This window comes from Rhinoderma darwinii, chromosome 1 (genome assembly GCF_050947455.1).
Source record: "Rhinoderma darwinii isolate aRhiDar2 chromosome 1, aRhiDar2.hap1, whole genome shotgun sequence".
Lineage (NCBI taxonomy): Eukaryota > Metazoa > Chordata > Amphibia > Anura > Rhinodermatidae > Rhinoderma > Rhinoderma darwinii.
In genome coordinates this window covers 404,359,106-404,503,284 of record NC_134687.1, presented here as the reverse complement: position 1 = coordinate 404,503,284, position 144,179 = coordinate 404,359,106, and the positions used below count along the sequence as shown (strand labels likewise).

The 144,179-nt window shown below is 42.7% G+C and overlaps 1 protein-coding gene across 3 annotated transcripts; it reads left to right on the top strand.

Moving 5' to 3' along the window:
- Nucleotides 1-24,162: 24,162 nt before the first annotated feature.
- Nucleotides 24,163-93,387, top strand: RNF31 (ring finger protein 31). 3 transcript variants are annotated; one of them, XM_075828874.1, is made up of 22 exons: nt 24,163-24,440; nt 27,684-27,917; nt 36,352-36,495; nt 37,993-38,148; nt 38,244-38,303; nt 38,394-38,442; nt 38,641-38,803; nt 39,646-40,258; nt 40,343-40,540; nt 41,929-42,180; nt 42,498-42,680; nt 42,759-42,965; nt 53,445-53,618; nt 65,461-65,559; nt 69,853-69,942; nt 75,691-75,805; nt 75,895-76,013; nt 77,224-77,337; nt 84,961-85,018; nt 88,923-89,019; nt 92,895-93,063; nt 93,163-93,387. In XM_075828874.1, exons 2-22 carry the CDS (start codon nt 27,762-27,764, stop codon nt 93,217-93,219), a joined length of 3,273 nt encoding a protein of 1,090 aa, XP_075684989.1. In that variant the 5' UTR covers nt 24,163-24,440; nt 27,684-27,761; the 3' UTR covers nt 93,220-93,387. The 3 variants fall into 3 exon arrangements, with proteins under 3 accessions (XP_075684989.1, XP_075684987.1, XP_075684988.1); XM_075828872.1 differs by having other exon boundaries at nt 38,635-38,803; XM_075828873.1 differs by having other exon boundaries at nt 24,163-24,443; nt 38,635-38,803.
- The last annotated feature ends 50,792 nt before the right edge of the window (nt 93,388-144,179 follow it).

Sequence of the window (144,179 nt, the reverse complement as noted above, 5' to 3'; positions counted from 1 at the left end):
AAAGTGAAAATTGCAATTTTCCACAGGTATATGCCATTTTAGTGCACAATGTGTTGTGCCCAGTTCATTCCACTGAAGACAAATACCTCAAACTGTTAAGCGGGTCCTCCCGGGTATGGCGATGCTATATCTGTGTACGTAAACTGCTGTTTGGGGACGCCGTAGGGTTCAGAAGGGAGGGAGCGCCACTTGGCTTTTGGAGCACAAATTTAGCTTGGCAGTTGTTCTGTTTGTAGTATTGCTGGTATTTCAGTTTATAATGTGGGGGCATATGTGAGCTGTGCAGAGTACATCAGGGCATAATAAGAGGGTATAATAAATCGGGAAATAAATAATAAATCAACAGATGTGGGGCCAATGTTGCACTGATAAATAAAAAAATAAAAATTCCAATATTCCTCCCGGTGTTCATGTGACTGGTCACATGATCGCCGGGTGCCGTTATTGACAGACTGCTGCTGGGTCTAACTAGACCCACCACAGCCTTATTAGTGACGATCGTCACTATGAGAGGGCTGATTTCCCCTGTAAGTGGGGCTGCTGTGCAGCTCCAGTTACAGTGGAAAAGATGGTGTAAAAGAACGAAAAAAAATATAAAAAGTTCCCCAAAAGGTCTTTTCTGACCTTTGAGGGACAGACCATAGTAATAAAAAAATAGTAAAGTGTAAAAAAAAATGTCATAATAAATACACATAAAATACCCAAGCCAAAAAAAAAACGCCCCCCCCCCCCACCAATCATTGTTGTAACGCTAGCGCTGACCCAATTACCCTAATATAGACATGTAATATATTACAATTTACGGTAGACAATAACGATCACAAATGAAAGGTCTATTTTAGGGTAAAACTATGTTATTACCAAAAAAAAATAGCTGAAACCTAAAAAAGCTTATTTTTTTACTATTATTTTCAAAGTTTATGAATAAAAATTCTAAACTAGCAAAAAGGATGTGTATAAAAACAATAAAAAAAAGAAACCTGCATTGTCTACAGAAAAAACATCGCAAAAATCACGTCAGCCCAACAAATAAAAAAGTTATAGCCATTTAACTAACGCATGCTAAAAATGGCTAAACGGTGTCTGGTCCTGAAGGCTCAAAATAGCCCGGTCCTGAACTGGTTAAGAAACGGACAGACTCCATGAATGGAAGGCTTATGACTGTTATTGAAAAGAGGGGTGGCTATATTGGTCACTGATTATTATTAGAATTATTTTTTTTAAATGTCAAATCTTTATTTGTAAATTTTGAGTTGTTTGTTTATTATTCTCACTTTAACCCCTTTCGCACCGGTACGTCCTGTATTTCAGTGCTTTAAGGCACCAGGATGTACCGGTGCGTCCTGGCTAACCACTGTCACCTTGTCAAAGTACAGGGTGACAGAACTGTGCCATCAACTGTTTATGACAGTTGATCGGCACAGTAAGTCAGCAGGGGACCAATCACAGCTCTTTGAGAAGGTGTATGTGATGGAGCTGGCTCAGAAATAAAAAAATCTTATCCGCTTTTGGAACGAACTGCGCATTTTGCATCGCCATATTCCGAGAGCCAGAACTGTTATTTTTTCACCACCGGAGCTGTGTGAGGGCTTATTTGTTGTGGGACAATCTGCAGATTTCATTGATACCATTTTGGGGTACATGCGATATTTTTTTGGAGGTACTGAACCCCACCAGTTTCATATGCGCATTCACCGAACCCTTCTTAATTGGAAAAATAAAATATGATTTTTTCAAATTCAAAACATAGGTATATATTTTACTGGTGCACAAAATGAACCGTGCATCAACATCACTGTGTTCAAAGAACAAAAGCATCAAAACATGATTTTCACACGAAAACAAAATAATGAATATTTACTGCAAATCAGTGTGACTTCTGCTGTTGCCTTTCAGAGACCAGTTCAGAAATGCACGGCTTCACCTTGGCAAGTGACACTCTCATGTCATTTTCGCAACAAAGTGTGTTCTTTTTCTTCGTTTTTATGTCCAGCATCCTCTAAAAGGATTGCTCGCAAAGATATTTTGTAACAAACGGTATGAAAATCTCCAGAGCTTTCTTAGAAATAACAGGGTACGTTACCATTTGTTGACACCAAAATGTTGAGAGCGTTGTTGTTCTGAAGATTTGCTGTTGAACCTGGCTCTGCTGAATTTCAATGATTTCATCGAGGTATTCATCATGGACATCTGTTGTCTCAACACTAAACCTGAACGGCTGTCTCACCCATGCTGGATATGACTCTCTTGTAAGGGAAGTATCCGTCGAGAGACTTTGCAAGCTCATCTAAGTGCGTGGCAATTGCTTGCTTCAGTTCCGCGGGTACAGAAAGGTCTCCGATTCCAGATACATCTTCGATCTACTTACACAGTCGTCCAGCAGGGGAAAGTTTGCAAAGTTATCGTTCTCTGTTCGTCGTTTCCATAACGGTAGCTTTTTTTGAAAAGCCTTCAGGTTTTCTTCCGCTTCGATGATGTTGACTCCACCACCCTGCATCTGTTGATTGAGATGATTGAGAGCTGCGAAGATATCAGCCATGTACGCTAAAATGAGAATGAACTCAGAATTTTTGAAGCAATCTGCATGACAATGTTGGTGCTCTTGCAAAAACAGTGCTAATTCCACACTCACGGCAAAAACACGATTCAGCACCTGTCCCTGGGATAACTACCGAACGTTAGAATGGTACAGAAGTACCTCGAATTCAGAGCCCATTTCTTTACACAGCTGTAAAGGATCTGCCAGACACAGCTTCTGTGCCGACGCCCGTGGGTAATCAGTCTGCACCTGCTCCTAAGTCTGAGAGAGTGACACAATCTTCTACCAGTCAGGCTGGTAAGCTAAGGAGTGGGAGAGCCTATCACAGCCTGGCCAGACGGAGATAGCTCCCGCCCTCTGTCTAATTTTCCCTTAATAACCGGGTCAGTAACTCGTCAGGGGTCTCCCCCTTTTTCTGTAATTTTGGGTTTAATCCACGGTCCTCCTCCGTTTCCCAAGGTAGATCATCAGGAACTGTGCAGTCTGGGCCCAGGTTCAGAAGAACCTAGAGGCGTCCCAGAGCATACAAAAGACTCAGGCAGATAGAAGACGTTCTGCTAACCCCTTGTTTGTGGTCGGGGATCTGGTGTGGTTATCTTCTAAAAATTTGCGCCTTAAAGTCCCGTCCAAAAAATTTGCTCCCCGATATATAGTACAAGGTCATTGAAGTCCTTAACCCTGTCTCCTTCCGACTGGAGTTAGCCCCGTCTTTTCGAGTACACGACGTCTTTCATGCCTCCCTCCTTAAACACTGCTCCCCGTCCTTGGCTCCCTCGAGGAGACCTCCGAACCCTGTTCTCACCCCTGAAGGGGTAGAATTAGAGGTGGCCAAGATTGTGGATAGCAGGATGGTCCAAGGCTCTCTCCAGTACCTGGTCCATTGGAGAGGATACGGGCCTGAGGAGAGGACTTGGGTACCTGCCCGGGATGTTCACGCTGGGGTATTGCTCAGGAGGTTCCATCTTCGCTTCCCCAATAAGCCAGGTCCACCTAGAAAGGGTCCAGTGGCCCCTCTTAAAAGGGGGGGGGTACTGTAAAGGATCTGCCAGACACAGCTTCTGTGTCGACGCCCGTGGGTAATCAGTCTGCACCTGCTCCTAAGTATGAGAGAGTGACACGATCTTCTACCAGTCAGGCTGGGAGGCTGAGGAGTGGGAGAGCCTATCACAGCCTGGCCAGACGGAGCTAGCTCCCGCCCTCTGTCTATTTATACCTGCATTTCCTGCTCCTCCAGTGCCTGTGATTCTTTCCTGTTTCCTGGCTCTGCTGCTCCTGCTATGATTATTGACCTTGCTTCATTTTGACCCTGGCTTTACTGACTACACTCCTGCTCTGCGATTTGTTTCTCGTACACTCCTGGTTTGACTCGACTCGTTCACTACTCTTGTTGCTCACTGTGTTGCCGTGGGCAACTGCCCCATTTCCCTTAGCTTCTGTGTACCCTTGTCTGTTTGTCTGTCATGCACTTATTGAGCGTAGGGACCGTCGCCCAGTTGTACGCCGTCGCCTAGGACGGGCCGTTGCAAGTAGGCAGGGACTGAGTGGCGGTAGATTAGGGCTCACCTGTCTGTCTCCCTACCCCGTCATTACAACAGCTCAATGAAGATGCGGTGCCTCAGAGAACTATTTCGCACAAAGTTCACGCATTTTTTAATACTTCAGCCAGTTTTGGAGTCAAGGTTTTTGTTGCCAACGCATGCCTGTGCATGTGAGGGTTACAACGGGACTTACCCCTCTCGGAGGACGGCGCAGGAGCGCGGGCTTGTAGGGCGGCTGAAGAGGAAAGAGCGTCTGTGGCGTCATGGCAACGGCCGCACCGCCGAGAGCCATGACGCATGCGCCCGACGGCAAGGAGAGCGAGGTCTGCACGGCGGGACAAGGAGGAGGGACTCGGCAGGAAGAGAGAGAGGGCGCCAAAAGAGAGAGGGGGCGGAGTAAAGAGTGGCGCGAACAAGGGGAGGGAGAGAGGAGAAAAAAGGAGCAGGACGGGAAGAAGACAAGAGAGACGAGCAGGGAAGAACAGGGGTCCGGACCGTGCCAGTGACCGTGACAGTGAGAGCTGTCACTGGAGACCGCAGGAGGAAAGAGAAGGCAGGAGCCTGGCAGAACGTGGGCTCTCCTAAGGGCTATAAAAAGGACAGAGGACCGGCCGGAGCACAAGGAGTGTGCCAACAGCCACAGGTACCGTGCTCAGACCCCAAATCAAGGACTAGAGTCCCGCCATAGAAGATAGGGCCCTTGTCCTAATCAGGACTGTTCACTCTGTGACGTCCATCGCTAGCTACCGTCAAACAATTCACCCTGAGCTAAGCCCAAAGACAGGCGGACTTGCTATCATATTCACCGCACCAGTGTCGCGGCGTGTCCTCCAGAGTAAAAGCACCGTATGTAACCTTGCATAGAACTGTTATTTATTAATCTTGTTGGAGCAGGAGCAGACAGAAGGAACGGTCGGGTTGACGGGACTTTGTTGGACTATTAGCTGGACTTCGTGTAACTCGTAGCGTCAGCCCGCCAGTTCAGTTGCGTCCTAGGGGGTCCACCGTTCGGACCACCGACTGAGGAGAGAGAGGGTTTGTCATGAAAGGTAGCGGATAGCTCCGCAAGGACCCGTGACGGTGCTAGTAGGTACGTTAGTCGCTGATTCCCACGACGCGATCCGTGGGCCGAGAGTGTGACTCTTACCCTAGGGTAGGCTGTCAGTAGCGGGTAGCTCCCGCCGTGACTGACAGCGGCGTTTCCTTAGCCAAGCCGGCAACATGGGGTCAGGCACAACCTCTCTCCAGGGGACTTCCAGCGGGATCGAAGTCCTCAACCTCAGGCTTCCTGTCTGCTCCATAAAGAAGAAGTTATTGTTATTTGCCGCTGCAGTAAAGAAGTTGCTAAACAGAAGGTGTGTCTTGTTCATTGCGTACCAACCGCGGTAGTTCCTCCTACATGCAGAATACAATGCGTAACAATGATGTGTGGTGCATCGGCTTTCACTAGCGCACCAAAACCAGACTTTCTTCCCAGCATGACTGGAGCTCCGTCCGAACAAACTGCAGAAACCATATCCCACGAAAGATTGTTGTCTTTGAAAAAGTCTTCCACAAGTTTCTTCACATCGGCTGCCTTAGTTGTTATTGTAAGAGGCTTACAAAATAAAAAATCTTCCTTGATCACGTCGTCTTTCACATAGCACACGAATACAGCAAGTTTGCTTAGATTGGAAACGTCTGTGGTCTTGTCAAGTTGAATGCTGAATTTTGCCAGGCTTGAAATCAGATATGCATCTACTTGAGTCAAGATGTCTTTGCTCATGTCCTCTATTCTGTCGCTGATGGTGTCATTTGAAAGAGGAATTTGGGATAACTTAACTTCAGCCTCTTTTCCCAGCATGATATTCGCCATCTTCAACACAGCTGGTTTTATGAGTGTTTCACCAATGGTGTGTGGTTTGCCGTGCTTTTCGATCAGGTAAGCAACTTCGTACGATGCTGTGAGGATCGGTTTGTTGATGGGTACACAGCCAAGAACAGGCAGAGTAGCCTTTTCATCGACTCTGGCTCTCTTCACCTTGAATTCAGCGAGCGTTCTATTCTTGTATTTTCCATCTCCATGCAGCTTAAGGAAGTGTTCTCTTAGTTTTGCCGGTGCTAGACTAGAATTGCTCAACTTAGCATTGCAAATCATGCAGTTAGGATGCTGACTCCCATCACGTTCCGTTATACATGTGAATCCATATTGTACATATTCGTCCGACCACTTGCTTTTTTTGCTTGACATAGTTAGTATGACAGGATTAAAATATTAAGAAAGAAGTCGACTACTGAGCGCACCAAATTCCCTGCAGCACAGATAGGCCAAGCGATGTAGCGTGATCACCTACAGCCAATGATGGCCAAGCAGGGCGTGTCATCACGAATCATATGAGTCGGATATGTATCTTGACCTCCGCCGAACCCCTGAGACTCACTCACCAAATCCTTGGGGTTCGATCGAACCCAGGTTGAGAACCACTGCTCTATTCATATATACAGCGTTCATTGAGCGCTGTGTACAAGTGATCAGAGAAGACAGAAGCAGCGAAAGGCTCATTTACTAGGCCTCATTTACACGAGTGTGTGCATTTTGCGCACGCAAAAAAACGCAGCGTTTTGCGTGCGCAAAAGGCACTTGACAGCTCCGTGTGTCATCAGTGTATGATGCACAGCTGCGTGATTTTGGCGCAGCCGCCATCATAGAGATGAGGCTAGTCGACGTCAGTCACTGTCCAGGGTGCTGAAAGAGTTAACTGATCGGCAGTAACTCTTTCAGCATCCTCGACAGTCAATTCCGATCACCATATCGAGTAACCTGTTTAAAAAAAAAAAGAGGTTCGTACTTACCGAGAACTTCCCAGCCGTTGCCTTGGTGACGCGTCCTTGGTGACGCGCCTCTCTTGACATCTGGCCCCACCTCCCTGGATGACGCGGCAGTCCATGTGACCGCTGCAGCCTGTGCTTGGCTTGTGATTGGCTGCAGCTGTCACTTGGACTGAATTGTCATCCCGGGAGGTCAGACTGGAGGAAGAAGCCGGGAGTTATCGTTAAGTCAGAACTTTTTTTTACACGTTTATCGTTTTTTTTATAAAAAGCACTGCTGTCACCTACATTATAGCGCCCATCTCCTTATGTAGGAGATAGGGCACTTATAATGTGGTGACAGAGCCTCTTTAAGGCCTTTACTGGCTAGCCATGTGGTAGAGTACTTCAATGCATGCGATGGAGCATTGTCATGTATAAAAATCTTGCTTTTCTTGAAAGATGCAGTCTTTTTCCGGTACCACTGCTTAATGAAAGTGTCTTCTAAAAATTGGCAGTAGGTTTGGGAGTTAATTTTTAGTCCATCTTCAACATGAAAAGGTTTAACTAGCTCATCTTTAATAATACCAGCCCGTAGCAGTACCCCAACTCCAACTTGCTGGTGTCTGAGTTGAAGTGGAGCTCTGTGCCCGTTACTGTTCCAGCCATGGGCCCATCCATCTGGTCCATCTTGAGTCACTCTCATCTCTTCAGTCCATAAAGCCTTTGAAAAATCAGTCTTCAGATATTTCTTGGCCCAGTCTTGTCGTCTTGTTCAGTGGTGGTCGGGCTTCAGGCTTCCTTACCTTGGCAATGTCTTTGAACACTGAACACCTCGTACTTCTGGGCACTCCAGGGAGGTTGCAGTTCTGGAATATGACAGCACTGGAGGATAATGGGTTCCTGGTAGCTTCAGGTTTGATTCTTCTCAAATCTTTGGCAGTTAATATGCGTCTTTCATTCTCAACACGTTTCTTGCGACTGTTGACTATTTGCAAAAAAAGTTTGATGCTTCTGTGATCACGCCCCAATATCTTAGCAACTTCATAAGTGCTGCATCCCTCTGAAAGACTTTGAAATTAAAAAATTGTGAAGAGTCAGTTAATTCTCTTTTTTTGCCCATTTTGCCAGAGGTAAACAAGCTGCCCAATAATTCTGCACACCTTGATATAGGGTCTTGATCTCCTTAGACCACACCCTCCGTCATACAGGTATATAATCCATTTCATTCCTGCATGAACCTCATCCCTGCTGTAGCTGCATTTCAAAAAGCTGAAACTTTTATTTTATGGTATATAATCCATTTCATTCCTGCATGAACCTCATCCCTGCTGTAGCTGCATTTCAAAAAGCTGAAACTTTTATTTTATGGTATATAATCCATTTCATTCCTGCATGAACCTCATCCCTGCTGTAGCTGCATTTCAAAAAGCTGAAACTTTTATTTTATGGTACTCTGCTTTCCTGTCTTGCTATATAGTCTAATGTTATCTCAAAGTTTTGTCAAAGTGTTTGATCGTCATTAAGTTTTATGATCATCCAGACCTGCTAGTTTGTTTGTTTATCTCTGCATAGCTTTTCACCTCATGTGTCTAGTTGATTTGATTAATAGCTGAACGAGCTTAATTAGGCCTAGATCTGAGCATCTACTCCCTATAAATTTAGATGTAGCATATGGGGAAGGCACTCGTGCAGGGGGGCACGAAGGCAGAAGTCATCTCTGTCTAAGTGTCCTGGCAGTTATACATGGCAGTTAGACAGGGTCAGTGACAGGTAAGCTGCATTACCAAACCAGACAAACTAGCCCACGCTCTCAATATTAGATTTCTAACTATCTGTAAACAAACATGTTTGCCACCGCTCTCATCATTATAGCTGCTCTTGGTTTTCAATCCTATCGCCCATTTAAGACTTGCCCAAAAACAGTCCGCATCAGTCCTTCTCTCCTGGCCTCACCCATGTACAGCTCCCATTCACTATTCACTTTCCTCAGTCAACTTAACCCATCTCATCCCACTGCCCAACATAAAAAACGCTCTCATAAATCACAGAACCATCTGCTGTCTCTCTCCATTCTCCTGCTATTAGCTGCAGGGGACATCTCTCCCAACCCTGGGCCTCCCTTTTCTTCTGCCAAGCTCAACCACTTACCTGCCACACATAGAAACCCTGCAAATCTTCTTGCCATTCCTTGTATGTCTTCCCCTGTCTCTTTTAACTGGTTGCCGACACAGGACGAGTATGCTCGTCCTGAGCAGCGAGCACTTCGCGCATTAGGACGAGCATACTCGTCCTGTGTGACAGCCGTCTGTGCCGTCTCTGTGTGTGCGATCGAGAGCGGGGCAACGGCTGTAATACACAGCCACGACCCCGCTCTGACAGCGGAGAGGAGAGAAACATCTTCTCTCCGCTGTTAACCCTTTGAACGCCGCGATGACAGCTGATCGCGGCGTTCAAAGAGGGGGGACTGCACATTGATCGCGTCACAGAAGATAACTGTGACGCGATCAAAGCCCACAACTCGTATGGCCAGACAGCCCAGGGTCCAGTGAAGGACCCCAGGGCTGTCTGAACATATTTCCTGTTGTTAGGGCATACTGAGGTATGCCCTAACAACTGCCTGTGTACAATCAGTACACAGGCTAATGTACTGGCATATAGATCTATGCCAGTACATTACAGTTACAAAATAAAAATCAAAATGATAAATCCCTTTATGGGATTAAAAAAAAAAGTTAAATGAATGTAAAAAAAAAATAATGGTAAATAAATAAATAAAAAGTAAATAAAATACACACAAACACACATTTTTTATAATAAATAAACTTTTTAAAATATAAGTCCCAAAACATGAAATAATATAGACGTATTTGGTATCGCCACGACCGTAACAACCTGTACAACAAATGTATAACATTATTTATGATGATCGGTGTATGGTGTAAAAAAAAAAATATTAAAACTGCTGCGCAACTGCTTTTTTTCTGCATTTTAATCTAATTAAAAATTTATAGAAATTAAACGATAATGTATTTGTACCAAAAAATGGTACGTACATAAAGTACAACTTGTCCCGCAAAAAACAAAGTCTCATACAACTACGTCGTACAAAAAATAAAAGAGTTATGAGCGTCGGGATGCAAAGAGGGAAATTTTAAAAAAATTGCTCTGTCCTCAAGGCCAAAATTGGCCGTGTCCTTAAGGGGTTAACTGTGCTCTCTGGAACTCTCGGTCCGTGTGCAACAAACTCACCTTTATTCATGACTTATTCCTTTCTAACTCTCTCAACCTTCTGGCTCTTACAGAAACATGGCTACACCTGTCTGACACTGCTTCCCCTGCTGCTCTATCTTATGGTGGTCTCCAGTTCTCTCATGCCCCCAGAACTGAGAACAGGCAGGGTGGAGGAGTAGGTATACTTCTTTCCCCACACTGCACTTTCCAGGTCATTCCCCCGGTCCCCTCACTCACATTTCCCTCTTTTGAAGTCCACACCCTCAGACTCTTTCACCCTTTTCCCCTCCGAGTGGCAGTTGTCTACCGCCCACCGGGCTCACCCCGCCAATTCCTGGATCATTTTGCTGCCTGGCTTCCACAATTTCTATCCTCTGAAGCACCCACTCTCATCATGGGTGACTTCAACATCCCCATTGATAACCCAATCTCCTCATCTGCCTCCCAGTTTCTATCTTTAACCTCGTCCCTCGGTCTGTCACAACTTACTAACTCTCCTACACATGAAGACGGGCATTCACTTGACCTGGTCTTCTTCCGGCTCTGCTCAGTTTCTGACTTTATTAACTCTCCTCTCCCGCTTTCTGACCACAATCTTCTCTGCTTTACTATCAAATATTCTCTGCCTCCTCAGGTCATCCCTACGTATCAGACATACAGAAATCTACATGCCATTAACACTGTGAAACTCATAGACAGTCTACAGTCCTCATTGTCCCCTATCTCTTCCCTCTCCTGTCCCAATCTGGCTGCCAAACTTTATAATAACACTCTCAAAAATGCATTGGATGAAGCAGCCCCCACTACACTCCGAACCACCCGACAAAGACGACGACAACTCTGGCACACGCCTCAATCCCGCTTTCTTCAGCGGTGCTTGAGATGTGCCGAACGACTGTGGAGAAAATCGCATTTGGATGCAGATTTCCTCCATTACAAATTTATGCTCAAAACTTACAACTCTGCCCTTCACCGCACCAAACAAGTCTACTTCACTTCTCTCATCTCCACACTATCTAATAATCCAAAACGCCTCTTTGATACTTTTCACTCCCTCCTTAGTCCTAAAGTGCAGACGCCAATCACAGATCTCAGTTCTGAAGACCTGGCCAAATATTTTAAAGTTAAAATTGACAACATCCGGCATGATATTATGTCCCAGTCCCCTAGTAACATCGATCCCCTTCCCCCCCGCACTCCCTCTTCTTCACTCTCAGCATTTGACCCAATAACTGAAGAAGAAGTCTCGGGGCTCCTCTCTTCTTCTCGTCCTACTACCTGCCCTAGTGATCCTGTCCCCTCACACCTCCTCCAGTCCCTCTCCCCAGCTGTCACTAGTCACCTCACTAAAATATTTAACCTCTCTCTTTCCTCTGGTATCTTTCCCTCCGCTTTTAAACATGCCATTATAAACCCATTATTGAAAAAACCAACACTTGACCCATCCAGCGCTGCCAACTACCGACCAGTCTCTAATCTGCCCTTCATCTCCAAACTCCTGGAACGTTTGGTCTACTCTCGCCTTATCCGCTATCTCTCTGCTAACTCCATTCTTGACCCCTTACAATCTGGTTTCCGCACTCTACACTCCACAGAAACTGCCCTTACTAAAGTCTCAAATGATCTCTTGGCGGCTAAATCGGACGGTAAATCCTCTCTCCTGATTCTTTTGGATCTCTCTGCAGCCTTTGACACTGTAGACCACAAACTCCTACTTAACATGCTCCACTCTATTGGCCTCAAGGACGCGGCTCTCTCTTGGTTTTCCTCCTATCTCTCTGACCGCTCATTCAGTGTGTCATTTGCTGGTTCCACTTCTTCTCCTCTTCCCCTTGATATCGGGGTTCCTCAGGGATCAGTCCTAGGTCCGCTCCTCTTTTCTCTCTACACAGCTCCTATTGGACAAACCATCAGCAGATTTGGCTTCCAGTACCATCTCTACGCTGATGACACCCAATTATATACCTCTTCCCGTGACATCACCCCTGCTCTAATACAGAACACCAGTGATTGTCTGTCCGCTGTCTCTAACATCATGTCCTCTCTCTATCTGAAACTGAATCTTTCTAAAACTGAGCTCCTTGTGTTCCCACCATCTACTAACCTCCCTAAACCTGATGTCTCCATCTCTGTGTGTGGCACTATCATAACTCCTAAGCAGCACGCCCGCTGTCTCGGGGTTATTTTTGACTCAGATCTTTCCTTTACTCCTCACATACAATCACTTTCACGCTCCTGTCATTTTCACCTCAAAAACATCTCCAGAATCCGCTCTTTTCTTACGGAGGAAACTGCCAAAACTCTCATTGTTGCTCTGATTCACTCTCGTCTTGACTACTGTAACTCATTACTAGTCGGTCTTCCCCTCACTAAACTCTCCCCTCTCCAATCTATCCTCAATGCAGCAGCCAGGCTCATCTTTATGACCAACCGCTACACCAACGCCTCTAATCTGTGCCAGTCACTGCACTGGTTGCCCATCCCCTTCCGAATAAAATTCAAACTTATTACTCTCACCCACAAAGCTCTCCACAGTGCTGCACCTCCTTACATCTCCTCCCTCATCTCTGTCTACCACCCTACTCGGGCTCTACGTTCTGCCAACGACCTTAGATTAAAATCCTCGATAATCCGAACCTCCCACTACCGTCTCCAGGATTTCTCTCGTGCTGCACCCGTCCTCTGGAATGTGCTACCCCAGACAATCAGATTAATTCCCAATATCCACAGTTTTAAACGTGCCCTGAAAACACATCTATTTAGACAGGCCTATAACATTCCCTAATCTGACTCCTTTCCATGGCCCTCCATTTAGATTAGTCATCAGAATAAGATTCCCTCACACTCCTTCTCTTCATGTCCGTCATACACGGATACTGGCTGGTGACCGGCTCATGCAGCTTTATGTTACCACCGCATGTGTATAAAAATGGCCGGACCATTGTACAGAACAAACACTATTACACTTTGTGTCTCCCTTATGTCCTCATAGATTGTAAGCTCTTGCGAGCAGGGTCCTCACTCCCCAGGTTTGAATTGTAAATGAACTTTGTCACTATGTAATGTCTGATATTGTTTGTTTCATGTTCCCTCTAAATTGTAAAGTGCTGCGTAATATGTTGGCGCTATATAAATAAAGATTATTATTATTATTATTATTACACAAATACACAGCACCTGATATGCTTCATCCAATAATCAGTCAAGTTTATACACCTTGGAGGAGAAAAATATGCATAAAAATGATGATATGGTCAAAATACGCACTTGCCTAATAACTAATAAATAGTGTATTGGAAACCCCCATAAATCACCCCATTTTTAAAACGGCATGCCTCGATGTATTCAAAACAGCATTTAGAAAGTTTCTTAACCCTTTAGGCATTTCACATGAATTAAAGCAAAATGAAAAATATTTTTTTTCCAATAAAACGTAGAATTTTTTCATTTCCACAAGAACTAAAGGAGAAAAAGCACCCCAACATTTGTAAAACAATTTCTCTCGAGTACAGAAATACCACATATGTGGTCATAAATGGCTGTTTGGACACACGGCTGGGCTCAGAAGGGAAGGAGCGCCTTTGGACTTTTGTTGCTCAAATTTAGCTGGAATGGTTCCTCGAGGACATGTCGCATTTGCAAAGCCCCTTAGGAGTCAAAACAGTGGAAACGCTCCACAAATGACCCCATTTGGGAAATGACACCCCTCCAGGAAATTATCTAGGGGTATAGTGAGCATTTTATTTATTTATTTTAATTTCCAACAGAACTAAAGGAGAAAAAGCACCTTAACATTTCTTAAGCAATATCTCCCGAGTACGGCAATACCTCATATGTGGTCATAAACTGCTGTTTCGACACACGGTAGGGCTCAGAAGGTAAAGAGCGCCATTTGGCTTTTGGAATGATTTCTGGGCGCCATGTCGCAATTACTGAGCCCCTGTAGTACTAGTAGCAGTGGAAACACCCCAAAAGTGACTCCATTTGGGAAACTATACCACTTGAGGAATCATCTAGGGGTATAGTGAGAATTTTGACCCCAAAGGTTTTTTGCTGAATTAATTAGAATTAAGCCGTGAAAATGAAAAATAATTTTTTCCAATAAGATGTCGTTTTAGATCAACATTTTTCATTTGCACAAGGAATAAAGAAAAAGCACCCAACGTTTGTAAAGCAATGTCTCCCGAGTATGGTAATACCCCATATGTGGTTATAAACTGCTGTTTGGACGGGGTTTAGAAGAAAAGGAGTGGTATTTGACTTTTGGAGCGTACATTTTGCTGGAATAAATTGTAGACGCCATGTCGCATTTTCAAAATCCCTGATGTACCAACAAAAAAAACTACGTTCGCCCTCGCTTCCAGCAGATGGGCTGTGTTCCTAAATACTAGGGCCCTAAAACTAAAGGAATGTTCCCCTCCGGCCTGCATATCGGGATGTTTTTTCATCACCACATTACTAGTGCCATATCTTTTTTATTTTTCAGTTGATGGAGCAGTGTGAGGGCTTTTTGCGAGACAAGCTATAGATTCTATTGATAGCATTTTGGGACACATACGACTCTTTGATCACTTTTTATTAAATTTTTTGGAAGAGGAAATTATTAAAAAAACAAGCAATTCTGGAATTGTTTTTTATTGGGGGGGGGGGGGGGGTTTCGGCACTCACCGTGCGCCATAAATGACATGTTAACTTAATTCTGTGGCTCAATACGATTACGGCGATATCAAATTTATATAGGTTTTTTTCTCATGTATTGCAGCTTTTGCACAATAAAATCACTATTTTAAAAAATAATTTTTATTCTGCATCGCCATATTCTAAGACTAACTTTTTTATTTTTGCGTGGACAAACCTGTGTCAGGGATTTTTTTTGCGTGTCGGGCTGTTGTTTTTATTGGTACTATTTTGGGGTAAATGTGACTTTCTGATCACTTTTTATTCCATTGTTTTGGGATGGGACCTAAAAACAGCGATTCTGGCATTGTTTTTTGATTATTTTTTTTACAGCATTCACCGTGCGGGATAAATTACATAATAGTTTTCTAGTAGGGGTTGTTACGGACGTGGCGATACCAATTATGTATATATTTTTTGTTTTGCATTTTTTTCCAATAATAGACTTATGGGAAAAAAGGTAATTTGGGGTTTTTCAACTTGAAACGTTTATTTTTATTTACACTTTTATTATATTTTTGAACTTTTTTTTTTTCAATCTAGGGAACTTGAAGGCCTACATACGTAGTGCAGTGTATTAGAGCGATCAGTCATACGCTGACAGAAAGCCTCTGGCGGGTCCTCTTAGGCTTCCGTACAAGGCAGACACGGAGGCCAATGTTGGGCCTCCGGTTTCTCTAATGAGTGCAGCATCTGAGTGTTTAATCGGCCGGATCAGAGACTAACTCTGGTCCTGGCAGTTACAGCAGGTTGTCAGCTGTAACATACAGCTGACACCCGGCAGTGATGGTGCAGGCTCAGCCTCTGAGCCCACACTATCACCGTGACGTAACTGTACTGCGCTTCGCGGGAATCCCATCCCGACAGCGCAATATATATATATATATATATATATATATATATATATATATATACACACACACACACACTAGTCCTTCTCCATGAATTAGAATATCATCAAAAAGTAAATTTATTTCAGTAACTCAATTCAAAAAGTGAAACTCATATATTCTATAGATTCATTACACACAGAGTGATCTATTTCCAGCATTTTTTTCTTTTAATGTTGATGATTATGGCGAACTGTTAACGAAAACCCAAAATGTAGTGTCTCAGAAAATTTGAATAGTATATAAGCCCAATTTCAAAAATGATTTTTAATAACGAAATGTTGGCCTACTAAAGTGTATGTACAGTATAGGCACTCAATACTTGGTTGGGGCTCCTTTTGCATGAATTACTGCATCAATGCTGCGGTGGCATGGAGGCGATCAGCCTGTGGCACTGCTGAGGTGGTATGGAAGCCCAGGTTGCTTTGATAGCAGCCTTCAGCTCGTCTGCATTGTTGGGACTGGAGTCTCATCTTCCTCTTAAAGAGGCTCTGTCACCAGATTTTGCAACCCCTATCTGCTATTGCAGCAGATAGGCGCTGCAATGTAGATTACAGTAACGTTTTTATTTTTAAAAAACGAGCATTTTTGGCCAAGTTATGACCATTTTCGTATTTATGCAAATGAGGCTTGCAAAAGTACAACTGGGCGTGTTGAAAAGTAAAAGTACAACTGGGCGTGTATTATGTGCGTACATCGGGGCGTGTTTACTACTTTTACTAGCTGGGCGTTCTGATGAGAAGTATCATCCACTTCTCTTCACAACGCCCAGCTTCTGGCAGTGCAGACACAGCCGTGTTCTCCAGAGATCACGCTGTGTCGTCACTCACAGGTCCTGCATCGTGTCGGCACCAGAGGCTACAGATGATTCTGCAGCAGCATCGGCGTTTGCAGGTAAGTCGATGTAGCTACTTACCTGCAAATGCTGATGCTGCTGCAGAATCAACTGTAGCCTCTGGTGCCGACACGATGCAGGACCTGTGAGTGACGTCACAGATCTGCACTGCCAGAAGCTGGGCGTTCTGAAGAGAAGTGGATGATACTTCTCATCAGAAAGCCCAGCTAGTAAAAGTAGTAAACACGCCCCGATGTACGCACATAATACACGCCCAGTTGTACTTTTACTTTTCAACACGCCCAGTTGTACTTTTGCAAGCCTCATTTGCATAAATACGAAAATGGTCATAACTCGGCCAAAAATGCTCGTTTTTTAAAAATAAAAACGTTACTGTAATCTACATTGCAGCGCCTATCTGCTGCAATAGCAGATAGGGGTTGCAAAATCTGGTGACAGAGCCTCTTTAACAATACCCCATAGATTCTCTGTGGGGTTTAGGTCAGACGAGTTTGCTGGGCAATCAAGCTCAGTGATACTGTTGTTATTAAACCAGGTATTGGTACTTTTGGCAGTGTGGGAAGGTGCCAAGTCCTGTTGGAAAATGAAATCTGCATCTCCATAAAGCTTGTCAGCAGAGGGAAGCATGAAGTGCCCTAAAATGTCCTCGTAGACGGCTGTGCTGACTCTGGACTTGATATAACACAGTGGACCAACACCAGCTGATGACATGGCTCCCCAAACCATCATTGACTGTGGAAACTTCACACTGGACCGCAAGCTACTTGGATTGATGCCTCTCCACTCTCAAGACAAAGACCCCTCACTCACTATGGGTTGAAACGTTGCCTGTCGTTTGTGGATGTCTTGACAATAATACCACTTTGATGATTTGAAGACGTGTGCTGTTGTCCTACTACTTCTTTGATATATCCACAGGATATGTCATTAATGTCAGATAGATGCGGGTCCCACCTCTGGGACCCACACCTATCTCTAGAACGGGGCCCCCTAAATCCAGTTCTATCATACTCGGCTCAGCTGTCTCCCGGCCACTTCCTGGTTAGGTGGTCGGGAGTTACGGAAACAGCCGAGTGCTCGCTGAGCTACTCTGTTTCCGTAACTCACATAGAAGTGAATGGGAGTTACAGAAATAGCGTAGCACCGCGAGCTATGCTGTTTCCGGAACTAGTTAGTTACTAAAACAGCGTACATGGTCGAGTTAAGGAAAAAGCGTAACTCTCTGAACTACGCTGTTTCCGTAACTCCCATAGAACTGAATAGTAGTTACGGAAACAGCATAGCATGCGATGCTGCTTCGGTAACTGCCATTCACTACTATGGGAGTCACAGAAACAGCGTAGCTCAGCGTGTTACGCTGTTTCCTTAACCATGTACTCTGTTTTCGTAGCTAACGAGTATGTCACTTCTTGAGCAGTTTTTGGAGCAATTTTTCATTGACTCTATAGAAAAACAGCACCAAAAATGGGCGTAAAAAACGCCGCAAAATACGTGAGTTGCTAAAAAAAACAGCTCCATATTTTCAGACGTTTTTGATTTTGTGTGTGCACATACACTTAAGGTGGAAATACTGTACAAGTTCCGTTGTGATTTCTTTGAATATTTGGGGGTTTGTCAGAAGGGACTCATTTAAACGCCATGAGTTAGACCTAGGTTTAACCTGTTAGTGACCGGCCCATAGTGTTTCTACGTTGGTCACTAACGGGCCTTATTCCGATGCAATAGACTTTTTACGTCGCTGCATCGGAATAAGTAAACAGAGCAGGGAGCTGTCAAATCTCCCTGCTCTCAGCTGCCAGAGGTAGCTGAGGGCTGGGGGAGTCCCTGCTCGACCGGGTGGGATCGATATTCGTATCGATCTCACCCGTTTAACCCATCAGATGCGGTGCTGAATAGCGTGCACCGCATCTGAGTGGTTATGGGGAGAGGCAGGGAGCTCCCTCTCATCCCACTGACACCCGGCGATAAGATCACCGAGTGTCTGTATCTCCGATGGCAGCCGGGGGCCTAATAAAGGCCCCCAGGTCTGCCTATCGTGAATGCCTGCTAGTTCATGCCTCTGGCATGACCTAGCAGGTGCCTGTACGTTTTACACGGACAGGCATAATACACTGCAATACAGAAGTATTGCAGTGTATTATAAATGTGATCGGATAATCGCATAGTGAAGTCCCCTAGTGGGACTAGTAAAAAAAGTTAAGAAAAGTTTAATAAAAAGTGAAAAAAAAAAAAAATGAAAAACCCACTTTTCCCCATTACAAACTGCTTTATTATTAACAAACAAAATAAAGTTAAAAAGTCACACATATTTGGTATCGCCGTGTCTGTAACGACCCCGACTATAAAGTTATTACATCATTTAACCCGCACAGTGAACGTCGTAAAAAATTTTTTTCTATTCTCCCCCAAAAAAATTTTAATAAAAGTTAATCAAGAAATTCTATGTACCCCAAAATGGTGCTATTAAAAATTACAACTTGTCCCGCAGAAAACAAGACCTTATACAGCTATGTTGATGCAAAAATGAAAAGGATATAGCTCTTTGAATGAGACGATGGAAAAACTTAAAAAATGGCTTGCTCATTAAGGTCTAAAATAGGCTGGTCATTAAGGGGTTAAGCCAGAAGCAATCCAAGGTAAACAAAGTCATGATCTGACCACGAAATAGGACGTACTTTGGCACGAAGTAAACTATTTAAAAGCTGAGATGGAAGGAATAGATGATCTATATGAGAGAAAGATGAATGGGCATGAGAATAAAAGGTATAATCCCTGGTGAAGAGATTGGCAGACCTCCAGGAATCTACAAAATCATGGGAGTGTAAAAGTTTGGCTAATTGCAACCCCTCTTACATACGATTTTTTTGATCACTTATTAAAAAATCATTTAGTGCTAAGGTGACCGAAAAACATAAATTCTGGCGTCTTTATTTTTTACGGCGTTCACCTTGTGAGTTAAATAATGTTATATTGTAATAATTCTGACTGTTACAGACAGGGCAATACCAATTTTGTTTATTTTTTACATTACTTTAGAGGGGAAAAATGAGAAAGGGGGGGGGTTTGAAAAAAGTTTGAACTTTTAATATTTTTTTATTTTTTGTTCACTACCGGAAACTTTATTTAAAAGCTATATAAAGCTTTGAAGAATTTTTTTTTACTTTTCGCTTTTTACAAAAGTTATGTATTATAGTGTTTAATGCAACTTTGCTTTTTATAAATAAAAAAAATTATTTTTTGAGATACAGCTTCTATCTATCCTGGATACATAGAAGCTGTATCTTGCTCTGAAACCTGAATCTGTCAGGTCAGCGGGACTGATGGCTTCGGTGACAACAGGTCCTGTGTGTCTCTGACATGCAGGATCCACCTGTTATCAATCAAATATAAATTATGACTTGGTCGATAACAGGTGGATCCTTCGTGTCAGGTATCCACAAAACATAGAAGCTGTATCTCAAAAAGTTACATTTGTTTTTTCTAATAAAAAACAATTACAAAGTTGCAGTAAACACTATAAGGGTATGTGCACATGGCTTATTTTCGGCCTTTTTTCAGGCCGTAAACGGCCGAAAGACGGCCAGGAAATCTGAAGCAGAATGCCTACAAACATCTGCCCATTGATTTCAATGGGAAAAAGTAGTTATCTTCCGACAGACCGTTTTTTTACGCGGCTATTTTTAAAATCGGCCATGTAAAAAAACGCCCGCTATAAAGAAGTGCATGTCACTTCTTGAGCCGTTTTTTGGAGCCGTTTTTCATTGACTCTAAAGTAAAAGCTCCAAAAACGGCCGTAAAAAAACGCAGCAATAAACACGAGTTGCTAAAAAAACGGCTGAAAATCAGGAGCTGTTTTTCCTTTGAAAACAGCTCCGTATTTTCAGAAGTATTTTTGCTAAGCGTATGAACATAGCCTAATGCGTAGCTTTAGTAAAAATAAAAAAAGTTGTCACAGGTTTACATAGCCTTTAACCCTTCCCGCTCCTGGACGTACTATTAGATCATGATGAGTGCATCGTTTGCACTCCATGACCTAATAGTACGTCACGGGTCTAACAGTGATTCTGGCCCCCCTCCCAGCACATACAGGAGCTGTGACAACGGCTGTCTCGTACAGCAGTTGCCGCAACTCCTTTAGCAGGGACTGATCGCGGTGGTCCCCACTGATTAACCCCTTAGAAGCCGCGTTCAATAGCAATCGCGGCTTCTAGGGGTTAAAACATCATTGACATCCCGCAGTATGATTGCGGGCGCTAATGGTTGCTATGGCAACCGGAGGCCTAACAATGCCTTCTACAGAAGCCTAGTGGGTCTTGACAAAGTCAGGACCCACTATTCTTGCTGTCAGTGAGTATCTGACAGCTCTAAGGGTATGTGCACACACACTAATTACGGACGTAATTCGGGCGTTTTTGCCCCGAATTACGTCCGAAAAAAGCGCCTCGATAGCGCTGACAAATATCTGCCCATTGAAAGCAATGGGCTGACGTTTGTCTGTTCACATGAGGCGTATATTTACGCGCCGCTGTCAAATGACGGCGCGTAAATAGACGCCCGCGTCAAAGAAGTGACCTGTCACTTCTTGGGGCGTAATTGGAGCCGTTATTCATTGACTCCAATTAAAAGCAGCGCCAATTATGTCCGTAATGGACGCGGCGTTCAAGCGCCTGCACATGCTGTTACGGCTGAAATTACGGGGATGTTTCCTCCTGAAAACATCCCCGTAATTTCGGCCGTTACGGACGCTGCCGTGTGAACATACCCTAATACACTGCACTACGCATGTAGTGTAGTGTATTAGAATTGCGATCACGGCCTCCTGCCTTCAAGTCCCCTAGTGGGAGAAAATAAAAAATTTAAAAAAAAGTTGTATAAAAAAAAAGTTTATAAGTAATAATAGTAAAAATCACCCTTTTTTCCTTATCAGTTCTTTATTATTATTAAAAATAAATAAACTACACAATTAGTATCGCCGCGTCCGTAAAGGCCTGAACTACAAAAGTATTTTGTTATTTATCCCGCGCGGTGAACGTCGTAAAAGAAAATAATAATAAGCCATACCAAAATCAACATTTTTTTGGTCACTTCACCTCTCAAAAAATGGAATAAAAAGAGATCAAAAAGTCGCATGTACCCAAAAATGGTACTGATCTAAACTACAGTTTGTTACGCAAAAAACAAGTTCTCGCAGGGCTTTCTTGATGGAAATATAAAAATGTTAGGTTTTTTAGAATATGGCAACACAAAAAGTAAATGATTTTTTATAAAAAGTATTTTATTGTGCTAACACCATAAGACATAAAGTAAAAACTATAAACATATGGTTTCGCCGTAATCGTATCGACCCGCAGAATAAAGGGTATATGTCATTTATAGCACATGGTGAATACTGTAAAAAAAAAAAAAGGAATAAAAAAAAATGGTAGAATTGATGTTTTTTAGTCACCACACCTCTTAAAAATAGAATAAAAACTGATCAAAAAGTCGCATGCACCCCATGAAAACTACAATGAATTCCTCAAGGGGTTTAGTTTCCAAAATGGGGTCACTTTTAAGGAGTTTCCCCTGTACTGGTACCTCAGAAGCTCTGCAAATGCGACATGGCGCCCAGAAACCAATCCAGCAAAATCTACATGCCAAATAGCGCTCCTGCCTTTCTGAGCTCTACCGTTTGTGCAACCAGCGGTTTATTACCACATATGGTGTATTGCCATAATCGAGAGAAATTGCTTTACAAATGTTGGGGTGTTTTTCTCTTTTATTCCTTGTAAAAAATTAAAATTTTACCTTTTAATCTGAAAAATATGTGATTTTCAATTGCACAGCCAAATTCCACAAAATGCAGCAAAAAACCTGTGGGGTCTAAATACCCCTCGATCAATTCCTTGAGGGGTGTAGTTTGCCAAATGGGGTACATTTTGGGGGGGGGTTTCCACTGTTTTGGCACCACAAGACCTCTTCAAACCTGACATGGTGCCTAAAATATATTCTAATAAAAAGGAGGCCACGAAATCCACTAGATACTCCTTTGCTTCTGAGGCCGGTGCTTCAGTCCATTACCACTCTAGGGCCACATGTGGGATATTTAAAAAAAACTGCAGAATCTGGGTAATAAATATTGAGTTGCGTTTCTCTGGCAAAAAGGAATAGAAAGGATTTTCTGCATAAAAATGAAATTAGTAAATTTCCCCTCTACTTTGCTTTAAAGAGGCTCTGTCACCACATTATAAGTGGCCTATCTCCTACATAAGGAGATGGGCGCTATAATGTAGGTGACAGTAGTGTTTTTTATTTAGAAAAACAATCTATTTTTACCATGTTATTAGCGATTTTAGCTTTATGCTAATTAGTTTCTTAATGCCCAACTGGGCAGAAGAAGCGCGATCTCCAGCGCGAAACAGGCTGTAACCTACAACTAGCTGTCCTCCCTGTAATGCTTTTACCCTCGCCAAGGTGACACAATAAAGTTAAGAAGATTTGCAAACGGGTGAGTGCCGCATTTTCATTTCTTTCATCTATATTATACTACAAGACCGTCTGTTTTTATGCTGAGCACCGCCCGAAGTTTGCTTAAATGAGAAAAACCCTGATTCCACTTGCATCTATCTGCCTGTTCCATGCTGTGAGGATTGAGAGTGGTGCCGACTTCCTTCTACTGTGCGTGTTTTACTTTAGACCAAGTGGGCGTTGTACAGAGGAGTGTGTGACGCTGACCAATCAGCGTCATGCACTTCTCTCCATTAATTTACTCCGCGCATAGTGACACTGCATTATTCACAATGTGCTGTCTTATACTGACACATTAACGTTGCTGAAGTGTTTAGACAGTGAATAGACATTCCTTCCAGCCAGGACGGGATGTCTATTCACAATCCCGACACTTCGCTAACGTTTCTGTGGTACTTACAGCAGAGCAAGCGTAATCTCGCGAGATCACGCTGTAAATGACAGGTTACAGCGAGATTAAGATTGCTCTGCTGTAAGTACCACAGAAACGTTAACGAAGTGCAGGGATTGTGAATAGACATCCCGTCCTGGCTGGAAGGAATGTCTCTTCACTGTCAAAACACATCAGTAACGTTAATGTGTCAGTATAAGACAGCACATAGCGATCTAGCAGGATCAGAATGCGCTGAGTAAATGAATGGAGAGAAGTGTATGACGCTGATTGGTCAGCGTCATACACTCCTCTGTACAACGGCCAGTTGGGCATTAAGAAAGTAATTAGCATAAAGATAAAATCGCTAATAACGTGGTAAAACTAGATCGTTTTTCAAAATAAAAAGCACTGCTGTCATATACATTATAGCGCCCATCTCCTTATGTAGGAGACAGGGCACTTATAATGTGGTGACAGAGCCTCTTTAAAGAGAACCTTTCACCTCCCCATACATGTGCAGCATGTAATGGGGAGGGCTGCACAAACCCTGGGGCACTTTACATTTTTTAAAGTGCCCCAGGGTTTGAACAGGCCCTGCCTATTAGATGCTGCACATGTATGGGCAGGTGAAAGGTTTACGTGTAAATGTGGTGGTGAAGTAAAGCTTAGCTACATCTCTGAAAAAACACACAGCAAAACGCCACGTCTAAGCCTAGCCCTCAAATCATAGCAACAGGCTCTGGACACCACAGTGTTCACTAAAGTTGTGTGTAAACCGTACATCAATATCGCCCTGTGGAACCATGCCCTGATCAGACAACAGAAAATAGTGCATGTGACAGAGCAGACAGGCGGCGATCACGAGGAGAAGCCCACAGCTTTAGGGATGTAAACAGGAAGAAAATGCAAGAGATGAACATGTTGCAATTTTACCTCCGGCCTCTAGGCGTCGCTAGGTGTCAGCTGAACGGGCAGTCTGTCATTTCTTTGGAAAGAGGAAGTAAGAAAAGCAGTAAGAAGGGAACATAGCTGCGCTAAGGTAGTGTATCATGGGTGGTGCAATGTGTATTGGCTGGTGTGTGAGGGGTCACGGCTAACCTGGTAGAGCTAGTAACAGGGAGACTACTTCAATACAGATACTCAGTGGAACTACAGGTCTCAGCACGATCACACAGCCTCTAGATGTTAGGGGTGGGCCCACAATCCAGACAGGCTGCAGTGTTGTAGATGGATGTTGTGACTGTACTTTGCTCTCTAGTTTCGTTTTGGAATGTTTGCATTGTGGTCAGTGTTACTGCTTTATTACGGTGTATACAACAAACATTTACTAATATTATTACAGATCTGCCCTCGCATTACATATAAACAATATTTAGCTGTGGAAGGGATACAGGCTTACCAGTAAATTCTATGCTATGCCAGTAGATCTAGTATATTTTATCAACATTGATCCATAAAACGTATATCACAGACAATGTTAGTGTGCAGGTTGTATTGGAGCTTCTATCATTTGCCAATATCTCATCCCTTCCCATCCCAATCCAAATCCTGTTTATTTAGATGGGTTTAAAGAGTCTCTGTCACCACATTATAAGTGGCCTATCTTGTACATAATGTGATCGGCGCTGTAATGTAGATTACACCAGTGTTTTTTATTTATAACCTATATTAGATTTATGCTAATGAGTTTCTCAATGGACAACTGGGCGTGTTTTACTATATGACCAAGTAGGCGTTGTGGAGTGAAGTGTATGACGCTGACCAATCAGTGACCAATCAGCGTCACACACGTCTCTCCATTCATTTACACTGCAGATAGCGATATAGCTATATATCGCTATATGCAGTCAGATAAACGCACTATAACATTACTGCAGTGTCCTGACAATGAATATACATTACCTCCAGCCAGGACGTGATGTGTATTCAGAATCCTGACACTTCTGTAGCGTCTCTGTGATTTACAGCATAGCAGGAGTAGTCTCGCGAGATTACGCTGTAACCTGTCATTTACAGCGAGATCTCGCTGTGCTGTGCTGTAGTCTCACACAGACGCTACAGAAGTGACAGGATTCTGAATACACATCACGTCCTGGCTGGTAGTGATGTATATTCATTGCCAGGACACTGCAGTAACGTAAGGGTATGTTCACACGCTGAGAGGCAGTTACGTGTGAAAAGACAGACTGTTTAACAGCTGCCTCGTTTCACACGTAAAAGCTGCTCGTATTTTACGAGGCGTCTGAGACGCTCGTAAACCTTGAGCCGTGCTTCATTGATTTCAATGAAGAACGGCTCAAATTACGTGGCAAAGAAGTGCCCTGCACTTCTTTGCCGAGGCAGTAAATTTACGGGTCGTCGTTTGACAGCTGTCAAACGACGACTCGTAAATAACAGGTCGTCTGCACAGTACGTCGGCAAACCCATTCAAATGAATGGGCAGATGTTTGCCGACGTATTGTAGCCATATTTTCAGACGTAAAACGAGGCATAATACGCCTCGTATACGTCTGAAATTTGGCCGTGTGAACATACCCTTATAGTGTGTTTATGTGGCTGCACATAGCGATATAGCTATATCGCTATCTGCACTGTAAATGAATGGAGAGAAGTGTATGACGCTGATTGGTCACTGATTGGTCAGCGTCATACACTTCTCTCCACAATGCCCACTTGGTCATAGTAAAACACGCCCAGTTGTCCATTAAAAAAACTCATTAGTATAAAGCTAATATAGGTCATAACTCAGTCAAAAATGATTGTTTTTCTAAATAAAAAACACTGCTGTAATCTACATTACAGCGCCGATCACATCATGTACAGTATAGGCCACTTATAATGTGGTGACAGAGCCTCTTTAAAGGGAACCTGTCAGCAGATTCATGCTGCCCTAACCGTGGGCAGCATGATATATCGACCGGCACCCTTATTACATGAAACTATGTTTACGCTTTAGTGCCGCTATTAACAGGTTCCCGTTTTTTGTTTTTTTTTACACAGTATATTTTTGATCTACCAATGGGAGAGGTCATAAAACATTGATTGGTGGGTAACACCTACTCTGATCTGTCATTGGGAGAGGTCATAAGACATTGATTGGTGTGTAACCCCTACTGATCCTGAGATCAAGTCTGTCTTATCCTTGTGTGCTATGAGTGGGCTGACTGTGCAGGTGTTGTCTCTCCATATTGAAATGAATGAGAGTTACAAACACTGCCGGGTGCTATAAATATGGTCAGCTTGACTGTCCTCTGATATCTCCCATTGAGGGAAACAGGAATCCAAGTCCTGGATTTTTACCTGTCCAATACTTTTTTCTCTCCAGATATACAGCACCAGAGATGTTTGGCCACCACTAATCTTTCCCTCTTGTGCCTATAGACAACTTTAGGCAGAAATCAGACCTGAAGTTTCTGATGCAGTTTTTTTAAAAGTAAAAAAACAGGAAAGATAGACCTAAATTTCAAATTATTACAGGCTATGGCTAGTTAGGGATATTTTTCTAGACAGATGCCATTATAAAATTTTAGACTTGGCATTCTGGATATCTTTTGTATCATATTTGTCACACAACAGGAGCACTTTTCTGCAAACGGAATAATTTGGCTGGGAAACAGCAAAGGAATTGAGGTGGAGGTGTCTAAAAGCAAATCTTTTCTCTCTGTCTCCATGTTCTCTGTCTATTACTGAGCAGTGACAGGGAAGGTGCTAAATGTGATCACACTATGCTGTTATTTTAGTGATATAGGGGCAATAAAAAGGTGGATACATAAAAGACAGACAAAAAATAAATCACTGGCCACTCTGGGAAGCCATTGTTTTTGCATGAATTACTTGAGACTGTGTATTGTTTATGCCATGGGCCACTTGGGTTTGGACAGATACCATAGGATACCAGGAACAAAGCACAGTGATGGACACTGTATAACCAGCAAGGAGTTGTTAGCAAAGAGTGGACACACAGGGCACTCGCAGTCTTTATGCTCTCTATAAAGTATTACTTGGTATAATAAGTCATTCAATCTATTTAGACAGGCAGATTGGTTTTCCTATAGCTATGGAATTTCACCTACAGGAGGTAGGAAATATATGGGATACAAGAAGGGGGCAGGACCCTTAATGGCAAGGATGCTCTTTTATCTATTGATTGTTTTTTGTCACAATAATTTATCCCTAGAATGTTTTTACTCACTGTGTATGCAGTTGGCAACATGTACACATTTAACTTTTTATTTGGTTTATTAGACATCAATGTAATTTTTGTGTTTGTCTTCTTTTAAAGGTTTTTTTTACCAACGGAATCTCTGGTGCTACTGTAAATCATTTCAAACATACCAGTGTTCGTGTCTTCCACTGAGGAATGGCTACTTGTAAGCTAAGAAATGATTTGGAACTTGCTTTAATTAACCAGCCAGACACTGTGACAACTGATCTACTTGATCAAATTCTAGAGGTTCCCTTGAAAGATCGGTATCGTAGATTGGACCTGCAGACTCTGCTTTCAGGTGGTGAACAGGTAAATAAAAGGAATCAACTATTTTTTTCTCTTCAGTTTTCATCCCATCTAATACTTAACCACTTCCGGACCCCCCATTGAGTATAAACATCCGGGCGGTCCTTATTTAACTCTGCAGGGCCTTTCTAGAACGTCCTGCAGAGATAGCCTGTTTGTCGCTCTGTAGCTAGACAGCTGACATCACGGAGCTCTGCCCAGAGACCAATCAGCATGGTCTCTGGGCATGTGTTCATTGTGACAACTGTCACAATGATCACTATACTTTCCCCATCCCCACGGATCCCCCCCCCCTGTAACTTCTCCCTCTCCTGGCAGGCTGTCAGGCGAGGGAGAACAATGTATAATAAAACAATAAATACATTCCAATAAATATATTTCTATCTATCTGATCGATACACATATAGATAGACATGACAAATAGATGATTGATAGATCCACACTGTCTTTCTCATATCTATCTATCTCATATCTGTCACGATGGGTATGTGGACCCACTGGGCCATACCGCGATAGCAGCTGGCCAAACAGGATACCAAGGCAGTCAATAGTTCGAATACAGACAGTAGCGATGGCAGGCTTGGGTGGGACCTTGGCAGCAGACAGACACCAGGCGCAGTGAAATACAGCAGGCGTAGTATACGACACGACTCCAACTCTCTACGGCACAGGAACACGGTAGCACGGGATACAGGTAGCAGGAACGGGAACACTGGGAACTGGAAACCACTAAGGGACCATTTGCAAAGACTAACACAGGTAAACACAACAACGCTCAGGCAATGAAGGAAGGGGCAGGGCCCTTCCTATAGTCCAGGGTGATCATGGGAGCAATCAGTCAATCAAAAACGTGTGTGCTCTGGCCCATTAAGGCCGGCAATGAGCTCGAGCGAGCAACCTAGTGGTCACTGCAGGACAGGATGGCCGTATGTGCTGGCATCTCTGGGGAGGAAGACGTCTGCAGGATGGATGATAGGAGTCTGCAACCGTGGAAGTTACAATATCCATCATATCTATACATCTATCTTGATATATAGTATAGTTTTAGGGTCAATGCACACGATGTATATTACGTGCGTATTTGCGTGTGGTAAAACCGCAGCATAATACAGTACCAGCATAGACCATGAGATTCCAGGCAATCTCATATTTTTCGGGAAGTAAATTGACCCGCGCCACGTATTTTCGAAACCGCGGCATGTCAATTTATCTCGTGATTCCGCTTGCAAATTCTATCCCTGTAATTCTCCGAAAATACGCAGCAAAATGTAAAAATCGCACCAAAAACGCACCACCGGGTGCGGGTATTCCTGCGAATTTCTTGCAGTTTTGCTGCATATTTTCTGCAGCAAAATATGCAATGTATACATGTAGCCTTCGGCTGGGGCTACAAAGCGACTTTGGCCGCGACACAAGTTGCACGGCCAAATATCACTATGTTCCGTAGCCTACATGGCAAGTAATTGCAGTGAATGTGGTCACAGTCATTTTACTTGCGATGTAGGCTACTGGACAAAGTGATTTTTGGCCATGGGACCTGTGTTGTGGCCAAAGTCGTTGTGTAGCCCCAGCCTTGAACTATACTATATATCAATATATATGAGAGAGACAGACATGAGATACATACACACACAGATAGATAGATATGAGATATGGTCAAGGAGGACACAGCACCACGGAGATTCATTAGTAGTGTAAAAAAGTTGCTATAGATTTATTCAGACAGGTACATCAAAAAAAGTGCATACAGAGCTGCAACGTTTCGGTACGCAAACCCACCTCTGTCAAGCTTGACAAAGGTGGGTTTGCCTACCGAAACGTTGCAGCTCTGTATGCACTTTTATGTACCTGTCTGAATAAGTCTACAGCAACTTTTTTACACTACTAATGAATCTCCGTTGTGCTTTGTCCTCCCTGACCATATTTATGCTGGATTAGCTATCCCATTGACAGCGTGCACACTGGAGCTCACCTGCGTGCTGGTTTTTCTTCTTTGAAATATTAGACATGAGATAGATAGATCCAAATTGCATTTTTTTTGTGTTATGTTGTACAAATAAAGATTATTATTTCTCTCTACCTATATCTTCCATATCATATATATTGATGTATTGTTCAGTTTTAGGCTGGGGCTACACGCGACATTGGCCGCGACACTAGTCACATACACAGAGATCGCGTTGGAAAATTTGCTCTCCAAAAGCCACTTTGCGCATCATTCATTGTAAGCTCCGCCTTGCGCCCAGCGTATATGAAATGCACACATATTTGGTATCGTTGAAGTTGGCAGAAGTTGCCAAATATGTATTCAGGTGTGTTTACCCAGTGGCATGCACCAGATGACAGAAAAGGTCACCTGAATTCACATATTTGGAAAAGAAATGTCATTTTTAATTTTTCCCATCAAAGTCAATGAATTGTCTGGAAAAAAAATAGGGGGCTGAAATCTTTTATATGTCACTAAATAAATACCTAAAGGGGTCTAATTTCCAAAAAAAGTCATTTTGGGGGGTATTGACAGTGTTTCGGCACTTCACAACAGCTGCACTGGTTGTATGGTGTCAGCAAACCAGCTTTGGAAAATTTGCTCCACAAAAGCCAGTTTGCGCACCATTCATTGTAAGCTTCGCCTTGCGCCCAGCGTGTAAGACATACACCCATATTAGGTATCGTTAAAGTCGGCAGAAGTTGCTGAATATGTATTTAGGTATGTTTACCCAGTGGCATGCACCAGATGTCAAACAAACATCACCTAAAATAACATTCACATTTTTTTAACATTTATTTCCCTATTTTCCTTTTCAATTTTTTAAAAAGTAAAATATATCTATTATTTTTTTTATACAATATGGAAGCCCAACATCATCTGAGAAAAACAAGACCAAATACATACGAGCATCATAGTTATCTATGACGCTAGGTGTCCCTGCCTCGCTGCGGGACAACTGTCCACTACTGTAATCATGTTTTCCGTACGGGACAGTAGTTCCGCGGAGAGGCAGTGACACCTAGCATCATAGATAACTATGATGCTAGGAGCCCGGCTCCCTGCAGCGTGTACGGTTCGGGATATGCGGCCGACATACGGACCTTATATCACGGACCGAACATGCTCGTGTGTGAGGCTCCTAATAGAAGAACAATTTGCTTTTAAATTACCACATGGCTAAAGCTTGAGAATGGAACTGGTCAGGAAGGGGGAAAACCCTCTGGTCAGGAAGTGGTTAAAGAGGTTTTCCTGAGCTTATGAAAAACACAGAAACGTAGCTATGTGTGTCTGAATGGTCACCAGATTGTGCCACCATATCTCAGAAATCGTTATATTTCCTTCTCATCGTGTTGCCCAGCTCTGCAGCACTGTTGTTTTTTTGCTGAGGCTTGCTTTGGGTGGGATCATTATTTAAAAATACTACAGTTCTTATGATTCCTGTCGCAGACATTGCCTCCATTTACAGCAGCCTGCATTCCCCTCTATTAAAAGGTGTAAGGTAGTGATGTAATTACTCACTGTCCGCTGTTGAGAGACAGCTCTGAAGCTAGACTTCCCTATCTGCTGCCAAGCATGTGAAACACAGCATGGAGGGGGTGAGCAGTAAGCAGTGGAGATAAGAGGCATGTGATGTAGGAGATAAACACCAGGAACATGGTTATGTGGCTACATGTGAGACTGGCTTACAGAGGCATTTCAGCTACAGACAGTACATTAGTAAGTGACCAATTTAACTAGTTACACCATCTTCGCACAATTTTTAACAAACGGTAAACCCCTTTAATATGAAACGCCTATTTTATACTAGGCTTTAAATGCATCAAAATGCTGAAAAGCAATAAAATCTTACCTTTAGTGTATGGCAGTATTGCTGTGTTGATAGCCCTTTAAAATACAGTAACCCATGTTATTTATCTCTTTATGCCTTCCCCATAGTTGAGTTGTAGTCTATAATCTGACCAGCTCACTTTGTGTTTGTTTAGTTGTTCAGCTTTTCTAGAATTTGAATGTGATCATGATTGCAAACACAATTCACAGGCTTTCATATTAACCCCTTCCCTCTTTGGCCACTTTTGACCTTCCTGACAGAGCCTCATTTTTCAAATCTGACATGTTTCATTTTATGTGGTAATAACTTTGAAATGCTTTTACCTATCCAAACAATTCTGAGATTGTTTTCTCGTGACACATTGGGCTTTATGTTGCTTGTAAAATTTGGTCGATATATTCAGTATTTAATTGTGAAAAACACCAAAATTTAGCGAAAAGTTGCAAGATTTTGCATTTTTCTAAATTTAAATGTATCTGCTTGTAAGACAGGCAGTTTTACCACACAAAAGAGTTGCTAATTAACATCCCCCATATGTCTACATTAGATTGGCATCATTTTTTAAACATCCTTTTATTTTTCTAGGACGCTACAAGGCTTAGAACTTTAGCAGCAATTTCTCACATTTTCAAGAAAATTTCGAAAGGCTATTTTTACAGGGGCCAGTTCAGTTGTGGAGTGGCTTTGAGGGCCTTATATATTAGAAAGCCCCAATAAGTCACCCCACTTTAAAAACTTCACCCCTCAAAGTATTCAAAACAGCATTTAGAAAGTTTCTTAACCGTTTAGACGTTTCACAAGAATTAAAGCAAAGTAGAGGTAAAATGTACAAATTTTTTTTTTTGTTGCAGAAATTCATTTTTAATCCATTTTTTTTTTGTAATACAGAAAGTTTTACCAGAGAAACGCAACTCAATATTTATTGCCCAGATTCTGCAGATTTAGGAAATATCCTACATGTGGCCCTATTGTGCTAATGTACTGGAGCACAGGCCTCAGAATCAAAGGAGCACCTAGAGGATTTTGGGGGCTTCTTTTTATTAGAATATATTTTAGGCACCATGTCAAGTTTGAAGGGCTCTTCAAAATCCCCCAAAAGTGACCCCATCTGGCAAACTACACACCTCAAGGAAATTATCTAGAGGTATAGTAAGCATAATGACCGCACAGGTTTTTTGCAGAAATTATTGGAATTAGGCCGTGAAAATTAAAATCTACTTTTTTTTTTTACTAAAGAGGAAAAAGCACCAAAAAATTTGTAAAGCAATTTCTCCCGAGTATAACAATACCCCACATGTGGTTATAAACGGCTGTTTGGACACACAGCAGGGCTCAGAAGGGAAAGAGCGCTATTTGGCTTTTGGAGATCACATTTAGCAGGAATGGTTTGCGGAGGCCATGTCGCATTTGCCATGCCCCTGAGGGGACAAACAATGAAAACGCCCAAAAAGTGACTCCATTTTGTAAACTACACCCCTTGAGGAATTCATCTAGGGGTGTAGTGAGCATTTTGACCCCACAGGTGTGTCATAGAATTTATTAGAATTGGGCAGTGAAAATAAAAACAATCCTTTTTCTTCAATAAGATGTAGCTTCAGCTCAAAATTTGTCATTTTCTCAACAAATAAAGGAAAAAAAGAACCTCCGCATTTGTAAAGCAATTTCTCTCGAGTACAGCAGTACCCCATATGTGGTCATAAACTGCTGTTTGGGCACACGGCCGGGCTCAGAAGGGAAGGAGCGGCATTTGGCTTTTGGAGTGCAGATTTTGCTGGATTGGTTTCTGGTCGCATTTGCAAAGCCCCTGTGGGAACAAAACAGTGGAAACCCTCCAAAAGTGACCACATTTTGGAAACTACACCCCTCAAGGTTTTCACCTAGGGGTGTAGTGGGCATGTTAACCCTGCAGGTGTTTTGCAGAAATTAGTGTGCACCCGATGTTGCAGAGTGAAAATGGGATTTTTTTTCCATAGATATGCCAATATGTGGTGCCTAGCTTGTGCCACCATAACAAGACAGCTCTCTAAGTGGCCCCATTTTGGAAACTGCACCCCTCAAGTCATTTATTAAGAGATGTAGTGAGCATTGTTACCGTACAGGACTTTAACATAAATGATTGCGCTGAGGATGGGGAAAAGTAAACATTTAATTTTTTCCCTAGATATGCTATTTTAGTTGCAAATATGTCATGCCCAGCTTGTGCCACTGGAGACACACACCCCAAAAATTGTTAAAAGGGTTCTCCCAGGTATGGTTATGCCATATATGTGGAAGTAAACAACTGTTTGGGCATGCTGTAGGGTTCAGAGGGGAGGGAGCACAATTTGGCTTTTGGAGCATGGATTTGCTTGGTAGTAGTTTTGTTTGAGTATTGCTGGTGTTTCCGTTTATAATGTGGGGGTACATGTAAGCTGGGCAGAGTACATCAGGGGCATAGTCCGGTATAATAATTGGGTTAAAAAAAAACAGTAAAATAATCCATAGATGTGTGTTACGCTGTGACACAATCCTTCATGCGCAGGCCAGTGTTGCACTGATAAATGTCTTTCCTTATCCCCCTTTTGGTCCACACTCCGCACCTTTGCAGTTTGGGGAATTTTGCTGGGAAGTGTTGTCCTGGTATAATACGGGCACCCTCGCTTCCAGCAGATATGTTTGGGCCCTCCCCTTCCTGGTTCTCTAATTTTAGGGCCTCGATAATTCGCCTCTTGAAACAGAAGAAATGTTCCCCTCGGCCCTGCACAACTGAATATTTGTTATTTCCTGACTTATGGAAGCTTTAGCTAATTTTATTTTTTTTTATAGACGTAGTGATATGAGGGCTGTTTTTTTGCAGGACAAGCTATAGTTATTATTGGTACCATTTTGGGATACATGCGACTTTTTGATCACTTTTTATCCTGTTTTTTGGGAGGCCAGGTGACCAAAAAACAGCAATTCTGGCATCGTTTTTTTAGTTGTTTTTTTATACAGCGTTCACCATGCGTTATAAACTACATGTTAACTTTATTCTGCGGGTCAGTCCGATTCCGGCGATACCTAATTTATAGCACTTTTTTTATGTTTTACAACTTTTTGCAGAATAAAATTACTTTTGTAAAAAGTTCCTTTTTTTTTGTTGCCAAGTTGTGAGAACCATAACGTTTTAACTTTTTAGTTGGCGGAGCTGCATGAAGGCTTGTTCTGTGAGACGAGCTATAGTTTATATAGGTACCATTTTTGGATACGTGCGACTTTTTGATCACTTTTTATTCCAATATTTGTAGGGCAAAGTGACCAAAAAACAGAAATTGTGGTATAGTTTTTTTTTAAGCTGTTCACCATAAATGGAATAAATAACCTAATATTTTTATAGATCAGGCTGTATACCAAATATGTATGGTTTATTTATTTTTTACAATAATAAAGGACTTGTTAAGTGAACAGGGCGATTTATGTTTTATTTTATTACTTGAAACTTTTATTATATGTTATAAAACTTGTTGTTTTTTTACACTTTTTTTCAAGTCCCACTAAGCCTTGAAAAAGGTCCAACTGTCAGATTTTTTTTTCTAATACATTGCACTATCTATGGAGTGCAATGTATTAGATCTGTCAGTCATTCACTGACAGCAAGCCGATTAGGCTTCGCCTTCCGTAATGGCCTAGCAGGAGGCCATTGTTAGGTCTCCTGTTGCCATAGCAGCAGTCGCCAGCCCTGATTGCACAGCAGGGCTGCCGATCTGCTAGCAACCTCTAAGATGCAGCGATGACTTTCGATCGCTGCATTTAAGGGGTTAATGGCAGGAATCGAAGCTAACTCTGGTTCCTGCCATTACAGGTGGATATCAGCTGTAACATACAACTGACATCCACCGCTGATGACGCCAGGCGGGTCCTGGAAGGCTTCCGTGCTAGGTAGACTGGGAGGCCAGTATTAGGCCTCCGGTTGCCATTGCAGCCACCGGAACCCCTGCAATTTAATTGCTGGGGTACCGATTAGCTGCAAACAACCGATTGGGTACCGATGAGCTGCAAACAACTTAAATGCAGCGATCACTTTTGACCGCTGCATTTAAGGGGTTAATGGCGGGAATCTGAGCAAACTTCGGTCCACGCCATTACCCCAGGGTTACTAAGACAGAGTAAAAATGTGCGAATCAATTTGTAATATAAATGAGCAAAAATGACCATAAATGCTCACCTATGAAGAAGCAAATTACTGGCATATCCCGTTTTTTCACTCCAAATTTTATCATTACCCCAGGGTGTCCGCTATAACATGCAGCCGATACCCGGGATGGTGGCACCGACTCAGCTTCTGAGCCAGTGTCCACCATTTGTCGTATGACGTATCCATACGACAAATGTTGGGAAGGGGATAAAGGAATATTTCCATTTAAGACGTTTATGGCATAATCTGATAGGTGTGAATCCGGCGGTTTTCGTAATTCCCAAAGAAATAAATGAGAAGAGCTCTGCACATATGTGCAGGTTATGGGGAATCCAATTGTCCACATAGGTACATGCCATAAATTACTAAGTTGGCAATACCCTTTTAAGCTTCAATTGTAACTCATTATTTAAAATGAGCAAGGGTTAATATTTCTCATTAATTTACACTATTTTTCATACACTAGTCACCACCTCTTCGCTCTGTGATCACCGCCCTCAATATCTTGGAGAAGTATGGAAAGAACCTCCTTTTACCACGTCGACCGAAGTTTTGGAAAAGTGTCAAATTTAACAACCCAGTTTTCAAATCGACGGTTGATGCCATTAATGTAAGTTGTATTTAATTTGTCTAGTAACTGTAGTTTTTATTGTTTTTTTTAAAAACTATTTTATCTTCTTTAGGTCTTACTCAAATGACCGTGTCCATTTTGCGTCCGCAAAAAACGGACCGTATTCAATGCATTTCAGTTCCGTGTTCCATCAGTGTTTGTTCCGTGTGGTATCCGTTTTTAATGTCCGTGTTGGTGCACATTTTTTTATTTATTTAGTTTTTTTTCTCATCATGTCTTTAGCAACTGGTGCGTGAAACACGGACAGCACACAGATGACGTCCATGTGCTGTCCGTGATTTTCACGCACCCATAGACCAACAATGGGTAATGTGGTCTGCAAAATAGACCAGAATAGGACATGCAGTGAGTTTGACGCAACGGAAACACGCTGCGTGAAAAATCACGAATGTGTGAATAGCCCCATTGAATTGCATAGGTCTGTGTGCTGTCCATATTTTTACGGACAGCACACATTGACATATACAGAGTTCGTCTGAATAAGGCCTAAGGATGTTTAGGCTAGGGCTTCATTCTGACGCACAGAGGTCCCACTAAATTTGAGTAAAAAGAGTAAAAATATTCCTCTTTTTGAAGAAGTATATAATTTGTGGTAACGCAATTTAATAGTAAATAGGCTTTTAAAACATTTAGGGCTTATTCAGACGAACGTAAAATACGTCCGTGCAACGCGCGTGATTTTCACGCGCCTTGTACGGACCTATATTAGTCTTTGGGGCCGTGCAGACAGTCAGTGATTTTTGCGCAGCGTGAGTCCGCACCACGTGCTTTTCTGTTTACAAGCATACAAACAGAGTGTCATAATGATAGCGGCTGCGCGAAAAGCATGATTACAGTACGGGACAGTTGTCCTGCAGCGAGGCAGTGACTCCTAGCATCGTACATAAGTATGATGCTAGGAGCCCGGCTCCCTGCACTGTGTTTGGTCCGGTACTTGCGGCCGAAATACGTCCGTCAATTACGGACGTAATTAGTGTGTGTGCACATACCCTAACCCTTTATCATACTGCAGACAATCTTCCTGCTCTGCCCTGTCACATACCACTCGCCACCCTTCTTCATTCCCCTCTCCCCTACATACTTCTTGACAATGCTGCTGTAATCACAGGACTTTAATAACTAGCAAGTTCCCTTTAAAGATTCACAAACCGCTTGCAATTCACTGTTCAATTGGTAGCTATTTCTCGATCTATACCTGTCTGCTTCTGCAGCTGACATCAGCGGGGATGAAGTAAAGAGCTGCAGTTATTAAAGTCCTCCTAGTTACTGAAAAATGGCACAACGATCCAGTAAGAGTAAAAAATATAATTTACCTGAATGTCCGCTAGCGAATATATTTCAGGTGGCAATGGAGGTACACTTTATTTATTGAAAGTATAGTGAAATTTATAAGTCGAGGCAGTCTATCTAGCAGATTTACGTTATATTCTGAATCATTTTTATAGACCATGAGCCTTTGCTTTGCTTGCTTCCTAGGGTGGGCGTCATGTCTTGGCATTGTATGGATACACACAGTCTCTTTATGATGGTCTTTGTTTTCCGGATGCTGTGAAGGAACCAGATACCGCTAATGTTGCTGCTGTAACGGCAGATGTCATTATCCTCCACCACGAGCTTAATCTTATGATTTCTGTAAGTGCTTCATTATTTTAGGTCTGACTGCTGGTCTTCAAATACTGTAGTACTGCTTACAAGGAATCTGTGCCATATTTATTTTTTTTTACCAGAATTCCCATCCATACCAAGACAAAGTAACACAGGAACTATTGACCATGAATTTGCCTCAGGTAAAGTATTGTGATATAGAGTTTTGCCTGCAAAGTATGTTGATTGATATAAAAGCTTGTGTGACAAATGGAATTTTTGTATGTTTGTAGCCAACCTTGGTCACAGATGATGTTGTTATCTCGATACATCCCCTATCAGGTAATTAAAAAAACTGCTTTATCATTGAATTATCGGTTTATGATAATTAGATAATTACATTATACGCATGGAACATATGCTGGATGTGTATCTTTTGCCTATTTGTGCATGTTTTATTTGAATCTTTCTTATAAGGCAAGCTGAAATTTATAGCCTCTGACTTTAATTTTGGGTACTGATTTGTGTCTCTAGTCCCAGAAACGTCTTCTGCAGGATGTGGTCTCTGTGGTGTGAACACGGTCTCTGTTGTGTGTACTTCATGTAATGATAAGCTGTGTTTAAAGTGCGACCAAAGAGTACACTCGCACCCCAATCGTTCACATCACCAACGCGACCCCTATGGCACATCTCCAACGCACAGGTATTGACAATGTTTGGTTGTTTTTTATAGGTAAAGTGTTATTCCAATCTCATAAAGTGATGGCATATCCCTAGTGATGATGTATTATAAACTGTGGAGGTCCAATCTCTGGGACAACCATGATTCTGAAATGGGGCACTGTTTTAGCCCTGCAGCCCCTTCACTGTTTTTCCCTGCACAGCAGTGTGTTTCTGGCTGGGCTGCAACTTTAAAGTGGCCCCTTTATTCTCAGGATCATTGGAGGTCTCAAATGTCAGACCACCACTGATCAAAAAGTGATGGCATATCCAAGTGATATGCCATCACTTGCTGAGATCAGAATAACCCTTTAAAGGGTATGTACAGGTCTGGAACAATTTTATTTTTAATGCTGCAGTGCATCTAAAATAAAAAATTCGATATTTTAAATCAAGACTAATTGCAAAGTTGCCTGTTTTGTGTCTACAGCTCCTATACAGACCTATTTGTCTCCAGGGTAACAGACTACAAACGTACCCTGTTTATTCTGATCTCAGTCATACTCCCATCTCTCCATTCCTGTTTTTTTTTGGTAACCTTCCAAATGGTTGTTAGCAAGAAGTAGGGGACGCATAGAATGGAGTATGACTACAGGAACAAACTACACATGGATTGTATGTAGTCTGTTACCATGGAGACACAGAACTTTATTAGAGATAGAGACATAAAACATTATGATATTTTAGGATTGACTATATGCAAAGTTGTTAATCTTTTATTTTAAGCAATAAATCAATTTGTTGCAAAAGTGTACATACCATTTAATTAGCTTTTTTGATGTTTTATTTTCCTGTAACTTGTTTTTTTTTTTCTTTTTCATAAAGGCTGAAGGATGATGAATTTCTTTCAAATGTTTCTTCTCGACCGCCATGGCAGTGTATGTCTTGCCACACATTAAATAGAGGGGGTTCAGTGCTCTGTGTGGGATGTGACCGTCCCCGAGGCTGTAACAACGCATTGGGCATGTCATTAGACTCTTCTTTGCAAAAAGACACATGGGTGTGTCAAGCTTGTACTCTACAGAATCCTTCTTCAGCGGTCTTGTGTGCCGTGTGTGACCGACCTCGACTTGCTGGGAAACCATCTAGAGACGACCACGAGTCTACTGCTTTTTCCTTGATGGATAGTAAGAACACTAAAGACACCTACAAGACAGCAGCCTCTCTAGACCAGAGTAAACTTCTGTCCTTGTCAGAGAATAGCAATACAACTGTGTTTGGTAGTATGTATGACAAAGCTGCCAATATTGAGAGAAATAACCCGAGGCCACAGATTTACTTTGGGGGAAATAACAATGCTAGTCCACTTTTCTCGAAGATACGCAGCCCAGATAACTCTTGTACGTTTGAGAAACCCAACAGTGAGTTAAAAAGCAGCTTGGAAATTTTTTCTGAATCTCTAAACGAGGAAAAGGAAGAACAGATGAAATTGTCAAAGGTAATATGTAGTAACAGGATAGTAATTAGTAAAAATAGACCAGAGTCGATGAAAAGACTTAAACCTTTCTTATGTGGACCCTAGGGCTGGCAATGCTCCCACTGCACTTATTACAACACATGCAGGGGACGTGTTTGTGAGGTGTGTGACCGAACCAGTGAAGGTCTGATCCCTACAGAAGGGAATAAGAAAAAGGAACAAGAGGGACCGTTAAAAGGCCAGGATGAGACGAGACAGAAGAAATTAAAAGAGGATGGAGCGAAAATAGTGGCATTGATTAAGGTAAGGGAAATGTAGAATTACTTGCTGCATGCACTTTCTGTAATGCAACCTCTCATGCTTCCAAATCTATCAAATCAAATTTTAGCTGTACAAAATACACAGTTTAGCCATAACATTGAGGCTAGGTTCACATGGGGAATTTTGTTGCGTTTTTAGCATGCATTTTTCTGTTTTGGTTGATGAACTCCCATTGAGAGACATGGGACTTTATCTACCAAAAATTAAAAAAAATGCATGCTAAAAATGCAACAAAACTCACCATATGAACACAGCCTAAAACTACTGACCGGTAAAGTGAATAACATTAATTATCTTGTTACAATGATGCCTGTCAAAGGGGGGGGGGGGGGTGTATTAGGCAGCAAGTGAACAGTCAGTTCTTGAACGTTGCTGTGCTGGAAGCAGGAAAAATGGACAAGCATAAGGATCTGGGCAACTTTAACTGGCCAATTATGATGGCTAGACGGTCAGGGCCTCTGTAAAAAACGGCATTTCTTGTGGGGTGTTGCCGGTATGCAATGGTTAGAATCTACCAAAAGTGGTCCAAGAAAGGACAACTGGAGACAGTGTCATGGGTGCCCAAGGCTCATTGATGCGCATGGGGAGAGAAGGCTATCCTGTCTGGTCCAGTCGCACAGAAGAGCTCCTTTAGCACAAATTGCTAAAAAAGTAAATGCTTGCTATGATAGAAAGGTGTCAGAAAACACAGTGCATCACAGCTTGCTGCCTATCCACAGACTGGTCAGAGTGCCCGTTCTGGCCCCTGTCCACCACTGAAAGTGTCTACAATAAGCACGTGAGCATTCGAACTGCACCATGGAGCAATGGTAGGAGGTGGCCACACGGCCACATTGTCATAATGCACTTCTTGAAGATGCTGCATTAAAATTTTAACATTGTGGAGGAGATTTACTAAGCAAAAAGTGCCAGAATGCTGTCACAAATTTGGCTAAATTTTTTTACATGGCGTGCACCAAATGTATTATGCGTTTAAAGCACTTTTTACACTTACCTCGACAATTTTGAAAGTGTCTAGATATAAGGAATTTTAAATGCTGCAAATTTTCTAAAGACGTGACTATAACAACCCGGAATAAATGCGTAGGATTTAGAATATTTTTTATACTAGAGTGTGGAATGTAGCAGAGTTCAGTGAACAAATCCACTTTCACCATGTATTCATATATTTAGTGGAAACTTCTGGCATCTGAGCCTCCTCTACTCTATACATTTGATGAGACACCTCCACGTAGTACTTGTCCAAAAAATGGGTTTCCAGTACTTTTTAATGCTTCCTTATTTATTCAATAAGTAATGTACATTAGTGTACCAAACTGATGCCTAGGTGAGACTTGAAACAATGCATACATGTAATCCTTCTCTTTCAGGAAGGGGAGGCGTATGGCGTGTCTCCAGAAGAAATCTGCAGTGCAATACGGTACTCCGGTACAGAGGTGCCTCTATGGTGGCTGCAGTCTGAACTTGTTTATGTGTTGGAACGGTTAATTGATGCTGCATCACAGAAAGCAGGTTCTGAGTTGGGGGCTTTCACACCAGATGAATCTCGTAGCGCATGGTTATCATGTGGAGGTGATATGGAGGAAGCAGTGAACTTATGCATTATACAGCGAAGAAACAAGGTTAGTAACCCGCAAGGTGTTTATTCATAAAAAAAAACCAAGAGTGTTCTACTATTATTGATAAGTATTCAACAATTAGTAATTTTCTAGACCATGAATTAGTGTAGGTAGCATAAACTAAACTATCTTCGGGTAATGAAAATGAGGACACATGTTTGTTCTTGATCATTGTGCGAGCTCTAGGTATGGAATTTCACATTTCTTATCGATGTAAGAACACCGGTTATATAGTATTTCGGTCATAGCTTCTCATTTCTTTTTCTCAGTATAGTTCTATTTTTTACATCATTAGAAAATCCTTCTTATCCAATTTATAGGTGGAAGAACTCTGTGCCTTAGGTTTCCAAGATCGAGATAAGGTGGTTGCTGCCCTCTATGACAGTGCCGGCAATGTAACGAGAGCACTTAGCATTTTACAAGCACCTCTTTTGGAGCCCTTTCTCAAACGTGTATGGGAAGATAAAGAAGTTCCATTTCAGCTGGATTCCAGAGACAGACAGGTGGTTATAAAATATTTAGTGTGTAAGATAATTCAGAGTTTTTGAGTCTGTGTATTAAAGCGGTTTGTGATTCTTTAGGCACTTCTTAGACGATTACTTGCGGAGCATGCTTTACATAGTTGGGGGCGTGCTGAGCTGGCTCTGTCGCTGCTTCAGGAAGGAGAAGGACGTTATAACCTACAAGATGTTGTGGAAGCAGTGAGAGAATCACAGGACCGTGACTTTATCAAGAGGATGCTAACTCAAGAATGTGCAGTCTGTGGATGGCAGATTCCACGCAATAAGGTACCATAGGACACATTTACTTGTATTGGCATATATCGCTCAGCAGTACAGCAATGTGGGCGGCCGGTGTATTTCGCAATTTGCTGCACCAGAGTCGTCTTCAATGGCAATTTTCAAAAGTAACAGAAATTTGAAATTACTCAGTCAAGATAATTAAATAAGAATTTTTTTTCAGACACATGTATTGATGTTGGGGAAAAAAAGTTTTTTTTGTTACTTCATTTGACAAAAAAAACTACTGTAATTGTATTGATAAATTCCCCCCCCCCTTTTTTTTTTTTAAAACCAGTCTTTATAGGTACCTTTTTGGGTCTTCTTCTTTTTTTTTTTTTTTTTTTTTTAATATACAAATTGTAAAAGACATACAAACATTAATTCATAAATACATAATTTTATATAAACCTAACCCACCCTAGTGAGAAAGAGAGGTATATTCAGTTTTAGCCATTTACTGAGAAAGCATATTTACAGACCGAATATAACCCACACAGGATATATCCTCCGATAATTACTGACTAACAAAATGTATCCTCCAACATTCATTTAGTGACCGAATTTATCCTCCAATATCCATTGACTATAGAATATATCCTGCACTATCCATTTACTGACAGAATATATCCTCCAATACTCACTCATTTATTGAGAGAACATATCGTCCAATAATCATTTACTGAGAGAATTTATCCCGCATTACCGTTTACTGAAAGAACATATCCTCCAATAACATTTAATGATACAGTATATCCTCCATTAACCTACACCACCCTAGCGAGATAGGAGGAGGAAAAAAAGGTACATTTTATTATTGCTTACTAAGTGTTTATACAACTTTCCAATCCCTAAAAGAACATCGCATACAAGAAATGTGGTATCATCGAGGATATAAATATGCCAAAAGTCATCCATTATAAGGATAAATGTTGCTTCTTCTGGGGCATGTTCCAAAAGAAGCAACAACTAAACTTTTTTTTCCACATGCAATGGATGTCCCCTGGAACTTTGTAGAGTCCCTGGAAGGAACAGATTATGTGCTAGTTCTCTGTATTGACCACACATATACTTCCACATGTTAATAAGATCCCCTTTTTTTCCAAGCTGAACAAGCCCAATTTTTCTAGCCTTTCATTGTAAGCGACACCTCCCATACTATTTAATTATCTGGTTGCACGCCTTTGAATCCTCTCCAGTTCTCCTATGTCCTTTTTACAATGTGGAGCCCAAAACTGAATTCAAGATGTGGCCTTACAAGGGATTTTTAGAGGGGTAATATTACATTTGAATCACAGTTTTTTTTCATACACCCTAAAATCCTATTTGCTTTTGCAGCTGCTTCTTGATATTGAGTGCTGCTGCTTAGCTTATTTGTTACTAGAATACCCAGGTCCTTCTCTTGTTCCGTTATCCCCAGTTTTATTCAGTTTAATATATATTAATTAATGCTATTATTGCATCCTAAGTTCATTACTATACATCTATCAACATTAAATTTCATCTGCCATGTTTTTGCCCATGCTGCCAGCTTATCTAGGTCTTTCTGTAATATTTTATAGTCACATTGAGATTTAAGTATCCTACAAAGTTTTGTATCGTCAGCAAAAAACTGACACCTTGCTATGAATCCCATCCGCAAGGTCATTAATAAAGAGATTAAAACGAATTGAGCCTAACACCGATCCTTGTGGTACCCCGCTGCTGACTTCTACCCGTTTTAAGTAAGTTCCATTTATAACAACTCTTTGTTTTCTGTCCCTTAACCAATTCTTGACCCACTTGCATATATGGTCCCGCAGTCCCTGTGTCTGTAGCTTCAGAACAAGGCTGTTGTGTGGAACAGAATCAAATGCTTTTGCAAAATCCGAATAAGGCCTTATTCACACGAGAGGGTCCGAGTGTGGCCGATAAAATCGTCCGTTTTGGGCCGTTTTCCCCCGGCCGGTTTGCATCCGTTCTGATCCCGTTCTGGGCCGTCTTGCCGTTTTTAACGGCCAATTTTGACCCATTTTGCATCCGTTTTTTTTCCCTGTCCGTTTTTAAATCAGATGAATTTCTGTTGTCAATTTTTGCCACACACTGCCCTCTGTAGATAATGCCACACACAGCCCTCTGTAGGTAGTGCCACACAGCCCTCTGTAGGTAGTGCCACACAGCCCTCTGTAGGTAGTGCCACACAGCCCCCTGTAGGTAGTGCCACACAGCCCCCTGTAGGTAGTGCCACACAGCCCCCTGTAGGTAGTGCCACACAGCCCCCTGTAGGTAGTGCCACACAGCCGCCTGTAGGTAGTGCCACACAGCCGCCTGTAGGTAGTGCCACACAGCCCCCCGTAGGTAGTGCCACACAGCCCCCCCGTAGGTAGTGCCACACAGCCCCCCCCCCAGGTAGTGCCACACAGCCCCCCCATAGGTAGTTCTACACAGCACCGCCCCATAGATGGCACCCCACCTACCTGTCTGTAGATAATGCCACCGTTCCAGGAGAAGTCCCTGACTTCAATGTCCATATAAGGACAGTGAAGCCAGGGACTTCTCCTGGAGTGGAGACACTGGCCACAGGGTCGGGGATTCCGCTTCAGAAGTGCCTGACGTCACTGTGTCCATATATTTAAAAGCTCCCCATGTAGCATCCGTATTCCTATTTACCATTACATGATCCCAGAAAACAAGACAACGTGTTTCCCTCAGTCTAATGAATTTTGCTTTCCTAAAGTTCCAGGTTTTTGGTGCTCCCCTTCGTATTGATTTATTGAAAATTATATTAAAACTTACCATATTGTGGTCACTAGTGCCCAAGTGCTCCCGGACCTCCACATCTGATATGGTGTCTGGTTTATTAGATAAGACCAGATCCAGCACATTATCCCCTCTGGTTGGTTTATCAACAAACTGAGTGAAATAATTGTCTTGAATTGTATGTAAAAAAAAACTTCCAGCTTTTAGCACATCCAGCAGCCTCTATGTCCCAATAATGTCAGGATAGTGGAAATCCCCCATAATAAGGACCCCATTATTATTTGCTTCCTTTTCTATTTGTTGCAGCATTTCATCCTCAGCCTGTTCCGCTATGGTCGGTGGCTTATAACAAACTCCAATCAGTAGTTTACCGTTATTAATCGCTCCATGAATATTTACCCATAAAGACTCCACACTGTCACAGTCTCCCCCAATGTCTTCATTCAGGACTGGTCTTAGGCTGGATTTTACAAACAGACTCCCCCTCTTTTATCTTTTCTATCCCTTCTAAATACGGTGTAGCCCCCCACGTTTGTTACCCAGTCATGGCCCTCATCCAGCCAGGTTTCTGTTATGCCCACTACATCATAATCCATGTCAGTCATTAGAATCTCCATTTTACTTGCAAGACTTCTTGCATTCGCCAGCATACATTTAAAGAGGCTCTGTCACGAGATTATAAGTGCCCTATCTTGTACATAAAATGATCAGCGCTGTAATGTAGATTACAGCAGTGTTTTTTTATTTTGAAAAACGATCATTTTTGATTGAGTTATGACCTATTTTATCTTTATGCTAATGAGTTTCTTAACCCCTTCCCGCCGCAGCCCTTTTTCAGATTTTCATTTTCGTTTTTTCCTCCCCACCTTCCAAAAGCCATAACGTCTTTATTTTTCCGTCGATATAGTACTATGAGGGCTTGATTTTTGCGGGACGAGTTGTAGTTTTTCGTAACACCATTTATTTTGCCATATAATGTACTAGGAAACGGGAAAAAAATTATTTGTGGGGTAAAAAATGAAAAAAACTGCGATTCCTCCATGGTTTTTTGCGCGCCGTTTTTACGAAATTCACTGTGCAATTAAAACAACATGTTAACTTTATTCTGTGGGTCAATCCGATTACGGCAATACCAAAAAGAAAATGTATTTTGTGTCGCCAAATTCCGAGAGCCACAACTTTTTTATTTTTCCGTCGATTAAGTGGTATGAGGGCTTATTTTTTGCAGGATAAGCTGTCGTTTTTAATAATACCATTTTGGTGTAAATGCGACGTTTTGATCACTTTTTATTTCATTTTTTGTGGGAGATCAGTTGACCTGGCTTTTACAATTTTTTCTTTTTTTTTACGGCGCTCACCGTGCGGGTTAAATAACGATGTATGGTAATAGTTCAGACTTTTACGGATGCGGCGATACCAATTATGTTTGTTTATTTTTATTTTTTTTACTATGCTCTAGGGGGAAAATGGGAAAAGGGGGGTTTTTTGAACTTTTAATATATTTTTATTTTTATTTTTTACACAAAAAAAAAACTTTAACTAATTTTTACTTTTTTTTTTTATTAGTCCCCCCTAGGGGCCTTTACCAGCGATCGTTGGATCGCTTGCACGATGTACTGCAATACTAATGTATTGCAGTATATCGTGATTCTGACAGGCATCTATTAAGCCCTGCCGGAGGCAGGGCTTAATAGGTGTACAAAGATGGCGGACCTGGGGGGCCTTCATAAGGCCCCCAGGCAGTTGTAGCAACCATCGCCAAAACCCCCCCCCCCCCCGCGATTGCGTTGCGGGGGAGCGCAATGAGCTGTTAGAGGGGGTCGCCCCCCTCTTTCTAACTATTTAAATGCTGCGGTCTCTGTTGACCACGGCATTTAACAAGTTAAACTAGCGGGATCGCGCTCGAGCACGATGCCGCTAGTTTCTCTGAGGTGTCGGCTGTAACAAACAGCCGACACCGGCATCGTATGAAGCGGGTTCACTCCGTGAGCCCGCTCCATACTTCCCCTACCCGACTTTGGAGTATGGATACGTCAAATGTCGGGAAGGGGTTAATGGACAACTGGGCGTGTTTTACTTTTTGACCAAGTGGGCGTTCTGGAGAGAAGTGTATGACGCTGACCAATCAGCGTCATACACTTCTCTCCATTCATTTACACAGCACATAGCGATATAGCTATGGCTAGGGTTTTGTGATTAAATTTCGAATCCTGCACACTGAATAGAATTTTACCACCTGTTTATTGTCTAAAATTAGTATATTATTGTGTGATTTCTCAAGCGGTTGCTAACTCTTCTGCACAGTATATAGACTGCCCCAAGAGTTCTATGTGGCGGTAGAAGGGTGCAGCAGGAATTTTGCAAGTTTGCATTAAGGCCCTTTTACACCGGCCGATAAGCAGCGAGCGCTGATCAACTAAACATGGTTGATCGGCACTCGTTGGCTCCTGTCACACGGAGCTATGGATGGGGGCGAGCAGTCGTTGCTCCGATCGCTCGTCCCCATACCTTATTGTCATGTCGGCAGCGCATCTCCCTGTTTACTGCCCACAACGATTGTGCTGCCGACAACGATAATATTTCACTTTTTTCAAACGATGCGACCAGCAGATGATCGAGCGTTCGCTCGTTCATCTGCTGATCGTTCTCCTGTTTACACAGGGCATTTATCGGCAGCGAGCGTTCTGTAAATACTTGTCTGCCCAATAATCGTTCTGTGTAAAACACCCTTTACTGTGTTGAGTGCACTCTAAAATACTTTTGTCTGAAGTTAAGTATTTCCTTAATAACAATTATAAAGACCCTTTAGTCTCCGCACAAGGACTGCTTGATAACACTGGACCTGACACAAATAATAACAGGAAATGTCGTCAGAATCTCTTAGTAGTACAGCCTCAAGCTTTGGGCCCGTAACTTCAATGTTTCATATCACAGCAAAGAATTTAAATATTGAAATGGTTATTCCATGAATAATTTTCATACCAAAAGTAAAAAAATGCTGTTAACTGTTTTAAAGTAATGTGCAGTGTTCTTTCCATGTGAAAATTTATTTTTAATATATATATATTTTTTGCTTCCCTGTGTACCCCTTGATGCTGCTGCTAATTTGTGCGCTGAGGGCGTGATTCTTAACATTATTGTCAGAAGGGGAAGTTGACAGATTTAGTCCCTACTTCCCTGCATATAGGCAACATGGAATCCAGAGTAATGAAGATATATACTGTGTGACAGTGTGACATCCACAGTAGGTAGAAACCAGTATACGGTATACTGAAATAAAACAAAAGCTGAGTGGGCATTTGCAGGGTTCATATCCGCTGTCGGGATACAATGCTTTACAGTCCTAATAAACTGAGAAGGCGTTTCCTCAGCTATACTGTAATGCAACAACAGAGACTCTGCTCCTTTTCTGACAAACAGAGCAAAAGCTATTGCCATTGACTGTATTATACTATTGCTTATTTTTCATGATCTGTACAATGTCTATATTTAGCCCCTTCCCAACATCTGTGTATATATACGGCGGAGGTTGGGTGGGGGAGTATGGAGCGGGCTCATGGGCTATGTTCGTTGGAGCGGGCAATCGTGTTGGCTATATCTTACAGCCAACACCTCAGTAGAACGAGTGGGGTCCAGCTCGAGCGGAATACCGCTCGTTTAACCCCTTATATGCCATGGTCAATGGCGACTACCTCATCTAAGCTTTTAGAATAATGTGGGGCGGCCCACTCTGACGTGCCACATACCCCCTGCACAACTTCGTTACAGGGTGCCAATGGTCATCGTAGCAGTCTGGGGTCTAATGAAGGCCCTCAGATCTGCCATGCTTGTACACCTATTAGGCCCTGCAGGAGGCAGGGCTTAGTAGGTGCCTGACGAAATCATCCAACGATCACTGGTTCAAGTCTTCTATGGGGACTAGTAAAAAAAAGTTTAATACAGTTTAGTTTTTTTATATATAAAAACAATTAAAAACATTAAAAGTTTAAAAAAAAAACCTTTTCCCATATTCCCCCAAAAGCAATGTAAATTTTTTTAAAAAATTAACATAACTGGTAACGCCGCGTCTGTAATAGTCTGAACTATCACATTATAACATTATTTAACCCGCATAAAATAAAACTCCAGAATCGCTGTTTTTTGGTCACCTCATCTCCCACGAAAAATGGAATAAAAAGTTTCATGTACCCCAAAATCGTATCAACAGAAACTACAGCTTGCCCCGCTAAAAATGAAAAAGTTATGGCTCTCCGCATATGACGACAGAACAAATTAGTTTTTTTCCTTGTTCAAGTAGGAAAACATAAAAAACCTATATAAATTTGGTATCGCCATAATTGCATTGACCCGCAGAATAAAGTTAATATGTCGTTTTTACCGCACAGTTAACACCATAAAAACAAAATCGGGGAATCACTGGTTTTTTTTTTCGTTCCACCCCACAAAGAATTTTTTTCAGTTTCCTAGTACATTATATAGCACAATAACTTGTGCCATGAAAAACTACAACTCGTCCCGCAAAAAATAAGCCCTCACACTGCTCAATCGACTAAAAAAGTTATGGCTCTCAGAATATGGCTAAACAAAACGTGTTTTTTATCAATTGTGTTTTTCCTTGTAAAAGTAGTAAAACATTAAAAAAAACTATAAATTTGGTATTGCCGTAATCGTATTAACCCAGATATTAAGGTTATATAGTCTTTATGGCACGGTGAATGCCATAAAAGCAATGTAGGAATCTGTTTATTTCTCATTCCACCCACAAAGAATTTGCCATGAAAAACTTCAACTCGTCCCGCAAAAAACAAACCCTCATACAGCTTTATCGATCTAAATCTAAAAATGTTATGGCTTTTGGAATGTGGGGAGGAAAAATCCAAAAAATTTCTGCGACGCGAAGGGATTACTGGTGGGACAATCCCTTTTTAAAGAACCTTTTGGGTATTTGAATGCACCCCTAATTGCCCGATCTTATGAAATACAGTATATACGAAACAAATTTTCAAGCCTATATACTAGAAGTACTCATGTTCCTATTAACCAACAACTATTTCCAATTCGACACGAAATACTATTTACAACTCAAAGGTGTGTCTATGGGGGCAAAATTTTCCCCATCAATAGCCAATCTAGTGATGTCATGGTGGGAACATTTCCATATTTTTTCGCCTGACAACATCCACAGCAACTGTATAGAATGGTACGGTAGATATATCGACGATATTTTGATTATTTGGAAAGGAAAAATGGACATCATCCCTGAATTTGTGGCAGCCCTCAACAACAACCAGTGTAATCTAAAATTCACCTACCATCATGATACTTCACACATTATATTCCTAGACTTGGAATTAAAAGGAGACGAAGGCCTATTCATATCCACAAAAACCCATCGAAAACCTACAGCTACTAACAATATTCTTCATGCAAAAAGTGACCATACAAAACATACCATCAGAGCCATACCTCTGGGCGAAATGCATCGAGCAAAAAGAAATTGTACCAGCCAGAACCAATTCGAGCTTGAACAAAAACAAATACAAACCAGACTACAAGAAAGAGGCTATCCGAAATGGACATTGACCAGAGCTAGCAACATCATAAACAAAAAATCAAGAAAACAACTTCTTGGCCAACACAAAATTGCTAATAAAAGACAAGAACTGCAACCTGTTGCCAATCAACCTACACTTATTTTACAACAAAGTAATCAATTTACCAAAATCAAAAATATAGTCACCAATTACCTGCCCATCCTTATGGAAGACGACACACTGCGTACAATTCTGTCAGGAGGTTGCAGGATAGTAGCAAAGAAAGCCCCCTCCTTGGGTAACACTCTGTCTCCCTCGTTATATACATCCAATGATAATACAACAACAACATGGTTAGAGACCAAAGGATTTTATAGATGTGGCCAGCATCCCTGTAAAACCTGCTCCTACGTATACCCAACCAAAAATTTCAGCAATTCCACACAAACAGACAATTTTACAATCCAAAATTACATTAACTGCAATTCAGAGTCAGTTATTTACCTAATTGAATGCACGGAATGTCATCTAAAATATGTCGGCTGTACAAATCGAAAATTCAAGACGAGAATTTTAGAACATCTCAGCTACATAAGAAATGCAAATATCCTCAATATATCAAATGCGGCCAAACACTTCATTTCTCATCACAATAAATCTACAAAAACTTTTCGCTGCTATGCTATTGAAAAAATTCAACCATCAAAGCGAGGTGGAGATATTAAACATAAAACTCATCTAAGAGAAGCGTATTGGATATATAGGCTAAACACAAGATACCCAGAAGGTCTTAACTTAAAGAAAGAATTAATGTATCTCTATTAATCCACTTACAACAAAATTAGGACCTCAACTAAGACATACGCCCCTATGACAAACAACATAAAGTAAGCCAATATATTCCAAGTCACTCCGAGGTACATATACAATCCCAATTTTATATTCATGTTCCCAATATGTACAGGCACAATATTTGCTAGTTGCCTTGTACATAGAAACCGTCACATCACTAAACCCTAGTTATGTATAATGTAAGTTTCCTCACTCTACCAGTTACAGTTGTGGTCCAACCTACACCCCCTCACATCCTATCCTCGTCAACGCAATTCAGAGCCCTGTTTTCAATTATCACAAAACATTTTTGATAACATATATATGTTTAACAATTAAAATGAAATATGCAACATTCACAAAATTTCCCAAAAAAAAAACAAAAAAAAAAAAATTAAAAAAATAGCTAACAAATATAATACGAACATAGACATACATTGAACAATAACTGCACACAGAATTACTCAAAATTCTGAGACAAAATCGACCCCATAAGACACTAAAAAAATCTGTTCACGGATAAATTCCATAAACATAATATACATTCATATAAATCAGTGATGGTTTGCAAATCTTTAATCATCACCACATACGATCATAAAATCTAACATAATAAAAATACTTACCGATATTCAATAAAGACACCCATGATCTTCCTGCGCATGATGGACTTGAAAAGGAGCTGGAACCGGGCCGACGATCATCTCTCATGCTATGTTCCAAAACGAGTCCTGGAACGCAACCGAACCAAACAAAACTTTAATAAACAGATAAATACGCAATCTGACATGTTTTCTAATATATACACATATATAAAAACCAAAAGTTTTAGATATTCATCGTCGGAATACAAAACAGTTTTCCGAACATAATCCATGTAATACATAGATACATACAAACATCTACTAAACATCAAGTCATGGTTACCTGACATTCATTTCCGGTGTTTGCGTTCCAAAATAACACAACCATGACACGCAATCATCATCTACTCATCAGCTGTTCCAACCTACACAGCATATATATGACAGCGCGCTCTTTTCAAAACTTACCACAGCCAAGTTTAAGGACGCAGCGTCGTCCGAAACGCGTAGGCCTAAGAGGACACCTTCCCTCCACTTCATACACACCCAGGACCTAATACTACTGGACTTTCTTTTTAAATCTACAACATTAAACTTGGAAAATAGACTTCCATTTTAACGCTTCTCAGCGCTGGATCCTACCTTTGTTCCTTGTGCCCGATATATACTTACCTTGTAAGATGCAATCAGTCAGCAGTAGTGTGTTATTTAAAAGGAATACGTTACTGCAGCTATCCTTTCTCTGTGGCTTATTAGGATTCTCTACATAAATATTTTTGATCTTGATGGCTCTTTTCCAGATGCGTTCTCTAACTTCATGTGAGTGTTGTATCTGCCCAGACTGCTTCTGTATGCACTTTACAGTCGCCGTAAAGGAGAAAAACATAAGAGATATGGTGTGCCCAGCATGCGAGGAGCCAGAAATTAGTGATGAGGGTGAACTCTTACATTATTTTTCTACACTAGATATTCTGGTAAGTCAATTTTTTTTTAAAGTGTATCAATAATGCATGAATCTGTGGTAACAAAACATTTTGTTTCTTATGCAGGAATACTAAATGCTTAGATGTTAGATATTTTTTGCTTTGTTGAAAGACTAGTGCTTAATAAAAAAATAAAAATATTCTATGTGATTGTATTTGATATTTTACAGCTGTATGATGCCCTTAAGGCCTTATTTGCAAAAACGTATTTCAAAAAAAGTAAAAAAAATAGTTTTTTTCCTAGCATGTGTCCGTTGCGAGAAACTCACAGCATGCCCTATTCTAATCTGTGTTTACGGACCAGACTCGCCCATTAAAGTCTATCGATTTTTCAATGATCAGTTGCTAAGAAAAGCAAATAGCAAAGTAAAACCAGGAAGTGCTTTCAGAGGAGAAAAATGGATGACACACGGAAACAATTACCCTACTAATGAACAATTCAGCTTAGATTTGATCATTAATACGGTGATCCTGTGTGTCTGATGCACACCGGATCTGCTTTGAGCTGGACTGACAGATTCTGGTTAAATTGCTTAGATGCAGCTTCTATCCGAAGTGGATGCATAGAAGCTGCATCTCAAAAACTATGCAACATATTTAATAAAGAATTATTAGAAAAATTATTTTAAGCCCAAACTACATATATTTGCAAAAAAAACCAGTAAAAGTTTTCATAGCCTTTAACCCCTTAAGAATGCAGCCAGTTTTGGCCTCACAGTGTAAGGGTATGTTCACACGCCCTATTTACGGATGTAATTCAGGCGTTTTACGCCTGGAATTACGCCCGAAAAAACGGCTCCAAACATCTGCCCATTAAATTCAATGGGTCTTACGGTGTTCTGTGCAGACAGCCTTTTTTTTACGCGCCGCTGTCAAAAGACGGCGCATAAAAAGACGGCCACCTCAAAGAAGCGCATGTCACTTCTTGGGACGTAATTGGAGCCGTTTTTCATTGACTCCAATGAAAACCAGCTCGAATTACGTCCGTAAAAGACGCCGCGAAAAACGTGTGCACTTGTCAAAACGACTGAAATTCAGGAGCTGTTTTCGCCTGAAAAACGCTCCGTAATTTCAGACGTAATTGGCGTTGCCGTGTGAACATACCCTAACTGTTTTAAATTGTTGTCCCATAAATCAATAGGACAAGCGAATATAAGAAACTGTAATATAGCTCATTAGAGAAAAATGCCTCTTTCTCAACTTCTCAGGCTCTCACCCCCATCTCCTACACTGATCATTCACTCTCAATTCAGTGCTAAAAACCTATTTCGTGAGGCAGAGATGAAGACCGCTCTCTGAGGGATCAGGTTACAGCTACTGCCCATAGAAGTTTGTGGAAAGGAAAGTGAGGTACAGGAGGAGAAGTGAGCTACTGCAGGGAGATTGAGGAGAGAGACAGAAACAAACACTGTTGCTTCTAGTGTTTTATCTCTCCTCAGTGCTTGATTCACAGTTACACTGCTCCTTACTGCTGTGTAATGTCCCCTATGCTGCTTTTAGTATGTGTTTTACTGTCTCACCCCAGTGCTAGAATCTAGTAAAACACTTACTAGAAGCAGCAGCAGTATCTCTCTTTCTCTTCTCCCCTCCCCATAGATTTATTTGGGAAGCTGTAAATTGATCCCTTCAGTTAGCTGTCTTCATCTCTCCCTCACTGAATATGGATTTTGGCATTGAATTGAGTGATTTAACAGTTAAGAGGAAGGGGAGGATAAGTGAAGAAAGATTTTTCTCTAATTAGCTATATTACAAAGTTTCTTATATTAACTTGTACTATTGATTTATGGGGAAAAATTTAAGCGACGGTTAGGCTTTAAAGAGGCTCTGTCACCAGATTTTGCAACCCCTATCTGCTATTGCAGCAGATAGGCGCTGCAATGTAGATTACAGTAACGTTTTTATTTTTAAAAAACGAGCATTTTTGGCCAAGTTATGGCCATTTTTGTATTTATGCAAATGAGGCTTGCAAAAGTACAACTGGGCGTGTTGAAAAGTAAAAGTACAACTGGGCGTGTATTATGTGCGTACATCGGGGCGTGTTTACTACTTTTACTAGCTGGGCGTTCTGATGAGAAGTATCATCCACTTCTCTTCAGAACGCCCAGCTTCTGGCAGTGCAGATCTGTGACGTCACTCACAGGTCCTGCATCGTGTCGGCCACATCGGCACCAGAGGCTACAGTTGATTCTGCAGCAGCATCAGCGTTTGCAGGTAAGTAGCTACATCGATTTACCTGCAAACGCCGATGCTGCTGCAGAATCATCTGTAGCCTCTGGTGCCGGCTCGTCTGACACGATGCAGGACCTGTGAGTGACGTCACAGCGTGATCTCTCGAGAACACGGCTGTGTCTGCACTGCCAGAAGCTGGGCGTTCTGAAGAGAAGTGGATGATACTTCTCATCAGAACGCCCAGCTAGTAAAAGTAGTAAACACGCCCCGATGTACGCACATAATACACACCCAGTTGTACTTTTACTTTTCAACACGCCCAGTTGTACTTTTGCAAGCCTCATTTGCATAAATACAAAAATGGCCATAACTTGGCCAAAAATGCTCGTTTTTTAAAAATAAAAACGTTACTGTAATCTACATTGCAGCGCCTATCTGCTGCAATAGAAGATAGGGGTTGCAAAATCTGGTGACAGAGCCTCTTTAAGGACGCTTTAAGTTTCTGCAGGCCGAAAGCCATAACTTTATATTTCTGAAATATAGTTGACCTTCGGAATCCACACTTAAAACTATATACTAAAACTAGGTCCGCCGCAGGGCCCTTGCCATCCGGACTTAACAGTAGCTTAGATATTATTACCTAAATTACTATTGTCCGTATCACAATGGCCCTGCGGCAGACATAGTCTCAGGATGCAATTTTAAGTGTGGATTCCTAAGGTCAACTATATTCCGTATAAACAGCAGCTTTGTATCTAGGAGTTGACTATGTTTTTTAGATAATTTGATGAATAGTTGTTACGCAATATCGTGTGTGTATTTGCTTTTATCTATTTATTAATAATATAATCCTAAAATTGAGATTGGGTCTCTGTGTGATGCTGAGAAACCTATAGAGAAAGAGGTCAAGTACACTCAAAATAATGTGTGGTAGAAACAACTTCTTTATTAACAGATAGAAGAACAAACAGTTAAAAATGAGTCATACAATGTAAAAGAGGCGTCAGCCCATACGGAATACATGAGATGATAATGGGACATAATGGTAATGGATAACAGGAACCCAGGATAAGTGTTGATAACAGTAGCAAGCTCAGTGTATATGGCATGTGTATAAAAGATATATATAAATAATTAATTATGCAGTGCCAGTACATATAAATAAAGTGATTCTAATATATGAAACACCATTACCTGGTATTAGAAATTGTGACCAGTGTATATAGTTTTGTAACACAGAGCAATATAGCTGAGGCTGATATAGAAAAAGTACAGCCTAGATCTTAATAGCAGAGCAGCCACATACAAATGAGGGAAAGTGATGGTACGTACCCGGATTCATGTAACCGCATGGGGGAGACGCCAGTCCCGACGCGCGTTTCGGCAGATGCCTTCGTCCGGAATTCGGGGATGAATAAACATCCCGTTGTGCAGGCCAGAGGGGAACATTCCTTCTGTTTCAAGATGTGGTTGTCAAGGCCCTAATATTTGGGAACCAGGAAGGGTAGGGCCCAAGCACATCTGCTGGAAGCCAGCTTGCCTGTATTGTACCAGGGTAACACTTTCCCAGCAAAATTCTCCAAACTACAAAGGGGCAGAGTATGTACCCAAAAGGAGGATTAGAAAAGACACGATTTATCACTGCGACACTGGCCTTTGCATAAAGGATTGCTTTAAAGTGTACCACACATCTATGGATAATTTTATTATTTATCTTCCCCATTATTATACAACCTGATTATGCCCTGATGTACTCCTTCCAGCTTACATTTGCCCCCACATTATAAAGTGAAGTACCAGTAACACCCCAAACAAAACTGCAACCGAGCAAAATCCGTGCTCCAAATGGCGCTCCTTCACCACTGAGCCCTGCAGTGTGTGTGTGATCGAAAAGCAGTTTGTCTACATATATGGCATTTCTATACCCGGGAGAACCCTCTTAACAATTTATGGGGTGTGTCTAAACCTGCACCAGCTGGGCACAACATAATGCGCACTGAAATGGCATATCTGTGGAAAAATGTCCATCCGCAGCGCATTTATTTCTGAAAACACCTGTGGCATCAAAATGCTCACTACACCACTTGATTTATGAGGTGTGTTGTATCCAAAATGGAGTCACTTCTTTGGGGTTTAATTTACTATTTGACCTCAGAGCCTCTGCAATATTGGGCCAATCACCAAATCAGGCCTCATCCGCATGGTACTCTTTAAAGGGAGCCTGTCACCAGCATTTCACCTCATTAAACCAGCAATACCTGGTGGTAGTGGGTGAAAAATCATTTCTATATAACCTGTAATTGTCGTCTTAGTCGACTCTGTAGCTTTAGTATTCCGTTTTTTTAGTGTTCCCACACAGTATGCTAATGAGCATAAAAGAGTCATATCTTCGTTTGAAAAGAGTCAAATCTTCATTCCTCAAGTCAAATCTTCATTCCTCAAGTCTTTCCGAGTTTATCCCGCCTCCTTACTTTTGATTGACAGCTCCTCACCTTCCCCCAGCACACAAAATCCCACGCTTGTGCATAGATGTCTTCTTCTGGTGTGTGCGCACAAAGGGACACCGGATTATTACGATAAAAGGCGCGATATGTTTGCAGACCATTATTTAAAGTCGGAGGAAGAGTTTAGGAGAGAGGATAACGGCAATGAACTTTTTATAGCAGCGGCCAGTGAGGGATAAGTAAAGTTCAATAGGTGAAATGCTGGTGACAGGTTCCCTTTAACTCCTGAGCCCTGTTGTATATCCAAGCAAAAGATTAGGGCCACATGTAGGTTTCTAAAACCAGGAAACACAGCATAATACCTAGAGAGAGGTCTTTTCATGGTGGCAAAAGCTGGGCACAGCATATCGGGCACTGAAATGGCATATCTATGGAAACATTTATATTTTCACCCTGCAACTGTGCACTAATTTCTGGAAAACATCTGTGGGGTCAACATGCTCACTGCATTCCTATTCCTTGTTGAGTGTAGTTTACAAAATGTAGTCACTTCTTGGGGGTTTCCACTGTTATGTCGTTTCCCCTACAACACTCAGGGGTTTCCACTATACTGGTACCTTAGGGGCTCTGCAAATGTGACATGGCGCCCAGAAACCAATTCAATGAAATCTGCACTACAAAAGCCAAATGGTGCTCCTTCCCTTCTAAGCACTGCCGTGTACCCAAACAGCAGTTTATGACCACATATGTGGTATTTCTGTAATCTGGAGAAATTGCTGTACAAATGTTGGGGTGCTTTTTCTCCTTTTATTTCTTGTGAAAACTGAATTTTTTTTGACCTAAAACTATATCTTATTGGAAAAAAAAATTTTTCATTTTCACTGCCCAATCCTAATAAATCTGTGAAAAACTTGTGGGGTCAAAATGCTCACTGCAAAATAGGCTGTATTGGGGGAGACTCTTATGTTTTAGCAGCTCAAGGCCTCTGCAAACCTATTAGGCTATGTTCACACGGGGTCTTTTGCCGAGTTTATTGACGCGGAAACCGCGTCGCAAAACTCGGCAGAAACGGCCCGAGAACGCCTCCCATTGATTTCAATGGGAGGCGTCGGCGTCTTTTTCCCGCGAGCAGTAAAACTGCCTCGCGGGAAAAAGAAGCGACATGCCCTATCTTCGGGCGCTTCCGCCTCCGACCTCCCATTGACTTCAATGGGAGGCAGGAGAAAGCGTGTTTTCTGCCCGCGGCGCTCAATGGCCGCGGGCGAAAAACGGCGCGATCATTGCTATTCACACGGAGTATTTTGGGGGAGGAATATCTGCCTCAAAATTCCGTTTGGAGCTTTGAGGCAGATATTCCTCCCCCAAAATACTCCGTGTGAACATAGCCTAATAGTGCCTTGAAAACAGCCTAATGAATAGGAAGCCCCAAGCTGCTCCTTAACCCTTTCCCGTAACAGCCATCTTTTGGATTTTCGTTTTCATTTTTTCTTCCCCCACCTTCCAAAAGCCATAACTTTTTTAAAATTTTTCCGTCAATAAAGCCAAACGAGGGCTTGTTTTTTTTTACGGGACGAGTTGTAGTTTTTCACGGCACCATTTATTGTACCATATAATGTATTGGGAAATTATTTGTGGGGTGGAATAGGAAAAAAAACAGCGATTCCTCAATATTTTGAGGGGTTTTGCTTTTACGCTTTCACCGTACGGTAAAAATAGCATGTTAACTTTATTCTACCGGTCAATACGATGACAGCGATACAAAATTTCTATAGTTTTTTTTAAATGTTTTACTACTTGTACAAGGAACAAACTAATTGTTAAAAATAAAACGCCTGAAGGGTTAAGAAACTTCCAAAATGCTGTTTTGAATACTTCGAGGGGTGCAATGTTTAAAATGGGGTGATTTATAGATCCCTTAAAGCCACTTCTGAATTGTTCAGTAAAAAAATAGGTTTTGGATATTTTCTTGAAAGTGTGAAAAATGACTTCTAAACCCTTTAACCCCTTCCCGCTTTGGCCACTTTTGACCTTCCTGACAGAGCCTCATTTTTCAAATCTGACATGTTTCACTTTATGTGGTAATAACGTCGGAATGCTTTTACCTATCCAAGCGATTCTGAGATTGTTTTCTCGTGACACATTGGACTTTGTTACTGGCAAAATTTGCTCGATACATTCAGTATTTAATTGTGAAAAACACCAAAATTTAGCGAAAAATTGTAAGAATTTGCTTTTTTCTCAATTTAAATGTATCTACTTGTAAGACAGGCAGTTATAACACACAAAATTGTTGCTAACTAGCATCCCCCATATGTCTACTTTTACATTGGCATCGTTTTTTGAACATCCTTTTATTTTTCTAGGACGTTATAAGGCTTAGAACTTTAGCAGCAATTTCTCACATTTTCAAGAAAATTTCAAAAGGCTATTTTTACAGGGGCCAGTTCAGTTGTGAAATGGTTTTGAGGGGCCTACACAATACAAATCCCCACAAGTCACCCCATTTTAAAAACTGCACCCCTCGAAGTATTCAAAACAGCATTTAGAAAGTTTATCAACCCTTTAGACGTTTCACAGGAATTAAAGCAAAGTAGAGGTGAAATTCATTTTTAATCCATTTTTTTTGTAACACAGAAGGTTTTACCAGAGAAACGCAACTCAATATTTGTTGTCCAGGTTCTGCAGATTTAGGAAATATCCCACATGTGGCCCTGGTGTGCTTATGGACTGAAGCACAGGCCTCAGAAGTAAAGGAGCACCTAGTGGATTTTGGGGCCTCCTTTTTATTAGAAAATATTTTAGGCACCATGTCAAGTTTGCAGGGTACTTGCGGTGCCAAAACAGTGGAAACCCCCCACAAGTGGCACTTTTCTGGAAACTACACACCTTGAGGAAATTATCTAGGGGTATAGTGAGCATTTTGACCCTACAGGTTTTTTGCAGAAATTATTGGAAGTAGGCCGTGAAAATGAAAATCTACATTTTTTCAAAGAAAATGTAGGTTTAGCAAATTTTTTCTCAATTCCACGAGGACTAAAGAAGAAAAAGCTCCATAAAATTTGTAAAGCAATTTCTCCCGAGTAAAACAATACCCCACATGTGGTCATAAACGGCTGTTTGGACACACAGCACGGCTCAGAATGGAAAGAGCGCCATTTGGCTTTTGGAGCTCAAATTTAGCAGGAATAGTTAGCAAAGGCCATGTCGCATTTGCAAAGCCCCTGAGGGGCCAAAACAGTGGAAACCACCCACAAGTGACCCCATTTTGAAAACTACGCCCCTTGAGGAAATTATCTAGGGGTGTAGTGAGCATTTTGACCCCACAGGTTTTTTGCAGAAATTTTTGGAAGTAGGCAGTGAAAATGAAAATGTACATTTTTTCAAAGAAAATGTAGCTTTAGCTAATTTTTTTCTCATTTCCACGAGGACTAAAGGAGAAATTGTTCCCGAGTAAAACAGTACCCCACATGTGGTCATAAACCGCTGTTTGGACACACGACAGGACTCAGAAGCGCCATTTGACTTTTGGAACTAGGATTTAGCTGGATATGTGTGTGGACGCAATGTTGCTTTTGGCATAATAAAGGGGTTAATGAAGCATGAAATTACTAATTTATGGATGTATGGTACCCTTTGAAGCAATCCTTGATACACAGGCCTGGTTTTTCAGGGCAGGTTTCACAGTGGTAAATAGTGTCTTTTCTTATTCCCCTTTTGGAACACACTCTGCACCTTTTTTGTATCCTTCCCTTCTTTGCCATTTGGGGCACTTCATTGGGGAAATGTTGCCCTGGTATAATACGTGGAGTATCGCTACCAGCAGATGTGCTTGTGCCCGCCCCTGCCTGGTTCCTAAATAGAAGTGCCTTGATCACCACCTCTTGAAAGTTAAGGAATGTCCCTGTCCGGCCTGCACATCGGGATAGTACGTAAGCATTATACAATGCCATCTGTATAATGTGCACGGCCAGCTTTTTGTACCACACCTTTGTTTTACGCATGGCACTATAAGGCTTCAGTACTTGATCAGAGAGATCAACCCGGCCCATGTACTTATTGTAGCCCAGGATGCAATTTGGCTTCTGTGTCACTGTGATGGTACCTCGTTCAGGGACAGGGGTGCTGCCGATGCCATCAATTGTGGTCAATATAAGGACATCCCTCTTGTCCTTATATTTGACGAACAGCATGTTCTCGCTGCATAGTTCCCTGCTCTCACCCCTTCTGAGGCTTTGGCTAAACAGTGTTTTAGGGAGACCTCTCTGATTTTTGCGCACAGTACCGCATGCTACAGTACTTCTGGCAGAAAGGCACTTAAATAGTGGGATGCTGGTATAGAAGTTATCCACGTCAAGGTGATAACCCTTGTCCTGCAATGGGTGTATTAAATCCCACACTATTTTCCCAATAACTCCCAGGACGGGGGGCATTCTTGGGGTTCAATAATAGAGTCCTTCCCTTTGTAAACCCTAAACCTGTGTGTATACCCAGATGTACTCTCACACAGTTTGTACAATTTAATTCCATACATTGCCCTCTTATTGGGCAGGTATTGGCGGAATTTAAGCCTCCCCTTAAAATGAACAAGGGACTCGTCTATAGAAATATATTTACCGGGGGTGTACACTTGTAAAAATTTGGTGCAGAAATGATCAATGAGTGGCCTGATTTTAAATAGACTGTTAAATGTGGGGTCGTTCTGGGGCGGGCACTGTGCATTATCATTATAATGCAAGAATTTTAAAATCGCGTCGAAGCGAGTCCGGGTCATGGCCATGCGGGAAATTGGGGTGTTGTACAAAATATCCGCACTCCAGTATTGCCTAACCTCTGGCTTCCTCACTAGTCCCATATGCAGCACAAGGCCCCAAAATGTCATCATCTCCGCTGCATCTACTGGGGTCCACCTAACAAATGTTGAAGTGGGATTTTGGGTTAAAAATTGTTGGGCGTACAGATTCGTCTGGGCCACCATTAAATTAACAAACTCCTCAGAGAAAAAGACCTTGAAAAAGTCAATTTCTGTGAGGCCTTCAGTCTCAAACTGAATTCCTGAGCTGCCTATAAAATCAGGAATTTGAGGCTCATAATTTTCAGGGAGTGGAGTCCACACGGGATCAATCATTGGGGTTGCCTCAGCTGCTCTCCTGGGTCGCCTTTGGGGGGGGGGGGGTCCTCATCACTGGAGGAAGAGGAAACTAAAAGGAGTGGGGCATATTCCTCGTCTCCCACGCTGGCCGAATCCGTGTCAGAGGCAATGATAGCGTATGCCTCCTCGACTGAATACATCCTTCTGGACGATTGAGACATTTTGATTTATTACAGGGGGTTGTGTGGTGTTTTTACACGTGTAATCAACTTTTATTTTTACAATGGGGGGTGTGTATGTGTAGTGTTTTTACACGTGTATAGTGAACAGAAATTAGAAGATAAGAAAGAAGAGAAGAAAAGAAAAGGAAAGAAAAAAGAATAGAATTTACTGTACGATCGTCAGTTAGAAAAAAACAACTGAACGTCCGTCAGTAACTGACGCTATCTATTACTAAAAGGAATCCTGTAGTCTAACTAACGTTCTACAGTAAAACTAGGTTCTAAAATTTTTGGGGACGAACGTCCGTAAAAAAACAACTGAACGTCTGTCAGTAACTGACTATCTATTATTAAAAAAAACTGTAGTCTAACTGAACTACGGTAAATTTCTAATAAAACTGCAGAAAAAAGTTGCTAGATATATCTATCTAGATCTAAAACTAAATGAACGTTTCTAACGCTGGCGTATGCTACCCTAACTCACTAGCTACACCGATCTACTATTATATTTTAAATATTATATTGTATTAGAAAGAAAAATCCTGCGCCAGAAAATATGCTGATCAGTGATGTGCGTCACTGATCAGCACGCAGCGCAGGACGCACACTATGGAAAGGTGCGGGTGAAAAAAAACTAAAAACACCTGCGTCAACAAATTACCACAGATGCTGATAACTAATCAGCAGTCTGTGGCCGCAGGGTGCACACTGGCAGATGGTGCAAATTTATAATTGGAAAAAAATGACAAAAATAAAAAATTCCTGGACCAAAAGTTGAGCACAAATGCCGATCAGTGATGGCGGTCACTGATCAATGCTCAGCAGTCGCAGGACACACACAGGTAATTGGTGTGGGTGAAAAAAGGCACAAAGAAAGAACCTGCGGGGAAAAAAAACCCACGGATGCTGATCAGTGATGGCGGTTACTAACCAGCACTTCGTGGCCGCAGAGCGCACACAGGGAGATGGTGCAAATTAAAAAAAAAAAAATCCTGCGCCAAAAATTGAGCACAGATGCTGGTCACTGATCAGCGCTCAGTTGGCACAGGACTCGGACAGGGGTGGGGTGGGAAAGGTGGGGTAGATTAGGACAGGGAGGGGGTGGATTGGAACAGGGAGGGGGTGGATTGGGACAGGGACGAGGACAGGCCCAAGGACGAGGAAAGGCCCAAGGACAGGGAAAGGGCCAAAAAAAATCTGTCTGATCACAAAAAAAGACTGGTGATCAGACAGAAGTAGCAAAAGGGCGCTCTTATTTTTTACACAGTAGTGCAGGACGCACTACAAATCCCAGGAAATCCACAGCAGACACTCTCTCAACCACTCTGCACGCTGCCTCAAACTGGAATGGTGGCGGTATCGATGTTCACAACACTCCCCAGTGCTCTGATTGGTCGGTCTGTAATGACCGATCAATCAGAGCGCTCCTAGAGGTGGCATCACTGCCACCTCCCTATGTGACGTTGGTGGCGATGGGTATTGTCTTAGACACATGCGTGTGCGGTGCGTGATTAGCGCATCAATTCAGTTGAAAATTATTTTAAAAAATGTGCGAGTGCGTCAATAACGCATGCCCCTCGCAAAGCACACTGAGGCATAACGCAACACACACGGACCCGATTCACGCGTGTTTTTCACATGTGTGAATCGTATATGCTCGTGTGATGAGGCCTAAAAATGAAATCTAAGGCAAGAAAACCCTGAATACAATATCTATGTTGCAGGAACTGTTTTGCTTTCAATATATGGTTTTAACAAATTTTGTATGTAAACTTTATTTTTATTTATTAAAGTACATTCACATTCAATGTGTTTTTTATTTCGGAATTCCTCAAGTAACTACCTTCTAGATCACTATTTCTGATGTTTAACAGGTGCGTATTAATTAGATTTTCTATGGCGCTTTTCAGTTACGGGACACTCTTGAGGAGGATGCATATAATTTGTTCCATAAAAAGCTGACCGAGAGGACACTGATGAAAGATCCGAAGTTTCTTTGGTGCACACACGTGAGTAAACCCAAAATAATTTATTTTGACTGTGGCTTCAATATTGCAGCCTACAGTCTCGAGCTCTCCTGGGCCAGACTTTTAGCCACAAACCATAGTTTTTATCAATTTTTTTTACATAACATTATGTTTGATGCAAAATTGCATGAAGGTGTCCATGAGTTTAAAGTATAGGGTGGGATTTTCCCAGTGTGCCAGGTATCTACTTTCAGAAAATATGAGTATGGGGATATAATATATTTATATTTTATTTTATAATTGAGGTCTTATTTATGTATAACAAAAAGGGGGCTCACTCAAAAATGCACCGTATGTGGATAAAATACTACAAAGTTCTAACCTACATAAAGGTTCACACTCCACATGTTGTGTATTAAAAATCACATACATTTATTAGTTACATTATCACATACATTTATTAGTTACATTATCACATACATTTATTAGTTACATTATTAAAACATACAATGAACACTACAAGGATTGCACGCACTAAATGTGGTATATGTATAGTAACAGGAAAGGGAAAGAGGAAAGTAGTGTGATCAAATAATATTGAAAATAATAAATTCTTTATTAGTAAATAGTTAAAATAACAATGTTAGCTGAAAATTTGTAGTGCCAATGACCCCTCACTTGACACTATAGACAAATAAATGTCTTAATTATTCTTACTCCGTTGGGGAAATATGCGAGTAATGGGACAAGTAGCCTAAATCTTAGATGTATATTGATATATTGATTAGCCCACAGTTGTATATGCTGAAGCAAAGTGTTGTGGAAATTACACTGCTAGAGCATTAACTTGAGTTGGTTGTAGTGGTACACAATTCTCTATAATGCTGTGCTGAAGGTTCCTTCATCGGGCTGTAATGTTAGCCCAGCGATGGAGGAACCTAGTAAAGTGACAGTCACTGCGTGTCTGTCAAGTTGCACATAGACCAGATCAGCATACAATGTACAATGCTGAGCACGGTCAAATGAGAGAGAGTACACGGCAAAAAGCCGGGATAAGCTGTCTGGGTGCTTGTTAGCACGTCCAGTGCAGCTAAACACGGTCCCTGTTTGTGGGCTAATGCAGCTCACTGAGCACAGAATGTGTGTGCAGCCTAGATGGAGAGACTGCTAAATCAGCAGTCTCTACGTAGCGGCTCAATGGTCACACGGCTCAAAAACAAAAGTGCCGTTTGTGAATAAAGAACCAGTGTAATCTACAGAGTAGAGCCGAGATCAGCTGTCTGGGTGCTGTCAGCACGTCCAGTACAGCGTAGCACGGACTCTCACTGTAGGCTGCTACGGCTCACTGGGCACACACTGTGTGCTGCATCGAGGAGAGACTTTCAGAATGACAGTCTCTGCATTCCTGTGGAGCTTCTAGTTGATCACTACGGCATACAGGGAGTAGTGCCGTTCGTGATCAGAAAGGGAGTTTACAGTGTTGAGCCCGGATCGGCTGTCTGGGTGCTAACAGCACATCCAGTACAGCTCAGCACGGTCCCCCACTGCAGGCTGCTGCGGTTCCCTAGGCACACACTGTGTGTACAGTGTCAACAAGAGACTGTTGAAATGACAGTCTCTGCGGTCTTTGAAGCTGCTCGTTGATCATTACGGCACACAATAGACAGTGCCGTTCGTGACCAACGACCAGGGAGTTGAAGCCTGTATGCCGGGATCAGCTGTCTGGGTGCTAATCAGCACGTCCAGAGCAGCCCGGTCCCTTCGTTTGAGCTGCTATAATTGACTGAGCGCACGTTCTATGTGCAGCTTCAGTGATAGAGGCATAGAGGAGTCCCTGTCTCTTAGCAGATATTCTGCCACAGTTGTTAGTTGGAGACTAGTGTCTCAAATAACGGAGTTAGTGTTAGAGCATGAAACATTGTTGATAGTAAAACACCCGACGCGCGTTTCATTCTGAAAGTCTCTCCTCGATGCAGCACACAGTGTTATTTGATCACACTACTTTCCTCTTTCCCTTTCCTGTTACTATACATATATCATAAATCGGTGGTGTACACCTAGTGTGAATCTCATTGCTCCAACATATTATATATAAAATTGTATGAGGGTAATACCTATCAATCTATAACACTAAATGTGGTAGCAGCGAGGACAAATAGGTGCCTAAATCAGTCACAATCACAGTGCAAGGTAACTATACTAAGGCTGCTACGTCATTTAGTGTGTGCGACATCCTTTTAGTGTTCATTGTATGTTTTAATTATGTAAATACATAATAAAGTATTTTATTTATGTATGTCAAAAGGACAGTCCTAGTCACATAGGCCCATATTTATTAATACCTTCTCGCCCTATAACGTACATTTACGTAATTGGAATTGCACTTTTCCCACTCCATCATGTAAATGTACGTCATGGTGACAGATCGGGCACAGGAGCTGTATCTGCACCATTACTTGCGGGGGCCGGCTGTACTATACACTTTGTTCTACTGGCCGGGATCGGAGGTAATGACGATCCTGGTGTTTTAACCCCTTAGATGCCATGCCAATGTTGACTGTATGATCTAAGTAGTTAGAGAGAGGGAGGGGGTACCCTCTGTCAGTACATCTCCTCCCTGCGACGCAATTGGGGGTTGATATGGCAGCTGAGGGCATAACAATGGCCCCCAGTTCTTCCATGTTTCCACACCTATTAGCCCTTGCCAGAGGCAATAATCTCTTTAAAAAACAAAGAACTACACAAAAGTGCCCCAAAAAAATGTAACTAGTTAAAGGGGTTGTCAAGTTTTTTTTATTTATTTATTTGTGGAATAGGGAATTATACAGTTTTCTAATATACATGTAGAAATCGCATACATTTTTATATTATGAGGCCCCTATCACAGTAAGATGGTATAGCCCACAGATTAGTCCTATGTAATGGATCCACGGGCTAAGGCCCCATGCACACGAACGTAAAAACGGCCGTAATTACGGCACGTTTTTACGAGCCCATGGACTTCTATTGGCCACGGGTACCTCCCCGTATGCTTACGGGAAGGTGCCCGTGCCGTTGAAAAATATAGAACATGTCCTATTTTAGGCCGTAATTACAGCACGGGCAGGCCCATAGAAGTCTATGGGGCTCCCGTAATTACGGGTGACTACGTGTGTGCACCCGCAATTACGGGAGCGTTGCTAGGCGACGTCAGGGGATAGTCACTGTACAGGGTGCTGAAACGATCGGCAGTAACTCTTTCAGTACCCTGGACAGAAACTACCGATCACAATATAGATCAACCTGTAAAAAAAAAAAAAAAAGACGTTCATACTTACCCAGAACTCCCTGCTACTTCCTCCAGTCCGGCCTCCTTGGATGACGTTTCAGCCCATGTGACCGCTGCAGCCAATCACAGGCTGCAGCGGTCTCATGGCCTGACGCGTCATCCAGGGAGGTCGGGCTGGATGTCGAAAGAGGGACGCGTCACCAAGACAACGGCCGGGTAAGTATGAATTTATTTTACTTTTACTGCGGAAAGGGCTGTCCCTGCTCTCTATCCTGCACTGATAGAGAGAAGGGGCTGTCGATTAGTGCAGTGCAATTTTGCAGTGAAAACGTGCCCGTAAATAGGGATGGAATACTGGTGACACCGGACCTGTATTTACGGGCACGGGTCCGTAAATACTGGTGCAATACGGGTCGAATACGTGTGACCAAGGACCCGTATTTACGCCAGTGTTTACGAAAGGAAAAAAATACGTTCGTCTGCATGAGGCCTAACTGAGTATGACTAAAGATGACGTCCGTCGTGTAACTCCCGCCTCCCCCCCCCCCCGACACACATCATGTGACCCCTAGTATTCGCTTAGCAGCAAGGTTACCTGACATACATGTGTTGGGGGTCACATAGAGGACACATCCATGGGCTAAGTGACTAGGTCTAATGGTTAAATAATGATGAACAGCTACTTCACTGTGCCTGAATTTACGGTCTCTAGATGATTTATAAAATGGCTGCCTGTCTCTATGAGATGTTGTCATGTTGTTAATAAAGTTAAATATTAAGAAATAAAAACAACACACAGAGGAGACAGGGGAAAAGTATGTAAGAGCTGCTCCTCACAGACACTGACAGACATGATGAGATGTTTCTGGAAGTATAACTTCTGCTTCTCAATAACCTATTATTATACACTGATATAAGAAAGGTATGTGATCTGAATTTTAAATACGTTTATATTAGAAATCGTAAGGATTTCCTATATTAATAAAGCAAATTAAAAGTGGACAGCCCCTTTTTAAATAGTTTTGTATAATCTAAAATATGCTCTTTTTTTTCCTGTTTCCTTTTAGTGCTCATTTGGATTTATCTATGAACGTGATCAACTTGATGTAAAGTGTATTCAGTGTAATTGCAGCTTTTGCAGGAAATGCAAACGACCAGTAAGTATTAGAGCACAGAAGTATGAGCTAGTGAAATTGAGATAGACTGCAATGGAAACACGCTAAGATAAGAAGGGTAATTTGTGAAAATAACCTATAAAATTGATGCCCCAAGTGTGCTATCTGTTGCCAGGACAATGTAACCTATCCAGATATACACTGATCAGCTATAACATTGAGGGTGTCGGAATTGATGCTGAAAATGCTGCAGCAAATCTGACCCAGAATTCGCAGGGAAACCAGAAAATCTGCACTATATTTACCTCCCCTGGCGCTCCCATGGCTGTGTGTCCCTGTGCCCCCCCCCCCCCCATGTCTCTATACACCAGGGCTCCTGCAATGACATTTCGGTATATGTGACCGCTGCAGCGTTTATGTCACGACACGTCATCACTGGAGCACTGGGTATACAGAGACATGCCGGGAGACTAGGGACACGTTGGTACGGTAGCGCTGGGAAGGCGGTGGTGCCATTTTCTCCTGGATAGTGTCAGCAGCCCCATCCTGCGGCAGTGTGTGTGTATAAGGTGGGTGGGCAGGTCCTCCGCTCATCTAATAGCGCTACAGCCTATCTTCCCTGCTCTGTCTCTCATTCACTCGGACAGACGCTGCTGGGGACACAGAACCTCCTGTCTGAGTCTTACTTTCCTTTGCATTTAGGACAGCGTATATATTCCTGGAACTGGGTAGGATCGGCCCTTGGCCTCTTTTTCTCACTACATGTGCCCTAGCCCTCAGTCTTTGAGCGTTTTTTTACTCACTGTAGGACTCTTTTCCCTAGCAGACCTTACCAGCCATTACCTCCTTTCCTAGGGTGGAGTAATTGCTTTTCTGTGCAGTACCTGAGTGGACTCATTGGCCTTCTCACTTCTACCACAATGTCTGACCCTAGGGGAGAGCCTTCTCGCCAGACAACCATCACAGTCTATTATACCTGCTCTAAATTCTAATTTTTCTGTGGTCAGCCTGCTTTCCTGTGTGATGCATGCCGGCCTTCTGGCCCAACGTCTGTAGCTCCTTCACTCCCGCCACCCCCTGTGTTGCCCACGCCCGGCATTGTGGGCAATTTTTTCTAGGACCATTGGTAACCTTGCGGACATCACCCAGTTCATGATGGTTTGCCTTTCTGACCAGCCACCTCTGGACTCTCCGTCCACATCTTCCCCACGTGGCAAACCCCAAACACAGGCCAGGTCCGTTTGACTAACTTCACTTTCAATGGCCTCTTCTGCCTTACATTTCTGTTTCCAAATTGAATCAGAATGATAAGGGATCTTCCAAACTGTTCACTTCTGTTGAAGTGCTCATTAAGGCGCTCTGTGACGCTTTACAGGTCACTGATGCAGTGCCTTCATCTGGTTTGGTTTTCTTCCTTCAACCTCAGCGGTCCGAGAAGATCTTTCCAGCTCAATCTGAGCTTGACGGCAAAGTTTCCAAGGAATGGAAGCACCTGGACAAGAAGTTCACTCACTTTAGCTGGTTGGACGTTATGTATCCCCTTCAGGAAGTGGTCTCTTACAAGTGGGATAAGTTTTTCCGTCGGTAGATCCCCCCCCCCCTCATTTTCCTGCGTGGCCAAAAATACTACTTTACCCATGGAGGATGCAAATTTCTTCTGTTCTCCGGAATCCTTGGATCACCGTATCTTTCTTCCTCTTTCTGTTCGTTGAACCCTCTAGTGGGGGTTCTCCTCCACGGCTGTTCCATGCGGTCACTTCCTTCCGCTGAACTGGCAAACCTTTTTCCACAGATGCAAGTCTCAAGGGGTGGGGAGGAACATTTCAGAACCTCAGGACTCAGGGGCTGTGGTCGCCATAGGAATTATCTCTTCCCATCAACCGGCTGGAATTGAGAGCCATCTTCCTTTGTCTGCTGCACTGGACATCGCTCCTGTCCGGCCATCCTGTGTGAGTCCAAACGGACAATATTTTGGCTGTTGCTTATCTCAATCACCAAAGCAGGACTCGAAGTGCAGCAGTGATGACCGAAGCTGTGAAGATTCTCACTTGGACGGACCGTCACGTTCCCACTCTAAGCTGTACACATTCCAGGATTCAACAACTGGTTTGCGACACCTACGGTAAGTCGCGAACGGGTGGAACTCTGAGGAGTGGTCCGTCTACCGGGAGGTCGTCAACTAAATTTGCACCAAATGGGGCAGGCCGGTTGTGGACCTTAGTGTCAAGGTTCCCTGCTTCATCTCCCAAGCCCAGAATCCGGTGGCCTCAGCCATGGACCCTCTCGTTGCTCCATAGACCTGCTTCAGGCTCCTGTACTGCTTCCCCCCCCCCCCAACGTCTCTCCTGCCTCGGCTCCTCCGACAGCTCAAGGCCGAAAGGACTCCAGCCGCAGCCACGAGTCGGCAAGCGCTGGCCCCAGCCGCCTCCTCAGGAGACGCCAGCGCTCGCGTCCTCTCATCTCAGCCAGATCTTAAAGGGGCAGCGCGCGCACCGGACCTCGTTGATGAACTTTGACCCGTGAGTACCCTGGACTATAAGAGGGGTCCAGTCCCCTAGTTCTATACCTGAGCATTGTTGTGTTCCCTAGTTTGTCTATGTGATGGCCTCCTAGTGAGTTTCCTGTTCCAGTCCCTGTACCTATACCTGTTTCCAGTTCCTGTTCCTATACCTGTTTCCAGTTCCTGTTCCTAGCAATCCATACATTCCTGGTCTAGCACCGAGCTGTGCCAAAGTCGTGCTGTGCTGCATCCACGTCTGACCTGCTTCACCTCGCCTGACGTCCGCCTGCTACCTAGTCCCATCCGAGCCTGCCCTGCTGCTGTCTGAGCTGCCACAGGTACCTATAGAACTATAGACTCTCACCTGCTCCCTGTTGGCCAGCTGCCTTACCGCCAAGGCGGTACGGCCCAGTGGGTCCACAGACCCTTCGTGACACTGAGCCAACCTCCTCTCCCAGGGACGTTGCAGCTGTTGAGGCCACCGTTCTGAGGGTTTGCGGTTTGTTGGTGAGGGATTTTGTTACCATACCCAAGGCTCGAAAGCCTTTCTCAGCCCACATTTATCATCGTACCTGGAAGGCTTACCTTCGTTCAGGAGAGGAGCACAATCTCCCACCTTTGCGATTTTCTCTCTCCAGAGTTCATTCCTTCCTCTAGGGTGGCCTGGATCAGGGTTTGGCCCATAGCTCCCTTAAGGGACAAGTGATGGCACTTTCTATCTTGTTTAGTCGCCCGTTGGCCTCTAAGTCTGACATCAAGCCCTTTCTACAGGGGGTTGCTCGCGCGGCTCCTCCTTGTCATCCTCCGATTCCTTCATGGGATCTCAACTTGGTCTTGGAGGTTCTGAAATCTGCTCCGTTCTCATGTAAGGTGGTTTTTCTGGTAGGAGTGGCCTCCATCTAAAGGGTCTCTGAACTGGAGACCTTGTCATACGGCTCTACATTCCTGGCTCTTACAGTGGCCTGCATTTTTTCCTAAGGTCGTACTTTCACCTAAACGATGACGTTCTGCCGTCCTTTTATCCGACTTACAGTTATCCAAATGAGCATTCTCTCCACAACCTGTATGTTTTCCACGTCTTGCAGGCTTACGTTCCTATAACTGCTTCCTTCCGGAGGTCGGATTCACTGTTTATCCACCAGGAGGGTCCCAGGAAGGGGTTGACGGCCTCTAAGGCCAATATCGCTTGATGAATTTGGATAAATATTCTCAAGGCTTACCGAGTTTGGGGTAAAGTACCCTCTTTTCGGATCATGTCCCACTCTCTACTAGAGGGGTTGGGGGTTTCTGGACTCCGCACAATCAAGCTTCTCTTCAGGTGTGCAAGGCGGCTACGGGTTGTTCCTTGCACACTTATGTCAATTTCTATCAGCGGCTCACTTTCGCTTCTGCAGACACTTACCTTGGACGCAAGGTCTTGCAGGCATCTGTGAAATGGATGACCATGTCCTTTCTTTCTTTTCCCGCCCATGGGGACTGCTTTAGGACGTCCCATGGTCTGTGCCCCCAATGTAACGGACGAGAAAACAGGATTTTTTTGAGTACTCACTGTAAAATTATTTTCTTGTCCAGTGCATTGGGGACACCCATTTGTTTATTCAAGGTTTTCATGGTTGTCAATTAGAGGGATTCTCCTCTATCATTTTGACTTAATTTACCCACAGTCTGTGTACTGGACGAGAAAAGTATTTGCAGATTTTGCAGCTGATCCGCAGGTTATCTGCAGCAAACTCCACAACCCAAGGATTTGCTTGCAGATTTTCACTTCCCTTTGAAGTCCATGGGGAAAATCTACAACAAATCCTTGCTCTTTCTGCAGCAGAGATTGACATTCTGCAGATTAAAAAAATCTGCATCGCAGGTCAATATTCATGTGGAAAATTTCTGCAGCGGTAAGTGAGATTTGTTGAAATCTCACACACATTGCTGCTAGTGTATTCCGCTGCAAATTTTCCGTCCACAAATCCGAACAAAAATGTCTGCAGCAATTCCACTATGGATGAATGTAGCCTTAAACCAGTGATGGGTGAAGTAAATCACATTGATCATCTTGTTAGAATGGTATTTGTTAAGGGGTGGGATATATTTAGAAACAAGTAAAAAGCCTGTTCTGGCAGTTGATTTGTTAAAAGCAGGAAAATCGTCAAGAGTAAGGATCTATGTAAATTTGACAAGGGCCAAATTGGGTCTGAGCACCTCCAAAATGCCAAGTCTTGCAAGGTGTTCCTGGTATGCAGTGGTTCATACCTACCAAAACTGGTCTAATAAAGGACAACCAGTCAATCAGCGACAGGGTCATAGGCGCCCAAGGCTCATTGATGAACGTGGGGAGACTGGCCTGTCTGTTATGCTTCCATAGAATAGCTACTGTTGCACAAATTGTTGAAAAAAGTTACTGCTGACTATAAAAGAAACGTGTCAGAACACAGTGCATCACAGCATGCTGCGTATGGGCCTGTGTAACTGCAGACCATTTAGATGCTGACCCCTGTTCACAACCATAAGCACCAACAATGAGCAGGTGAACATCTAAACTGGACCATGCAGCAATGGAAGAAGGTGGCCTAGTCTGATGAATCATGTTTTGTTTTTGTTTTTTTACATCATGTTGATGACCAGGTGCGTATCCAACCCTCACCTGGGGAAGAGATGGGTGCAGGATGTACTATGGAAAGGAGGCAAGTTGGCAGAGGCATTTTGATTCTCTGAGCGGTGTTCTACTGGGAAATTTTGGGTCCTGGCATTCATGTGAATGTTACTTCTTAAATGTACCACCTAACTTAACATTGTTGCAGACCAAATACACCCTTCAGGTCAGCGGTATTCCCTAATGGCAATGGTTTCTTTCAGCAGTCTAATGCACTCTGCAAAAATGGTTCAGGAATTATTTGAGGAACATGACAAAGACTTCAAGGTCTTGACTTTGGCCTCCAAAATCCTCAGATCTTAATCTGATCGGGCATATATGGAATGTGCAGGAAGAACAAGTTCATTCCATTGAGGCCCCACCTCGCAACTTGCAGTACAAGAGATCTGCTGTTAATGCCTTTGTGCCAGATACCACAGAACACCTTGAGAGGTCTTGTGGAGTTCATGCCTTGATGGGTCAGTGCTGTTTTGGCGACAATAGCGGGACCTTTACAATATTAGGCAGGTGGTTTTAATGTTATGGCTGAATGCTGTATGTTTTGCAACTTTAGACTGCTTATCTTCTTGTATCGTATCTATTAGACCTCATAGATTATTTTCTATAAACTCTAAATGCTATGACTTTTCTATTAATAATATAGTGGGAGGAGCAGCATCGAGCCCTAAGTTGTGAAGATTTCCAAAATTGGAAGAGAGAAAATGATGCTGAATATCAGGCACAGGGACTGGCTGTCTACCTGCAGGAAAATGGGATCAGTGAGTATACGACTTAACAGCGTATTTTTAGTTTTGGCATTTTTATCTTAAAAAAATATGAATACTAGTATGTTTTCTCCTTTTCTCAGCTTGTCCACACTGCAAATTTTCATACGCTCTTGCAAGAGGAGGTTGTATGCATTTTATCTGCTCTCAGTGTCGCCATCAGTTCTGTAGTGGATGTTACAACACTTTCCACTCCAAAAATGTAAGTGGTTTGCGTAATTGTCCACATGCTAATTTTCATTCGCTAAAAGCAATTCCAGTCACATGAAAATGTTTGTACCCTTTTAGATTCCTTTTCCTATCCATAGGGTCCAATATTATAGAAAAGTTAATATTTTCAAATTTGTTTGCAATTGTATTGGCAGATACTGCACATACAGCAATTCTCTAATATAGCCCTATTATCTATCACACCCTTTTTACAAACTGGAGATATTTGTGTAATGAAATTCCTCAAGACTGCCCTCTCCGGTGCTTTCCGCAGAATAAGGCACCTTTATTTATGTTATTATTATGTCAAACAGACGGCCATCAGCATATTGTGCCAGCTTCTCTCTCCATTGACTGATGGCACCAGGCACTATTGTATTCTGATGATACCAGAGAGAACAGTTGTAGGTAATTGATTCCACCACTCCTGCCCTTTCCTATTGACTGAAATATTTCTACCAGAAACAATTCAAGTAATATGAGTATAATATATATAGGCGATTTCTCCTTGTCCTATGTCAACTGAGTAAACTTTTTTTTAAATGGAATGCGTATATATAAGAATAGCTTGTATGATACTAGCATATATATTTGCATTTTATGTGTGTTTATTATATAGTTGTTTTCTATTAAGATGGGTTAAACCACAACAGTAGTCTAAACTTAAAGGCTATGCACACCTTTTGAAATATTTTTTGTTGTTGTATTTTTAAATAAAAATGTCTATCAGTTTGATAGGTGCAACTTTCAAAATACAATTTATTAAAAATAACTTTTACTTTTTGAGATGCAGCTGCTTTGTATTCTGTATACAGAGCAGCTGTATCTAGTGCTGAAACCTGAATCCGTCAGGTACGCCGGACTGACTGGTTCAGTGAAAGCAGGTCCTACGTGTCTCTGACACACAGGATCGAGCTGCTATCTATCACATCTAAGTTCATACCGAGATACACAGAACCCGCTTTTACTGAACCCGTCAGTCCGGCGTATCTGACGGGTTCAGGGCGCACGATAGAGCTGCTCCGTATACAGAATACAAAGCAGCTGTGTCTCTAAAAGTAAAACATTTTTATAAAAATTATTTTGAAAGTTGCACTAATCACACTGATAGACATGTTTATAAAACAAAAACGATTTCAAAGGTGTGCATAACCTTTAATGCTTTGCATGAAGTCTCACACTAATGTATCATTCTTTCATAGAAATGTATACACCCCACCTGCACCATCAGAATGTCTCTCCATGCTCATCATCCTAGACACTGCTTATTCTATCTACGAGACTGGGAGATTTCTCGTCTTCAGACACTTCTCCAAGTAAGCAAACGTTAAAAAGTATTTTTTGGATAATAAACCCTAAACCTGTTCTTACCTCACATCTAATCAAACAAAACTAAGCTCATCATTCCACTGCTTGACATTTTAAACCTTTAACCCCTTCCCGACATTTGACGTATCCATACGCCAAAGTCGGGTAGGGGAAGTAGGGAATGGGCTCACGGAGTGAACCCGCTCCATACGATGCCGGTGTCGGCTGTTTGTTACAGCCGACACTTCAGAGTAACGAGCGCGATCCCGCTCGTTTAACTCGTTAAATGCTGCGGTCAATAGCGACCGCAGCATTTAAATCGTTAGAGGGGGTCGCCCCCCTCTTTCTAACAGCTCATCGCGCCCCCCGCAACACAATCGTGGGGGGTCGATGGTTACTATGGCTGCCTGGGGGCCTAATGAAGTCCCCCAGGTCCGCCATCTTTGTGCACCTATTAAGCCCTGCAGTATATCGTGAAAGCGATCTAACGATCGCTGGTTGAAGTCCCCTAGGGGGACTAATAAAAAAAGTAAAAATGAGTTAATTAAAGTTGTTTTTTTTTTGTGTAAAAAAAAAATTATTAATATTAAAAGTTAAAAAAACAACCCTTTTCCCATTTTCCCCCTAGAGCATAGTAAAAGAATAAATAAATAAACATAATTTGTATCGCCGCGTCCGTAAAAGTCTGAACTATTACAATGTATCCTTATTTAACCCGCACGGTGAACACCGTAAAAAAAAAAAAAGTTGTAAACGCCAGAATCTCTATTTTTTGGTCACCTCATCTCCCACAAAAAATGAAATAAAAAGTGATCAAACCGTCGCATGTACACCAAAATGGTATTATTAAAAACTACAGCTTATCCCGCAAAAAAAACAAAAAAAAAACACTTGATGGATGGAAAAATAAAAAAGTTATGGCTCTTGGAATTTGGCGACACAAAATAATTTTTCTTTTTTACACTTAGGTTTTTACTTGTAAAAGTAGTAAAATATAGAAAAAACTATATATATTTGGTATTGCCGTAATCGTATTGACCCACAGAATAAAGTTAACATGTTGTTTTAATTGCACAGTGAAATCCGTAAAAACGGCACACAAAAAACCATGGAGGAATCGCTGTTTTTTGTTTTTTTTCATTTTTTTTACCCCACAAATAATTTTTCCCCCGTTTCCTAGTACATTATATGGCAAAATAAATGATGCTACGAAAAACTACAATTCTTCCCACAAAAATCAAGCCCTCATAGTACTATATCGACGGAAAAATAAAGACTCTATGGCTTTTGGAAGGTGGGGAGGAAAAAACTAATTTTGAAATGTCTGTTTTAGTAAATCATTGTATTCCCCATAAAATGATGCTAGAACATATTATCTGTGAACTCTGCATTGTGCAATTTCTCTACACACCCCTTTGACAAGAAGAATAGTAACGCAGAGTTCTAAGAAATGATGCTCCAGAATTATTTTATGGGGAATACAAGTATTTACTAAAACACACATATCAGGAGAGGTTAAACAAGAGAGACAAAGCAGCACTTCCAAAAATAATGCAACGTTTCAGTCCAACGGGACCTTTCGCGAGCAATGCAATATTGGACTGAAGCGTTGCATTGTATTGTTGGGTGAATAAATTCCCCTTATTTTTGGAAGTGCTCCCTTGTCTCTCTTGTTTGGATTCTATTGTGGGACCCTGGATCAGGTTCCTGTGAGGCGTTCACCCATTATATTTTCAACATCTGCTGCTCCGCTGCTGTTTTTTTTTCCATATCAGGAGAGGTGACCGGTCCTCTTTAATTCCTCACCTGCGGTACATGCTATGCCACTACCATTGGCAGAACGTTTCCAAAATATGTCTGCTATCAATATATACAGTATAAGGCCTCATGCACACGACCGTATTTTTTCCCACCCGTAAATACTGGCGTAAATACGGGTCCGGTGTCACACGTATTCGACCCGTTTTGCACCAGTATTTACGGACCCGTGCCCGTAAATATGGGTCCGGTGTCACCCGTATTCCACCCGTATTTACGGGCACGTTTTTGGCGGCAAAATAGCACTGCACTAATCGGCAGCCCCTTCTCTCTATCAGTGCAGGATAGAGAGAAGGGACAGCCCTTTCTGTAATAAAAGTTAAAGAAATTCATACTTACCCGGCCGTTGTCTTGGTGACGCGTCCCTCTCTTCACATCCAGCCCGACATCCCTGGATGACGCGGCAGTCCATGTGACCGCTGCAGCCTGTGATTGACCTGTGATTGGCTGCAGCGGTCACATGGGCTGAAACGTCATCCAGGGACGGCCAGGACGTCGGGCCGGATGTCGAGAGGGACGCGTCACCAAGGCAACGGCCGGGAGACCGGACTGGAGGAAGCAGGAAGTTCTCGGTAAGTATGAACGTCTTTTATTTTTATTTTTTACAGGTTGCTCTTTATTCTGATCGGTAGTCACTGTCCAGGGTGCTGAAAGAGTTACTGCCGATCAGTTAACTCTTTCAGCTCCCTGGACAATGACTATTTACTGACGTCGCTTAGCAACGCTGCCGTAATGACGGGTGCACACATGTAGCCACCCGTCATTACGGGAGCTCCATAGACTTCTATGGACTGTCCGTGCCGTTATTACGGCCTGAAAAAGGACATGTTCTATCTTTTTTAACGGCACGGGCACCTTCCCGTAAGAAAACGGGAAGGTACCCGTGGCCAATAGAAGTCTATGAGCCCGTTATCACGGGTCGTAATTACGACCCGTAATAACGGGAGTTTTTACGGTCGTGTGCATGAGGCCTAAGAGGATGGTGTCAGTCAGCCGCAAGAGGGCAGGAGAAGGCAGGCAGCCTGTGGGCTCATGAATAAATCAGACGCATAACTCGGAGTGCAGGGAGTGTGCCTGAGCATTTACAGTAATATTTTCCATGTGTAAGGCCCCATGCACACAAACTGATTTTTTTCCTCCCGTAAATATGGGTCCTTTGTCACACATATCGACCCATATTCCACCAGTATTTACGGACCCGTGCCCGTAAAAGGGGGGGTCCGTTGTCACCAGTATTCCACCCGTATTTTACGGACCCATTTTCTCTGCACTAATCGGCAGCCCCTTCTCTCTATCAGTGCTGGATAGAGAGAAGGGGCAGCCCTTTCGGGCAGAGTTTCCGCAGCGAATGAAAGTAAAAGAAGTTCATACGTACCGTTGTCTTGGTGACGCGTCCCTCTTTTGACATCCAGTCCGACCTCCCTGGATGACGCGGCAGTCCATGTGACCGCTGCAGCCTTTGATTGGCTGGAGCGGTCACATGGGATGAAACGTTATCCCGGGAGGCCTGACTGGAGGAAGAAGCAGGGAGTTCTGGGTAAGTTAACTTTTAATACTATTAACTACAGCTAATATAAACTAGAGAAAAGAAGAGTCAATACATATCAAAGTATGAAAAAATTGAACATCTTTATTGATAACATTAAATACAAAAAATAACAAAAACAGAGAATCTAAAATAAATCCTTGTCTGGATCATCAATATATACATTGATTACAGTATATATATACATTACGCTTGTAGTATGTAAGATTAATATAGCTCAATGTAACTCCAGCACGGGGTGCATCTATATTAGTAGTTTAAAGTACAAAACCTGTAATTACTTAAAGTGACTAGTGCCTTTGAAAAACGGCATAAAGGGGCGCTCTTCCACACCTTGGGTCACACTAATCTCCCATACATGGGTAAGTGCATCTGTTAGACCTATTCTAGCTTTATGCCGTTTTTCAAAGGCACTAGTCTTAAGTAATTACAGGTTTTGACTCTTGAGTTTTGTATACTCTGTCTTTTGTACCACTTGTACTTTAAACTACTAATATAGATGCACCCCGTGCTGGAGTTACATTGAGCTATATTAATCTTACATACTACAAGCGTAATGTGTATATATATATACTGTAATCAATGTATATATTGGTGATCCAGACAAGGATTTATTTTAGATTCTCTGTTTTTGTTATTTTTTGTATTTAATGTTATCAATAAAGATGTTCCATTTTTTCATACTATGATATGTATGGACTCTTCTTTTCTCTAGTTTATATTATCTATTGTTAGAGTCTTTATCTCTAATTATCTGTATGGGTGGTTGAGATTTGTCTCCCACCTTGATACGTATATGTCCTGTGAGACTTCTCGTCTAATCATATTAACTACAGCTGTAGTCCCTTTCCCGGGTGCTGAAAGAGTTACTGCCGATCAGTTAACTCTTTCAGAACCCTGGACAGTGACTATCTCCTGACGTCGCCTAGCAACGCTCCCGTAATTACGCCCTGAAATAGGACATGTTCCATATTTTTCAACGGCCCAGGCACCTTCCCGTAAGCAAACGGGAAGGTACCCGTGGCCAATAGAAGTCTATGGGCCCATAATTACGGACGTTTTTACGTTCGTGTGCATGGGGCCGAACTACATAGTTTTAAATAATGATTCGACCAGCATCAATGACATGAAGTCCTTAATTAAACCTAAGGTATCGCTTAGATTTTTTTTATTAATAAACCAGATACGGAAATATATTATTTTTTTCTAATCTGTTTTTTTTTCTGATTTTACTTTCTGAGTTGCTCCTTTGCTCTGAGCTGCGTTTTAGTGATCTACTTTAAAGCAGCCACATAAACATATTAAAGCAGTAGTCTGGATATGACTCATTGACTTGTATAGGAGTTTTGTGTGCATGCTCTGTAACCTGTCCAGATGTCAGTGTGGGGGGTATCTGTCCCCAATACCTATTGTCAATGGTATGATCCTGCATTATCTGAATCCAACTGTAACATAGAGGTGTTACCTTTCATTGTAATCTTGCCTTTGACTATTCTGTTCTGTATCTCATTATCATCAGTCTATTATGAAGCCCAGTGTGAAAACGTGAATGTTTCAGGATTATTTTTTAACCCGTTAGTGACCGGCCCATCGTGTTTCTACGTCGGTCACTAACGGGCCTTATTCCGATGCCATAGACTTTTTACGTCGCGGCATCGGAATAAGTTTACAGAGCAGGGAGCTGTCAAATCTCCCTGCTCTCAGCTGCTAGAGGCAGCTGAGGGCTGGGAGCGTCCCTGCTCTGCCGTGTGAGATCGATATTAGTATAGATCTCACACGTTTAACCCCTCAGATGCGGTGCTCAATAGCGAGCACCGCATCTGAGTGGTTTTGGAGAGAGGGAGGGAGCTCCCTCTCTCTCCCACCGACACCCGGCGATACAATCGCCGAGTGTCTGTGTCTGCGATGGCAGCCGGGGGCCTAATAAAGGCCCCCAGGTCTGCCTGTAGTGTATGCTTGCTAGGTCATGCCTCTGGCATGACCTAGCAGATGCCTGTCCGTTTTAAACGGACAGGCATAATACACTGCAATACAAAAGTATTGCAGTGTATTATAAATGCGATCGCAGAATCGCATATTATAGTCCCCTAATGGGACTAGTAAAAAAGTTTAATAAAGTTAATTTAAAAAAAAAATTGAAAAAAAATGAAAAACCCAGCTTTTCCCCTTACACAATGCTTTACTATTAAAAAAACAAAATAAAGTTAAAAAGTTACACATATTTGGTATCGCCGCGTCCGTAACGACCCCGACTATAAATCTATTACATTATTTAACCCGCATGGTGAACGCCGTAAAAAAATTAATAAAAAACTATGGAAAAATTGCTGTTTTCTGTGAATACTGACTTTAAAAAAATTTGATAAAAAGTGATCAAAAAGTTGCATCTACTCCAAAATGGTACCAATAAAAACTACAAGTCTTCCCGCAAAAAAAAAGCCCTCATACAACCGCATCGGCGAAAAAATAAAAACGTTACGGCTCTTCAAATATGGAGACACAAAAACAAATAATTTAGAAAAAAAAGCGTTTTTACTGTGTAAAAGTAGTAAAACATACAAAAACGATACAAATTTGGTATCGTTGCAATCGTAACAACCCGCTGAATAAAGTTATTGTGTTATTTATACCACATGGTAAACGGCGTAGATTTAGGACGCAAAAAAGAGTGGCGAAATTTCAGATTTTTTTCTATTCCCCCCCCCAAAAAAAAGTTAATAAAAGTTAATCAATAAATAATATGTACCTAAAAATGGTGCTATTAAAAAATACAACTTGTCCCGCAAAAAACAAGACCTTATACAGCTATCTCGACGCAAAAATGAAAGAGTTATAGCTCTTGGAATGCGACGATTGAAAAACGTAAAAAATAGCTTGGTCATTATGGTCCAAAATAGGCTGGTCATTAAGGGGTTAATATACTGCAGATAATGATATCGCCACCAGAAAAAAACAAAAACGTTTACCATAAAACATGATTTAAACAATAGGTCTTATTCTGACGATACATTTCCTTTAAGGGCAACATGTTTTTATAGGTGAGAGATGTTTATAATTCATGTTATAATTCTAGCCAAGTGCATAAAATCTACTGAAACCTTTCATCTGGCGCATTGCCTATTCTAAAATATACTTTATTCTGAGGTGTGTAATGAATGTTGTTTTTCATCCATGTACATAAGGAGTCTAGAAATAATGAGATAAAAACAGCACTGTGTTCATTATGTTCTTGGTGCACAGTGTCAAATAGGGCAATGCGCTCCCTAGTGAACACGGAATATAAATAAAGAGGGACCCACGGCATCCAAGAGTTCATTTGCATAAATTCTTTTTTTTACTCAGTGAGTCTTGGTTGTATTCTGTGGCCCTTCTTTATTCACGATAATAATGTTACATCATAATAGTAAAACATTTTTAGGGGCAACATTTAATTCAATGAATTTCACCGGTCGCCTTTGGCGTCCGTTATGCGACAGAACCGGCACTTTTTCCTGTTACGCTGTTCCTCTGGCGGAACAGAATAACAGAAATCAAGTGCAGATGTGAACAGAGCCTAAAATAATCGAATATTTCTATGAAACTGAGGTTACTATAGAGCGCTCCACTGCAAAACAGGTCAAGATTTATCATTATTCTACTCAGTATTACTCATTGCCTTTGGTCTAGCTTTATTACACTCAGTACACCCATCACTGAGCTTATATTCTTAAACCTATGAAAATTCTTTTTAATCTTAAACCTATGAAAGTTCTTTTTAATCAAGTATTTTTTATTACATTTATGTTTTTTGCAGAAAAGCCACGTTTTCTGCACCCAACTCCCCCCTCCCTTCACCCATACCCCATTAAGGCCCCATGCACACGTCCATGCATTTGCGTCCGTATACTCTCCACAATTGCAGATAAGATAGGGCACGTTCTATCCTATGAGCATTGCTGACACTCTTCGGGCCTTCCGTGCCGTTATCACGGACCGTGCACACAGCTACATGAGGGCTAAGAGTTTATATCTGGGAACAATTATTACAGTCATATAGAGAAAGTATTTTCATAACAATGGTCCAAAATATACTATTGAAGATGCATTATATCCTGTGCACCACAAAAATTCAATAAGGGCATAAGAACATATACAGATATATAATACCAAGGGTATGAAACCTTTTTGCTTGCATCTTTGATTTACCACTATTACTAAATGTTTGTCACATTCATCATCACAATTGTCAACTGCTTTAGCTGTTTTATATTTTATGTCTTTCACTCAGATGTCTAGTGTGCCCTTTAACACAGACCCCCCTGCTGGAACACAAGCTGGTCCTGGAGGTATGCTGGCGTGAAGAGATGTCCCACTTTTTTTGTTTATTTTTAATTAATAATCACAATGATTTAGAGGATCATAGCTTCAGAGTAATATAACATTCAGAAATGTATGTTACGCTAAGTTACAGTAAAGTAAATGCCATTCTTCTATTTTTTTCATTATTATTTTTTTTTTTAAACCTATATTTTTATTTGATTTTGATCATACATAAAGAAAAAATAACATAACATAATAAAGCATGAGAAAACATAATAAGACATAAGAATAATAATGTTGGCAATTCACAAATAATGCCATCTGTGACAAGGGCACCGGATCAACAATGCAGACATTGCATGTAATAAACATAACATGCATCACACAATATAATCTTACGTCTGGACCACAGCCCAAGTTGCAGATCAGTGTTGGACATACAAGACATTTATCAAGTAACATATGTTAAAGGAAGTATATATCCAATCTACAGTCCCCGTTGTCAATCATGAGCAGCATCCAAATCTCTAACCCAGCAGGACCCTCGACCCCCCCCCCCCCCCTCAAAATCTCAATCTCTATCCATACCCTAACTTCTCCAGTATTTATCTCCTCCCCAACATGTCCAGCAGGCCCAGTTTGTTATTCAATTACTCTTTAGCATACCAAGTCATAGGTCGAAAAGGAAATACTACGTCTTTGATCTTCTGCCTGTTCAGGTGGGTTATGATAAATTGTTTCCACTTTCTGAAGAAGCGTTCTGTTGCTTTTTCCTAATGCCTCTATGTGTCTAGTCAATCTATACTGAGGAGTTTTTTTCAGCTGGGTAATTATGTCTGTGACCGTCGGAACGTCTGGACTTAGCCAGTTTGAAATTCTGTATTTTTAATCCAAATAGGTCCGAAATGTAGTAGTGATCAATCTCTTAATATATCATTATAGTGATTGGATCATTGTTTTTTTTTTTTGTGTTTTTTTACACCAGAGCTCCAAATCCCTTGCATAACTAAGGAGTTAAACAAAAACAAAAAAAATTACTTTCTGCAGCCACCACAATGTGGTGGTATGTATCAGCAAAACTAGAAAAATATTTTAAATCAGTACAGCATGTTTTACCTAAAAACGACAAATGTAGGTAGGGATTAAAAGGTATGAACTTAATGTTTTCTTATAGAACGAATGACAGCATTTCTGTCATACTTATCTTATGAACCTATTCTGTCATGATTCATTTTTTAAGAGAAATAGGTTTTAATAACTAAGCAGGGTATTTAAGAGTTCTGTTCTCTTATGTGATTATTGATATATAAAATTTTTCCCAACAATTAAAGTGCACTTGTAAAGTAATATTTAGTTAGGGTGGGATCATTCGAACAACAGACATTTATAGCATATCCGTAGGATATGCCATAAGTGTCTGATAAGGGGCACTACCGCCAACCAGGAGTGCAAAGATTCTATATTACTTTTTATATTAAATTTAGTGCTGGAGAATCCAGCACTAACCAGATACAGTCACAGGCAGAATACACGACAAATACATCCATTGAATCAAAGGTGACTGTCTTCTCTGAATGGAGACATTTTCTATTACCTCATCTTCTACAACCGACCCAGAGAGCCATGACGCTTCTTCCAGACACATAAATTGTCTCAGCAGAGTTTGCTGCCTAGACATCCTTACTTTTCCATCATCTACCCCCACCATCACAACACATACTCACCATCCTGGTGCCCTAAATGTGTGACACTGCTGCTACCCCTAATACTGGTCCCGCTGTTCTGCCCAGTGCTCCCAAATATCGTACTACAGAGATAATAGTGACAAACAGGTAGTCACCCCCCAAATAATTGTTCAAAGCAGAGTACCCCCAATAGTAATAATCCTCCTCATAGTGCCCCCAATAGTAATAATGCTCCCCCACAGTAGCCCCATTAGTAATGGTGCTCTCCCATAGTCGCCCCATTAGTAGTAATGCTCCCTCACAGTGCCCCTATTTGTAATAGTACTTTCCCACAATACCCCTATTATTAATAGTTCTCCAAGACAGTGTCCCAATTAGTAATAATGTTCCTTCACAGTTCCCCATTAGTAATAGTGCCCCCCCCCCACAGTGGCACTGTTAGTAATAGTGCTTCTAGACAGTACCCCATTAGTAATAGTACTCCCCCCCCCCCCCCACAGTGCCTCATTAGTAATATTACTCCCCCTACAGTGCCAGTAATAGTACTCCAACCCATAGTACCCCCATGAGTAACAGTGACCCTCATAGTACCCTCAATTCAAATAATGCACCCCCAGAGCCTCTCCTCACCTTGCCCACTTAGTCACAGACAGAGCTAATCACAGTTTGCATCACCCGGCTATTCCACTGGGAGATTCTGGGATAATGCGTGCTGAAGCTCTAGCCCGCCCCCTGCCCTAGATCCTCTAAATTAGTGTCAGTACATCGACGACACGTGCAAAGGAAGCTCCATGGCTGCCGGTAAGCCATGGACTCGGTCAGTACTGACGATTGATTTTTATTTGATCTCGATCGACGTGCTTTCAACCCCTCCTCTATGGGCAGTTGCAGTTACAGCCACATTGGAGGACCCGCATACTCCTCAACTACATCTGTTGTCGGAAAATCTCTCTAATGTTTTAAAGGGACTAAAATCTTAACAGTAGCCATTGTTTTTCGCAAAACGCAAAAATAATTACCACTTCACATTATCTGCTGAAATTTCAGGCCCTTCCCAAGAGACTACAGCTTACATATTTATAGAGAGATACAGCTCATAGAAGAAACTAACTTTTTATTTCAAACCAATCACTTTGTGAATGAAGTTGATATATTTTAAATATACACATTGAAACACTATTTTATAGTTTATCTATAGCTTTAATCTACATAAATGATTACTTAACTTCGTAAATACATTGCATTACTTATCTTCACTGGTCTGGCGTTACATCTTGTATTAAAGCTCAGAGCTACAGTATATGCATAATTCTGGTGATTGCTATTGGAAACAGTCAACAAGCTTGTTAACAGACATATCTAAGCTTAGCAGAGCTCCTATAATGGGAGATTGGGGAATTATTCTCACCACGACAACTTTTGTCCATATGCCCTAATAGGGCATATCAATGTTCTTTTAAATTGCCACGATGTAATGCTACATAGCCAAGTGCAGCTTTTCTGGTGATGGAAGCTGATCGACAGTTTAAAGAAGCTGGACCAGGCCTGTCAATGCAACTTTGAAATGTAATACAATATGTTACTCTGGATAAGTACAAGGTACATAATGCAATGTATATTCAAAGTTACTCAAAATGTAAAGTGCAAAATGGTGTTCATTGGTGAACGTGCACTTTAATTTGTATTTACATTTTCCTCTCTAGAGGTTTTCAACATATTTATGGGGATTATTTTATGTTCTTGTTTGCTTTGATTGTACTTACCAAGGCACATCAGTATGTATTGGCTGCTCTGAAGTGTCGCTTCACTTTCGGCTGAAGACGGGCTCATAGACGTTATATGTGAGTACGTGTTCAGCCTGGAAAGGAGCACCGATCACAGTCGAAGGTGCAGAGCACTCAGCTGAGTGCTCCTGCACCTTTGTTCAGCGATTTAGATGGGTCTAAACACCAGGAACCCCACCGATCAAAATTTCTGACATGTCTCTATGATATATAAATGTTAAATCGTAACTGCACTATAGAAAAAATACTAAAAACTTTTTTAATATGAGACAAAGCCTCAGTGTTTCATTGTTTTTGTAAGTACAAAGGGAGTTTTGCTTCTTTGGTAATTTTCATAGGCGTAAACATTAGTGAAAATAATAATGAATCACTACTAGGGTAGATAGTTTGTATACTTCTTGTTGTCTCCCATAAAAGACTTTGCTTGTACCCTTGCTCCCATTTTGCAATTGTCATTTTAGGTGGATGTCGTGTGATGGAGCAGAAAGAAACCATTGATGGATTAAGAGATGAGGCCTGTGGTAAACAAACTGCCTTTGGCTATGCAGGGTTGTGTGAGTAAGTATTGTATACCGAATTCATCCTTCACTTGGCCAGTAGTACTTTTTTGTTTTCTTCTTGATTCCATTGTACTGCACAGATTTATATCAACTGCTGAATTTTTAATATCTATCCTTTCCTGCTCAAAATCTCTACTCCGAGTGGTTAAAATGGAGTGTAAATTTCACCATTAACCCCTTCACGACTGCCATACGGCTATATACGTTCCAACTGCCGATTCCCCATGCAGTTGCCACGTGTATAAACGTTGACAGCCTTGAAGGGGTTTAATGAGTGCCGTGCTGCTTCAGTGTGGCCCTCATGTCTGCCGGAGCCTTAAGAGCCCCGAACTACACCCACCACTGTAGATAACGCCACACACAACCCCCTGTAGATAGAGCAAAACCGCCTGCAGATAGCGCTACCTAAGCTCCCTCTAGGAGTGGGATTACCCTCGTAGAGGGAGCCCCCGACAGCCCCCCCCCCGTACATAGCAACCCCCCCTGTAGATCGCACTACCTAAACTCCCACTAGGAGCGGAATCCCCGGTGTTGGATCGCTCCGTGCTGGGGATTCCACTTTTTTTTTTTTTTTTTTTTTTAATCAGTACAAGTTTATTAACGCTACACAATACAGGAAATCCAGCATATAATTTCGTACATAATATAATACAGGAGTTCCATAAACAAAAGAACCAAACCTCCCTTACTAACCCCCCCCCCCCCCACACACACACACACAGACACACACACACACACACACACACACACAGCCCTTTTCCCCCTTAGTTGCAGTCATTGTCCAATTAGTTCAAGAAAATTGACGTAACGTTCCCAACGTAATCGAAGAAGCAGTTACCTATGTTTCTTTATACAACTGTCCCGTGTCCGAGTACGTTAATAGGTATATTAAGGCCGTCCCCCAGCCATAAGTGTTCCTCTTAAGGACCTTCACAATTTGGATATGACACATCCCAGTACTGCTATCCTGTCATGGGGATTCCGCTTCTAGAGAGAGCCCGACATCACTGTCCACTGTCAGGGGCTCTCTCTAGGAGCGGAATCCCGGGCCGACACTCTGATTGGGCATTCTGCTACTGGAGAAACCCCTGGCGTCACTAATCATATATGGACAGTGACGTCTGCGGCTCTCTCTAGGAGCGGAATCCCAGGTGTCAGATCGCTCTGTGTCGGGGATTCCGCTACTGGAGAAGCCCCTGGCGTCACTATGCATATATGGACAGTGACGTCAGGGGCTAACTCTAGGAGCGGAATCCCCGGCCAGGTGGATTCCGCTCCTACAGGGAGCTACAGTGGTGCTATTTACAGGAAGGTTGTGCCAATTACGGGGGGGAGGATGCTGATACAGGGGGAGTGGCGCTATCTACAGGGGGAGTGGCGCTATCTATAGGGGGAGTGGCGCTATCTATAGGGGGAGTGGCGCTATCTATAGGGGGAGTGGCGCTATCTATAGGGGGAGTGGCGCTATCTACAGGGAGAGTGGCGCTATCTACAGGGGGAGTGGCGCTATCTACAATGGGGATGTTGCTATCTACAGGGGGAGTGGCACTATCTACAATGGGGATGTTGCTATCTACAGGGGGTGGCGCTATATACAGGTGGATGGTGCAATTTGCAGAGGGGTGGCGCTATCTGCAGGGGGTGACTGCTATCTACAGGGGGTGTGTGCTATCTACAGGGGGTGTGGCACTATTTACATAGGCACTGTGGCATTATATGGGCACTACCTACAGGGGACACTGTGGCTCTAGCTACATGGGCACTGTATGTGGCACTATGTGGGCACTATCTACAGTGGGAACTTTAGCACTATTTGGGATCTGGCACTATCTACAGTGGTATTGCGTCACTATCTACATGGGCACTGTGGTGTTTTCAGGTGGCTGCGACAAAAAAAACCCTAGCGAATAAAATTCATCCATTTTTTTTAATGTCCATGAAAAATGGTCAGACGTTCGGGAAATGGATTCAAATTTTGAGACAAATTGATGCAAAACAGCCATGAAAAACTGACAATTGATCCGTTGTTAACTGACCTTTTTTTCATGTTTGAATATAGCCTTACAGCCCTCTTATCCCCTCACAGCGATCTAGGGTGACAGTGTGTGTGTATGTGTGTATATATATATATATATATGTATATATATATATATATATACAACGCGTTCCAAATTATTATGCAAATGTTATTTTTCGCTGATTTTCCTAAATAGTCGATGCAAATGACAGTCAGTATAATCTTCAAGCCATTAACCGTTGGAGTATAATGCAAATTTTATTGAACAAATGCACTGTTTCAAATTATTATGCACAACAGAGATCAAAACATTTTAAAGGTTGTAAAGAGAACTAAAATGGTAATTTGTTGAATTTGCAGCATCAGGAGGTCATATTTACAGAAATCAAAAGCTCTTTCAATCAAAAAAAAACGTAACCGGCCAAGTTACATGTTAACATAGGACCCCTTCTTTGATATCACCTTCACAATTCTTGCATCCATTGAATTTGTGAGTATTTGGACAGTTTCTGCTTGGATATCTTTGCAGGATGTCAGAATAGCCTCCCAGAGCTTCTGTTTTGATGTGAAGTGCCTCCCACCCTCATAGATATTTTGCTTGAGGATGCTCCAAAGGTTCTCAATAGGGTTGAGGTCAGGGGAACATGGGGGCCACACCATGACTTTCTCTCCTTTTATGCCCATAGCAGCCAATGACACAGAGGTATTCTTTGCAGCATGAGATGGTGCATTGTCAGGCATGAAGATAATTTTGCTATGGAAGGCACGGTTCTTTTTTGTACCACGGAAGAAAGTGGTCAGTCATAAACTCTATGTACTTTGCAGAGGTCATTTTCACACCGTCAGGGACACTAAAGGGGCCTACCAGCTCTCTCCTCATGATTCCAGCCCAAAACATTACTCCGCCACCTCCTTGCTGACGTCGCAGCCTTGTTGGGACATGGTGGCCATTCACCAACCATCCACTACACCATCCATCTGGACCATCCAGGGTTGCACGGCACTCATCAGTAAACAACACGGTTTGAAAATTAGTCTTCATGTATTTCTGAGCCCACTGCAACCGTTTCTGCTTGTGAGCATTGTTTAGGGGTGGCCGAATAATAGCTTTATGCACACTTGCAAACCTCTGGAGGATCCTACACGTTGAGGTTCGCGGGACTCCAGAGGCACCAGCGGCTTCAAATACCTGTTTGCTGCTTTGCAATGGCATTTTAGCAGCTGCTCTCCTAATCCTATTAATTTGTCTGGCAGAAACCTTCCTCATTATGCCTTTATCTGAACGAACCCGTCTGTGCTCTGAATCAGCCACAAATCTTTTCACAGTACGATGATGATCATGCTTAAGTTTTCTTGAAATATCCAATGTTTTCATACTTTGTCCAAGGTATTGCACTATTTCACTCTTTTCGGCAGCAGAGAGATCCTTTTTCTTTCCCATATTGCTTGAAACCTGTGGCCTGCTTAATAATGTGGAACGTCCTTCTTAAGTAGTTTTCCTTTGATTGGGCACACCTGGCAAACTAATTATCGCAGGTGTCTGAGATTGATTACAATGATCCAAAGAGCCCTAAGACACAATACCATCCATGAGTTTCATTGAAAAACTGATAATTAAATGTTTATGACACTTAAATCCAATGTGCATAATAATTTGGAACACGGTGTATGTACATACATACATACATACATACATACATACATACATACAAAGAAGTGCATATCAAAAATTGAAAATTTAACCTGGACACAGGGGTATTAATGACCCTTGGTCATGAAAGCGTTAACCACTGCAGATCTATGTGAAAATATATCATGTCCGTGAATAATGGAGCCAAATATTCTGTCCTTCCCAGATCTCATTATAAGGAGTATTTGGTCAGTCGAATTAACGCTTTATCACTGGATCCTTGTATTCTCTATGACTTGGAAGAAACGATCACTGTATGTAAACGCTACCTTCAAATATGCCCCCCTCGAGAGACCAATGACGATGATGTAACTTACAAGGAAAGACTTGTAAAGGTAATAGGATGCCAATATTATTAATGGTAAAGTTTGTTGAGTTAAAAATATTACATTGTCTTCAGTTTATTTTATTTAATTCTCAATTTCTTACTTTAGGTGCTGATGTTTGAGATGCCACTGAATCCAGTTGTTCAAAGAAATCACCATTCGTGAAGCTTTTTTTCTACCCTTTTTCTTTATAGTTTTGAAAAAAATATAATAAATATTGTAAATTTGATCTTTATCCATTAAATAAATGCAACGGTTTAGTGTTTTTTTTTTCTACTTTATGCACCATGAATTGGATGTTTTGCTTAAATAAATGATATCTAATAGTAAAAATGACATTATACAGCCTTTATTATGTATATATGTTAAGTTATAAAAATCCTTGTAGGACTTTCAAGTCATGTCCACAAACTTCATTTATATGATAGATAAGAGGAAAGTGTTTCATAGATTTCTTAAGTGAACGCACGGCTACTAAGATTGGCAGGGATATTTTTCCCTTTCTGGCTGTCTTGAATCTGTGCTCCCTGTTGCTGCCTGACTAACAAATAGCTTCAGTAGGGTTTAGAAGTTGCCACAGTTAATTGTGTAGCCTCAGAGTCAAGGTTACTAAAGATTTACCACTGTTTTGTAGTATGTTGTCCTGTGAGCCTCCGATCACAGCCATTAGAGCAAGGTGTCAGTTGTAATAAACAGCCGACACCCGCTGCGCATGGAGCACACTTCGCTCCTAAGCCGCTCCATACCTCCTCCTTCGACATCCACTGTACGTATATATGGCAAATGTCGCCAAGGGTTTAGGTGAACAAATACATTTTATGTTTTATTAGTTTACATAATTCTTGTCCCCTCAACTCCCTTTTTCATCTTCTCTCTTTAAAGATGAAGTTTTTCTGCAGAAGAATTCCACAGAATATATAATCTTTTTACTAACATACATAATCCTACAACCTGACTGATTGGAGATTTAGATTTAGGGATGTTTAAATATACGGTACATATAGCATATTTATACGTCACAATTTGTGAAGCCATCAAGCTGCGAGCTTTGGACTTCTGTTCACATCACTATAATTATCACACATAAGCTACCATTTTTGCCAATTTGATCTTATGACGAATCTTTACGTTTAACCCCTTAAGGAAACTGAAAATTTTGGCCTTGAGGACAGAACAATTTTTTTATATTTCCCTCTCTGCATCCCGGCGCTCGTAATTTTTTTTTGTTTGTTTTTTTTGTGCTCAACGTAACTGTATGAGACTTTTTTGTGGGATGAGTTGTACTTTATGTAGGTGCCATTTTTTGGTACATTTACATTATTGTTTAATTTATATAAAATTTTATTTTTGGCAAAAATGCAGAAAAAAAGCAGCTCCACTGCAGTTCTCATTTTTATTTACACCATACAACAATCATCATAAATAATGTTATACTTTTGTTGTATAGGTTGTTACGGTCGTGGCGATACCAAATATGTGTATATTATTTCATGTTTTTGGACTTCTATTTTGTCAAGTTTATTAATTGTACAGATTTTTAAATTTTTTATTATCAAACATTACTTTTTTTTAATCTGATAGGGGGATTTTTAATTTTGCGTTTTAAACTTTAATATACTGGCATACCGTGTATCTATATGCCCAGGGGTGTAGCTAAAGGCTCATGTGCCCCCAATGCAAAGGTTCTTCTTGGGTCCCCCCCCCAAACTTCTCATGGCCGACGGCCCGCAGCTTTCAGCTGCATCGCTGGGACCCCCGAAGTGACCCAACGATGCAGCACTAGCAGCCAGGGGCGTTTCTAAGGTCTTGAAACGTCAGAGGAAATAGCCCCAATACATATGCCCGTCCCCAAAAAAAAAAAAGTGTGTGTGCGTGTATGTATATAGGAGACAGCATATCTCTAGCACTATGACCCTATAGCTATGGATAGGATTAGTTACAGTAGCTTAGCAGACAGTATCGCACATGATAGGATTAGATACAGTGGCTCAGCAGACAGTATCACACATGATCGGATTAGATATAGGGCCCAGCTCGTTGACATTGCGGCTCCAGCGCTGGACACAGGAAAGGTAAGTATAAGAATTCTTTGCTTTTTTATGTGTTACTAATTATTTTTGTGTGTTTGCGTTTTTGTACAAGTTCGGTCGTTGGACTACATCGGATTCGAGGACTACTTCGATAACGGCGTTTTTTTATTCTCAATAAAATGGATAATGAGGGTTGTCTGTGGGATTTTTATTTCAATAAAATGTTTTTTCTAGGTCTTTTGTATTTTCTAATCTTTTATTACTACCACCATAGTAATGGCCACTGGCTGATTGCCAACGTCCATTACTTAGGCGGGGCTTCATTTTAGACCTGAAGAGGCTAACACTAACCTCCATTATTACCCCTGTACCCACCGCCACCAGGGGTACTGGGAAGAGCCGGGTATGATCCAGTACCCGAACATCTATAGTGAAGGAGGGGTAGTGGCGTGGCTGCAGGCTGGTATTATTAGGCTTGGAAGCCCAATAAACAGTGGCCCTTCCCACCCTGGTAATGCTAGCCTGCTGTTGCTATGTTGTATTTGGCTGGTCATAAAAATGGGGAAACCCTACACCGTTCTTTCCAATTATTTATTATTTTTATTTTTTTAAATGACGTGGGGTTCCCCCCATTTTTTATAACCAGCCAGATACAACGTAGCAGCAGCCTAGCATTACCAGGGTGGGAAGGGCCACTGTGTTTTGGCCTTTCCAGTCTAATAATACCAGCCTGCGGCCGCCCCGGTGCCTGACCGTCACTGCAGATGGTTGGGTACTGGATCATACCCGACTCTTCCCGGTACCCCTGGTGGCGGTGTGTACCGGGGTTATAATGGGGTTAGTGTTAGACTTTTCACCGGCCATTACTAAGGCGGTAGTAATAACGTTTAAAAAAAAAATACAAAGACATAGAAAAAATAGGTTTATTGAAATAAAAAACCCCCACACAACCCTCGGTAACCACTTTATTGATAAAAAAAAGCCGGCATCGAAGTAGTCCTCGAATCCGATGTAGTCTAACGACCGAACCTGTAAAAAGACACAAACACAAAAAAAAAACATTAGTAAGGGCCTGTTCACATCACCGTTGCCCTTCCAGAGGGGCTCCATCTGAGGTTTCCGTCGGGTAACCCCTCAATGGAAGGGCAAACTGAAACCTCAGCTTCCGTTTCCCTCACCATTGATCTCAACGTATGAGCGCTGCGCCCCCCTTCAAAACAGCTGATTGGCGAGGGTCCCGGGCCTATCAGCTCCAGCAGACAGAGATATTAAAATTACCCTCCTCTTCGGCCACAGCAAAGGTCCTGACTCCATCCAGGGTCGGGATGTCGTGCGCAGCGCATAGCGCTGTGACGTCAGGACCTCCGCTTCGCTCCGGAACGAGGAGGGTAGGTAATGAAATTAAACCTAAAAACGAACCAAATGGGACATATCCCTAAAAAAGAATATTGTACTCAATATAAAAAGCACAAAAAATATCTTTATTAAATATAATGACAAAATAACACAATGATAGAAAAAGAGAAATAATACAGCATATACGGAGACATATACAGCAGGGTCAGATGAAAAAGACCATGACCAACAGAATCAACCATATACTAATGATCACTAACACGCTCAAATAATATCCAATAATAACACAAGCCCAGGGGTGTGTAATATAAATCCCACATGTAGCAATAGCAATGCAAAGGTGGCCTGTATAATATCAAAGCCTATACAAATAGGGAAGGGCAGGATAACATATGGCAGCATACATATGATGATAATACGTCAGAGCCAGCACAATGTATAAAAAGGTGCAGCTAAATGAATATGCATATAATAATGCGTACAAGGACAGCACAGTATAGCTAAATAGATATACGTATACTGCTAGGTAAGAGTCAGCACAAGTAAAGAGTGTAGCTGTTGATGTATATCAAGAAATATTGTAGCTCAGATAGCCATAGAAAAGTGCAGCTGCCATAGTTAAACAGTATAGCCCAAAAGTAAGTACAAGTTTAGCAAAAGCACATACACATACCCTGAGACATGTTGAGAGAGCGTGGAGGATCAGAAGATCTGGGTGAACAAACGCCTCGACGCGCGTTTCGCCCGATAGACCGGCTTCGTCAGAAGTGTATGCTGCCATATGTTATCCTGCCCTTCCCTATTTGTATAGGCTTTGATATTATACAGGCCACCTTTGCATTGCTATTGCTACATGTGGGATTTATATTACACACCCCTGGGGGCTTGTGTTATTATTGGATATTATTTGAGCGTGTTAGTGATCATTAGTATATGGTTGATTCTGTTGGTCATGGTCTTTTTCATCTGACCCTGCTGTATATGTCTCCGTATATGCTGTATTATTTCTCTTTTTCTATCATTGTGTTATTTTGTCATTATATTTAATAAAGATATTTTTTGTGCTTTTTATATTGAGTACAATATTCTTTTTTAGGGATATGTCCCATTTGGTTCGTTTTTAGGTTTAATTGCTATAGGGGACCCCACTACATGCCATTTCTTTGGTGCGAGGTTTTTGGTTAGGTTGTCTTGGGTAGGTAATGAAAGTTACTATAGTAACGAGGCCCCGTGTAGTTTATTACATCGGCCCCAGTTACTATAGTAACTTTTCATTGATGTGGTGCGGGGTGCCGCGGGCCCCCCTAGCTTCGGGGCCAGGTCGAAATTGCGACCACTGTGACCCCTATGGTTGGGCTATTGTACTGGCATATACAGTGGTGTGTGTACTGATTGTACACAGGCAGTTGTTAGGGTATATGGAGGTATGCCCTAACAACAGGAAATACGGTCAGACCGCAGTGGGGTCCTTCATCTGGCCATACAAGGTATGCGCCTCTATCACGTCACAGGGATTTCCTGTGACACGATTAATGGGCGGACCTCCTCATTTTCACTTTGAATGCCGCGGTCAGCTGTGATCGCGGCATTCAAGGGGTTAACGGCGGAGAGAAGGTTCTCTTTTTTCCGCCATTAGAGCGGGGCTGCGGCTATGTATTACAGCCGTTGCTCTGCTCTGGATTGCGCTGACACACCGTGTGTTGCACAGGACGATAATGCTCGTCCTACTGCGGCAAGCACCCGGCGTAAAAATTCAGAGCAGAAATTTACCTGCGGTGCGTATTTTTCGGACCGCAGCAGGTCAATTCCTGCTGCGGAAGGTGGCCAGAATTGCTGTGTTTGTCAGAGGAGATGTCTCCATCTCCTAATATTGTGAAAAAGGCAGCAAAATACATACCATTTTCTGCCATAAAAACCGCAGGAAATGGTGCGTTTTTGCCGCAGCGGAATGTCCGCGTTTTTCAACGGAATTGCTGCAGAAATTTTCTGCAGCAATTCCGTTGTGTGGACAAGCCCTTAACGGGAACCTGTCATGTTTAATATGCAGTCTGATCTACAAGTCGCATGTTCTAGAGCAGAAATAAATGAGCAGATTAATATACAATGCTGTGAAACATTATTTGCCCCTAACCCGATTTTGTATTATTTTTGCTGATTTGTCAAATTTAAATGTTTCAGATCATCCAACTCAGTGTAATATAAGAAAAAGATAACCCGAGTAAACACAAAATGCAGCTTTTAAATGATCGTTCCCGATGATTAAACGCTCCTGACAGTGGCGTAGCTATAGGGGTCGCCTATATAGTGACCGTATCATTACTTCTTAGATAAATCTTTACACAGCGCAGGTGCAAGGTGCAGCAGCGTGTGTATCCGTGTGTGTAATCCCCCTCCCTTCTTGTGCTCTGAGGCACTGGATTGGAGGAGACAGGGGAGAAGGAGTCTAGATACACACACTGCTGCACGCTGTGTAAGGAAGAAGCTCATGTCTCATCGCAGCTCATTTCCCCCCACATCTATGGGAGTGCAGGACAGGCATCACTCATGTAGTTACATTGTCTTTCTTTAGTTTTTTTTCCCCCTATACTGTGTTTGATCTTTGCTGTTTCTCTCTGTTCTTTCTATCCTGAAAATAGAGGACAGAACGGGAGGATTCAGCAATGAGAGCGGCGCAGACAGGACACTGATAAGAGGTTACTGAGTGTCATAATGTATTACAGGACAGCTCCAGCCTCCAGTTATGGGGAAGACACTGATAAGGGGGCTAGAGGTTACTATGCGTCATGATTGCACATTACTGGAGGTCTGGAGCTGTGCTGTAATATGAAACACAAAGCCCTGCTATGCCAGTGTCCATTAGGAAACCTGCTCCTACAGGTTTATTAGATAATATCTAGTAACAGGGGCATTTTCTTAAGGGTTTTTTGCCAGAATCATAAATTATCACCTTAGGATAAGTGATCATTTTGTTATCACTGGGACCACCACCAATCATGAGAACTGGGGTCCCAAACCCCCCATTCCTCCTCACTGTAAGCAGGACATTGAATGGAGCAGTGGTCGTGCATGCAGTCTACTGCTCCATTCAAAGTTTATGGGGCTGTTTACGTCCTTGTCCTAAACAGGGAATGGAGTGGCGGGCGTATGCTCAAAAGCCGCTCCATTCAAGCTCCTTTTTACTGCAGGGGTACAGTGAGGAGTATCTGAGGGTTTGGGACCCCTGGTCTCTTGATCGCCTCCAGCATTAAAAAAATGATCAAATATACTGTGTTTAGGTGATAATTTATGATTCTGGGAAAACCATTTTAAATATGATACAAATTAATAAAATTATCAACTGCCCAGGTAGAATTTATCCTGTGTAGGAGGACATAGGGGGCAGCAATCCCTTTGTGGGAGCAAAAAAGTTGGTATTACTGTATAAGGCACAAAGGAGGGTATTACTGGGGCACAAAAAAGGCATTATGATTTTGTGGTGGGACACTTACTTTGTGGTGGGGGCACTATTACTTTGTAGGGCATGAAAGGGGGCACTAGTACAGTTTGGGGCACAATTGGGGCCACTTAAGGTGGAGGGGGCACTAAGAGGGCTATTGGGGCTAGCAGCATAATTTGTAGTTTGTGTGAAGAGACAAGTTGTGGCTGGAAGAAGTCATGCCGGTCTGGCCTGGATAGAGTAGAAAAGGGAAATCGGAGAAGACGTCTCCTGTGAGTCACGGGATACAACTGTAGTGTATTAATTTTTCACTGTGTAGAGCTGGTATATGACCATTATTTGGTGACTTCATTATTTAGGTATTCTATCATACATGAAACTGCGCCACTTTAAGCCTGCCGTGTTATAAAAGTTGTTTTATTAGTCTCTGTATATATTTTTGTTTTGAGGGGGAAGCAAAACATACGAGTTGGGACTTGTGCCCCATATGTTTTAAGACTGTAACAACCTCCCTGGCTGCTAGCGCTGCATCGATGGGTTACTTTAGAGACCCAGCAATGCAGCTGAAAGTTAGAGAGAAGATGCGTAGGGGGGCCCAAACTGAACTTTTTCACCTGAGCCCATGCTCCTTTAGCTACGCCCCTGGCTCCTGGGAATAAGTTTTTCAAGATCATACCCATGTCACTGGTAGCAACTTGAGAGCTTCACCACAGGTAACCTTGCTATCTATTCCTGGATTTCTTTCTCGCATTAAAAAACAGGTGGTTTGACGTAATCTTATGGGCGTGAGGTCGGTTATTCCTAGGCACTGCCAGCTAACTATAGCGCCAACTGTTGAAAAATGGTTGAGGGAGGTTCATTTTCTGTTGCGCATAGAAAATTAGCAGATGACTCTGACCAGGTTAATACGTTTCTCCATACCTGGACCAGTTGGATCACATTCAAGGATGACCCTGATCTGGCTCGATGGCTAATCTGATGTAATATGTTGCATTTGGATGACTTTCCCTGGTTGGAAGGATACATTTTGTAAACTGTTTTCGCTCTTTCTTCACTTCATGTTTGCTTCTTTGTATGTATTTTCATGTGTGTATTAAAACCCGAATTTTCGCTTTATTTTCAACAACAAAACTTACATTACCATAATTTTATTAATACTGTTATCATGGGGGCTCTATGTATATTATGGATGCTCTCTTTGGCATTTTTCATTTTACATTCCATTTTAAATGGTTTGTTTCTTAACTCTGTTCGCTATGTACCATTTATTTTACCTGAATTGCTAATTATACTGTCAGGTATTAGCTTTTAAGATTGTCATTAGTACTTTGACTTGTTCATATTAATGTCTGATTAAAAAGCCTATATCATCCATGTGAAAAAGTCATTGGCCCACCTAAAAACTGGTTGTGCCAGCCTTGGCAATCAGACGTTTGTGTTAACTTTTATGAGTCTTTTATATCGCCTTTTAATTTGGCTACATTGGAGGGTTTTTGGGCTTAACTTCATGTTTAAGGTCTTGCCCCATCTCTATAGAATTCAAGTCAGGACTTTGACTTAGTTACACTTTAATTTTATTTCTTTTGAGCCTTTCAGAGGTGGTCTTGCTTGTGTGCTTCTGATTATTGTCCTAATGCATAACCCAACTGCACTTGAGCTTTAGCTCACGAACTGATGGGCCTCCTTTAGGACTTTCTCATAGACAGCAGAATTCATGGTTCCATCGATTTGGAAAAGTCGTCCAGGTCCTGCAGAAGCAAAGCTGCCCCAGACCATTACACTACAGCCACGTTTGACTGTTGGTATGATGTTCTTATAGCGAAATGCGGCTTTAGGCCAGATGTAATGAGACCCACGTCTTTCTAAAAGTTCCACCTTTGACTCAGGCCACAGAATATTATCCCAAAAGGCCTCAAGTCATCTAGATGTTTTTCAACAAATGTGAGACGAGCCCTTGTGTTCTTTTTGGTCAGCAGTGGTTTGTGTCTTGCAACTCTTCCATGGATGCCGTTCTTGCCCAGTGTCTTTCTTATTGTGGAATCATGTACATTGACCTTAACTGAAGCAAGTGAGGCTTGCCGTTCTTTATTTGTTCGTCTGGGTTCTTTTTTGACATCCTGGATGAGTCATCGATGTGTTTTTGGAGAAATTTTGGTAGGCCGGCTACTCCTGGGAAGGATCACCACTGTTCCAATTTTTTTCCATTTGTGGATAATGTCTCACACTCTGGTTCGATTGAGTCACAGAGCTTTAGCAATAGCTTTGTAATCCTTTCCACACTGGTAGATTTCAAATGACTTTGTTTCACATCTGTATTTTAATCTCTTTAGAACAGAAATCCCCAACCTTTTGGATATTGTGAGCCACATTCCAAATAAGGAGAAACATGTAGCGGAAGTCAAGAAAATGGTACAAGTGTACATACAAAAGAAAATATGTATTATAACCTAACCTCTGAACGTGCCAATTTGAATGTTATGTCTTCAATATAGTCAATTTAGAAATCTTACTGTAGCCAATGCATATTGTCATAACTCAGGGATCCTATTGTGAGAGACACACAACTGGAGATCACAATCCACCTGTGGCTCCCGAGACACACTGCTTTAGAACATAGTGTTGTGTTGCTTTTTTAGATATTCTAGCCTGCTTCACATTGCCAGACAGGTTCTAATAAAGTGATGTTTGCATTCAACAGGTCTGGTAGTAATCAGGCCTCGGTGTGGCAAGTGAAATGGAACCCAATTGTCAATTTAATTTGGTTAACTGGTTGATTTAGTAGAGGGAATTACTTTTTCCCATGGGGCTAGGTAGGGCTAAACAGCATTTTTCCTTCAATAAATGAAATAATCTTTTAAAAACAGCATTTAGTGTTTACTTGGGTTTTCTTTGTCTGATATTAACAGTAGTTTGATGATCTGAAACATTCAAATGTGAACAATATGCAAAACTTGAATAAATTGGGGCTTTTTCCACAGCAGTAGTTTTGTGGGAAAAGATTAAGTATTTTTTTTATTAATTTCTATTCCTGTCTATTTTCAGCTATGGAGTCCCATTGGGAGGTCCTACCCAATGCTTGACAGTGGTCTCTGTATGGACACTTCTACAGGAAAGGCTGCAAATGACTGACATGACTGCCCACTGGACTCCTAAGCACAAAATGAGCAGGAATTTAAAAAAATGAAGTTTTACTAAAATCTTTTCTCTAAAAACTATTTATCAATCTGCTCCTTTCCTCCTGGTCTACAACATGCTGCCCACAGATCGCAGAGCAAGTTTAACATGACGGGTTACCTTTAACAACTTCACTAATAACAATGACTTATTATTAACCCCTTAAGGACACAGCTTGTTTAGGCCTTAGGCCTCATTTACACGAGCGTGTGCGTTTTGCGCAGTCAAAAAAACGCAGCGTTTTGCGTCCGCAAAAGGCACTTGACAGCTCCGTGTGTCATCGGTGTATGATGCGCGGCTGCGTGATTTTCGCGCAGCCGCCATCATAGAGATGAGGCTAGTCGACGTCAGTCACTGTCCAGGGTGCTGAAAGAGTTAACTGATCGGCAGTAACTCTTTCAGCACCCTCGACAGTGAATTCTGATCACCATATCGAGTAACCTGTTTAAAAAAAAAGAGGTTCGTACTTACCGAGAACATCCCGGCCGTTGCCTTGGTGACGCGTCCTTGGTGACGCGCCTCTCTTGACATCTGGCCCCACCTCCCTGGATGACGCGGCAGTCCATGTGACCGCTGCAGCCTGTGCTTGGCTTGTGATTGGCTGCAGCTGTCACTTGGACTGAATTGTCATCCCGGGAGGTCAGACTGGAGGAAGAAGCCGGGAGTTATCGGTAAGTCAGAACTTTTTTTTTTTTTACACGTTCACGTATATTGGGATCGGAAGTCACTGTCTAGGGTGCTGAAACAGTTTAACTCTTTCAGCACCCTGGACAGTGACTGTCTCCTGCCGGGTTCGGTCAAAACGAATTCGGCCGAACCCGGTGAAGTTCGGTCATCTCTAAGACACTCCGTTCGGATGTTTGTAAACAGAAAAGCACTTGGTGCTTTTCTGTTTACATTCAGTTTGACAGCTCTTGCGCAAATCACGCAGTTCGCACGGAAGTGCTTCCGTGCGACCTTCGTGGTTTTCACGCACCCATTGACTTCAATGGGTGCGTGATGCGCGAAAAACGCAGATTTTTAGAACATGTCGTGAGTTTTTTTCAGCGCACTCACTGTCTGCATGCCCCCATAGACTTGTATAGGTCCGTGCGACCCACGTGAAAAGCACGCGAGTCTCACGGACGTATATCACGTTCGTGTAAATAAGGCCTTAAGGACACAGCCAATTTTTTCAAATCTGACGTGTCAATTTATGGAGTAATAACTCTGGAAAGCTTTTATGTATCCAAGCGATTCTGGGATTGTTTTCTCGTGACACAATGTACTTTGAATATATAGACAGAATTTTACCACGAACAGTGTTTGTTTGTGAAAAACCGCAAATTTCAGAGAAAATTAGCAAAAATTAGCAATTTTCTAAATTGAAATGTATTTGCTTATAAGACAGATAGTAATACCACACAAAATAGTTACTAGTTAACATTTCCTGTATATCTACTTTTGTTTGCATAGTTTTTTTTAAAAGTCCCTTTCATTTTTCTAGGACGTTAGAAGGCTTAGAACTTTAGCAGCAATTTCTCACATTTTCAAGAAAATTTCAAAAGGCTATTTTGTTATGGACCAGTTCAGTTCTGAAGTGGCTTTGAGGGCCTTATATATTACAAAGTTCCCATAAATCACCCCATTTTAAAAACTAGACCCCTCAAAGCATTCAAAACTGCATTCAGAAAGTTTCTTAACCCTTTAGGCGTTTCACAGGATTAAAGCAAAGTAGAGGGGAAATTTAAAATTTTAATTTTTTTTGCCAAAATTCATTGGTAATAAAAAAAAATTCTTTAACACAGAAGATGTTACCAGAGAAATGCAGCTTAATATATATTGCCCTGATTGTGCAGTTTTTAGAAATATCCCACATGTGGACCTAGTGCGCTACTGGACTGAAGCACAGGCCACAGAAGCAAAGAAACACCTAGTGGATTTTGGGGGCCGCCTTTTTTTAGAATATATTTTAGGCTCCATGTCAGGTTTAAAGAGGTCTTGTGGTGCCAAAACAGTGGAAACCCCCTAAAAGTGACTCTATTTTGGAAACTACACCCCTCAAGAAATGTATCTAGGGGTATAGTTAGCATTTTGACCTCACAGTTTCTTTACTAAACTTATTGGAATTAGTCTGTAAAAATGAAAATCTACTTTTTTCTAAAAACAAATACATTTTTAATTTTTACAAGGAATAAATGAGAAAAAGCACACCAACATTTGTAAAGCATCTTCTCCCGATTACGGCAATGCCCCATATGTGGAAATAAACTGCTGTTTGGACCCACGGCAGGGCTCACAAGGGAAGGAGCACCATTTCAATTTTGGAAAGCAGATTTTGCTGGAATAGTTTTCAGTGCCGTGTCGTGTTTGCAACGCCCTGCAGGGACCAAAACAACAGAATTTCTCCCGAGTACGGTAATACCCCACGTGAGGCCCAAAACTGCTGTTTGGGCACATGGCAGAGCTCAAAATGGAAGGAGCGCCATTTGGCTTTTAGAGCGCATATTTTGCTGGACTGGTGTACGGGAGCCATGTAGCATTTGCAGAGCTCCATTAGGTACCAGAGTAGAGTGTAAAACCCTGAGAAGTGACCCCATTTTGTAAACTACACCCCTCAAGGCATTTATCATTTGCCTGGACATCTGACAGGGCTTATGAGTGAAAGGCGCATCTGAGGCCTATTTTGGTGATTTTCGCAGCATTGACCCCACAATAGCAGGGCTCTGGGGTCAAATAGTAAAACAAACCTCCAAGTAGTGACCCCCATTTTGGAAACTGCACCCCCAAGGCATTTTTTTTAAGGGGTGTAGTGAGCATTTTGACCACACAATTTTTTTTTTTTATTATTAGAAATTAACGCTCAGTGGATGGTGAAAATTGCAAATTTCCACAGGTATATGCCATTTTAGCACACAATATGTTGTGCCCAGTTTCGTGCCACTGCAGATAAATATCGCAGACTGTTAAGCGGGTTCTCTCGGGTATGGGAATGCCATATATGTGGACATAAACTGCAGTTTGGGCATGCAGTTTGGGAGGAAGCGCCATTTTGCTTTTGAAGCGCAGATTTTGCTTGGTAATAGTTCTGTTTGGGGTTTTGCTGGTATTTTAGTTTATGATGTGGAGGCATATGTAAGCTGTGCGGACTACATCAGGGCATATGTAAGCTGTGTGGAGTACATCAGGGTATAATAATGGGGTAAATAAATAATATTTCATAGATATGTGGCAGGTGTCACACTGATAAATTGCGCCAGATGTTATCCGCTTTTAGAACACTCTGCACATTTTGCATCGCCATATTCTGAGAGGCAGAAAATTTTTATTTTTTCTCCAACGGAGCTGTGTGAGGGCTTATTTGTTGTGGGACAATCTGTAGATTTCATTGGTAACATTTTGGGGTACATGCGATTTTTTTTATCTCATTTTTTGGCAAGCAAGGTGACCAAAAACCAGCAATTCTGATTTTTTTTACGGCGTTCGCCATGCGCTATGATTGACAATTTTACTTTATTCTGCGGGTCGATACGATTACGGAGATACCAAATGTATATAGTTCTTATGTTTTGCAGCGTCTGCACAATAAAAATCACTTTTGTTTCAAATAATTAATTTTTCTGGGAGCCATAACTTTTTTATGGTAGGGCTTGTGTTTTGCGGGACGGGCTGTAGTTTTTAATTGTATAATTTTGGGGTACATGCAACTTTTAGATCCCTTTTTTATTCTGTTTTGGGAGTGGTAGTGACTAAAAAAAACAGCGATTCTGGAATGGTTTTTTATTTTATTTTTTACGCTGTTCACCATGCGGGTAAAATAGCGTGATATTTATATAGTTCGGTCGCTACGGACAAGGTGATACCACATATGTGTACTTTTTTTAAAATGTTTTCCGTTTTTTCCTATAATAAAAGACTTATTATGGGAAAAAAAGGCTGTGTTAGTGTTTTTTTTTTAACATGAAACTTTTATTTTCTTAACAACATTTTGGTTAACTTTTTTTTTTGTCCCACTAGGAGACAGTCATGAAGCCCTGATCGCTATTCTAATACACTGCACTACCTACATAGTGCAGTGTATTAGAGCTGTCAGCTATTCACTGACAGCAAGTCTATTAGGCTTCGCCTCCCGGCGGGGCCTAGTTGGCTTCCGTACTAGGCAGCCATTGTTAGGCTACGGTTGCCATTAGCAACCATAGGGTGCGATCTAACCTACTAGATGCAGCGATAGCTGCATCTAAGGGATTAATCGGCCGGATCGGAGCCAAGCTCTGGTCCTGACCGTTAGAGCAGGATGTCAGCTGTGACAAACAGCTGACACCTGCACCCGTGGCAACCATCATTGTTGCCGATAGGCTAGAAGCCACTTAGATGATCGCTTTGACCGCTGCATCTAAGGAGTTAATCGGCCGAATCAGAGCCTAGCTCCGGTCCTGGTCGTTACAGCGGGGTGTCGGACAGCCGATACCCGGCAGTGATGGCGCTGGCTCAGCTTGAGCCAGCGAAATCATACACATTCTCATGGAGCTGTGATTGGTCAGTCACAGCAGACTGACCAATCACAGCAATCACCGGCCGGGGACCGCTGTGATTGGTCCCCTGCTGTCTTACTGTGCCGATCAACTGTCGTAAACAGTTGACGGCACAGTTCTGTCACCCTGTCCTTTGACAGGGTGACAGTTTTTAGCCAGGACGCACCTGTACGTCCCAGTACCTTTAAGGCTTTATTCAGACGAACGTAAAATACGCGCGTGCAACGCGCGTGATTTTCACGTGCGTTGCCCGTAGCTATATTTGTCAATGGGGCCGTGCAGACATGGCAGCGTTTTTTGCGCAGCGTTGCTCCGTTGCCAAAGACTCACGACTCATGTCCGTTGATTCAGCGTTTTCAACGCATCACGCACCCATTGAAGTCAATGGGTGCGTGAAAACCACGCATGTCGCACGGAAGCACTTCCGTGCGAACTGCGTGTTTGCGCAGCAGCTGTCAAAAGGATGAATGTAAACAGAAAAGCACCACGTGCTTTTCTGTTTCCGAACATCCAAACGGAGTGTCTTTGCGATTAGCGAACCCCGACAACCGAAGCTAACTTCACCGGGTTCGGCCAAACTCGTTTTGGCCGAACCCGGCAAAAAAATTTCCGGTCCACGACGTCGGGAGACATTCACTGTGCATGGTGCTGAAAGAGTTAAACTGTTTCAGCACCATGGACAGTGACTTGCGATCCCAAAATACATGAACCTGTAAAAAAAACCGAAGTTCTAACTTACCGATTACTCCTGTCTCCTTCCTGCAGTCCGACCTCCCGGGATGACACTTCAGTTCAAGTGACAGCTCCAGCCAATCACAGGCCAAGCACAGGCTGCAGCCAATCACAGGCTGCAGCGGTCACTTGGACTGCCGCGTCATCCAGGGAGGTGGGGCCCGATGTCAAGAGAGGCGCGTCACCAAGGACGCGTCACCAAGGCAACGGCCGGGAAGTTCTCGGTAAGTAGGAACTTTATCTTTTTTTTTACAGGTTTTTCGCTGTTGTGTTCGGCATTCACTGTCGAGGGTGCTGAAAGATTTAGCTCTTTCAGCACCTTGGACAGTGACGGGCGTCGACAAGCCTCATCTCTATGATGCCGGCTGCGCAAAAATCACGCAGCCGCGCATCAGACACGGATGACACATGCAGCTGTCAAATGTTTTTTGCGCGCGCAAAACGCCGCGTTGTTTGCGCGCGCAAAAACGCAACGCTCGTGTGAATCCAGCCTAAAGCACTGCAATACAGGATGTACCGGTGTGTCCCGGTGCGGTAAGGGGTTAATCAGTTGTAATGATTGTTTTGTACTTTTTAGGGCATCCGCACACACAGCAGTTGTGTTGGGTATTAAGATAATTTTCATGTCACTCATCAGCAGTCTTTCTTACCTTCTAAGTAGCGGCTGCTGTTTAGATTTATTTTCTCTAACCGGTTAATTCAAGGAATAACGTGAAGCATATCATTGTGTTTGTTTTAAATCATATCTCCACAAAAGCAACTTTACAGCAAATTGCTCCCTGGGTTGCTGACTTCATTGAGCAAAAAATCCCTCATAGTATTGCCCCACAATAACACCACAGGTTTTGAGTGCCCACAAAACATAAACAAGATTAATACACATTAGATCCCCAAATCAGGATATATTACAGTGCCTAATACACAACCCATACAGTGCCAACTTGTGTCTGTTTTTCCCCCATAAATCCTTAAAAGTTGACTAAAGCCTAATCACCCCTTTTATACATTACATTGTTCACCTTTAACTTAGACAGAAGGGGCTGGACGCAGCCTGCAGGGCTTAAGGGGAAGCCTCCATGACCTCCCTGGTAGGAAAAGGGTTAATAGGTAGGGGAGAGTTGGAGGGAGTTGGAGGAGGGACAAGGAGGAGTCAGGGGGCCGTTGCTGCGCTTCCCGCTGTTTTCGGCATTGAGCCGGAAGCAGCGGGAGGAGTAGCACAGGGAAAGACAAGCTCCCCGTTGCCCGCGCTACTAACCATGTCGGAGGCAGTATTATTAGAGCGGCTGCGTGCCGCTGCTGTGCGCCACGGTCCCGGATGGCTGGAAGAGACCGTGGCTGCACTAACGAGGATCCCGGATGCCGTTTCGCCACGTCAGGCCCGGCGTTCGGGGTCTGTTGCAGGGGACAGGCTCCCCTCCCCCGGCCCCCTTCCTAGCATGACTATGGCGGCGGGGGGGGGAGTCGGCAACAACCGCTCCTGCTCGGAGCAGGCAGAGAGCGTTGCCGGGGGTGACGGCGACTCAGGCCGGGTCGACCCGTCCCTCCCGGCGGTCCCGACCTCCAGAGCGCCTCAGTCCTGAGGCAGTCCCGCGGACACGGCGTCGCAGAGGGAGCCCGATCACGGACGCTGCATGCCAGGCAGCTGGGAGGACCGCCCCTTCCCAGGCCCTGCGTCCTGGCAGGAATCCCAAGCCGCGACGGGGTCCGGCGGTAAGCAGGGAGTCGCAAGCCGGGCTCCCTGTCACCCCTCCCCCATCGGATGGAAGATTTGGAGGACAAGGTACGGCCGCCCCGCCTGGTGATGTTCCGGCCAGGGGGCAGGCTTCTTCAGGATCATCAAGACGGACGCCTAGATCTGCAGCGACGTTGAGGCAACAGGTGCGGTCGGAAGTCTGGGTTCCAGCGGTCGGGCGGCAGGTTGCCGGCCCATCGGTCAGCGCTTCATCATCTCCGATCCGAAGATGTCGGTGGGATGGCCAGTCGTCTGCGAGAGAAGAGCTGGAGGAAGGTGAACTGGACGCGTATCGTCGAGGTCAGGATGGTCCGGCTGACGGGAACACAGCGCCTGTGCGGCCCGGTGAGTGTATAACTCCATCATTGTCATATCCAGCGATTTTTATGTCGGGTGTCGGCGGGGGGGCTGCTAGCGTCGCATCGGTGGCCGGTAGTGGCGCGGGCGGGCGCGACGGCGCGGGTCTGGCAGACTTAGTGGGTTGCTTGAGGGAGCTGGTCGGGCGCCTAGATAGGGCGGCGGCGCCGGTAGTCGCGGAGGTGTCCCCGGCGGTAGTGTGGGAGGGCCCCAGGGACGCGGGATTGTTACAGGCGCGGCCCGTGACGGCGGTTAGAGAGGCGGTCGCGGTGTCGGTACAGACCGAGGCACAAAAAGATGGCGATCGGGTGCGTATTGATGATCGTGCTCGTGGGGAGGTGTATGTTTGTTTCGAAGGTCCGTTGGGGGCGCATTTAAAGCAGGAGGTGCGTGAGCGGATCTGGAAGGACGAATATGTTGAGATTTTTTCTCTCTTGCCGCTCGCTAAATTTAATTTGGATAAGAGCAAGCGGGACGAGAGTAAAAAGGACGAGGAGGAACGGCGGCGGTATAGGCTTATCCCGCAGACATTCGTTAATTGGTCGCAGGCGTTCGCCATATTGGCTAGTGTGATTGGGGAAAAGGCGCCGGAAAATTGTTCGGCGTTGTTTTGTTATTTTGATGCCATTGGGGAGGCTCATAGGGCGTATGGGGGTCAGGCGTGGCTGCGATACGATGAGCAATTCCGTCAGCGGAAAGCGGTTCGGCCGGCGATTCGGTGGGACCAGAAGGATATTGCTCTCTGGTTACGGGTTACGGCTCCGGTTAGGCAGTCCTTTCCCGGGAGCGGCGGCCAAGGAGGCCAGTCTAGTCAGGTTGGACAAGGCGGCGGGGGAAAGGCGTGTTTTTGCTGGCAATTTAATGAAGGCCAGTGTAAGTTCGGGGCCACGTGCAAGTTCAAGTACGTGTGTTCCGAGTGTAATGGTGCATCACACGGGGCGGCAAAATGTCTGCGAAAAAAGAGGTCAGGGAACAAGTCCTCCGCGGCTGGTCAAGGGGGTGTCACCGGTGAAGGTGGAAAAGATGGCCCCTTATCTAAATGAGTATCCGGATAGGGCGGCGGCTAAGTTGCTTTACGAGGGGTTTTGTGTTGGTTTTGTTATTCCTCCGCCTCCTTATGAGGTTCCGGTTACGTGGAGGAATTTAAAATCGGCTTACTTGCATGCCAAGGTCGTGTCGGAAAAATTGTTAAAAGAAGTTGCGTTGGGTCGCATGTCGGGGCTTTTTCTTGATTCGCCAGTAAAAGATTTAGTTGTGTCCCCGTTGGGTATTGTTCCTAAGCGCGAGCCCGGAAAATTTCGTTTGATTCAACACTTATCGTATCCCAAGGGTTCGTCGGTAAATGACGGGATTGATCACGAGTTGTGCTCCGTAGTCTATACCTCATTCGATAAGGCGGTGGGTTTAGTGCGGGCTGCGGGTCCAGGCGCGCTGCTAGCGAAAACCGACATCGAGGCGGCGTTCAGGTTGTTGCCAGTTCATCCAGAAAGCCAACGGCTGTTGGGTTGTTTTTGGAATGGGGCTTTTTACGTGGATCGGTGCCTTCCGATGGGGTGTTCCCTTTCTTGTGCATACTTCGAGGCGTTTAGTAGCTTCGTGGAGTGGATAACGAGGGCAGTATCCGGGGTCGACTCGTTGATCCATTACTTAGATGATTTTTTGTGCGTTGGCCCGGGGGGTTCGCCGGTTTGCGGTAATTTGCTTTATGCGCTACAGAAGGTGGCGAGGGATTTTGGGATCCCTTTGGCGCCAGAAAAAACGGAGGGCCCGGTAGCGACTATTTGTTTTTTGGGAATTGAAATAGATTCGGTGGCAATGGAGTGTCGTCTCCCTGAGGATAAGTTGGGTGCTTTGAGGCTGGAGGTACGGCGGGCTTGTAGACTGAAGAAAATGACGCTGCGGGAGCTTCAGTCGCTGCTGGGGAAGTTGAATTTCGCCTGCCGGATTATGCCAATGGGGAGGGTGTTTAGTAGACGGTTGGCGGCGGCAACGGCGGGAGTGCGTGCGCCGCATCATTTTGTGCGGCTCAAGGAGGAGCATCGAGCTGATCTTCAGGTTTGGGATGACTTCTTGGGCCAGTACAATGGTCGCTCGCTATGGATGGCCCCAGCGCAGGATACGAGTGATTTGAATATTTTTACGGATGCGGTTGGGGCGGGCGATTTTGGAGCTTACGGGGGAGGTCCGTGGTGCGCAGGTCAATGGCCGGCTAGTTGGGTGTCCAGTGGACTCACGCGGAATCTGGCCCTGCTCGAGCTGTTCCCCATCGTGGTGGCGGCGACCATTTGGGGGGACAGGCTCAGGGATAAGAAGGTTCGTTTTTACTGCGACAACATGGGGGTGGTGCTGGCCATTAATAACATCACGGCGTTTGTCATTGAACGCGTGGGTGGTGGCGGTGCATGTGCCGGGAGTACGGAATTGTATCGCTGATGCTCTTTCTCGCTCGCAGTGGGACCGGTTTCGGCAATTGGCACCGGGAGCGGAACGTCTCGGTTTGGCTTGTCCGGAACATCTTTGGGATCTGGTCTCGGTCCCGTAGAACAACTGGTACAAAGGTCTTTGGCGCGCACGACGTGGAGTGCTTATTCTGCTTGTTGAAGGCAGTGGGAGGAGTGGGTAAGAGAGTTGGGTGACGTCAATACGAATAGAGACAGGTTGGTGGCACTTTTGTACTGGTTAGGGGACGCCTGGGAGGCGGGGTTTTCATTGGCAAAGGTGAACCGGTTCATATCTGCGGTGGCGTTTGGTTTTAAGTTGCGAGGCTTTCAGGATGTATCGAAGGAATTTCTGGTGTTACAGGCTTTGAAGGGGTTGCGCCGAGGTAGAGTGGAGGCGGATAGTAGAAGGCCTGTGTCGTTTGCGTTGCTTAGCTCGTTGGGCGGTTCATTAGCATCGGTCTGTCGTTCTTCAGACGAAATGGGTTTGTTTCGGTTAGCTTTTTCGTTAGCGTTCTTTGGGGCATTTAGAATAGGTGAGTTGGTGTCGCCAAGTACCAAACAGGCAGAGGGGCTGAGATCTGGGGAGGTGAGCCTATTAGCAGATCGGCTGGAGGTATGGTTGCGTCGGTCAAAAACTGACCAATTAGGGAAGGGTAAGCTGATAGTTTTGTTCGCCCTCCCGGGGTCGGTTATGTGCCCAGTAGAGTGCATGCAGGGTTTTAAGCCGCAAGCGGGGTCTCCAGATTTGCCTTTGTTACGTCATGTGGACGGGTCGTTTTTGTCCAGGTTTCAGTTTGGAGCTGTATTTAAAAAATGTCTGACGGCGGTTGGTGTCGCGGCGGGCTCATATTCATCTCATTCCTTCAGGATTGGCGCAGCAACTGAAGCGGGGCGCTGGGGGTTGGATGATGAAGGGGTGCGGCGCATTGGTCGTTGGGAGTCCAACAGATTTAAGTCCTATGTCTGCCCCCATTTGTTATGAGGTTTGTTGTTAACGCTTAAGAAATGTTTTATATGGTGGTGTCTAATTGTTTTTTCCGTTTCAGATTCGCCTCCGTGTTTGGTGTGGTTGCTGGGTCATTCTTACGTGCACTGGGGGGCTTTGAGGGCGGACGTCCGCCCGGACGGTCGCCAGTTGCGCATTACGCGACAGGATGCGGTTGTGCATTGGCTGGGATTTAGAGGTATGTCTTGGAGCAGGGTGTTGGCGGAATTCCAGACATATGCCCGGCTTGATAGGGTTCCGGAGGTCTTAGTGTTGCACGTGGGTGGGAATGACTTAGGAGTCCGCCCCTTTCGTGAGTTGGTGTGGGATATCAAACACGATATGTTGTGTTTGTGGGTTTCTTATCCCAAGTTGGTAATAGTGTGGTCGGACATAGTCCCAAGGAAACATTGGCGGTTGGCTAGGTCAGTGGAGAGAGTCAATAAGGCTCGCATTAAGGTTAATCGGGCGGTGTCCCGTTTTGTAGCAAAAAACGGGGGCATTTGCGTGCGGCACAGGGATTTGGAGTCAGGAGTGGGGAACTTCTGGAGGAGTGATGGGGTTCATCTGACCGAGGTTGGCATTGATCTTTGGAGCTTGGCGATAGCAGAGGGAATAGAAAGGGCGGTGGTGGTGTGGCGGAACTCACAGGCTTAAGGTGGTCAAGGCCTGTTTCGCTGTGGCGGGGGGAGTCCTTGAGGCCAGTCAGTACAAAATGGTGGGGGGGTCGCATCGGGGGTATGCGTCCCCCAAAAAAGGTACATGGTTGAAGACTTCATCGGGTGTTATCCCTTTGAAGTGGTCTTCTGGTGGAAGGTATATCACTTGAAGGCTTCATCGGGTGTTATCCCTTTGAAGTGGACTTCTAGTGGTCGGTATATCACTTGAGGGCTTCATCGGGTGTTATCCCCTTGAAGTGGACTTCTAGTGGTTGGAGCCATCTGCAGAGGTGAACGGTGCTTCTGAGCTGGTTTACGGCTGGAGGTAATTGGTGGTTTGCAGATGGCTAACTCGGTGTGTTCTTAAAAAAGGAATATCTGAAAGGGCTTCAAGGACTTCCTCTGCTCGGGTTAATGTTAACGTTAAAATTGTTATTTACGATTCTGACCCATGTTGGGTCATGTGAATTATTAGAAGGAATTCTCTGGTGGATTCCTAACTAGTTATCCGAAGGTTTCGGATTTAAATTGTTTTTATAAAACTGTGAAATTAATAAACGGCTGCTGTGGTCATTTCACATCCAACCTCGGTGTCACGTGTCTTTCTTAAAGGTGGGGGTGGAGGGATAGGATGGGTAAGGGAAGGTTCATAAACACACGACTCTACTTAGGCAGGTCAAGAAGGGGCTGGACGCAGCCTGCAGGGCTTAAGGGGAAGCCTCCATGACCTCCCTGGTAGGAAAAGGGTTAATAGGTAGGGGAGAGTTGGAGGGAGTTGGAGGAGGGACAAGGAGGAGTCAGGGGGCCGTTGCTGCGCTTCCAGCTGTTTTCGGCATTGAGCCGGAAGCAGCGGGAGGAGTAGCACAGGGAAAGACAAGCTCCCACCCTCCCGCCCTTGGTTTGTTATTCTGTGGGTCTTTATGTACGTCCGTCTATGAGTGTTGTGTTTTATTTGTGTGCTTATTTAACATGTTTTTCCTTTTTCCGGAGTAGGTTCTGTTGTCATGGCAGCTGGCGGGGGGAGTCCTTGAGGCCAGTCAGTACAAAATGGTGGGGGGGTCGCATCGGGGGTATGCGTCCCCCAAAAAAGGTACATGGTTGAAGACTTCATCGGGTGTTATCCCTTTGAAGTGGTCTTCTGGTGGAAGGTATATCACTTGAAGGCTTCATCGGGTGTTATCCCTTTGAAGTGGACTTCTAGTGGTCGGTATATCACTTGAGGGCTTCATCGGGTGTTATCCCCTTGAAGTGGACTTCTAGTGGTTGGAGCCATCTGCAGAGGTGAACGGTGCTTGCGAGCTGGTTTACGGCTGGAGGTAATTGGTGGTTTGCAGATGGCTAACTCGGTGTGTTCTTAAAAAAGGAATATCTGAAAGGGCTTCAAGGACTTCCTCTGCTCGGGTTAATGTTAACGTTAAAATTGTTATTTACGATTCTGACCCATGTTGGGTCATGTGAATTATTAGAAGGAATTCTCTGGTGGATTCCTAACTAGTTATCCGAAGGTTTCGGATTTAAATTGTTTTTATAAAACTGTGAAATTAATAAACGGCTGCTGTGGCCATTTCACATCCAACCTCGGTGTCACGTGTCTTTCTTAAAGGTGGGGGTGGAGGGATAGGATGGGTAAGGGAAGGTTCATTAACACACGACTCTACTTAGGCAGGTCAAGGCAAATAGCAGGAAATGTAAGGTTGCTAACCAGTGACAAAACAAACAGTACAAGAATAGCATTTTATGAGGGTTTAGAGATTATATTTTATGCTCCGCAAAAAATGTTGTGTTTTACCCACATGTATAGGGGTCATTACTTGCAGATGTGGCAGAGTTTTTCCACTGCAAATGTTGGTGCAGATTTGGGGCAATTACGCAACGAATCTGCACCAACATTTGCAGATTTGACAGGTAATTCAGACGTTAATTCCAATGGTAACAGGATAATTAGTGTACGTTTAATATTGAAATATATGAAGTTCTGCCTAAATAAACGTTTAAAATGTCTTTATTAATTAGTATTTAAAATAGGGCACTCATGCCAATTTATACTGTGAATAGGCGTTTGGCAAAACAGAGACACAGTTCCCTGATCAGGTGTAAAAATAAGATGATGATTGGTACACCTTAGTGTCGATACAACACCCGACAGGAGTAGTGATACACACCACTCGTCCGTTTGCCGCAACGATACAAAGTAGCTCAGTCCAATATGAATGTTCCACAGGCACCGATGCTAGGTGCACCAATTGAAACATGAACAGAGAACTTAGCAAAAATAAATGTGGTCTGTTTGCCACAAGTTAGCAATTTTGAGCAATCTCCCAACGCGTTTCTGAAACCCTCTGAACCAGAGGGGAACGTCCTCAGGGGTATTTGTAAATTGCGTATATTAGTTTGAGCAGCTACCATACAGCACATATTATGCTGCTGAATTCGTGTATTCTCAGGAGCGCAATGAGACACTAAAGCCTGGTCTGACTCGCGCCGGAGACTCTCACAAGATTTATACAGCTAGCCCCGCCTAGCAGATGGGCGGAATGGAATGGACATAGCCAATCGGTGTGTCACAGCGTATAAGTAACGCCCACACATCGCATATTGAACTATGGCTAAGATTCATTGATGATGTGTTGATTCTTTGGTCAGGAACTGCTGCTGAATTTAAGGAGTTTGTGTCTGTGTTAAACATCAATGACATAGGTCTCTTCTTCACGTCAGAAATACAGGAGCAACACATTACTTTCCTGGATGTTAAAATTGAAAAAACAGAGATGGGTTATCTGAGAACGAATATGTACAGAAAAGACACCGCAACTAATAATCTGCTTAGATGGGATAGCTGGCATCCTGTCCCACTTAAGAAAGGCATACCTAAGGGGCAATACATTAGGGCAAGACGTAACTGTACCACAATTTCGGATTTCAAATCCTCAGCTAATGGTCTGAGAGACAGATTTGTGCGGAGAGGGTATCCGAATCATGTACTGAAAACTGCATATCAACACGCTATGGGTGCTAATAGAGACAGCTTGTTAAACCCCAAAACACGTCCAATACAGGAGGAGACAATTAGAGTGATAGGTACCTATGATGCTGCACATCATGAGGTCAGGAGAATACTTACCCTCTACTGGGATATCCTCAAATCGGACCCAGATGTAGGCAACCTGGTGGTAGGTGACAGACCACTTATTACCTTCAAAAGAGGTCGGAATATTAAAGATAGGCTAGTTCATAGCCATCTTGAAGTAAAAAATACTACCTGGCTGTCATCTAACACGAAAGGGACGTTTAAATGTGGCAGATGCAAAGCCTGTTGCTCCATTCTTAGTACCCGTAAATTTGCAAGTACAACCACAGGCGAAAACTTTTACACGAGATCCTTTATCAATTGTTTGACTAAGGGAGTAGTGTATCTTATCACCTGTGTCTGTGGTATCCAGTATGTTGGAAAGACTAGACGCGAATTTAGACGGAGGATTAGAGATCACATTTGTGACATAAATAGGAAGGAAGATACCTCTGTCTCTAGACATGTATGGGAGCATCATTCTGGTGATTCCACTGTCCTGAAATTCCAGGGGATGGAACACATTGTGCCACCAACCAGAGGAGGTGATTGGGATAAAAAAATCCTCCAGAAGGAAGCCCAATGGATATTCAGAATGAAAACAGTTAGTCCATCTGGACTTAATGAATATCTGTCCTTTCTTTCCTTCCTTTAGTTCTCTTACTCGTCTATGCCAACAATAACATCGTTAGTTGCTCATCTACAACAAAGTATTAAATACAGCTTGTTCTTTTGCGAGCGATGTATACTCCCAAAAATAGTAAAAGATAAAGGAAAAAGAATAAAAAATAAAAAAAATTTTTTTTTAGAGAAAATTTGTATTTATTTATTTTTTATTTTTTTTCCATTTACCCATCCCACGTGCACCCTTCATTTATTGTGTATATAAGAAATGGTCATCAGCTTTAAATTGTAGGCGACTACCGCCACATTTACATAGTCAGTCTGCTCTATGCTTGGCACATATTCACACCTACCCGTTTATTTATCAAACGTATGCATAAACCGCCTGTATTCCCCTAGTAACTACTGATGCTTTATGCATCTACCTGATTGGCGTCTATGATACCATGGGCAGGCCCGATCGGTGGGCGTTACTTATACGCTGTGACACACCGATTGGCTATGTCCGTTCCATTCCATCTGCTAGGCGGGGCTAGCTGTATAAATCTTGTGAGAGTCTCCGGCGCGAGTCAGACCAGGCATTAGTGTCTCATTGCGCTCCTGAGAATACACGAATTCAGCAGCATAATATGTGCTGTATGGTAGCTGCTCAAACTAATATACGCAATTTACAAATACCCCTGAGGACGTTCCCCTCTGGTTCAGAGGGTTTCAGAAACGCGTTGGGAGATTGCTCAAAATTGCTAACTTGTGGCAAACAGACCACATTTATTTTTGCTAAGTTCTCTGTTCATGTTTCAATTGGTGCACCTAGCATCGGTGCCTGTGGAACATTCATATTGGACTGAGCTACTTTGTATCGTTGCGGCAAACGGACGAGTGGTGTGTATCACTACTCCTGTCGGGTGTTGTATCGACACTAAGGTGTACCAATCATCATCTTATTTTTACACCTGATCAGGGAACTGTGTCTCTGTTTTGCCAAACGCCTATTCACAGTATAAATTGTCATGAGTGCCCTATTTTAAATACTAATTAATAAAGACATTTTAAACGTTTATTTAGGCAGGACTTCATGTAATTCAGACGTTGCAGAAAAGAGAGCGGACTTGCCACAGATTTCAGTTTTTGCATTGCAAAGGCTGAAATCCGCAGTGAAATTCCGCTTCTTCTCCGCAACAGACAGTGCATGCTGCGGAGGGAAAAATCCGCACCGCAGCCTATGGTCCGCAGCGGAGTTTTCCGCCACGTCTGAACTAACTTGCCTAAAAATGTAGTGAAACAAATGTAAAAAACGGCCGCTGGAGAATTCCACTGCGGACTGTCCGCAGCGGAATTCTACAGCAATTCCACCAAGTCTGGCCGTGCCCTAACAAGTTCCCTTTAAAGGGGTTATTTGAGAACTTTCCAATTTTGCAGGGGAGGGTATAAAATAATAAAATAACAGGTACTCACCCTTTGAAATGCCCCCCTCCCCTGTTCCACAGCTGACATCCTATTCGCCACCATTCCACTCCAGGAATCTCCTGCAGCGGTCACGTGCAGTACTTCGGTCACGTGCTGTTCACGGCCGCATCACCGCTGAGGCCAGTGAGCCGCTGCAGCGGCTTGTGACCGATGAACAGAAGTGCCAGCCCTGGAACGGGGGGCATTTCAAAGGGTGAGTACCTGCTAGTTTATTTTATCCTCTTCCCTCTTGCAAAATAAGAAAACTGTTTTGGACCCACTCCTGGTATTGGTTTACAAATACTACGTTGTATTATTAAAACGCTTTTGTGTTAACATCTTGCGGTCAAATCGCGTTTTTGCAAAATCGCAGCAAAACCACAAAATTTTGCCACGATTTAGCGAAAAATGGATTTCGAATTTTTAAAGACAATGAAGTGCTGACATGTAGAAATCTTGAAAAAAACTAGGAGAGTACCCTCATCCCTATATATTTCCTCAAAGCACATCATTAGAAGTCAGACTGACTCCTTATGCAAAAATAAATGTTAACAATTTGGGTGTGTATAGTAAGTTTGCTAAGCAGGTATTATGGTAAGTTTTCAAAGGTCATTTTTCTGAAGTACTAGAATCTAATTATACATCTTCCATGCTACCTCACAATACCAACCTAAGAACAAATTAATGAAAGCAGAGATATGAAAGTTTACTTTAGAAGATACTAAAATGAATAAACCTAGATTACAATACATAGTGAAAAGAGAACAACAAAAAGCAATAAGGCCCCATGCACACAAATGTGCTTTTGCGGCCGCAATTCCCCCGAAAATCCACGGGAGAATTGTGGCCCCATTCATTCCTATGGGCCCATGCAAATGACCGTGGTTTCCACAGTCCGTGCATAGCCCAGGAGCCAGGACCGCAGAAAAAACGAACGTGTCTTATTACGGCCGTGTTCTGCGGTCCAGGTTCATAGAAAATAATGGACGCGACCATGTGCACGGCCTGGGATTTGCGGGCGGCTCGCGGGTGACACTCCGTGGCCGGCCGACCTGAAAATCACGGCCGTGCACATGGCTACGGTCGTGTGCGTGAGGCCTAAGAAAAAATATACAATAAAAACCTACTGTTATCTAAGGGTATGTTCACACGATGAGAGGCATTTACGTGTGAAAAGACAGACTGTTTACAGCTGCCTCGTTTCACACGTAAATGCTCCTCCTCGTAATTTACGAGGCGTCTGAGACGCTCTGAGACGCTCGTAAATCTTGAGCTGTGCTTCATTGAGTTCAATGAAGAACAGCTCAAATTAGGTTGCAAAGAAGTGCCCTGCACTTCTTTGCCGAGGCAGTCCATTTACGCGTCGTCGTTTGACAGCTGTCAAACGACGACGCGTAAATTACAGTTTGTCTGCACAGTACGTCGGCAAACCCATTCAAATGAATGGGCAGATGTTTGCCGACGTATTGCAGCCCTATTTTCAGACGTAAAACGAGGCATAATACGCCTCGTTTACGTCTGAAAATAGGTCGTGTGAACCCAGCCTAAGCAGTCAAACAGGTTTTGGAACAGCTGCTGTTTACATTCAACATGGTTATCTTTCTCTCAAAGACAATAGGAAACTTGTTTAAAACTTTAAAATGTCATACAACATTATTAGAACTATATAAAATGCAGTAGTTTTATAAAGTTCCAATAGAAAAGCGCTTAATAGTGGTATTCTAATAATTCCATGTAGTGTCCAGAAAGCCACACTAGCCATAGCATGGTCATAACGTATGTGTGGAAACATTAGCTTGAAAGCGTTGACAAACATCTGCCCATTGAAAGCAATCGGCTGACGTTTGTCTGTTCACACAAGGCGTATATTTACGCGTCGCTGTCAAAAAACGGCGCGTAAATAGACACCCGCGCCAAAGAAGTGTCCTGTCACTTCTTGGGACGTAATTGGAGCCGTTATTCATTGACTCCAATGAAAAGCAGCGCCAATTACGTCCGTAATGGACGCGGTGTACAAGCGCCTGCATATGCCGTTACGGCTGAAATGACGGGGCTGTTATCTCCTGAAAACAGCCCCGTAATTTCGGCCGTAACGGACGTGCACGTGTGAACATACCCGAAGGCTCGCCTTAGTAATAGACGCTGTCAATCAGCCAGCAACCATTACTAAGGCAGTAGTAATAAAATACAGAGAGATAAAAATATATTTTATTGAAATAAAAAAATACACAACCCTCGTTAACCATTTTATTGGGAATAAAGAAACCATTGTCATCGAAGTAGTCCAACAACTGAACCTGTCTAAAAACACAAACACAAAGCATATTTTATACTTGCCTTTTCCTGGGACCTACGCCTGAGCCGCAATGTCAGTAAGCTACGCTGTTTCCATAACTTCGAGGTTATGGGGGGGGGGGGAGGTGTCAGCACTAAAAGTGTCTGTGGCAGCATCAACTCTAAATATGGCCCTGCCTGTATTTAAGCCTGCCATGTGTGATACGGTCTGCTGGGCCCTGTATCTAAGCATACCACGTGTGAGACTGTCCGCTGGGCCCTGTAGCAAGCCTATTCTGTATAATACTGTCTGCTGGGCCCTGTATCTAAGCATACCACGTGTGAGACTGTCCGCTGGGCCCTGTAGCAAGCCTATTCTGTATAATACTGTCTGCTGGGCCCTGTATGTAAAACTATTATGTGTGATACAATCTCCTGAGCCATGTATCTAATCCTATCATATGTAATACAGTCTGCTGAGCCGCTTTATGTAATCCTACCCATTAACATTGAAATTGGGGTCATAGATCTATAGTGTGTGTGTGTGTGTGTACTGCAAAGGGGAGACATTTCCTCAACCTGTTGCAGGAAAATTTTATGGGCCAGTTTGTGGAAGACCCGACTAGAGGTGAAGCTCTGTTGGATCTGGTCATTTCTAATAATGCAGATCTTGTTGGGAATGTCAATGTTCGTGAAAACCTCGGTAACAGTGATCATAATATAGTTACATTTTACCTATACTGTAAAAAACAAACGCAGGCTGGGAGGGCAAAAACATTTAATTTTAAGAAAGCCAATTTCCCCAGGATGAGGGCTGCAATTCAGGATATAGACTGGGAAGAACTAATGTCAAATAATGGAACAAATGATAAATGGGAGATTTTCAAATCTACTTTGAGTTATTATAGTGCAAAATTTATTCCTACAGGTAATAAGTATAAACGACTCAAATTAAACCCCACATGGCTTACACCTTCTGTGAAAGGGGCAATACATGACAAAAAAAGGGCATTTAAAAAATACAAATCTGAGGGTACAGCTGTAGCCTTTGTAAAATATAAAGAGCTTAATAAAATCTGTAAAAATGTAATAAAATTAGCAAAAATACAAAATGAAAGGCAGGTGGCCAAGGATAGTAAAACAAATCCTAAAAAATTCTTCAAGCATATAAATGCAAAAAAGCCAAGGTCTGAACATGTAGGACCCCTAGATAATGGTAATGGGGAGTTGATCACAGGGGATCAAGAGAAGGCAGAGTTACTAAATGGGTTCTTTAGCTCTGTATATACAACAGAAGAAAGAGCAGCTGATGTAGCCGGTGCCAGTGCTGTTAATATATCAGTTGATATACTGAATTGGATGAATGTAGAGATGGTCCAAGCTAAATTAAATAAAATAAATGTGCACAAGGCTCCGGGACCAGATGGGTTACACCCTAGAATTCTTAAAGAGCTTAGTTCAGTTATTTCTGTCCCCCTTTTCATAATATTCAGAGAATCTCTAGTGACAGGTATAGTGCCAAGGGACTGGCGCAGGGCAAATGTGGTGCCTATTTTCAAAAAGGGCTCTAGGTCTTCCCCGGGTAATTATAGACCAGTAAGCTTAACATCCATCGTGGGGAAAATGTTTGAGGGGCTATTGAGGGACTATATACAGGATTATGTGACAATAAATAGCATTATAAGTGACAGCCAGCACGGTTTTACTAAGGACAGAAGTTGTCAAACTAACCTAATCTGTTTTTATGAAGAGGTGAGCAGAAGTCTAGACAGAGGGGCCGCTGTGGATTTAGTGTTTTTGGACTTTGCAAAGGCATTTGACACTGTCCCCCATAGACGCCTAATGGGTAAATTAAGGACTATAGGTTTAGAAAATATAGTTTGTAATTGGATTGAGAATTGGCTCAAGGACCGTATCCAGAGGGTTGTGGTCAATGATTCCTTCTCTGAATGGTCCCCGGTTATAAGTGGTGTACCCCAGGGTTCAGTGCTGGGACCACTATTATTCAACTTATTTATTAATGATATAGAGGAAGGGATTAATAGCACTATTTCTATTTTTGCAGATGACACCAAGCTATGTAATATAGTTCAGACTATGGAAGATGTTCATGAATTACAGGCAGATTTAAACAAACTAAGTGTTTGGGCGTCCACTTGGCAAATGAAGTTTAATGTAGATAAATGTAAAGTTATGCATCTTGGTACCAACAACCTGCATGCATCATATGTCCTAGGGGGCGCTACACTGGCGGATTCACTTGTTGAGAAGGATCTGGGTGTACTTGTAAATCATAAACTCAATAACAGCATGCAGTGTCAATCAGCTGCTTCAAAGGCCAGCAGGATATTGTCGTGTATTAAAAGAGGCATGGACTCGCGGGACAGGGATGTAATAATGCCACTTTACAAAGCATTAGTGAGGCCTCATCTAGAATATGCAGTTCAGTTCTGGGCTCCAGTTCATAGAAAGGATGCCCTGGAGTTGGAAAAAATACAAAGAAGAGCAACGAAGCTAATAAGGGGCATGGAGAATTTAAGTTATGAGGAAAGATTGAAAGAATTAAACCTATTTAGCCTTGAAAAAAGACGACTAAGGGGGGACATGATTAACTTATATAAATATATTAATGGCACATACAAAAAATATGGTGAAATCCTGTTCCTTGTAAAACCCCCTCAAAAAACAAGGGGGCACTCCCTCCGTCTGGAGAAAAAAAGGTTCAAGCTGCAGAGGCGACAAGGCTTCTTTACAGTGAGAACTGTGAATTTATGGAATAGCCTACCGCAGGAGCTGGTCACAGCAGGGACAGTAGATGGCTTTAAAAAAGGGTTAGATAATTTCCTAGAACAAAAAAATATTAGCTCCTATGTGTAGAAATATTTCCTTCCCTTTTCCCTTCCCTTGGTTGAACTTGATGGACATGTGTCTTTTTTCAGCCGTACTAACTATGTAACTATGTAACTATGTCTGAATACAGTAGTGTTAAAAAAAAAATAGCAGTCCAACATCATTAACCTGATAAATCAAAGTTTTTGGTAGAAGTGATATTTCTACAGCAAATAATTTACTTGTAAGTGTAGTAGAGTAGTAGAAAAAAAAACAGAGCCAACAATTAGGACATGCATGCTGCTCATTCTGAGTAAATGAATTGTTAATTGAAAGGCCTTGTTCACACAGCGTTTGACGTATTTTACGTGACGAAAAATGCGTAAAAAAAATCCGTGCTTTAAGCTTCTCATTGACACTAATGGGAAAGCGCTTTGTAGTGCATACAACGCTTTTTTTTACGCGCGCATGTTTAAAAAACGAGTCGTGTAAAAAAAATCGAAGAGAAATGTGCCGAGGCACAGAGTCCCAATTTCCCAGCCACCAGTCGATTAGTCGATAGGTGTCAGTAAAGGCAGTTAAAATATTACTTTTATTAAAGTATCCAACAGACAGACAACACTGAAGAGTTAAAATTGTATCAAAAGACGGCCAGTATGTATCACAGAAGTCAGTGTGCATGTATCCAGCACACCGCTGGACACAGTGAAAAAGACTGATTCGGCAGCTGCAGACTGCCGTGCATAGAAACAGTCTCCCACGAGTAGAAGCAATATCTGGCCCGTCAGTGATAAATTAAAATGGCGATAGCCCCCCCGACATGTTTCGCTGCAAACGCAGCGTCCTCAGGGGATAACACGGGGCTAATGAGCGCGCGTTTGGAAACCTGCTCACTATAAAGACTCGTGTGCCTGACGTCTGCATGACGTGTGACGGCAACAACTATCCTCAGAGCCAATCAGGCAGTCGTAAATGACAAGCCCCCACGCCGAAAAGAGTGGCATGGCAGAAGGCCAATAGAATACCGTGATCAGGCATCCAATCCTAGCGGGGGCTGTGCGCAAGCGCACACCAGTCAAACCGGGTGATAGTCATTCTGAAAGCTCTGTATGCGGGGAGATTGACAGCAAGGGCAGCCAGTAAAAATCACCGAACGGCGCCCAATTGAGATGCACTAATCCAGACAAGTGGACAGCGTAGAGAGCCTCAATGGATGATGACAGTAAATGGCAAATGACGCATGAAATATGCATACAATTACAATACACGCGTCTTGATAACCGCAGAGAGAGCACAAATACCGTTACACAACGTAACATGCAGAGTCAATATACACAGGTGCATAATAATATATTTACATAAACAAGTCCAGTAGGCAAAACTAAATAGAGGAGAGAGCAGGAATCAGATCAAGTCGTCTGTTGTATCGATAACAACATTCAATGGTAATGTACATGCTCACCAAGCATTATTATAGTATAGCTAGATATACATCAAGGCTGCATATGTGGTGATCAGTGTATCACATAGCTGTCAGATCGACAGAAGTATCATGGTGAAAAGTATGTACAGCAAGAAAAATAAATTCAGCAAAAAAGGTTTATGACAACAGGAGAGGAAGGCTCACTACCTCCTACAGGAAAGCCATAAAGGTGAACCCCTCATTTAGGCCATTGGGGCTCAGAGAACTGAGCCTATGTATCCATCGGGCCTCCTCCTGCAGTAGCCTCCTATCTAAATTGCCGGCCCTAGGTCCAAGTTTTAATTGCGTAATGCCCCAAAATTGAAGGACCTTGGAGTCGCTCTCATGAAAAGATCTCACGTGTCTGGAGATGGAAGTGTCCTCTTTATTATTAATACTACTGACATGTCTGGAGATTCTTCTCCTGAGTTGCTGGGTGGTCTTGCCCACATACAATTTGGGGCAAGGACACCTGGCGACATATACAACGCCAGTGGTTTGACAGTTAATAAAATGTCTGATGGTGAATTGACAACCATTTAGGGGGTTGGTAAAACACTTGGTCTTGGGCATGTATGTACAGAAGGAGCATCTACCACAGGGGAAGGAGCCCACCGTGGGAGCTGAAAGCCATGTGTCGCGAGGGATGAGTGGTCTGGAATAATGACTCCGCGTAAGAAATTCACAGAGGTTCCTACCACGTCGAAAAGTCACATTCGGAATGTCGGAAATAGCGTCCGCTAAGTCAGGATCAGACCGCAGAATGGCCCAATGCTTTCTTAAAATCTTAGAGACCTGAGTGGAACAGGTGTCAAAGTTACCAATACACCTAATATTGGATCCTTCAGATCTTTCCTCAACATTAGTTTTTCTGCCATAGAGCAGTTCCTCTCTAGGAGTAGCCTTAGCTCTAGCATAAGCTCGATGTAGGATTTTTTTGGGGGTAGCCTCTTGCCAAAAATTTATGGAAGAGGGCATCACATTCTAATTTGAAAGTGTGTTCCTCGGAACAGTTCCTCCTGGCCCTAAGGTACTGACCGATAGGTATCCCCCTCTTAAGTGCTGGTGGGTGAAAGCTACCATATTGTAAAAAACTATTGGTGGCAGTCTTTTTTCTAAAGACGTTAGTGTGGACACCGCCACCAGAATCCAGAGAGATCTGAAGATCAAGAAAATCAATAGTGTTTTTATGTATGTGGTGAGTGAATTTCATACCAATGTCATTGTGATTAAGTATATCCATGAAATCATGAAAAAGTGTAGTGTCGCCATCCCAAAAGATCAGTATATCATCAATATACCTCCCCCAGAATAGTATGTGACACGTGAAAAAAAGTAAGTCTTCATTAAAAATTAAAGTGTCCTCCCACCACCCTAGAAATAAATTTGCATAAGTGGGTGCGCAAACTGTGCCCATTGCTGTGCCTTTTACCTGGTGGTAGAATTTACCATCAAATAAAAAATAATTGTGAGTTAATAGAAATTTAAGAAGTGAAAGTATCAAAGTGTTATGTGCCTGAAATTGTATTCCCTTGGTGTTCAAAAAATACTGTACCGCCTGTAGACCCAAATCATGCTTAATATTAGTGTGAAGTGATTCTACATCAACATTGGCGATTAAGGTAGTATCAGTGACATTGATCCCCTGGATTCTGGTGAGGGTGTCCTTGGTGTCTCTCAGGAAAGAAGGTAAGGCTTCAACAAAGGGTGCCAAAATCAGTTCAATTCCTGGCGCATAAAACGCGCCTAATTCCCACAGTCAATGGGAGTCCTAATTACGCGATGAAGAAACGCGCACAAAACGCTAGCACGTCGTTTTTTTTAGCGCCGTGTGAACAAGGCCAAAGGAGCTTGTTTAAAATAATAGCAGTGAGTAGTTAAGTTGGTGAAATCATTCATTCTGTGGAATAACAGGTGTCAGTTTTGGCCCTTATTTAAGGTAGGAGGGTGGCAAATGTTGCACATGTTGGTTATAACGCATTTCTTTCTGAAATACTGGGGAAAATGGGTAGTTCCAGACATTATTCTGATGAAAAATGAACTTTGATTAAAAAGTTGATTGGAGAGGAAAAACAGAGAAGTGCAGTAAATTAGAAGCTGCTCAGCTAAAATAATGTCAAATGCCTTGAAGTGGCAACAAAACTGAAAGACGCGGAAGGAAGCGGGGAACTACTGTTCGAATGGATCGAAGAATAGCCAAAATGGCAAAGGCTCAGCCAATGATCACCTCCAGAAAGATCAAAGATCTGAAGTTACCAGTGAGTACTATAAGGCTGGGTTCATACGACCTATTTTCAGGCGTAAACGAGGCGTATTATGCCTCCATTTACGCCTGAAAATACGGCTCCAATACGTCGGCAAACATCTGCCCATTCATTTGAAGGGGTTTGCCGACGTACTGTGCCGACGACCTGTCATTTACGCGTCGTCGTTTGACAGCTGTCAAACGACGACGCGTAAAATGACTGCCTCGTCAAAGAAGTGCAGGACACTTCTTTGGACGTTTTTTGAGCCGTTTTCTCATAGACTCCAATGAAAACAGCTCAAAAAACGCAGCGAAAAACACGAGTTGCTCAAAAAAACGTCTGAAAATCAGGGGCTGTTTTCCCTTGAAAACAGCTCCATATTTTCAGAAGTTTTTGGTCACTACATGTGCACATACCCTTAGGGTATGTTCACATGCAGTGTTTTCAGGCGTAGTTTGGGGAGTTTATACCTCGAAAAACGCCTGAAAAAACTGAAGCTGAACGCTACAAACATCTGCCCATTGAAATCAATGGGAAAAACAGCATTTAGTTCATACGGGGTGTATTTTTACGCCGCTGTTTTAAAAAAACGGAGTGTAAAAAGACGCTCTGTAAAAAGAAGTAGCATGTCACCTCTTGAGGCGTTTTTTGGAGCTGATTTTCCATTAAACACTATGAAAAACGCCTCATAAAACACCTCAAAAGAAGCCTGAAAGGCCCTATTCACACGGAAACCGCGCCAAAAAACGTCCGAAAATGCCTCCCATTCCCATCCCATTTCAATTTATTTTTATTAGATTATATTCTAGGAACAATGTCAGGTTTGAAAAGGTCTTGTGGTGCCAAAACAACGAAAACACCCCAAAAAAGACCCCATTTTGGAAACTACACCGTCAAGTCATTCATCTAGGGTTGTAGTGAGCATTTTCACCTCACAGGTATTTTGCTGAATTTATTTGAATTGGGGTGTGAAAATTTATATCTACAATTTTTCAATGTTTTTTTTTTTAGGTTTAGCTCAATTATTTTAATTTCCACAGGGAATAAAGGAGAAAAAGCACCCCAACAATTGTAAAGCAATTTGTCTTGAGTACGGCAATACCTCATATGTGGTAATAAACTGCTGTTTGGACATACGGCAGGGCACATTATGGTAGGAGCACCATTTAGCTTTTAACCCCTTAATGACCGGGCCATTTTGCACGTTAATGACCAAGGATTAGTTTGTGCTTTTTTCACGGTCGCATTCCAAGAGTCGTAACTTTTTTTTTATTCCGTCGACATAGCCGTATAAGGGCTTGTTTTTTGTGGGACGAGTTGTATTTTGTAATTGTACCATTTTTAGATGCTTACAATATATTGATTAACTTTTATTAACTTTATTTTAGGAGAGAATTGAAAATAAGCAGCTATTCCAGCATTAATTTTCACGTTATAAATTTACGCCGTTTACTATGCAGCGTAAATAACATATTAACTTTATTCTATGGGTAGGCACGATTACGGGGATACCTAATATGTAAAGGTCTTATATGTTTTCCTACGTTTGCACAATAAAAACCCTTTTAGTAAAAAATTACTTGTTTTTGCATCGCCGCATTCCAAAAGCCGTAATTTTTTTATTTTTCCGTCGATGTGGCCGTATGTGGGCTTGATTTTTGCGAGCCAATGTGTCGTTTTCATTAGTACTATTTTGGGGTACAAAGGACTTATAAATTAACTTTTATTTAATTTTTTAAGGGGGGAATGGGAAAAAAGAGAGAATTTGCCGTTGTTTTTTGCGTCTTTTTTGGACGCCGTTCATCCGACGGTTTAATTAATGTGTTCATTTTATTGGTCAAGTTGTTACGATCGCGGGGATACCATATATGTTTATGTGTTATTTGTTTTGCCACTTTTACTAAATAAAACCACTTTTTGGGAAAAAAAAGTAGTTTTATTTGATTTTGACAATTTTTTTTTTTTTCACAAACTTTATTTAACAGGGAACTTCACTATGCGATCTGTTGATCGCATATATAATGCTTTGGTATACTTAGTTTTAAACTGACAGGCAATAATGCTTTGGTATACTGACAGGCAACCTGTTAGGTCATGCCTCCGGCATCGCCTAACAGGCATTTGCTGAAGACAGACCTGGGGGTCTTTGTTAGGCCCCCGGCTGTCATGGAAACCTGACGGCGACCCGCGATTTGTTTGCGGGGGCGCCGATTGGGTGACAGAGGGGAGCTCCCTCCCTCTGTCAAACACATTAGATGCCGCTGTCACTATTGACAGCGGCATTTAATGGGTTAAACTGCCGGAATCGGAGCGCGCTTCGATTCCGGCAGTTGCAGCAGGAGCCAGGCTGTGTATAACAGCCGTGCTCCTTCCGCTGATCGCGTGGGTACAGTGACAGTACCCGCGCCATCACAGGATGGATATATCCGTCGTCCTGTGCGAACTAGCAGCTGCTGAGGACGGATATATCCGTCCTTCGGCAAGGAGTTCAGCTCAAATTTAGCTGGAATAGTTTGCAGAGGCCATGTCGCGTTTGCAAAGCCCCTGAGAGGCCAAAACATTGAAAACCCTCCAAAAGTGACCCCATTTGGGAAACTACAGCCCTCAAGGAATTTATCTAGGGGTATAGTAAGCATTTTGATCCCCATGGGCATTTTGCTGGATTTATTTGAATTGAGGCGTAGAAATAAAAATCTACAATTTTTTTTTTTAAATGTAGGTTTAGCGCGATTGTTTTAATTTCCACAAGGAGTAAAGGAGAAAAATCATCACAAAATTTGTAAAGCAATTACTCCCGTGTGCGGTAATACTCCATATTTTCTCATAAAATGCATCTTGGACACACGGCAGGGCTCAAAATGGAGCGCTATCTGGAGCTCAAATTTTGATGAAATGGTTGTAGACGCCATGTAGCATTTGTAAAGCCCATGAGGAACAAAAACTGTGGAAACTCCCCAAAATTTACACCATTCGGGAAACTATACCCCTCAAGGAATTTATCCAGGGGTATAGTAAACATTTTGACTTCGTGTTTTTTGCAGAAATTATTGGAATTAGGCCGCAAAAATGTAAATGCTAATTTTTCCAATAAAGTGTAGGATTTGCTAAAAAAAAAATTTAATTTCCACAAGGACTAAAGGAAAAAAACACCAACATTCGTAAAGCAATATGCCAATACCCGATATGTGGTCATAAACTGCTGTTTGAACACACGGCAGGGCTTAGAAGGGAAGGAGCTCCAGTTGGAGCTTAAATTTTGCAGGAATGGTTTGCGGACGACATATAGCATTTGAAAAAGCCCCTGAGGGACCAAAACAGTGGAAATCCCAGAAAGGTTACCCCGTTTAGGGAACTATACCCCTCAAGTAATTTATCTAGGGGTATAGCGATCTAAAAGGGCTGGTATAATGGTGGATTTCACTAACTCGTATCACCCACCATTGCTACCTCCTTTATTATCAGGGTCACTAGGGTTATGCCTAGTTCCCCTACCTTTTCCTTATACTAACGTCCATCTAATTGCTTTTGCCGCTACTTAAGGGAATAAGACCGTATAATAAAGGTAATATTTATTATCATACAGTAATCACTCTCGTATATAAAATACAGTAACTAATCACAGTACAGTATAAACACGGTATTACAATCCTAATCTATACCGCCACCCACTTACCTAAACATACATAGAAGTTATGTTACAATACACATAAGTTACTTGTAATTCTCACATGCTCACTATCTCTGTCCCACTCTCTCCTAACATAACTGTCCCTGTACACTAGGGGTTAATTAGGTAAAGGATTAACAATGGGAAGGGTTAAATGTTTCAAGGGTTAACCGGGGATACAACAGGGGATCCTCAGGTCAGCAAGGGGTTAACTCAGGGACTGCAAGGGGTAGTAAGAGTTAACTCAGGGACTCTGGCAGCAATGGGTTAACTTCAGGGACGGCAAGGGTTAACTTCAGGGACGGCAAGGGTTAACTTCAGGGACAAAGAGAGAGAGGGAGAGTTTAAAGTGTAGCCGTAGCTACACTGATACTTATCGTTTTCGTTGGTGGAACAGGGGAGCAGAGTCAGGAGCCGTAGCAGGAGACAGGAGCAGGTCATTGGAGGAGAGAGGCAGGACAGGAGAGGTGAGCTGGTCCGTGGTGGTGTGGGAGGCAGGCAGGTCCCAGCTGCTCCTCGTTGGTGGAGTGGTGAAGTGGTCTTCAGCTGCTGAGCGTACCGATGCAGGGCTATTTAACCCTGCCGATACGCTCACAGCAAGGGACGAGTGGCGCTCGCCCCTGGCTAGCATGGGTCATCATTACATAGTTACATAGTTTGTATGGTTGAAAAAAGACACATGTCCATCAAGTTCAACCAAGGGATGGGAAAGGGGAAGTGGGATGGGAAAGCGGAAGTAAAAAATTTCTACACATAGCAGTTAATATTTTTTTGTTCTAGGAAATTATCTAAGCCTTTTTTAAAGCCATCTACTGTCCCTGCTGCGACCAGCTCCTGCGGTAGGCTATTCCATAGATTCACAGTTCTCACAGTAAAGAAGGCTTGTCGCCTCTGCAGGTTGAACCTTTTTTTCTCCAGACGGAGGGAGTGCCCCCTTGTTTTTTGAGGGGGTTTTACATGGAACAGGATTTCACCATATTTTTTGTATGCGCCATTCATATATTTATATAAGTTAATCATGTCCCCCCTTAGTCGTCTTTTCTCAAGGCTAAATAGGTTTAGTTCTTTTAATCTTTCCTCATAACTTAGATTCTCCATGCCCCTTATTAGCTTCGTTGCTCATCATGGTGATAATGTATCACTAGCCGACTCATGAGCGCCCACACGTAATCCCGCACGTGCGCCTAATACCGCATGATCGTTTGTGCGCACGGGAGATTTGAAATGGAGACATGAGATCAAACTATCTCCTGGTTCTATGGTTTCCAAACAAAGCAGGGCAATGGTAATTGTCCTGCTTTGTTTACAACTGTATTCATGACCAGGGCTGAACCCACAGGCCACAGGCTTTTTTGCAGAAATGAATGGAATTAGGCCTTGAAAAAAAAAAAATGTAAAAATTCCAATAAAATGTAGGTTTAGCTTTTTGTACCACATCTTTGTTTTCTGCATGGCACGAAATGGTACGGTTTCAGTACTTGATCCGAGAGATTAACCCCTCCCATGTACTTATTATAGTACAGGATGCAACCTGGCTTGGGGTTCATGTGGTCGTTACCGTGTATTGTGGTCAACATAAGAACATCCTTTTTTCCTTATACTTGATGAACTACATGTTCTCACTGTTTAGTAACCTGCTTTTGACGTTTCTTAGTGGTAGTAATATCAACGTTTTAGAGAGACCTTTCTGTTTTTTGCGCACAGTGACATATGCTACTGTTATTCTGGTGGAAAGGCACTTAAATAGTGTGATGCTGGTATAGAAGTTACCCATGTAAGAGTGGTAACCCTAGTCCAGCAGTGGGTGCACCAAATCTCACACTTTTTTCCCCACTGGCTTAGGACCAGGGGGGGCATTCCAGGGGTACAATTATGGAGTCCTTCCCTTCGTAAACCCTAAAACTGTGGGTGTACCCTGAGGTATTCTTGCAAATTTTAATTCCATACCTCGCCCTCTAACTGGGCAGGTATTGGCGGAACTTTTGCCTCCCTTTAAAATGTACAAGAGACACGTCTACTGCAATGTACTTTTTGGGGTGTAAACTTGTTATCTGGTGCAGAAATTCTCAATGACTGGCCTGGTTTTAAATAAGAGGCCATATGTGGGGGTCATCACGGGGCAGGCACTGAGCATTATCATTATAATGCAAAAATTCCTGAATTTTTAAAAACGTGTACAAGTCATTGCCATGTGGTATATTGGGGTGTTGTATAAAGTATTCGTACTTTAATATTGTCTATTCTCTGGCTTCTTCACTTGCCCCATATGTAGGAGAAGGCCCCAAAATGTCATCATCTCTACTACCTCTATGGTGGTCCGCCTAGCATATGACGATGTTGGGTTTTAAACTAAAAATTGATGGGCATATAAATTGGTCTGGGCCACCATTAAATTTACAAAATTCTCACAGAAAAAGATCTTGGAAAAGTAAATTTCTGTAAGGCCTACAGTCTCAAACCAAATTCCTAAGCTGCCTATGAAATCCGGAATCTGAGGCTCATCATTTTCAGGTGGTGGGTTCCACATGGTATCAATTATCTGTGAGTTGCTTCAGCTGTAGTACTGGGGCACCTTTGCAGGGGTTTCTCACCACTGGATAAAGGAGGAGGAGGAGGAGGAAGACCAGAGGAATGGGGCATATTCCTCTTCTCCCTCGCTGGCCGTATCAGTGTCATTGGCCAGGAGGGCATATTCCTCTTCTGCTAAATACACCCTTTGGGATGATTGGGACATTTTTATTCGGGGTGTGTGTAATGCTTGAATACGTATAATACTAAATACATTTTTACACAGGGTGTGTGTGTTGTGCTTTTACATGTGTGTATTGCATTTTAAAGGAAAGAAAATGCACAAAAAAAGGAGAAAAGAAAAAGATAAATTAAGGAGAAAAAAATTGTATAAAAAAAATAATTTACTCAAACATCCATTATAAAACTGTAAAAAAGTCCTGACTACCTGACCCTAGCAAATTAGCCCCATGCACATGACCGTGCTCGTAATTAAGTATAGGAGCACGGTCCTTAAAATAAAAAAATAGGACATTTCCTAAATTTTTCATTTTACGAACCGCGCTCCCATACTTTATAAAGGGAGCACGGCCCGTAAAAATGTGCGGCTGTCTGTGGCCGTGCACGAAGTTACGGGCCCGGTCGTGTGCATGGAACCTGAGGCTCCATGCACACGACCGTATTTTCATCTATCCGTAAATACTGTCCGTAAATACGGATCCGTAGTCATCCGTAAGTTATCCGTATACGTATATACGGAAGGGTGTCTGTAAACATGGTCCATATTGCATACGTATTTGATCCGTAGGTAGGTTGCAAATGATGTCACCAACATGTTGCAAAGCTGTCCATGTAGCTACTTACCTGCAAATGCTGATGCTGCTGCAGAATCATCTGTAGCCTCTGGTGCCGACACGATGCAGGACCTGTGAGTGACGTCACAGATCTGCACTGCCAGAAGCTGGGCGTTCTGAAGAGAAGTGGATGATACTTCTCATCAGAAAGCCCAGCTAGTAAAAGTAGTAAACACGCCCCGATGTACGCACATAATACACGCCCAGTTGTACTTTTACTTTTCAACACGCCCAGTTGTACTTTTGCAAGCCTCATTTGCATAAATACGAAAATGGTCATAACTTGGCCAAAAATGCTCGTTTTTTAAAAATAAAAACGTTACTGTAATCTACATTGCAGCGCCTATCTGCTGAAATAGCAGATAGGGGTTGCAAAATCTGGTGACAGAGCCTCTTTAAATGTCTACTATCTTAACCCCCTACCTATGAAGGTACTAGCTGCACCTAACTATATATTTTTGTTCACTTTTTTTTTACAATTTTATATGAAGCAAAAAAGTTAAAAAAAAGCTGCATCAACAAATTACCACTGAGGCTGATTATTGACTCAGCACTCAGTAGCCACAGGGCGCACACAGGAAGATGGTGCAGTAAAAATACTCCAAAAAACAAAACTTGCGCCAAAAAATTACTACAAATCCTGATTAGTGATGGCGATCACTGAGCAGCACTCAGTGGCAGCAGGGTGCACACAGGGGGAGGCACTAGGACAGGAAAATTTAGGGACAGATCTAGTGCTGCTACAAAGAAAAGAAAATCAGCAGCACAGTTGATGATGATAACAATCATCATCATCATCATCATCATCACTCAATGAGTGATCACACAAAAGGATGCCGAAGATTTAGCAGGATGCAGAAGAGGATGATCACCAGCACAAAAGGCCTCAAGACAGGTAAGTATGGCACAGATTAGTTATGCACCAGCTCTGCTCACCATTCCTAACCGGAATTAAGCGGTGTTAAATACTGTATATGTATATTGTGTTATAATATAAACGTTATTCGATAGAACTACAGATACATTATGCTGACGTTGAAAAACATGTAATGACAGTTGTAAGTCTTCCAAATGTAGACACAAATGCCACCTAAATGTTAAGACACACCTATAATCTGGGGTATTTATGACAGAGAGATAGACATGGAATGTGGTCATCCAGGAAAACACCCAAGGACATACACTGATTCCGAAGATGAAGACACACGCCCAGGACTAAGCAAGATGGAGACGACAAGTGTCCCATACAATGACTATGTAAGATGATATCTTTATTCAGTATTACAATCAAAGCTATATTACAATATGTATCTGTCTATGTATGTATCTCTGCTATAGTATTATTTTTATTACTACATCTAAATAAACTAACCGTTTTTTGTATACGTTTCGTATTCCTCCTATTAAATACTGATCAAGAATATTGAAGGAAACACAGTCAATATTGACTATTTAGTGAGTCAGAAAGGACGACATTTAACAAGCGGGCAGAGCAGCCGGGTGTTTGAAACCATGGCTGCGATTGGTTGGTCTATACCAGGGGTCTCAAACTCGGCCGGGTAAATGGGCCGCAGATAGAAAAAAATTTAAATTAACGGGCCGCATTGCTTTCAAATTGTATACTATACAGAATTAGTTTTAATCAATTAGTTATTTTTACTACTATAACAATACTATATTACTATAATACCGATTCAACGTGCTTGTTTTAACAATCCAGTTTAAGTGTCGTTAAATGCAGTCTGACTCCTCAGTTGGCACCGTTTTGGCAGACACAAGAATGTCAAGATTGGGCAGCATCTTTTTAGATAGTGCCAAAGTGCCCTATGTAGTTAATGCCAGTGCCCTCTGTAGATATTGCCACAGTGCCTTCTGTAGATAGTGCCACCCCCTGTAGAGAATGCCGCAGTGCCCTCTGTAGAGAATGCCACAGTGCCCTCTGTAGAGAATGCCACAGTGCCCTCTGTAGAGAATGCCACAGTGCCCTCTGTAGAGAATGCCACAGTGCCCTCTGTAGAGAATGCCACAATGCCCTCTGTAGAGAATGCCACAGTGCCCTCTGTAGAGAATGCCACACACACCCCTTTGTAGATAGTGGATTCCTCCGGCCAATGACTGGACAATGACTTCAGGGGCTCCTCCAGCAGAGGAATCCCCGGCCAGAGCATCGGCAATGCTCTGGCTGGGGAATCCACACCTAGAGGGAGCCCCAGTGTGGGGAGGTGTAGCGCTATCTATAGGGGGCTGTGTGGCCATTGCTCACCTACCAGCAATGATCCAGCAGCGCAGGAAAGGGACTGCGCTCCTTTATGACGTCATGAAGAAGCGTCGGCACGCTCCTCCTTCGGCCTGCTCTCTCCTCTCTCGAGTGAGCTTCGGTGCCCCGCGGGCCGCGGATGACAGCATCAGCGGCCACATGCGGCCCGTGTGTTTGAGACCCCTGGTCTATACAGATCGTGGAGGTGGCACCAACTCCTCTTGAATACGTGGCACAGATAGACAGCACCAATCCCTACCATTTCACTGTGCCCTGTGGCACAGGGATTAGTTTTGGCCTCAAAAAGACGCAAATGGCCAGTATGAATTGACTGGCTAATCACCGATGCGGGGGTAATGTGATGACTCCCTGGGCGACAAGTAAAGTTGGCCTGCTGTCAGGGACAGCAGCCATCTTTACTTTCTCACTGTGTATTTTAACACAGTGACCGTTTCCCTCTTTGTCGTAAGTATACTACTAGTGCTTACAACAAATGTTGGGAAGGGATTAAAACCAAAGGTGGCCCAATGCGCTACTAGACGGGTGTCTCTAATAAAGTGGCCATTCAGTGTATACACTGTTCAGCCATAAAATAAAAAACACTGACAGGTGAAGTAAATAACATTGATTATCTTGTTACAAAAGCCTCATTCAAGAGCAGAGGGTCCCGTTCCGACGTTCCGTTGGAGCTTTCCGTCAGATCGGGACCCTGACTGACACAAACGGACATTAAAGTATTCCGTTTCCATCACCATTGATTTCAACGGTGACGGATCCGGTGCCAATGGTTTCCGTTTGTCTCAGTTGTGCAAGGGTTCCGGCGTTTTGACGGAATCAATAGCGTAGTCGACTAAACCCTAAACGATGGAGCCCTTGCACAACTGAGACAAACGGAAACCATTGGCACCGGATCCGTCACAATTGAAACGGAAACCTATGGTTTCCGTTTGTGTCTGTCAGGGCTCCGTTCGGATGGAAAGCTCCACCAGGATGGAGCCCTAGCGCAGATGTGAACGAAACCTAATTTGTTTAAAACAGAAAAAATTGACAAGAGTATGGAGCAGAGCAACTTTGACAAGGGACAAATTAAGATGGCGAGATGACTGGGTCAGAAAATCTACATTTTTTTTCCAATAAAACGTAGACATTTTTACAGGGCATAAAAGGAGAAAAAACACCCCAACATTTGAAAAGCAATTACTCCCGATTACGGCAATACCCCATATGTGGTAATAAACTGCTGTTTGGACACACGACAGTTCTCAGAAGGGAAGGAGAACCATTTGGCTTTTTGAGATCAAGCTTTGCTGCAATGGTTTTTGGGTGCCATGTCGCATATGCAAAGCCCCTTGAGGGACAAAAATCAGTGGAATCCCCCAAAAATGTACCCCATTTGGGAAACTACACCCCTCAAGGAATTTATCAAGGGGTATAGTGAGCATTTTGAGGCCACAGTTTTTCTGCTGACTTTAGTGGAATTAGGCTGTGAAAATGAAAATCTAAATTTTTTTCTAATAAAATGTTGTTTTAGCTCAGATTTTTGCATTTTCACAATAAATAAAGGACAAAAAGCACCCCAACATTTGTAAAGCAACCTCTTCTGAGCACAGCAATACCCCATATGTGGTAATAAACTGCTGTTTGGACCCACGGCAGGGCTTAGAAGTGAAAGAGCGCGATTTGGCTTTTGGAGCTCAAATTTTGCTGAAATAGTTTGCGGCGCCATGTCACATTTGCAAAGCTCCTGCGGGACCAAACCGGTGGAAACCACCCAAAAATGACCCCATTTGTGAAACGACACCCCTGAAGGAATTTATAGAGGGGTATAGTGAGTATTTTGACTCCACAGGTTTTTTGCTGAACTTTGTGAAAGTAGGCCATGAAATTGAAAAGCTTTTTTTCCGATAAATCCACTAAAAAGTAGAATTTTTTCATTTTCACAAGAGATAAAGGAGAAAAAGCACCTCAACATTTGTAAAGCAATGTCTCCCGAGTATGGCAATACCCCACATGTGGTCATAAACTGCTGTTTGGACACATGGCAGGGCTTAGAAATGCAGGAGCGCTGTTTGGCATGCAGATTTTACTGGATTGGTTTTTGGGCACCATATCGCATTTGCAAAAACCTAAAGGTACCAGAGTACAGTGGAAGCCCCCAAGAAGTGACCCCATTTTGGAAACTACACCCCTCAAGGCATTTATCATTTGCCCGGACATATGACAGGGCTCAGAAGTGAAGTGCACCATGCGCATTTGAGGTCTATTTTGGTGATTTTCACAACAATTGCAGGTCAAATAGTCAAACAAACCCCAAATAGTGACCCTTATTTTGGAAATTACGCATTTTAAGGGGTGTAGTGAGCATTTTGCCCCCACAGGTGTTTTTTCATTAGTAATTATTGCGAAGCGGATGGTGCAAAGTGAAAATTGCAATTTTCCGCTGATATGCCATTTTAGTGCACAATATGTTGTGCCCAGTTTGTGTCACCGAAGACACACACCTCCCGGGTATGGCGGTGCCATATATGTGGACGTAAACTGCTGTTTGGGCACGCTGTAGGTTTCATAAGGGAGGATGCCCCATTTGGCTTTTGGAGCGCAGATTTAAATTGGTAGTTGTTCTGTTTGGGGTTTTGCTGGTATTTCAGTTTATAATGTGTGGAGTACATCAGGGCATAATAAGAGGGTATAATAATGCGGTAAATAAATATTATTTCAGAGATATGTGGCCAGTGTCGCACTTATAAATGGTGCCCAATCTTATCCGCTTTTGGACACTCTGCACATTTTGTGTCGCCATATTCTGAGAGCCAGAACTTTTTTATTTTTCAGTCAAAAAAAGCTGTGTAAGGGCTTGTTTATTGCGGGACGGGCTGTAGTTATTATTGGTACTATTTTGGGGTACATAGGACTTTATGATCATGTTTTGGGAGGGGTGGTTATAAAAAAAAAAATAGCGATTATTGCATTGTTTTTTTACAATAATAAAAGACTTCTTATAGGAAAAAAGGCAGTGTCTGTTTTTATTAACTTGAAACTTTTCTTTTTACACTTTTATTCAATTGTCCCACTATTGGACTTGAGGCCCTGCACCTCTGAGCTTTACTCTAATGCATTTCACTACCCACATAGTGCAATGCATTACAGCTGTCAGTCATTCACTGACAGCAAGCCTATTAGGTCCCGTCTGTGGGGGGGGGGGGCCTAATAGGCTATCGTACGTGGCAGACCAGGAGGCCTCGCGATCACATCGTGTCAATGCCGATTGCTGTAAAGCACTAAGATGCCACGATCGCTTTTGATCGCGGCAGCTAAGGAGTTAATAGCAGGGATCAGAGCTCGCTCCGTTCCTCGCCGTTAGAGCACGGTGTCAGCTGTAACACACAGCTGACACCAGTGGCTGATATCGCAGGCTCAGCTTCTAAACCTGTGCCATCTTGTTACTGCGGCCGGACGCCTTTTAGGCCCCGCCTCTGGGCGGGACCTAGCAGGCTTCCACACTTGGCAGACAGGAGGCCATTGTTAGGCCTCCGGTCTGCCCGAGCAGTCATCGGAACCCCGCGATTGGATTGCGGGGATCCCATCTGCTTGTAAACATCATAAATGCAGCGCTCACTTTTGAGCGCTGCATCTAAGGGGTTAATCGGCCATATCAGAGGCTAGCTCCGGTCCTGGCCTTGAAGCAGCAATAGCTTTAAGCTACCACTGCTTTAAAACTGTGTCTGCAGACAACACCCTGTTAATGCTATGGCGTAATAGCCCATCAGTTTGCGTTAACAGGACAACGCCTGTGACTGACTATTACGTCACATAGTGTTAAGGGGCTAAAGAACATCCACTCGAATGCCTAATATTCATGAGGGAGGTGGCTGCCTAGCATTATCATTGCACACAGATATAGCTTCTATAAGTGTGCCAGTCACACAGTTAATCAAAATATCAACTAATACCTCATGTTTATCATGGATATTTTTTCAGGATGCAGCCAGGCCTTGTAATGTTGGGGAGAATAGTGTGTTAGTACATTGTGTGGTACAATTAGAAGGTGCTGGGCAGCCCACCTGATCTAATAGTTATGGCCACGTAACGAATAGGCTGCATGCCAGCATTGTACACTAAATGCAACCATATGCACGGCTGGCCTTAGGATAGATGGAAACCCGTGCAAAATTATCTTTCGGCGCCGCACCCCCATCATAAAAAAAATGGCTTAATAAAAAAGTATAATGCCCTATATAGTGCCCCCACACCGTATAATAATATAATCTATTATAACCCGTTCAAGGACACAGTATTTTGTCCTCTAATTGTGCCCACACAGTATTATGCCCCCTAAGTGCCACACAATATATTGCCCCCCTGTAGTGCCCCTACACAGTATAATGTCCGCTTAGTGGCCTACACACAGTAGAATGCCCCCCCTCCCCTGGCTGCCACACACAACTCCCCCCTGTAGATTGTGCCATACAGCCTCCCTGTAGACCGTGCCATACATCCCCACCTCCTCCTTGTAGACCGTGCCACACAGCCCCTTGTCGGTAGTGCCATACAGCCCCCACCTCCCCCATGTAGGTAGTGGCACACAGCCCCCATGTAGGTAGTGGCACACAGCCCCCATGTAGGTAGTGGCACACAGCCCCCATGTAGGTACTACATATACACACTGCACACATACATACTGTACACACTACATATATCACTCACACACACACACACACACACACACACACACACACACACTACATATACACACACTGCAAACAAACTACATATTCACATACATACACACTGCACACACACATACACTACATATACACTGTACACATACTACTGTCGTGGAAATCCATCGCTCAAAATATATTAGACTGAAATTTATACGAGTCCCAACAGACTCTCAAGGCCAGACTCCATTAGTCAGAATCCTAATTAGGATATTTCACCGATATATATCGAGAGACGAGAAGAAAACACACAGACACGCTGAAATGTTCAAAATTCTCATCTGAAGGATTTATTACCAAACTCAAACTGTTAAACTGAAATTCAGAAGGGGTGTAGGCTTGAGATAAACCAATCAGAGACAATGTAACAATATTTGTTATTCAGTAAAAAGCATACAATAAAATACATCATTATAATTCTTCACACATTATGTTTACAGGTTTCTTATCTCTCTTTTGGACAGAATGTCCTCGTGGAGATGGGGGGAGACCTTCCCTCACGCATACTTGCCATCCCCCCATCTCACTCCCATCTCACTCCCTGTCCATCTTCGCATGGGAACCAAGGTCAAAGATAAAACATACGAAATCAACATTACTTGTATTAAAGGAACAATGACTTTTCTATTCACTACAATAAAACCAAGATGGGAACTCCAGACAAGATGGCTGCTGCACGAAACTAAATCATTTAAACATTATCATCACTTTCACATAATACATATCTTAGTAATTCAGCCTCCTGCTTGATAATTCACAATGTAATTTCATACAGAGAATATAAGCAAATAAATCATCCTTCACAAACCCCCCTTTTTCTCATATTAAATTACAGAAATTATATATTATGATTATGAAACTCAAACAATATATCAATAGGGCCACAACTAATATGATGCCATCACCAATGTCCGGTTAGGGTATGGGGTCCCACCAGTGCATTGACAAGTCATGTACATCATCGTCCTCTTCTTCTCCTGTCTTCTGATTAGAACACTTGATACTGCTGACGGATTCACTCAGGTCTTTGGTCTTTACTTGGAATTTTGCTGATGTCATCACGACTTGATTTGGTCCTTTTCATCTGTCAGACACCGTCTCTTTTAGTTTACGTCACCGGGCTATACACAACACCTCATGCTGTGAGCCTGGTGTGAGATCCCACGTAGGCGGATTAGTGGGGTGTTATTGTGACCCCACAAACCCTCCGCTCATCTGTCTTCTTACTTGTCTGGGCGGCTGCTTGGAATTATGACACTGCCGTCAGTTCATGACAAACGCGTTGTACTGGCTCCGGCTGCTCCTGCCGCACCTCAGTAATGGAGTTCATCGTATTAAAAATCTTTTAGTTCATGTTTACTGCCACTTGCTCGAGGACCCCAACCCTTGTCAATTGTTACTAATCTGGTGATAACATCTACGTAACAATGTCAGGCCCTTAAACTAAATCAAACAAACACCTTTATATAAGAAAAACGTCTCTGTTCCAATGGACAGGGCACCTAGAAGATGTGTAATTATTGGGTACATTTCATTTGCACTTAGTGTCACGCTTTCCAGCAGGATTTGTACCTTGATCTGATCTGATTGCCTGGAACATTTCCAGCTCACCAAAATATACACAGATTCAACATGTTTATCTGACAAATGTCGCAAACCAATTTTCCTTACTCTAATTTGTATTGCATGGGGAGACCTCTCAAGGTCTGTTCTCTTTGTGGGAGGCGGGTATGATAAGGTTGGCACCGGTCTGCCAG

What these genes read in the sequence shown, in the direction of transcription:
- RNF31 (XM_075828872.1), top strand. Translation starts at nt 27,762, where the DNA reads ATGGCTACTTGTAAGCTAAGAAATGATTTGGAACTTGCTTTAATTAAC. An exon ending in ACACTTTCCACTCCAAAAAT is followed by an intron (nt 76,014 to 77,223) that starts GTAAGTGGTTTG and finishes ATTCTTTCATAG; the next exon opens with AAATGTATACACCCCACCTG. An exon ending in GGCTATGCAGGGTTGTGTGA is followed by an intron (nt 89,020 to 92,894) that starts GTAAGTATTGTA and finishes TGTCCTTCCCAG; the next exon opens with ATCTCATTATAAGGAGTATT.